The sequence below is a fragment of the Meleagris gallopavo genome, chromosome 4 (assembly GCF_905368555.1).
Source record: "Meleagris gallopavo chromosome 4, MGAL_WU_HG_1.1, whole genome shotgun sequence".
Taxonomy (NCBI): domain Eukaryota; kingdom Metazoa; phylum Chordata; class Aves; order Galliformes; family Phasianidae; genus Meleagris; species Meleagris gallopavo.
The window spans coordinates 31,219,611-31,363,789 of NC_139407.1; the positions used below are offsets into that span (position 1 = coordinate 31,219,611).

A 144,179-nucleotide genomic window follows, 5' to 3' on the forward strand; every position below is an offset into this window, starting at 1 on the left:
GTTAATATATTCTTGATGGATGCCATAGGTCAGGGATGGGTGGCTGGCTTCTGTCTGAGAGTGCTGATGAGGCTAGACTTGCCCTTGCTCTGACCACATATGGCCATTCCAGTGCTTTTTGCTCTTTTTAATAATGTGAAACTTGTATTAAAAAGAGCTTGGTTAGTTTAAAAAAAAGGCTCTCCTAATCAATTTTTTTTTTGTGGCTATGCTATAGAAAGTTCAGCAGTTTCTTACTGTGTTTGTGAGAGAGCATGAATCAACTAATGGGCTAATTTCTAAAAAGCAGGACCTGGAAAAAAAAAAAAATTTAGTTTCCTCAAACTTCAGAATGCGAAAGGGGAAAAATGCGTTATCTTTCTTGATTTGTCAGTTCTTTGTCCCCTGTATTGTTTTTTTCCTAATTTAAAAAATGCAGTAATCATTCTTAGTTTTCTAAAAAGGAGAGTAGAAAATCAATTTTATTTCCTTACCCTTAAGCGTGGTCTTTTTCTGGTGTTATACCTTTACCCATTTCGCCTGTTTTTATTCATCTTTCCTGGGCCAGTTTGTCTTAGGTAAGGAAGGTTCCAAAATCTGTCTCACAAAGATAGGAAGGAAGGAGTACTGTATTCATGGGAATTTTCTTCACCACATTCAGGGAGTTTTCCGGTTGTTGAAACTGACATAGCAAGCAATGAAAATATTTGCATTTTGTGCTCAGAATAGTTTAACATGCAGACACAAAAAAGGTGACTCAATGTTAGTAATACTCATTTTCATTTATTGATTTCACATTATAATGATAGAGGAAACCTGCTCACTTGATGCTAGTTAATTTCCAGCTAATCCTAAAGGAAAAGGTACTAGAGAAAATTTATTTTTAAATACTTAATCTCTTCAGCAATTAGATGGAAATAATGTAGAGTGTGCAGGATTTGGGCTTTCAAATACTGTAAAAGGCTGTAATTTGCAACTTAAATAGTGTAGTTTGTGGTTACCTGGAGTGGAGGAAATGAATCCTAGAAAAGATTTAATAGAAGTTGCAAGGTGATGCAAAACATAATATCTTTATGATTCGAGTGCAGCAAATCTTGTGTTTTGGCATCATTATTCTGCTAATTATGAAGTCAGGGTGGAGATGGTTCTTGAGAAACACTTGAATATTTTTTGGCACAGTATATTCCACCTCTTCAGAAAAGAAAAAAGCTTTCTGAGTTTCTTGCCATGTGTCTAAAATAAAGTAGCTAAGGGACAGGAACATAAAACAGATGAACACCCTTCTCATGGGCTTCTGTTCATTCTATTATCTTCAACCCTAAACAGAGAAGTATTGAGCAAGTGTAATGACTGAGAAGAAAATATTCCTCTATTCTTCCTTATTTCCCCTGTCTGCTCTCAGGAGCTCAAGGGTTTCTCCAGACTCGAAGTCTCGCTCCTTTTCCAGATCAGCTCTGTGGTCCTGGGGGTGGGAAGAAAGAAAGCAACGCCTTTCTCTGTGAGTGCTTCTGTAGGGAAGCGGCCACTCTGCAGGCTGATAGGGTTGGTAACGCTGGGAGCTGCTCTGTGGCATAGTAGGATGAATGTAGGAAGCGTTACATTGTTTCTTTCAGGGAAAACTAATTTCTCAACAAAAAGAAAAACAATGCCAAGACTACTGCCTATTCTGGTGACAAAAATAGATTGGTTTTGTTAAACTACTCAAAATGCAGCACACTCTCAGGTTGTGTCTAAAATGTTTGATTACAGGACATTATGCATAAAGAAAACATGTATTCTGCCACTTTTTTTTCTTTTTTTCTTTTTTTTCCTAAGGAGGCATGTTGCCACAGAAATGGCAGCTTGTTTTGTTATGCAGTGGGGGATATTTCCACGATAAAATGGTGGAATGGGGAGACTTGCATCCTTGAGAAGGAGCATAAATCAAACTTGGGATGCTGAGAGCTCTGTGATGTAGTGCTTTGCAAGGACCTGAGTGACTTGACCTTGTTACTGTGTGGTAAGGCAAAAGATGAGCTTGGGAATTTGGACTCCCAAGAATGTCGGATAAGGATCAGCAGTCTGAGGCTCGGTAGTGTGGGTGAATCAAGTCTAGCTGCAATTAAAAAGCAGAGATGAAAATAAACTTGTTGAGGGATATGAAAAATAACAAGATGAGAATCTTTAGATATGTTGGTCAGAAGAGACAGATCAAGGAGAATGTACCCCCTCTGATAAATGAGAAGGCAGAACTGCCTTCTACAGAGAAGACTGGGGTACTCAATGAGTGCTTTGCCCCAGTCTTCACTGGCAGTTGGGCTTCCCACACCTCTTGTGCTCCTGAACCTCTAGGTTAGAGGTTGGGAAGCAAAATCCCTCCCACTGTAAGAGCAGAGCAAGTTCAAGACTGTCTCATGAGGCTGAATATATTCAAGTCTATGGGGATGGTTGAAGGAACTGGCTGATGTGATTGCCAAGCTGCTCTATCATTTCTGAAAAGTTGTAGCTGTCAGGTGAAGTCCCTGGTGACTGGAAAAAGGGAAACATCACTGCCATTTATAAGAAAAGGAGGAGAGAGGACCAGTGAATTACAAACTGGTGAGCCTCACTCCTGTGCCTAGGAAGGTCCTGGAGCAGATCCTCATGATCCAAGACAGCCAGCATGGCTTCACAAGAGGAAGATCATGCCAGACCAATCTAGTGGCCTCCTACAATAGAGTGAAGGCACACTGGTTGACAAAGGATGGCAACTGATGTCATCTACCTGGAATTCAGAAGGCCTGAATTCTGAATGGTCAGACACTACATTTTTATCTCTAAATTGGAGAGAGATGGATTTGAAGGCTAGACTATACAGTGGATAAAGAACTGGTTGGATGGTCATAGTCAGAGGATTGTGGTCAATAGCTGTATGTCCATGTGGACAGTTGTGAGTCATGTCTCCCAGTGGTCTGTCTTGTGACCAATGCTCTTCAATATGTTTATCAGTGACATAGGCAGTGGTGTCGAGTGCATCCTCAGCAAGTTTGCTGATGACAGCAAGCTGAGTGGTGCAGTCAATATGGCAGAAGGAAGGGATGCCATCCAAAGGGACCTGACTGAGCTCAAAAGGTGGGCCTATGTGAATCTAATGAGGTTAAACAGGGCCAACTGCAATGTGCTGCCCTTGGGTTGGGAAAATCTCAGATACGTGTGCAGACTGGGAGAAGAATTCCTTGGGAGTAGCCCAAGAGAAGGACTTAAGGATCCTGATAGATGAAAAACTTGATGTAAACCAGCAGTGTGTGCTTGCATCCTGGAAGGCCAATGATATCCTGGGCTGAATCAAAAGAGGTGTGGCCAGCAGGTGAGAGAGGTGATTTTTCCTCTGTATTCTGCCTTCGCACAGCTCCACCTGGAGTATCCAGGCATGGGGCTCCTAGCTCAAGAAGGATGTGGAGCTTTTGGAGAGGGTCCAGAGGAGGGTCACAAAGATTATCCAAGGGCTGGAGCACCTCTTCTGTGAGACAGCTTGAGGGAGCTGGGCTTGTTTAGCTTTACAAAAAGAAGTCTCCAGGGGACCTCACTGTGGCCTTCCAGTACTTGAGGGGAGCTTATAGGCAGGAGAGGGGCTGACTTGTTATACAGTCTGATAGTGGCACTGTTGGAACAGGGAGCAGGATTAACATGACTTGTCAGTTTGGCTCAACAAAATGGAGTGCAACTTCTTCAGGCAGAAAGGCAGAATAAATCATTTCAATTGAGAAACTGTTTAATAAAATTGAAATAGCTTTTTTTTCCCAAACTCTTTCGTTCTGGAAAAAAAAAAAAAGTTAATGCTTTCTTGTAAGCACTTCTATTTTCTTCTACACAGAAGGAAAAAGATTGAATTACTAGAATTTCCCATTGAATAGAAATGTTGATTTCTGCCTGCCCTCTTCCCCCTACCCCATGAGGCAGAAGATTATTCTTGAAACTAGTAATAAAGGACCATAAATGGAACACTCAATTACAGTGGAGCGTGAGACACTTGTGTCAATATTGCCATTTAAGCATGGATGGTGTCTAAAAGAATATTTTTTTCAGAGATCTGCTCCTACAGTTCCTGGTTAGCCACTGTTGCAAAAATATATTTCTGCCTCTATTATCTTCTTCTGAGATCTTTCTGCTGTGTTGAGCATGTCTGAAAACTTCACTTTTTCATACATGTAGTTAAAGGAGAAATACAGTTGTTTGAATTCCTATCTGGAGTCATAGTTGCTGAGAGCTTTTCAGAAGCCAGGACTAAAAATGTACGAGAAATTTGATTTTGTTTTGGGAAAGTTAGTGGAAGGAATAAATTGGGGTGAAGTATAAAGTAATGGGGACTTAACTGAATCTTTCATGGCAAGCAACAGTTTACTGAATCCACGGTTGCTTTTGTCACCTGGCATGTTTTCTAAGCCTGGAAGCAGTCTGGTGGTGATCAGGGAAAGATAGTTCACAGAGCTCTTCTCTCTGCATGTGAAAAAAAGGACAAGAGGCTGTAGATGAAAAGATGATGGATGGAAACGCTCTTGGAATTAAGGAGGAGTTCAGGGAAAGGTAGAAAGGAAATTGGCCCTGATCTGAAGTGAGATGGACATACACCTGGTGACCCAGCCAACAGAAAGAGTGATGTTTCTCCAAATCCAAGGGTGTTGAGACTCATCTGCAAGGGGAGGGGTCAGAACACCCTTTCTGATACTGGGTTTGGTATCAGTGTAATGTGCTGGCTTAACAAAGGAAATTTGTATGGCTTTTGGCAGATTTGTCCGCTGTTTTATTGTCTTGGCCAGTCTGCAGTTCTGGTCATCTTACTCAATGAATGTAAGGCAGAGAGATGGAGAGACTGTGGTCTACATTTGCTTGTTGGCTGGAGTGATATATTAACTTCTTTGCAGGGCAGCTCAGTGTTTTTTCCTCCCTGGAGGAAATGTGAAGCCTGAAACTCATATGTGTAAACATTTCTTTTAGCTAAGCATTTGTGCAATCAGTTTCTGAATAAGTAAATCAAAGGCTTTTGTTGCTTAGATATCTTAAAGGGTAGTATCTTACAGCCTGCAAGGTAATAAAACTCTCCCTCTATAATGTGTCTTGCTAGCTTGGTGAGTGATTTGCAATTCAAGGAATTAAGAGTTGTCCAGTGTAGACTGGATTCTGGGGGTAAACTGGTATATAGGTATATCTGTAACACAGCTCCATATAGATGTCCCTTATCACCACTGAATGAGGTGTAGGTCAAATGTGGAGATGTTCAAAATTTTCTTTGAGATCCCACGTTCCATTAGCGAGATGCCTGCTTAAAAGGATTGAAAAAAGTAATGACTTGTATCTTGCCAGAATAAATGATGCAATGTGCAGTGACAGTGTGGCCATATTATAGATGTAACAGATGTACTCAGGAGGTCATTTAGTCCAGCCGCCTGCCCAGGCGCAGCACATTCAGACCAGGTTGCTCAGGGCTTTTTTCAGCACAAGGACATATTCCTAGCTGCTATGGGCAAGCTGTTGCAGTGCTTTTTTATCTCCTAAATGTGATCGGAAAATAGCCAAGACACAAAAATTATTTCTTCCTTGCAAATTCTGGGTTTTTTTTTGTTTTTTTTTTGTTTTGTTTTGTTTTTGTTTTTTGTTTTTTTTTAAAGGCCAACTCTCCTTCTGTTTTCATGCTTCTTAAACTTGAAGGATGTCAGATCCACCCTTTCATCTTATTTTAATTTACTTTTTTTTTTTTTTTAACTGAAAAGCTGAGGAAAAAGAATGCATGAGGGGGAAATTTCAATTTCTTACTTTTAAGCCCTTTTCTTTCTGTGCACAGGATAGAGCAGGACTGGAGCAAATCACCTGCTGTTTCTGACATAATCCTTTGGGATTTAAAGAAGATATGAGACTGGAGTCTATTTCTGTTCTTTTTTGCTTTCAAAAGCAATGACTGCTCTTGGAAACTATGGACTGAGGGTCAGTCCCTATTTGTACTGAAACAAGAGGTGATTTACTTCCCCCTCTCCAACTTATTCCTTAGAGAAGCTGCAGTTCAGCCATCGTACTGCTGGGGGTTGGGCAAGAGTATCACAAGGGAACAGCCGTGCTGCAAAGGTGTTGTGGTATGCTAGCCAAAAATTGACTTCTCAATTGCTAGGTTGCTTCCTCTCGACCAAAACGTTACTGCCTTGGAGTACCACCAGAACATTTGGCCCATGCCCAGTTACACCCACCTTCCAATGAATGGGTATTTTAAAAATTGCCTGTGTACAAAAAAAAAAGGTTTATGCTATTCCTGGACATGTGAGCTGTCAGGAGGACAAGACTATTGGAAGGACATGAGCCAGGCTCCCAAAGCTGAGCTGCTGCAGGCTATGCTAATAGAAATAAGGAAGTAATCAAAAACAAACAGTTGCAGAGCCAGCTTCTTGCACAGAAGGCGGTGAAGTGAGGAACAAGTCCATGTTTGCCAAGTGGGAAAAAGGATGCTGACTGGCAAGGAGAAATGTTATTTGCTGGTTTGAGGAACAAACAAGTGGAAGAAACCCAATTAGCTGCCTGTTCGTCAGAAAAGGAGGATGTGGAAGTTAAGGGTGGAAGTTTGTAGCTGGCATTTTGCAATGACAAATCTCCTCAAACTAAGTGGTAACACTAAGACTGGAGCAACTTAGCTTTTTCCTCTGTGCTTTGTGCAAGATGTTTGTAAAGCCTGATGATGATGGGCAGATTGTTAATTTCAATCATCAGCCCAATGGGATCAGGGAAGTGTGGCAGCAGTAATAAAAAAAATGGGTGCTTAAAGTAAGAAGGCTAACAAAGCAGTAGGAACAAATATTGGCAAGTATGAGCAAATATTTGTTAGCACCACTGCAGTTATACAGTGCAGTATGAACTCCAGCTAATGCTAAAGAAAGTTGAGAACTCTGCTGGAACAAATCATAAAGTCATCATGGAAATTTTGGGACCAGGATGTTTGGAAACAGCTGGAAATTGCCAGCAAGCTGAATTAGTGGTAGTAGGGTGCGTGATACCTTAGATCCCATGAAAAATCCCATCCTATGAAATTGCTTTCTGCATTGCATCAATTCTGCAGGTAGTGTGGATGTGTGCTTCTCTCACCAGTGGGAGCTTTGGCGCCTGCTTTCAGTGGGTCTGTGCTTTCACTCTGCCACCTTCAATTGCCATATTTGCTTTATATTGTGCAAATGCTGAAGTGATTCATTCGTCAGATTTCTGGACTAGCTTCAGACCAGCTCTAGTTTAATATGGAAAATACAAAAGGCCTTTTAAACTACCACATGTTCTGGTAGCACTGTTGGACAATAAGAAGATATACAGGGGACAGAGCAGTTATCAATGTCAGTCTGATTTTGGGCTGTCTACTTTTTGTTGAAGGCTGAAAGTTTCTTTAATTTACCTCAAAGGGCCATTTAATGCCATCTAACAGGATTAAATACTGAATTCATTTATTGAATTGAAAAATATTCCTGGAACGTGTACTCAGATTCTCTCCTACATTCATCACCCAATATGGCATAACTGGTTTATAGAAATGGTAGTTTCTAAAAAAGTTCTAAAGAACATGGGTTTGCTGCCTATATTCTAGCAGTGGCATTTCATACTTTTGCTAGGAAAAAAAATCAGAATTAACTGTTTTTGTTTGTTTGTTTGTTGTTTAGTTTTTGTTTTGGGTCAGAGAATATTGAGGCACTCTTTTGCATTTCTCCATCCTTTTTGCAATCGTGAATGTAGATGAAAATGGAAGACTTGTTCAAGATTTTGAAAAGACTCCTGCAGCTGAGCAGGCTGGTTTTATAACACCTTTCAAAATTTCAAAACATGGCTTGGAATTTGCACTTGATTTGAAAACAGGTACTTTTGAATGTTACATAGTACCAACACCTGTTCCTTCAACTTATTCTAATAAGAAGCGAAAACAATGCCCTGGACCTGAACAGTTTTTCCTTGACAAAAAAAGAAAAGAAAAAGAAAGAAGAAAAAGGTTTTGCAGATGCATCTTGCACACAATGTGATTTTCGTTTCTGGAAAAATGTTTGATGTAGCAAAAAATATTTCAGCCAGCTTTCCTTAGGATCCATCATGTCCAAGGCCAGATCTAAAAATCATTTCAGAAAAGAGGTGGGCTGTATGCCTTGCACAGATTTCAGTGCCAGTGTTTAAACAAATGTTACTACAATCAGTCAAAGTATACAAATGCTGGCTACACAGGTAATACAAATAATCAAATATAAAAAAAACTACTTTGCAAATGACACTTCTGAATTATACCTGTAGTCCTAATTTCTTACATTGGTTAAAAAAGATGACTTCTTTGGGATACAAGCTGTGCAAATCACCTCTCCTGAGCTGCTGTAAAGTTGAAGTCAGAGGTTACAACTTGGGCTCTCACACTGAAATGCAGATGACATAATGTTTCATCACCACAAGCTTCTTCAGTTCATTTAAACCAGGGTAAAATAACTACTTTGATTTGTTACGGAGATAAACCTGGCATTGCACTGGCATAAATTAGTATGTCAGGTGTAAAATGATAAAGTGAGGATTAGTATTTGGATTTCTACAGTTGAAAGTGGCAGTTGAACGTTGTAGCATAAAAATACTTTATCTGAATGCAGTGGTACAGTAAGAAATTATTCTCACACCAGGTTTTGATTATAGTAGTATCAAGCCTGTGAAACTGCACTGAATGTCTGAATTTTGCTAGAACTGAGCAGAATCCCATCAGCTATGGCTTGCATCTCTAATGTATGATCCTATTGTGGCTTATTTATAATAGACATGTCCCTACTAAGCAATATTAATGGTGCCAAAATGAAGCACATGCTTACAATAAATGGAAACATTTATCAGTTCTTCAAATAAGAAATGAGATGAAAGTTCTCACTTGCTGGTATAAATTTCTTGCATAGACAAATTTTGAAATGTAATGTTTTCTTCTGCTTCGCCAAATCCCTCCATTTAGTTTTGTTCTGTTGTGTTTTTTGTTGTTGTTTTTTTTAATATGAAAACCTTGCAGCTCTTCTGAATGTGGCACGTGTCAGATGGAGCTGCATGCACAGAGAGGAACGCAAGTTGCTGAGAGTGCTTGAGAACTGTTTAAATGCTATTATAGACCAAAAGGTGCAACTTGCTCCAGGCTTGGAGTTTTTTGTTGGAGTTGCAAAGGTTTAGGTACTGTTCTGTACCTACTTCATACAGCAACCACACTGAGATGAAGTCTCCCATCTCTTTAAGGTTATAGTGAAGTATACATTAGTTGAGCTAATGGATCTTCAGTTTCAGAGGAGTGCAGTGAATCTTGCTGAAATAAATAGTTATTGGAAGATCAAATTGATTGGAATAAATATTTCTTGTACTCTCAGGATTAACTTATGTTTAAACATTAGTAGCATGCTCTGAATTGTCCACACCTAAGTTCTTGTAGTGAATGTTTAGCGTGTGGATAATATAACAGTGTTAACCATACCCATATCGTATTTCTGTTTTAATTCTTTTAAATCAAACAAAAAAAAAAAAAAAAAGAAAGAAAGAAAATAAAAGAAAAAGTGTATATGCATGTGTGGTTGGTCCTGGTCTTGTTGCACTAAGAAGATTCCACTCCTGCCTCCCAGGAAAGAGAGTGTGGGCAGTGGTTTGGCCAGAGATTTGTGGGGATGTTAAAAATAGTTTTGTTAGTGGGAAAGCAAGGGAGGGGAGTTAAAATTTTTCTTTTGACTGATAGTCAGATGTGTGGTAGGAAGCCAGAGAAGTGTTACTTCTTTACTTAGCTTCTGCACTTCCATGGCTCTGTTCAGCATGTCACAGGCACACAGAGCTCCGGTTGGGCTCTTTCTGGGGGTGTTTTTCCATCTTAGTCTTTGTTTAGGTGCGGTTATTGAAGGGGGTATATTTGATGCACGTGACCTTGGTGTTGTCTAATTCTCTTCTCCTGCTGGTTTCAACCAGGAACCCTCATTGTCCTCCTCAGTCCTTTGTGCTTTCTCTGCATACCGGGCATCCAGTGAAGGGAGCTACTGTGAATTCTTCTCTTGACTCTAAAACCAGCTGGCAGTGTAGAGGCTGGAGAGAAAGCTGTGAGAGGAGTTCTGAACAGGAAGGCTGGTGCAGAGCAAGCACTGCTTTCAAGCAGGATGCCCTAGGCAGAGGTACTGCAGAAGAAGAAATGAATCTGAACATGTGCTGAGTGGCCGTTGAAGAGAGTACATCCCAGGGAAGCAGAGAGGTGCTGAACCTCTCTTGCTGGGCATAAAATAGCCTGAGACAGATGGGCAATGTGGAGGGCTATATTGTGACAGAGCCTGTAAGGAAACCAGCTAATAAAATGCAGAAATATGAAGAAAGAGTATTTAAATGTGTGCTTATACCAGCAAATGCCCAAATGCCTTTTGGAATCAGGGTACTGCTGCTTTGAAGAAGTAAGATTACTGGATTTATCACTATTTGCTATTAATCTCTCTCTGTTTACCATTAATCTAGCTCTATTTGCAATCCGTGTCTACTATTAAGTCTATTTACTGTTTATTTGTCACCTTTCCCTCACTCAGCAAATAAATGATTAAAGAATAAGCCTAGACTTCAGCAGAAGCAATGAGATATTATATGAGATTGTCATAGGCCAAATCATTACTTTCTTGTTCGGCTTGCAGTTGAAGGTATGCTCTTCAGAAAGCATCTTACGGATTATAAATCTGTTCACCTCCAAAGACTTGTGGCTTTGTTTGCACAGTAAACTAGATTAATTCATTATGCCCAGTAGTCATAAATAGAAGCTAAATTAAAGTTGATCTTGGAAGGTATTCTGATCGGACCTGCCCTCTTGAGACAAGGTGCGAAAAAAATAGCATTTTTTCAGATACGTTGTAGTAAGTGATCTTTGCCTTCCCTGCATGTTATGCTTCACATGAAGAAGACCTGCTATCACCTGCACCTTTGGGCATGCAATGCAGATGGTGCTAACCGAGGTGTAGAATACCGGGTGGGTTGTCTAACAAGGGAAAGTAGGACAGGAACTGGAGTTCTTCCAGATTTATTTTTGCTTTGCTTTGTAGGGATTCACAACACTGATCTGTTTCCCAAAAATCAGAGAAAAACCCTCCAGTGGCTGCCTGCCCTTCTGAGTTTTAGTATGCAGCTCACCTACACACAGCCCTTTCTTCTGCTGGAACTGGCTGTACAGTCTGTCTTGTTTAGATCCTACAGTGGCATTTCTTTGAATTCTTTCAATGTCCATCTTGTCAAATCTGCCAATTCATTCTTAAAATGCTAACGAAACATGGAAGACAAGGTGATGTGTCTAGCCCGGTATTCAGATCTGTCTTTGTTTTGATTTGTTATTACTCCTTATTCTTCTCCTTGTGAGGCACACAGAGGATAAAGAATAGATATCAGATCAACAATCAGGTGACAATGACTACTTTTAGTGGTGTACGCAGTCATGATTCATTGCAATCAACATCGGTACTCCCAGTGCAGGAGTGGAATTGAAATAACTCCAGATAACTTAAGTCTACTGTATTTAAGTTTCTGTTTCATTAATACTTCAGGTTACAGTAGAATGTACCCTTTATAAAGATTGGTTGAGGGTGCATTCTCATGGCTGCAATTTCATAGTTATTTGATCTCATAGTAGTGCTGTAGTTGGTTAATCTGTGTAATCATTTTTTAGTACAGCTGTTCCCCAGAGAGGCAGTAAGTTTAGTTACGGATTTGCTATTACTCATATAATTTCAGAGGCTTAAGAAGAATATATCAGCCTAATCAGCAAAGAAACAATGTTAGAGAACATTATGGTAATTATGGTCTTCCATGTTATTGTTGATTGTGTGTGTGCGGAGAAGCCTTGGGTAAGGTCCGACCATGCAAAATGTTTGTCCTGGCTGCATGTGTTGTGATTGTGGAAGTGAAATCGAGATGTAAAGGCTGGCTGGGAAAGCTACAGTGGCTCTGGGTGGCTGAGGGACTGGGGCTGCTTGGAAACATATCCAAGGAAAATCCTTTCTTGGGCCTGCAGTTTTGCAGAAAGGGAAGCAATGCAAACTTCGGTAGGGCTTGCTTCCAGCTGCAGTGGGCTCAGTCCTGCGGAGTCCATACAATCTTTCTGATTTCCAGACTATACCTCTTTAGAATGCTGTATGTGTGTATTAGCCTGCCACAATGATAGTGGAACAAAGCTGACTTTCCTGAATGTGTGAGTTGTGGAGAGGAGAATGAAGGGCCTCAGCTGGCTTCTGTGTTGCTGAATGGGGTTGCTGTGTCAAAAGCCTCCCACCCATTTTTTGTTGTGTGTTTTTTTTTTTTTTTTTTTTTTTTTTTTCCCCTCCTGAGGTGTGAATGTGGGAAGAGATGAGTAAGAGATGATAGCAGCAAAAGATGTGATGGTTCACTCTGTGGCTGGGAAGTGGAAGAGATTTTACAGTTGAAATGGCATTTCTTTGCTTGCGTGAAAGTAGTAGTGTAGCTTTAAAAGCCTATGAGCTTTTAGGTGTCTTACTTTTTACATACATCATAAATAAAACTTCAAAGGTTTGAGAGTGAGAGAAGGGGATGAGAGCGCATTCTACCATCCACTAGAAATGTTTTTGCCTGCCAGAACCGTTTAGTGAATCTGCTAAACAGCTTTGTTAAAGTGTTTATCCCACCAAGACAGTTCATAGCTGTGGGCATTCAGGGGTATAGAAACGAATTCAGGCTATGCCAAGCATACAGGACAATTTTTCTGGGCCAGACACAATACAGCAGCTCATCTGCATAATCCCTCCATCCTGCTTGAGATGGAGGAGAACTGAAAAGCAGTAGATACTATATGTCAGCCCTGACAGCTTTATTAAAACTACAGTCAGTTCTTCTGGTCTTGCTACTACTTGCCAGCATTCAGTTTGTATAGAGGGGGCTGCGCTGCCTCATATGGGGAGTTGGGAAAAAAACTGCAAGGGAAAAGGATGCTGGGACTTCTCTGCTGTATGTGATGGTGCTGTAGTTTGTCACTCTGCAGCTAATAATCAAGGGAGAATGTACCACTGTGTGGCCCAGTGTATGTAACATACAGTGCATAGTGTGTGAGTAGGGAAGCCGGGGAAGGCTTCCAAAACTGCCCGCTCTTACTTAGGGATGTCCGTGAAGTAACCAGGTTTCCTCCAGGTTACTGCTCTGTGTAGAAGTTGCTGAGTGCTGAGCCCTTCTGAAAATTTGTCTTCTTGACTTTGCAATTCATCACTTTGTTGAAAAAATTGCTGTGAATAATCCATTCTGCTGGGGTGTAAATAATATCTTTAATATTTCCTTTTTTTTTTTTTTTTTTTTTGTGTGTGTGTAATATTACAAATCTTTCTGTCCAGAAAAGGCAGAGAGAGGCTATTTGTCTTCATTGGACTTGACTGAATAATTTGCAATTAATAATTTATTCAGAGAATCAAGTCTTTTTCTGCTTGCAAAGAATCTCCACTTTTGGGTTAATTACTCAAATGCATATGCTAATTATTTTTGCTGATGATTCTTTGCCCTTTTGCTTTCTCTCCTATCCCTTCTCTTGAAGCTGGGACAAGTTCAGTTTGGGACCCCATTGCTCAAAAGTGCTTCATCATCTCACAACTTCTTCATGGTCAAGTGGTCACGTGGATCTGTCAAGCAAGAGTTTAAAATGGTATTGCTTCCCTAAGCGTTCAGGACAATATAGCTCAATTCTTCAGGGCTTGCAGAAAATACCTTTGAAAGGGAGTATGGAATAATTTGCTGAAAAACTTAGCTGAGTACTGATATAAAAGTGAATATGCTTAGATGTTTGACTGCTGTGTTTTGCGTGATCCTGCCATATGACCAGTGATGCTGGATAAGAATAGGAAAGAAATGAGGAAAAAGCTCTCAGATGTAGGTTCTTCATTACTTGCCATGTTCATTTAAACCAGTTGCCTACCTACTAGCTACTTGTCTCATGTCATACAGATCCTCAAGCCTGAGGTTTCCAAAGCTTTGCTCATAGAGAACTACTTAACATGTAAGATACCAGATGCTAAACCTTAGGAATGATCCTCTGCTGTGCACCGATGATCTGCTCAATAGGTAGAATTATTATAAAATTCCACTGAATGGGCATAGAAACTGATTGCAGTCTGTAAGTGGCTCTGAGGCTTTGTTTTTGAGATATCTGCCCACATGCTTCAAGTGAATATCCAAATCAAGGCTTGCAGGTATTCTTGTCCACATTATTATCAGCCTTACCCTGTTGTGTATTACTGGCCTTGATTTAGATTTTATTTATTTATTTTTTTTTCCTGTATGGATTGCAAAGCCTTTGCAACAGGGGTTCTCTCTTCCCAAGAAAATCTGTAGGAGACAGAGCAGTGGGAATGGAGGGACTTGGATGCCTTGCCCCTTGATGGCACAATAATGGGTGCAGCGCTGTGCTGAGGAACATGAGATACAGGATTCCTGCATATTTCAGGGTTCAGGGTCAGACCTAAAAATTTCTTCTTCCAACTCTTTGAGTTTCACTGAGCTATTTAGAGAGTAAAGTGCAAGGTCTCTAATAGCAGAATTAGTCTAGAGACTGGGATACGATGTGGGGAGAATTTATATCTCTGGAAACTGAAAGGCCAATGTACCGTAATTGTCAAAAGGGACATCTCTGTTAGATGGAACTGGCAACCTGACTGACGTGTTCTGGGGCACACTGAAATCTGACTGGTGGAATAATTTGGGCACCTCAGTTAAATGTTTAAAATGAGACTGTGTGAGTATGTATCCTCAATATAATCATGGGCAAAGTGGTTGGAGACGCATCTGATCTTTCTCAGTTGATGGATACCTACAGCATGAAGGCTTTTAAGAGATAATTGAGTTCTAGCAATGTAAATAGTAAGGCATGTGACATTTATCTGCAAGTCCTGCCTGAATTTGCATGTGATCTATAGAGCATTGTCTCAGGTTGCAGGTGTGGGGGCACTTATGCAACTAGTGTTGGCACCATGACCCTGGTACAGGTAAAAATCGAAGTGAGCAGTAGGAGTGTGAAGGCTCCATGGATGCCTGGAGGCAAGATAGAGGGAAACTGTTGTTCTTATCCATTGGTAAAAATGGAGGCATTAAACAAAATGTAAACCTTACAGAAGTAATGCGAAGGTAGATTTCTTCAGTATTCTTTTGTCTGCTTGAGGCAGTGACCTGTTGTAGTCTTCCTCCTGGAAGATCAGTGCTGCTGAGGATTGCTGTCCATCAGGAGCCATCTCTGGGACCACAGCGATGGTGTCAGGGAGCTGAGAACATTTCTTGATAATCTGCACCCTGGAACTGCAGTGCTGCTCCTTAATAGACAAACCTTTGTCAGAGAAACTAAGTAATGAACTTCATGCAAGCATTTTCCAAGAATTAATGCCAACAAAATCAATAGCAAGCCCAGCCTGCTACCCTTAGCTTATTTCCTTCTCTTTTCATACCTGAGCAAATGCTGACATGCATGCTAACTCACAAGTAGCACAGACCAGTGGAGGGTTGAAAGGCATAAGCAGCTGGGTAGCATGCCTTCAATGAGTTTTGGGACCAGGCCTATGGTAAAGGAAGAGCACGGCAAGGGCATTCTGAAATGTGCTGTGTCAGATAATGGTCTTGCCTTGTTTGTGTACCTTTAATTCTCAAAGTTGCCTGCCCTTCACCTCCTCTTTTTAAATTGTTGCAAATTAATAGAGGACTATGTACGTTAGATACTCTACGTGAAGGAAGCATCCTATGTTGTTCTTAAATTCCCTTTTGAAGTTTAGGTTGCGATTTGCTGGCATCGAGGTCCTTCTTATGGCTACCCAGTTAGTAGAAGTCCTGGGCACATTAAGTAATGGCTCATGTCTGCCTGTGAATGGCTGTGCCCATGCTACTTAGCCACACCAAACATTACCTGCATATCTGTATATTATTAAAGCTGTTAGTCCTTCCCTCTGTCACAAGGCAATGTTCTGTTAAAGGCCCTTCTAGTATGAGAAGCGTTCTGGTTTTGAGAGATTGAGACTCACGTAAGAGAAGAATCTTGCTGCTTGATGTAAAATCTCTATGTTGTCATGAATCATCTTCTGCAAAAATTTGAATGCATTTTGGAAAAAAATGTATGGTAAAACATGAAAGCAAGATCATATTAACTCAGTTTTTAGAATCTTGTTTATGAGGTTATGTTCTTGTGTAAGAGATTAGTAGTGGTTTTACAACATTAGAATCCACTAATTGTTTAGTAAGCACATTTTAAAACTATTTGGATTTGCAACTGTTACACGCACTACTAGATATTGCTCAGTGCAAGAGCTGAGTGCTGCCTATTGAGAGACCCAAGCCAAGATAGCAAACTTAAAAACCATAGCAGAAACTTGATTCTAACAGATAAAATGCAGCTTGAATCCCTCTATAAACTAAGCCCCAAGGGTGCTAACTACATTTTTATGAGATGGTTCCCAAAACACCAGTTTTGTAGCTGCGTATTGTAGCTTGAATGTGCGTTTCCATGACTTTCTGTAGAAATTTGTGTGAGGCTTATTGTATCTCACAGATATAATACTAAAAATAACGTTTTAGTTAGGAAGTACAGGGCAGCAAAAGAGTAAGGACCTGCAGAAAAACCTGTTTATCTGCATTTGGTCTTTGTATTTGTTATTGTGAATGTTTTAGTGCGTGCCTCTTATTTTAGATTGTATGAGCCCTTAATTTGGTTTATCAAGCACCATCTGTAGTCAGCAGAGTACAAACAGAGGCTATGCAGTACTCTGACATAATAGATAACTGAATGTTTGGTGTCGTTTTTACACACGTATTATGTGGGTGTATAAAATTCTCCCCAAGCAGCATTTACCAATTGACAGTCATGGACCACTGGGGACTACAGCGTATCAGAAAGCTGCCCATGGAAAAAACTGTTCAGTGAAACAAATCAACAACAAGAAATACTCTCATGACCCCCAGGCAAGCAACTAAAATCTAGAAGTGAAAAGTAACTCCATTTATGGTTGGTGTAAGGGAAAACCAGTGGGGAATGGCTGTAGAGAACAGTTGTCCGGGGTAGAGGGTGGATTACTTAAAGCAGAACACAAAAGCTTAGTCACATGAATTCATAACACTGTGAAGTATTAGTGTGGAGTGCTGAGCATTGCATTGGTAACTGAACCAGCACAAGGTGAGCACAATTACTGTCCTTTTATTCTGGTTTGGATGTCTGATGCGGACTTGAAGAAACCCTATGCTTTGCAGAGTGACAAAAAGTCTTGATTTAGGAATGGAAATTGGAGGAGAACTGAAGACATGGATGATTAGAGGACATCAAAGAAGAGAAAAATCTTTTTGGAAACTTTAGTAAAATGTCTCATGGACCTTTTGGATTTGTCTGCAGAAGGCAGAAATGGAAAAAAAAATAATTCAGTACTTCAGAGACCAAAAGACCCAAAGAAATCCACCCTCAAATTAATTTAAAGATAATAAGCAAAAACTCCTGGCCAAACAATAATTAGGCAAAAGGAGATAGAAATCTCTTACAGAATTGCTTCTGCCAGAACTATGATATTCGTAATGTCCCACTAGTGGCCAGTAAGGGAAATGGAAAGTGAAAGTCATGCCAAGATTACACATTCACAGCTCTGCCTACTTGCTTCTCAGTGCCCAGAAGCATGAAGACCTGAAAAAACGTCATCTTTAACATTAAACTAAATCTTGTCATGTGAAAGTATAAGATGAGCCAAATATAAATATTGCGCTTCTGCTACAGGAAAGGAAGTTGGATTCTGAAAATTGGATATACTTTTAGGGCAGGCAGCAAGAAATCTGTGGTACTGACAAAGAGTCTGGCCCTTAGTGCATATTCCTCGTGGTTTAGGTACGGATAAGAATACCTGAAGTATGGAGCAAGGTATTTGAGACAGTGGGTGGTGCATTTCAGTGGTGGTGACAGTAACAGTCACCTCTACTGATGCATATGTTTACAAGTGCAGCATACAGGCTCTCTTGTTCATTGCTGGCAAAAATGTACAACTAATGGTGGTGACTGTAGTGAAAAAGAACATTTTGTAGCTGAGAATTTGCTCTATCAATTGCTATTATTGTGCTCTTTGTATCTTGTATTTTCCATGGAAATAAATAGGAGGCATTACTTTCAGACCGATCTATATGCAGTACAAACGAGTTGTTGGAACTGAAAGCCAGCACCAACTTTTGTCTTGTCAAGGGGAGGACATAGCAAATGACGAGGTGTCCTGGGTGAGTCTCAGATTGCCATAAGACATATCTCCTCCTGCCAGTAGTCAGTCATGTATAAGAAGTGAAGGCTCTGCATTGTGGTGTAGTGGTGATTGGTCCTGCGCACCTCAGGATGAGTAGGAATTCCCTAATGTCTGAGAGTGAATTTTGTTCTCCCACCGCACCTTCAGGGCTCTGAATGAGCTATTAGAGTCTATCAGGCAAATATGTATTTATTTAGGCAATTTTTTAAAATTGATTTTTGATCCAGTACACAGTAAAAGCTCCTAAGGAACGAGCTATGTAAATCCTCCCTTAGCTGTATAAATACTCTTTTTATTCTCTCTGTAGTTATCTTTTCATGTGATGGCACAAAGGCTGAATAATGATTAGCTGGAATCAGTGCTCAGGAAAGAGGGAGAACAGGGAAATGGATTCTATTTCATGTATTTCCTTCAGAGACTCTAGTAATTAAACACTTTGGAAGTGGAGTAGTAACTGGTAGCCTTTGTTCATCATGGTATTTGTCCTGGCTCTGACATTCAGGTTGGCCAGTCACATCACCTCCATTTCCTCGTCTGTACAGTGGGAATACAAGTATCAACCTTAATAAAATTCTCCGAGACTGAGAGCGCAAATGTGCTGTAAGATCCGCATAATTATTGTCAACTTCAAGCTATGAGCAGTTCCTTTGGAGTCAGTGGGACTGCTCACATCTGGGGTTAGTTGGTCACAAAGCACGGGAAACTGGTACTGGCTTTCTGTTGGGTCACCAGTCTGCTTGTGTTGAGCTGGGTGTGCTTACATATGGGCTGGAAATTTTGATGGTGCTTTAGCAAGTTATATGCCAGGGAGCTGAATCCCTAACTTGAAAATCCCTGCTGAGATAGCAGGGGACTATTGTTGGATCACAGGCTACAATTACAGACAAGCATTTATTTAAAAATAAAGGAGAAGAAGAGTTTTCAGTTAATTTTGAAAGGGAAATTAACAGGAAATGAAGAAAACACTGATAGCTGGAAATTAAACTCAGTTTCTGCTATTCTAAGGTGAATGTAAACATCTTCTAAGAAAGTGGACACTTCTATCTAGGGAGGGAATTCTGAGGTATTAAGTGCATATGACAACTTTTTTTTCTTAATAGTATCAGTTGTAAATTCCTATTATATAGTCTGAAATACCAAAGTAAGGAGACTGGTTTTCAGCAGTGCTCTTAGCAGCACCCATTAAAGAGAAAACAAGCTACTGTACCTTCCTGCTTTTGAAAACCTCAGCCACTCCTTTTCATTGGTGCCACTTGTTTTCTTTCAGTTTTGTCAGTGCCAGGGAATCGTCTCACTTGAGCCATGATTTCTCTTCCATTTTAAGTGAGTAATATCCACATGCAGATTCTTTAGAAAGGTCTCTTGGTAAATGCAGGGGGAAGAAAACAGCAAAACTTAGCAACAGCTGGGAAGAACATCAAGAAGGAATCTTTTTTTTTTTTTTTTGTCAGCCTTGGGAACGTTGGCATTCACATCTCTGCTCAGCGCGCTGCTTGAGCTGTGCGCTTAATAGGATTCTTACAGTGCAAGCAAACTGCACGATTTAAGATATGTGCTTGTGCCACATGTTTTGTCTTTATTTTAAGCAAAAGTCTCCAGAGGTACATGCTGTGGTACTGATACAGAGTTCAGGAAGGCTAGTCGTTGCTGACCTCTGCATGTCTTTACTTACACCCTCTTCCCGCAAAGTCCCCAGATCTCTGTGCTGTGTCCCTCCTGTAGAGGAGCTGAACTGATCCAGAATGTCTTTGTGCTTTTATTGCAAACACTTGCTGCCTGCGCTTGGTCTGGCAGGGAATAAGTCTTTTGGCCTCTCTGGGGAGTTGTTACAAACAACAGTTTGCAAATGGAGTGGCAAGAAAACATGGGATACCAAGTACTTTATTTGCTTCAACATCAGCATGATGTGCAGGAATTGGGGGTTATCAGTGGGATAAGGCCATAGTGAGGACAATCATGTCAGAATTTTTCTCAGTCTGAATTATGGAAAGGGCGTTCTGCTTTCAAGCAAAAAGCTCAAGAAGATGGCCTTTGTAATTACTGGCAGTCTGCTGTCACTGAATTTAACCCATGCAGACTTTGCATATGCAGTGGATCCCTTCCATGGGTGTGATTTCAGAGCAGGGATGGTCCATATGGTTTAGCCAAATGTTGCTTTAAAGGAGGGTGATTGACAGGTTTTTTTTCAGACCCAGAGTGCAGCAGACTGCCTGGAAGTTGATTACATACCAACTTGGATACAAAAGATCATCACTATATTAAGCACGCTATCCAAGTAAGGGTAGTTGACAGTACTAGCAGCAGCAGCAGGCAACCGGGCAGTGGGAGTGCAGCTGAGCAGGTAAGCCAGATTCCAGCAAGCTGGATGTAATGTGAGGTGATTCAGGTATAAGGCAGAAGAAAGGCTCATCTTTTCTGGACGGGCAGTGACTTCTGTCAGTAGCTCTAATTGGTAAAATCTGCAATGGAGGTTACCTTAAAGCAGAAAAGGTTCAAAAGGGCCAGAAAAATGAGCAATCATGTTTACTCTGCACCCTCATTTCCTCTCCCAATTTGAGGTACTTCTGTTCTCATCTAACTATTCCAGTATAATGTTTCAGAATAATTAAAAGACAGCACCTATTTTTCTCATTCAGAGTTCCCAAAGCTGCTGCTAAATATGTTGTCCTGAATGTTTGCCTACTTAATTTGTGCCTCGAGATGCTTTCTGTATATTTCCTTTTCCTTTCCTATTTCCTTTTGAGATTTCAGATTACTGATCTGGAGAAAATGGGCAGTTTGCCTTTACCTTATATGAACAGCAGAATAGGATCCTCTCACAGACGAAAGTACTATATTTGTGTCTCGTTATAATCCATTCATTGATTCATGGACTCAGACCCTTCAGGGAGTGCCATAAACTCACATTATTGATGAATACGAAAACGCTGGAAAAAAAGTGCAGAAAGTCAGAGTCCGTGTGCACGCAGATGCTGAGCAGTGACATACAGCAGCAACTTCAGACCCATTTGTGACTGAGCCACAGAGGATGAGATGAGCTCCAGGAGCTGGCCAAGATTGGCACAGCCTTAAAGACGGCAGGCCTGTCGCAGTGAGTGAGTGCTGGTGTGACAGGTCCCTATTGCGCTGCAGCAGGGTAACGGAGGGATTGTGCTGCGTTTTCACAGTGATGGCTGCTAGTACATGGAATTGTCTAAAAATGCAACTTGTAATTTTTATCCCTGGAGTGCCTGAGAACATGCTGAGCTGGTATTACTGAGAGGATTTCCTAGGTAGAAATTAATAGTTTTCAGACAGGTGCTATAAAATCTTTATGCAGAGTGTTTTGGATGATGGTGATGCAGCCCAGGTGCTTTGGCTGTGCCTTGCCGATAAGCTGATTGCTGCTTTCGTCAACAGCTTTCAGATTGCTGTGCATATCTGATGCGTTGCTGTGGGGTCTGCACAGCAGTGTTGGAAATCTCTGTGTAGTCCTGTGCACATAGCAGTGCAATGGAGCAGGGCTGGCTTAGTGGGATGCTTGTGTCTGAAAGCTCTTTTGGGCTTGGGTTTACAGAGTAGATATTTGTCTCTCTCCTTGATATGAGGAATAGCTTTTGAACCACATTTACCCTGTTCAGATGTGAGAATTTTTACTGCAGTAACTTGCAGAGGCTTTTTTTTATTCTGACAATATTATTTGATGCATTAGCATGCTGCTTCAGTTGCTGCATGTGGAGTCTGTCCAGAGCTGTCCGCTTCTACATGGAAATTTGGCTACACTGATGCCAGCCCTCTTTTTCTACACCTTCTGCAGTTATTGTTCCTGCATCATAGTTCCTCTTCTTTTTCTCTCCAAACCTAGTCTTTTTTCTAGCCAACGGGAGACAGTGAGTCACTTCTGATCACTTTGTGGCACCTGCTAATTTTCTGGTGATGCTTAATGGAGCATTTCACAGAAATGCACTCCATTTCATTCTTGAACTACTGTGAAATACTGCCAGGCTATGTGTGATGATCAGGGCACAGACGAGGAAAATATCATAACTCTTTCTTTATGAAGTCCATTCCAGGGTAGCAGACTGCTCTATCTACCACCAAGTGAGAGTTACAGGGAATGCCCTGGAGCATGCTCTGCTCTAGTGGTTAGGGGGGGACTCTGCATGTGGAAACACAGGAGCGCTATTTACTCTAGGCTCACTGGAGAGGGATTATCCGTCTGAGAACAGATCAGGGCTTCCAATGGCAATTCAAACTCTGTGGCTCCACAGGTTTCCCTGATGTGTCACCTGCTGGGGTTTAAAAAAAAAAAAGAAAGAAAGAAAGAAAAGGTCTCAGTATGATTGATTGATCTGGGTAAGATTTGATTTAGAGAGCTGTTCAGGAATTCAGGACACTTATGCACTGAGTAAGTATGGATTTAATGGCTTAATTTAAAGCATCCAAGTTTTAAAACATTAGACTTGGGGTAGTAAGGTTTCGTATGAATACTCAGAAGCACTGAAAATCAATCAGGATCCATCCCTTTGCACTGCAGGCAGGACAGTAGCTGCCAGCTAGAGGGATGCACTGTCCATCTGCGTGCAAACTGCGTATGTTATTCAGCTGCAATCAAAATTAATCAGAATAGAAGGTAATAACAATACCTTGAGCTATGACAGCAGTGTAGTTGACTGTTTTGACTGGTATGTTTGTACACGGAAATTAGAGATTCCTTTCTGCCATGCCATTACTGCTGGGGAAAGGCAGCTACAGTTAGTTTTATGGTGGTAAATTGAATTACTGAATCAAAGAACCATTGTCCTACTCTTAAATGTATGTATGTAGGTTGGAAAACACCTTTAAGGTCATTCAACCCACGCCCGCCGGCCATGTCTCTCAGTGCCATGTCTTCCCTCTTCTTGAACGGTCTTAGGCACAGTGACTCCACTACCTCCCTGGGCAGCCTGTGCCACTGCATTACCACTCTTTCTGAGAGGAGATGTTTCCTAATATCCAACCTGAACTTTCCCTAATGGCTTAAGGCCATTATATCTCTTCCCGTCACTAGCTACCTGGGAATTGTGTGCAATGCAATCACTACATAGGAAAGCTTTTAGACGTATGCTTAACCAGACGTCTTCAGTGAGCACACTCAAGTTTCTTTCACCAGCTCCAGTGTTCTCATAAAAGTGAAGGCATGTGCGTATCTATTTGCTTGTGTGAGTTTGAAGAACAACAATTCGTTATATTTTAATCCTGCTTAAACTGTGAGCAGAAAAGCCTCCAAATAACACAGCTACCCAAGTTCTTAGTTGCACTGTTGATGTTTCAGTGACTCTGACTGTATTCAGACCTCTATTTGTAGCATTAGTAATTGACCAGATTTGCTATGTAAAATTTAGACCAATATAGAAGCACATAATATATGTTAACTGGGAATTCCTGTGTGGGAAACAAAATATTTAAATATTTTTGTGATTTTTTTTTTTCCCCACAAGTGACAATGAATGATGTCACTGCAGTGCTTTTATCTTGTTTTTCAAAAACATGGCCAAGTGAGAAATAAAAAAAAAATCTGATTAGAGAAAAACCAATCCAGTTGGTATTCCTCTTAATCTTGTGTTATTTTATTTAAAGCATCTTAATACACTTTTTCTAGGCTAAATGCCAAAAAAAAAACGTTAATAAGGGTTACATTTAGCTGAGCAATCCTGAGAAATTAACCTGCAAAAGACTTTTGTCTTTACTTGGATAGCTTTGGGATGATGGGATTTGTGAGCTGTTGAAGGTCTCCCCAGGAAGAGCAGGAGTTCACAACAAGCCATTTTCACTGCTGATATCACTGCTCCATGGCAGTGATAATGGTCATTAGTTGTCATTGTTTTGAACACTGCTTACTGCCCTCATGCACAAACTTAAACTTGCATACCTAGGTGTTTCTCTCAGGATGTGCTTCCCTCTGACCACCCAGATGAATAAGTTATAGGGAGTCAAGTCATTTGATTTAGAGAAACCACAGAAAAATATATAGACTCTAAGTATTGTAACTCTATTTTGGAAATCAAACGTTTATGCAACGTCAGCAAAGAAAGCGTTAAGACCTCAGCAAAGGAGACCTGTTCCCTTAATAGCTGGGGCTCCAGGCAATGCCAAATGTTCCCAAATTTTAGTAGAGGGTTGCTGGAAGGAAAGAAAGCCTCCAGTTTCCTTAAGAATATTTCCCAAGTAGACAGAATTACTGCCTCTTAGAGCAATCTGTTTTTATTAACTACATTGCATGGAGTTTGCCTAAAGACTAAGCCACCCTTAGAAAATGAGATCCTGCGTTGGCATATGCCAACATACTTTTGATGAGCTCGGCTCACTGACTACCCTTCTGGAGTTATTTATGTAGCCTTTTTCAAATTATATAGATTTTTAATTAGAAGCTCGATAGCATTGAGTTTTGGCAACATGGTAGCAGAAGTAACTGCATCTTCTTTAAGGAAACAGATTTCCAATTGACATAACCCTGTGAGAGGGAGAAGGGGGAGGTGGGAACAGCCTTTCCCATAGTATCCCAAGAAGAAAACAACTTCATGGATTAGGAGCTTAATTAGGACTGAAATCCATAGCAATAAGTGAGGAACAAATATAGTTAATTTGATTAAGCCACAGACTGAATGAGTTGCACACTGCATTGATTATTTTAAAGCAAATAACAAAGGCAAGGCTGTTTACTTTATGGCACTATTACTGCAAATGAAATCAGTATCAAGCAGGTTGCTGGGGAGTGTAGCTAAGACAACCTCATAACCTCATCTGCAGATAAATGAATCTTTGGCTAATCAGTAGACTCGGCATGGAGGCTGCTCCAGCAGCCTGTAAGAGTCTCAGCAAGGCAGGTACCCTCCTAAACAAGAGGACTAAGAAATAAACAGGCCTTGGGTGTGCAGCAAAGGTCAAGCAGTCTTTGTGTTTGAGACCATTCCTTGGATCAACCATGTGCAATCTCAGAGAGGACAAGAAGGAATGATATTATGTAGGGTTTGTTAAGGACTGTAAAAAAGGTGTGAGCACTTACGAGTGTTCATACACTCATGAGCAGTTAAATTCCTGAGAGTTTTGCTGCTGGCGTGAAAAGGGAGACAATTTGGTTGAATGGCAGGACAACTGCAGGGCAATCTCTGTGGGGTTCATCTCACCCTCCCACAGCACACTGTGCCCTGCTCTAGGGCTGGTGCTTGGAAGCTTCTTGACATGCCTTTTACCTCTGCAGGTGGTGTTACTGGAAGAGAAAGAAGGGTAGTTTTCCTCCTTCCCCTCTGCTCTGTGTGGAATAATGGATCTGCCTATTCAGTGATAGAGAAGCCAGTGTGCTCATTTGCTTCAAGTTGACATTCCTCAGAAGCTGTGCTGAGACATGACCAGAGGAGGAGTGAATGGAGTACTTCTCCTAAATTCCTTTTGCTGGAGTGGATGCTTCAGTAACAAATAGTGGTCCTTAACACACTGGGTAGGGTTTTAATTAGCATTGAGCAGATCCCCACTGCACGGTGTTCCCTGAGGAGGTGGGTGCTCTCTGTAAGCCTGCAGGTGTGCCGAGTCCCCTGTAGTCTCCTGATTTTAGCACAAGTGAAGTAGCTGCCCTGCCACCCACCATAGTTAATTGTATTGCTCCTGCATCTCTGAAAGTAATAATAGTCAACTGCTTGAAATTTGGAGACAGGAATTCTTCAAAAGCCCCTGCATCTGTTCTCAGTCCAAGCAAGCACTCTCAAGAGGCCAACTTCCCATAGGCCATCATGCATAATGTGGATGAAACCTCTTGAATTATTGATCTTGCAGAAGCATATAATTGTAGCTTACACAGTGTGTTTACTCTCAGTGCTTTGATTTATCAGTTCTTATAATAATGTTCTCACTTTTGGCGCTCGTAAAATGCAACTGGCTTGTAGTTTAATAAATATTGACTTCTAGCCATTTGCTGCTTTGTGATTATTCCTCCTAAAGAACAAACTGGTTGCTTCCTTCATTCAGTTGTGCTGCAAATGCCGCAGCAGCATAATGCTTTTAATATTGCATTCCCCCACCAGGGGAAGCCTCTGCTCGGCAGAGCCCTTCCCATTCCTGAAGATCAGGACTGTGTTCCTTCAACTGCTGGGCACCTGAAGGTAGCTGTGGTCCTGTCTCTGAATTCTTTTCCTGCCGTCAGTGCTTGGCGTTATGCCGGAGGTGTGCGTAGGGCTGCGGCGAGGGAGGGTAGGAGCCACCGTGCTAACAGCTATGAGGCAGCTGTTGCCTAGTGGATGTAAATAACTTATGGTATGATTCCTTTAGGTCACTTTGACTTCCTCTCCTCTTTCTGCCTTCTAGAAACAGTTGCCCTGGAATCGAACACTGTGCGAAAGCAGCACCTGCCTTGTCTGTTACATGCACTGCTTGTTTTCCAGTTTGCATCTATGCAGTTTCTCTCTGTTATGTGTTGTCATATATCCACACTCCTCATCTGGCTGACAGCAGTCATAAACTAAACTGGATACACTGTAGAGGTATTTAGCAACTGACAGTCACGCCACCTTTCCAAGAATGCCAAAAGCTCATGTTTTGGATGTAAACCCAGGTGGATAATGAGTTTTTATCATCTGAGGGGCTCCTGCTTATCCTTGAGGCTTTTTCCTAGGCTGAAGGCTCTCTGTGCAGGATGGAATACAGACACGCAGTGGGAGTCTGTCAGTCACGCTGCTTGCAGCTCAACAAACTGGAGCACAAGGGTGGAAAAAACGCAGATGATATCCTAGATTCACAGCCTGATGCTTAAATAACTTTCCCTTGGCTCCTGCAGCAGGTCCATGGGCAGATCCACACTATGAATCTGCATTTCTTGGTTGTCAGTCCTGTCTTATGACCAGGGGCTCACCTGGCTGCTCCTGTCAGCTTGGCAGCAAAGAGCAATTTTAGCAGAGCCAGCAGAACTGCAAACCATTATAAGTTGCATTTGCAACAGTGCCAGCATCAAGTTCCCTGCTTGTCTTCCTGTTAATTGACAGAAAAGCCATTGCAGCCCTCCTTCTGCCCTCTTTTCATCCTTTAGCTATTTTCTTGGGGGATGCTGCAAGTCTTCCCTTACTACCTGATTATATTTTGAAATTAGTTTAATTTATTTAATGAAGAGATGTGAATTAGAAAAGATGAAAATAAAACGTTAGGTTGGTTTTTTTTCTAATTGGATCTGCTTTTCTGCTTAATCCTTTATATCCTTTCTCTTTGCCCACTGCCGAAAAGTAAATTCATTCATCCTGGAAAATGTTTTGCTACATCCTCTCTTATTAGTGGATTTTTCTTTTGCACCGTCTCAAGATTTGGACTGTAAGTAGACAGCCCATTTAGTGTCTGAGTCCCTTCCTCTCTTGCTTTCTTCAGGTTAAGAGGAGGAAGATGCAGGTGCGAGGCAGCCCTACTCGCTGCCCTTCCCATGCTGCCATCTCTGGGGCACTGCTTGGCCCCTACGTGGGAGGAGCTCCTCCAGCAGGGTCAACCTTGGAGCCTGCATGCTCCTGGGTGACAGCACCTTGACCAGCCTGAGATTTTGTTCCTCCTCTTGTGTTCTGGCTGTAAATTTGTCCTAGTTTAGAACTTAAAGTGTAAAAGCAGACAGACCTCCAGAAAAGGAGAATGAATGTTTGACTGTCGCTCGTTGTGAAATCTCTCCTGGTAGCTGTGAAGTTGATGTCAGATTCTGTTATTGGTATAACAGGTTTGATATGTTCCTTCGGCAAAGGTAGATCTCCATGTCTGCTTTATCCAGTAGGCAGATGACATAAAGCAGCTTGCTTTACAGTGGGTGCTTTATGCCATCTTTAATCTGAAGTCTGTTTCTGTACTCTGCCAAAACACGTTGGTGTGAATTGTTAGGTCAAACGTATGTGTGTTGATCAGCGCGGCAGAGAAAGATCTGTGTCTCTGCTAGAAATATTGGTGCAGACAGACATTGATATAATTGCATGAGCAGCCCCGTGCATCTCAGCACGTGTGCACAGTGTGTAACTGCAGGACAGCTGAGAAACTTGATCGTACAAGGACTGCAGAGGGTAGTTGATTTTATTGTCTGTGTCTGTATCCATCATCTGCCTGCCTGCCTGCAGTGTTTCCAAGATGTGATATCCAGCCACTGTAACTGAGGTCTTTAGTTCTAGCTAATGAATCCGAAAGCCTCCATCCCCAGCAACTGTAATGCGAGTGGGGCACTGAGATCTTTTTCAGAATTCCTGCAGATTTCTTCTAAAGTCATTTTCCTCTGAGGAAAATGCTATGTCCTTCCACATCGGTGCAATTTCCTGAAGCTGATGCAGCCATGTATTTGTCCAGTGTTAAACATTTCCTCAGAAGAACCTCTGAAGGTTAGTGCTGTCATTTCTGGGTCAGTGACATTTTGCAAATACACCATATCAAATTATAGTGATCTTCCATGTGAAGATCCCTGTTCATAGCAAAACAGTAACCTGAGCTACCCTGTGTTTCTTCTTTCTTTCTTGGTGTTGAGGTAATCACTGCTGTGAGTTTTTTTTCCTCTGCCTTGAGCTTTCATAAGATGCATCAGTTGCATATCAGCAGCAAATCCTTATGTATTGCTTTTCCACATTGCTTTTTCACCTGCTTTTTTTGCAAGTTGTATAGTAGGAATCTTTTTTTCTCAGAAAGAGTGGTAATGCAGTGTCACAGGCTGCCCAGGGAGGTGATAAAGTCACCATCCCTGGAGGTGTTCAAGAACTGTGTGGTTTTGGCACTGAGGGATGTGGGTGAAAGGGATGGACTGTGGGTTGGACTGAATGATCTGAGAAGTCTTTTCCAACCTTAATGATTCTGTGATCTGCAAGCTTAGAAAATTGCAGGCAGCTTTTTGAAGGGTTAGGCAGCATCACACCGGTGATGTGTTACGAATATGAACATAGTAAGCCTCACACATTGCTGGTAAGGATATAAAGCAGTCTCCTGACCTTATTCTGAGGGAAACTGAGGCCCAAAGACATCCATCAAGAGCCGTGGATGTCAGTGGCTGGGCTGGCTGGACAGCTTCCTGCCAAGTTCCTTCCCTCCAGCTGAGCCTCCCTTCTTTCCTCTGGGAAGAGAGGTATAGTGCACAAATTCACTCTGCAGAATCGTATGTCCTTAATAAAATTCAGCTCTAGTTATGACCCTGTGAGATGATTAGTGAATTAGGCTTCTTAATTAGCATTTTGCATAATTCATGGCAATTACAGCGTTCTCATGGATATGATTGTCAAGGTGCAGATGTGCAAACGTGCAGCTATAATTTTCTCATCTAAATAACTCTTCTGGTGAAACATCTAATTTTTTTACAACTCTATTGTGCAAGAGCCATTATTCCTGTTGTTATTTTTAAGGCGTTAGAAAATGGATGTGAATATCACTTCAGCTTCAATAGTTGCAACCAACTGTTTTTCAGAAGCTTTAAAAACTGCCATGAAAGTTTACTCCTGGGTGAGAATTAGGCATTTGAATTTTCTGAAGGGCCCATACTACCAGTTCTAAGCATCCCAGAGGGAATTGCATTGCAGTTTTTCAGTTACAATAGTAAAACAAAAGCTAAATCCAACATGTACTCTAGCCAAGATTTATAGGGCCAGATTGTTAATGGAATTGAGCTCCCATTCCTCCTTCAGCTGGAGATGGATTTCCAAGTCTTTTGTGCTTCAAAGATCTTTTCCTTTTGTCAGTAACAGATAAATGGTTGCAGCTCTGTCAGGTAGCTCAGGGTGCAGGGTAAGAAAATACAATCCCTTAGAAATCAGAGGCAGGGTACAGAATTCAGTGAGAAGCCAGATCTTCAAAATACAGCTGTGCCCAACTCAGCACTTCCAGGTAGAGCATGTATTTAAAAAAAATTACCGGGTTCCAACTGACAAATTCGAATTTCTAGTTCCTTCATTAAGAGCCTACACAGACGGTATTAAATGTAATTAATTTCACTTTCATAATTATAATCTAATATGCAAATCCACTTACAGTATTCCATTCTATTAAAGTACAAATCAAAATGATAATTTCTAAATAAAAGATACGAATTTACTTAAATGAAAGGTATTTGTAATTTCCCATAGGAAATTCTAATCACTTTTGGATTTGTAGTCAAAGAAAATGAAGGAATTTTATGGAAACAAGATTTAATGGGTGGGAGAAAGTAGCAACTCGTATATTCCTATTAGAGGTGAATGGCACTTGAAGGAACCTGGACAAATACGTTTGCATGGGTATATATTGTTCTGTAGCAGTTGATCCTTATGGCATCCCCCTGAGGAATAGCTTGCAGAAGCTTACCTGTGATTTCTCCCAAGAGCTGTTACCAAAAGGCCTGCTCTCCTTTCTGGCCCTTGTCTGCCTGTTGAACTTGAAGGGAAATTTATTGCCCTTTAGGGCAACCATGTCACTTGGAGCTTTATAGCCCCCTTGGAGCCAGACTTTCTCAGCCCACTCATATTGTCCCTGGGAAATGCATAGCTGTGACTGAGACCCTGTCCTTATTTTCTCACATTCCTCAGCAGTGTTCCTGAAATGAAAAATCAGATCCAAAAAACCTGATTTCTCACTCTTCCCACGTGAAATGTTGAAGCAGCTTTGCATCCATTTTTATCAACTGATTTTAATGCCTTCGTTGCTTTGAGCATACAATGTTGCATACAGCAGCTTCTTTCTTGAATGTCCTTACTGCCAGTGCTATCTTCAGTGGGGTTATCCCCTTCCTTTCCCTCCCAATCACTTCTTAAGATCTTAACACAAATGCATAAAAGTGCATGGCCCTGTCTATGTATCTGCTTGCTGGTTGATGAATTCTCTGCGTCCCTATCCAATATACTTACATTAAGAAAGCTTTTCACGTGTTTTAAATTGTCCATCACCGCTCTTACTGTGGAAAAAACCAACAGTGAAATTGAAGTAAGCACTTTGTTTCCCAGCAGAGAAGGAAAAATGAGTGTGAATTATGAACCTTAGAGGAGATTTGGAGGACAAAGGAACTCAGCCTTCCTCCCACTGAACACAGTGCCAGTTTTGCCTCCGGCTAGAAATAAGGAAGCATTCAAACAAAACTTCTTTTCTTTTTGTCTTCTTTTATTTTTTTCATGTTAGCCAAAAGCATTTATGAATTTGAGTCAAATCTTTTCAGCTGAAGGAGGATGAGATTGATAAGAATTTGGGAAAGCCTGAAATATTTCAGTTTCTCTTATCTAAGTAACCTTTCACTTAAGTTAACTTCTAATTCTTAAAGGGAATAAAGATCTGCTCACATAGAGGACAGGTTTTTGTTTTCAGCTGAGTGAAATATTTGGACAAAGCAAGTGTATTATGCTTTCTCCCAGAGTGAGAGGAGGGGAACCAGAGAGAGAGGGAATGGGTTTCTTTTGACCATGGATGTTTCAGTTCTGTTTTTGTAAGCCAGATAACTAATTCTCTAAATTCGATACTTACTGCAGGACTGGACCAGACACAGAAAGCCACAGAAAAAGTATTTGAAACACTGAATTATACAGTAATTTGATGCAGTTTCTGTCTGGAACCTTGAAAAATCTTATCACAAGCAAACAGTTCAAGAATAAATAAGTAAGTGATGACTTCCAACTAAAATCTGTCACTCTGAATTGATCAGAGCGACCTACTGTCTTGCTCCAATTCCTGTTCAGCTCCTCTCTGAGCTGAAATATATTGGGGGAAATTCTCAAAGTCATGAAGGACAGTGGAGTATACAGTTCATGGAAGCCTGGGGGCTGATTTACCCCCTTGAATTTAAATTCCTTTTAGTCTCCTGGGATAGGACTAACCTGCTGGGCAGCTGAACGTCTCTAAGTGCCTCTCAGTACTGAACACACACTTCCAGTTATAGAATCATGGAATTATAGAATCATTCAGTTTGGAAAAGACCTTTAAGATCTTCTAGTCCAGTTAGTTCCTAACTGCAGCAGTGAGCAAGTGCTTGGCACATGGTTCAGTGAATGAGCTGATGCTTAAAAGTCTCAGTCCAGCAAGTTGCTTAAAGCCATGCGTCAAAGCCCCTTAGAATGCCTTCATGTGGACTGTGCAAAAACTTTCTGTGTGCACTGCCTACTGGTGGTCAACATGCTATTATTGTGAGACACTTCATTACCTTTGGGAAACCGCCCCCAAGCTGTGCCCCATGCTGCTGCCAGCCTAAAATGCACAAGTGGGTACATCTGATTGGGGCTGGAAATGTCTTACATGTCTGAAGCATGCCGGTCCTCTGCAGTCCTTTGGTTGAAGCTATGGCTTGGATCTTTAGATTGAAGAGTCGTCACCTAAGGGTGTTCAGCTTAAAAGGCTGGAATTCTAAGAAAGAGTATAATCATTTGGCTGTGTTCCATCCCTTGGAACCTCTGGCTGATGAAAATAATGCCATACTTTTCTGTACTGAAATACGTGTGCGTGAGGAGAGACAATGTGACACGTCATCACCCGATGCGATCCTCAGCTGGAGTTTGGGAATATGTTGCTGTGCTCACTTTTGTTTCGTCTTTAATATTATGGATTTTGGTCTCCTGTGCTATAAGTGTTCAGTTTGCTATGTGTTAGTGGCGTGGTTTTGGTTGCTGTTGTGTATAGGTGGCAAATGGAGCAGAAAGCATTTTTGGATTTAGCCTGTTTCTACAGTTTCTTCTAAATGTGGTATAATAGCTTGATGAGTAAGTCTCTAGTATACTGTTCCCAAAATTTTATTTGCCTTCCAAAATTGCAATTATACCCTAACTTCTTGCCAAATTAATTCCACAAACTTCAATTCAAATGCAGGATGCTCAGCCGAGTAACATGACTTTCAAGATCTGATAAAGATACGCCTATATCTTGCCTATCTTTGCCGATGGTGAAGTATTCAAGTAATCAAGTTCAAAAACAAAAATGAGGGATCTGTTTAGCCCAACTTCTGAATGCACTGACATCCAGTGGCTGAATGTCATAGTCCCTGTCAATCCCTCTCTCCAGTCCTCCTGAGAACTCTGTTTCATCTCCCTTGGGGCAGAAAATAAAGAGGAGGCTGACAGTGATAAAATGTAGAGGGAGCGTATGTACGGAACAGCTGGGTGTCAGAGCAAGATACATGTTTGCTGTTATGTGGGGTGATGGGAGAGTAAACAAATGAGTAAAGGAGCAAAGCAGGGTGAAGGACATCTCCAACACAAATGGAAACGAGATTGGCAGACACGGCAACAAGCCACTGGCAGAAGGATAGTGGATTGGAAAAGAAATGACAAAGGGCAGAAATGAGCAAGAAGCTACAGAGAGTTCATTTGGTGTCTACCAAGAGCACTTCATAAACAGTGTAAATTTTATTGACCTGTCCACAAATCTTAAAGCAACTCTCAATTTTCATACTCTTAAGGCATTACTATCATTGGGCCTGACCTCTCGGGTGGTTTAGACTATTGAATTTTATCCTGTGATTATTGCATCAAGTTTTATGCTTTTCTCTCCTGGCTTCACAAGTAAACTTGTTTTCAAAATCTCTCCTTAGAGGCAACATGTTGTGTCCCCTTCAAACTGTCTCTTGCATTGCTTTTCTCTCCATGGGCTTTCTGCAGGCGAGACAGACAAAATCAGAGGCTGAGAAGGGTGAAACAGAAGGTAAAGATGATTTGTTTGGTGCAAGCCCCTTAATTGGACAGGCACAGAGAGTGTTTTGGTAGCATAAGACACCAGAAAAAAACTGCATCCACACTTCAGAATGTTCCAGAATAACTACAGCTGATTTGCAGCACAGTCAATATTTTCAGTAGTGTCTCGCTTGGTTTTGCAGTAAGATTTTCCAGTTGCAGTCCTCTAAGCAGGTATGTCTGATTGCAGAGCCAGCAGATCACATGAAAGCCTTGCTTTTCATGCATGATTTGGCTAACATTGCCAGTATCCCTTCAGGACAACAGGAAGATTACCTGCTCCATCACTGAGGATGTGATAGAAGAGCAGCAAGGCACCATTTGCCATGGGGAAGAATGTTAGAGTGCAAGTCAGAGTGATGAATCTCACCGAAACCTCCCTGTCTTATGGTCATTTAAGGTTGTTTGCATGCTTTTAGCAGTATTTAATAGGTGTGTAGTCAGGATCCTTTTGGTCTATTTCGTCCTTTTCAGTCTCTCTCAGTGGCCCGGAGTGGGAAAGGCTACATCTGCAAGAATTCACTGGTTCCAGTGAAACTGTTACCAAATTTTAGAGTGGGAGTTTTCCTTTTTCTGAGTCTTTCTCTACAAGTTGCTTTGATGTTCTGTGGTAGAATACACATGCATTAGTTAAAACAAGTGAATCAAGTTCTAAGGCCTTTTCTGCAGCTGAGCATCATAAAGTGTATCTTATGTTAGACCAAAATATAATGGGGCTGATGAAGCTGATAATGGAGCTGCTTATGAAACTAGATGCTACTTGTGTTGGATTTTGGTGGACAGCAGAATCTTTCCAGGGGTAATGCTTTGACAATACATTGAACGGACAAGATAATTTCACAGCAATTTCCATCCAATCTTAATTTTATTTTGATTCCACTAGCTGTTTACTATAAGTAATGTAGTGCATGTGTACTGTAACACAGAAAATAATGTTCATGTGATGTGGAATTAGAATTACACATCAGTAAGCTTGGAACATATTCTCAGAGTAGGAGTGGAAAATGTAAAAGAAGGCAAGGAAAAAATTATCCTCTATTATTCTGTCAATAGGAGAGCATGTGTGCTTGAAAAAATATATGGGAAACTTTAAAGACTGCGTAAAATATGAAAGCTCTCTCACAATCTAGTATTTGGATAATAAATGATGCTTTAAGCTTTAATGGAATGTAGAGAATGTGTTCAGTGCTTACCGTAAAATCCTTCCAAATATCTTGGAGGGAGGAAGAGTCTGTATTCTGAAAACAGCACGTGGAGTTGGAAGCATCTAGTTGGATCAGGAAGCCAGTTTATATGTACATTCAGAGATTGCTCAAATGAACAAACTTTATTGTGGTCAGGATGTTTATTAGATGCGGTTACTGAACAGGAGTTGTGTTTTCTGTTCCACAGTAACAGATTTATGTTCTTTTTACATGCAGAGAACAGGCAATTGTACGCTAAGGATCTGAATTGCCAAATATTTAAGTGAATGCTTAGCTTTAAGAAGCCATGAAATCTGTCTGAAATTGATGGCCTGTACTTTCAGAAAGGACAGAGCAGAGTACATATACAGATGTAATCTCCTCTGTGAACAACCTTGTTATTTTGTCTCACAGTCTTGTAACCAGGCTGGAAAAAAAACTAAACAACTAAGAAAATGCGGGTTAGGTTGAGAATAGGAGCTTTGGGAAGGTGCTTTAGGAGTCCACACCAAGTCCAGTCCAACCATTCTACTGTACTTTTCTGAACGATTCACAGAATGCATCCCTTCTTACAGTCATTTTTGAGTCACTTTTGAGAGTACACTGCCTATCAATCACTGCATAGATGCTTTGTACATCCAGGAGGAAATTTTGCAGGGGAATCCCATTGTACAATGTGAGCAGATCTTTCTGGAGTAAAAGTGCAGTAAAAGGTTTGAGTCTTCTCTGTTGTGAGCATACCTATACTCACAACAGAGCATATGCACCTCTTCTTTTATGCCTAGAAATGAAAGTGTTGGTACACAGCCATGAGCATTAGGCTTGCTTGCATTCAAATTGTTGCAGCACAGGAAGAGCAGCCATAGATGTTCCCTCCTCCTTTGGAAAAGCAAGCCAGTTGTGATGACAGAAACGAGAAAAATGACTCTTTGCACAAAGCATTCAAACATACTTGGATAGTTTTACACACTGTATACTTTTTCTAAGTGACACTATCCTGCTTTTATACAAACACTCAGAACCTCTACAGCCACTGTTTGGTGCTGGCCTTTTTTTCCTTAGTACTGAGAGCTGAATTAAGGCTTGTCTATAACAACGGGCTAAGAGTTGTGGTGAATACAGGCAATGCTTGCTGGCCTCAAACCACAGAGGAAGGAGAAAAGGACGAAAGTGGAGTCCTTGATCTTTGCAGCAGCCTTTTCCTCTTGTGCTACACCATGACTCCTACTGCCACTCTCCAGCTGAAGGAAGCACCCTGTTCCTGCACATCAGATCACTAAGAAAGCAATGTGAGGAAAGGAAACCAAGCGAGAGAAACAGACTAGCCTTTCCTCTCTCCTTCTATCCCTTGGGACAGCCAGGTACAGTCAGACTCCGTGTTTCCATTTCCCTCTTTCCATTGCTGGTGTTTCAGTCTGGTAAGGTGGTTCTGGCTGCAGGAGATTGCTTCTGCATTTTTATGAGTCACCAAAACCTATCATATTTGTTTTAGCTTGACAAGCTGTGCAGGCCTTAACTGTGCATCAGTTGCACGGATAAACAATTCATACATGTCTCAGGCCTACTACAGGTTTGAGGCTCTGACTGGTCTGACTGTTGTCATATCTGAGCATTTCTGTGCAGTACAGTTGTCCAGCAAGCAGATGAGAAAGCATCCTGTTGTGTATTTGTATGTGAATGTGACCGTTAGAAAATTGAAACATATTTCAACCTTGAAAAAGAGCAGATATGTCAAAGTTTCTATTTCATAGCGTTTTGGTTTTTTTTTCTTTCTTTATGGTTTGTCTTCTTCAAAGATTGGTAGCATAAGAGCTTACTCTTCTTCTTGCTTTGGTCATGATGACTTTATAGTGCAGGTGTTTTTCTTACCAGTCTAGTTGGTCATTATGGTAAGCTCTTCCTCTCCTCTGAGATGCACCTCAGCACCATCACCAGCACTTGTTATTTACTTCATGCATCTGTATACCAGGCTGTTCTTTCTATGGAGGAAAAGGAGCAAAGAGAGCACTGCTAGTGATGGCAGCAGCGTGGTTTAGCAGGAGAATACAGGAGTGGTGGGACAGCACTGTATTTTCCCCTACCTGTGTGGTCCTATAGGGCATTGTCCTTCCTTTGCGTGGCTGTTCAGGCTCACATCAGTGCTGGTGTCTCCAGCAGCCCCAGAGTGCCTCTCAGCTTGGCCAGCTGGACGTCTTTGGCACAGAATTAATTTTGACTGAAGTCTTTGATTTGTTTGGGTGTCTCTTCAGAGATCTCTTGTATTTGCACACACCCAGTGTGCCTCTCTAATGAAAACAGATACCAAGGCCAAAAGGTGCCTGGACTGAGAGCAGAAAGCATCACTTCTATCCTTCACCTGAAGATACCTGAAACTCCGTGTTCCCTTCCCTTAGTCTTTCCAGCAATCTAAGCATGGCTTAATGTCTTTGGGGATGCAAGATGTCTTTCTGTGCACTGACCATGGGAGTACAGTTCTTGGACAACATTTCTCTAATATTAGTCATGTAATTAGTTTACTGAATATTTGTGTTTAGTGAAAGAAAATAGTGCAAAAGCATGTTGTAATCTGAAATTTGGTTTTGTAGTTTGGGCTTGTAGGAAATGAGTATGGTCCAAGGAATGAAGATTGTTTTGCAAAGACTGTGCTGTTTCGTGGCTGAACATATGATAGATAGCTGACCAGCCTCACTGACAGCTCCTGTGAGGGGAAAGTGTGATAGCTGCTGGGGCTGTTAGAAATACTCTGACTGCTGTACGCATGCAGCTTGCTGAAAGATTGCTCTGTCTCCGGTGGCTTTTAACCATGCTTTTTGTGGGCACAACTGACCAAATGTTCTCCAGCTGCTGGAAGTTTATGGTGCTGTTAATAAAGGGATTCTCCTCTAGATAAGCATTTGATCTGAGCCAAGAATATTACTACATGGTAACTTTTCGTTTACTGAGTAAATCAGTGTTTGCTTTCACATCCTTCCTCTGAACTACTTACACAGAACATATTCACCGTAGGGCTTTTCAGCACAGAAAATTTTCTCTAATACAAGACCAGAGCAGTCATGCTAAATTTCAGTGTGTAGGCTATATACTTCCATACATCTATTGTTAAAAATATGGCTTTGATGTGCCAGATAACCCTCTGGCATTCACAAGTCTCCAATGTGTTTTTATTATTTAGAAGAGAGATGGTGAACCCTAATTAAGTGTAATCACAACAACCCAGAAAGATATCAATGGAGGTACGCATTGTGCCCTAAAGTGCTATTTGAACTCTTTGCAAAATGTTGAGTTACCCCTACAGCTATTGCCAATTAACTACTTAATGAAGCATCTACGACTGCTGGCATGTCCCAGCCATGTCACTGTGATGCTTGAAGGACAATGGAGATTAACTAAAAGATTGATCATCGTGATTTCTTATGTAGCAGCCAATCAAATCTAATAAGGGACACTTTGAATTGAAAAACATGGAAGCATTATTTTGCTATTATATAAATACCTGTTTTTAGAACTACTCTGTTTAAATTGCTTGAAATGTACCTATTCCTGCTTCAGTAATGCCAGCACTTCACCACATGAACAAAGAGTTATTTTAGTGCAGCTTCTATTTCTGTCTCATGTTTCCCTATGATTCTATACCAAATACAGCACTAAAGATCAGGCATGTGAATTTAGCTGAAATATATGTAGCAGTTCAAACCAAATTAGATGTCGCTTAGAGGATCATCTAGGTTGGAAAAGACCTTCAGTATCAAGTCTGTGGTCAATATGTAGCCTGACAGATGTTTATGCATGTGCAGTTTATACTTGCACATATGTGTATGACTCTATACAGAAAGGTCTAGTCTAGACATGCACATACATTTTACGTATGATACTTTCAAGCATGTAAAATTTTCAACTTATTTAACAATCTGGAAGGAGAGCATGTATACGTGGATTTTGTGTGTGTGTTTTGCATGAAATATTGTTTTGCTATGACTCATGGCATTGCCCTGAATATTCACTGCAATTTTAGTATTAAACACTCTTGACGCAGGACTTATTGTGTCTGGAAAATGGTGGTGTTTAGATCAAGGCAATCTGTCATTTCCAGAAGAGCTGAAATTTCAAGTCTAAGTTCCCCTTGTTGTTAAATTATCGTACCTTGATTATTCTCTGTATTTTTTATTATGTTCTTCTTTGCCACACCACACAGTGTTTGCATTACCCTTCTGTCTCCTCTCATTGTATTGCTATCTCACTGCTCATCTCATTCATGAAGTTGGATGAGCAACCAACCCAGGCCAGGGGGAAGTCGAGATTTCAATACTGTCAGTTGCGTGAATGCAAACAATTTTGAATCAATTGACTTCATCCTAATCTGCTCTTTGTGATTTTTCGTAAGTAGACACACTTTGTATAAAACAGCACTTGATTAAGTGCTCTTACTCGCCACAAAGTGTTACCAGTGCCCTCGCAGGAAAAACTTGCTTTCAGAAAGCCATTCTAGGGATCTCTTAGCCTATTATTATAGGTTTATTTCTCCATCAGCTTACCTGGCTCAGGTCACAGCTTTTAATTTCTAAGATACTCGCTTTTTCAGAGTAGAAAAATAAACACAGCTCAGTAACAGGCTGAACTGCAGAGGTCTGAAGTTTCAAAACTGACTCACTGTTCCTCAGCAGGTGTTTGATACACAGGCACAGCCAGCTGAAATCAGAGGGCAAACCAGGCAGCGATCAAAAAAAGAAGCAAACGGGCTGGAAAGTATTTAAAACTCCTTTAAATAACAGCAGGAGCTCCTGCTTTGGCTGGTACAGCACCAAGGTGTCTGGCTGCCCACAGCCATGTTAAGCAGAGAGGTGTTGTCGCAGGTGGGCAGACAGGGAGCAAAGCCTGGAGCACCTGCATGCTCTGCCAGGCAGCTTTCCTTGGGAAAGGGGAGTTCTGCTTCAGTTAGATTCTTGGTTTTCAACTGTTGGCCTAGAGCTTCTCAGAAACTAGGCTTTGAGAAGAGAAAGAAAATAAGAGTACTTCCTAGCAGTTCACTTCAGATTCAATGGTTTGGTGGAATATTTGGTTTAGAGCACAAGGTACTGTGGTGCCTGGGAAGTAATACTGTTAGTTCCTGCAAATTCACATTAAAAAACGTGTTTGTGTCTACAAATCCCTTTGGGACTCCAAAGCCCACTCAAAATGAGAACTGAGCTCTGAGCTGTGGCTGTGTTTGCTGCTGTCTGCGCAGAGGTGTTGGCTGAGGCTTCCTCTGTGCTGAGAGCCAATTCTCTTCAGCTCCTTCTGGTGCCTCGTGTGAGGAGGTTAAACAAAAACACAATAAAACTCTGAGCCAAACATTTTTCAGTGCAGCCCAGACAGACGTTTTATTCATAGTAATTTCTTTATTTGTGTCATAAATCCTTCTTCTCCTTGTGCTCCTCAAGGAGATTAAAATGAAGGGCATCACCTCTGCCATCAAGGCCTAGACCCCCGAGGCCCTGCGATGGTTTCACTGCTTCCGCATGCTCTCCCACCCACTGCTTATTTGACGTCTGATTCTTTTAATTGCGCAGACAGCCTTTACCTTTTCAGCTTCTACAGCAGACCACATGCTGCAGTCTTAGTTTGCGACCACAAATAATAATGCCCTTTTCCTATTTTCCAGTTTCCAGAGACTCAGTAGCAGACGGCATGTGTAAGGAAAGGAAGGAGAAAGGCAGGGTAGGCTCAGTAATAACAGCAGGAAGGCAACAATAATGCATAAAACTATTAATAAAATTTGCTATTGTTTTTCAGAGCATGACACAATCTGGCGTGTTGCTTACTATGCTAGCTTCTGGGAATGGGAAACTGTGAAAATGACCAGTGTTTGTATTTTAAATATGATTTATTTCTTTTTTGTTTACTTATCGATTGATTTGTTTAATGATTTATAGAATCATTTGGCCATCAAAGCTGCATAGCAGTTTTCTTCCTAAAGACTTAAAACCAGAAAGTAAATAAAAACAAACTGTATTTTTAAATTGAAATCTCATATAAATTTTCACTAGTGCTAGGATTTCAGGGGGAGAGGGAAGTTGTTTGTTTTCATTCTCAGAAGTACCGAGCTCCTCAGAATGAAAGATGGCAGGTTCACATGAGCAACAGAAGAAGACGTTAATAACTTCCATCCTCTTCCTATGGTTATGTTTATGAGATTTTAAGGAATTGGTGTCTAGCATAACACTTGTTTATGCAACTAATAATAGGCATGTCAGATTCTTTGGGAGCGGCTTCAGTTCTTTTCCTTTACAGCACCCCCATGTCTGAGATAAGGACAATGTAAAATAGAGAGAGTGAAAACTTGTTGGGTGACACCGCAATATCCTTGCTGTGTGACACCATGCAGGTGCATGAAAGGTGCACAGACTCACCAGTTCTTTCTCTGACCTCCTAACCTTCCAAAACCTGTGCAAATCAAGGATGTTGGGACCATATGCCAAATAACTGATAATGGGTGCTTCTCAGCTCCATTAGTTCCAGCCAAGAATGGTGAGCAGAGCTATCCTAATTATCTTTTGAGACCCACTGAGCAGGGGGTGGTGAGAAAGGCGCAGTGCTGAGAGCAGCAGCACAGCAACAACTTTGTATCCCACCATGCTCCCTCCCCTCACTGGAGACCCACATCCGTGTCCGTGCCGCCATGCACCCAGTCTTTCCTAATCCATCTTTCTGGCACACAGATCTATCTGCTGTCTGGGCAGCAAATGTTTTTGTCTAAACCCACAAAGCCAGGACGCAAGGGCCTGAGTGAAGGGGTTACTTTTTCCATAACAACTTCCAGCAACTGTTGAGCCATCCCTGCCTCCCAGCTCATGGAGGGTCTTTTGTGGCTGAGGATGGAGGCTCCTGGGAAGTCTGGCCGTTCTCTGGCTCTCATGCTGGGGCCCTACAAAGAGGCTGCCTGCATGCCGCAGTGCCTGCCCGGCACCTTCCCAGCCAGGAGGGCAAAGCCGCTTGGAAACCATCTTTTCTCATCCTGTTGCCCATCTGCCTGGGAAGCTGACTGACAGCTAAAGGGTGAAGGGCCGGAGGCCATGCTAATTGTCTGAGGCCCTTGCTCAAACATGGATGGAGAAAGAGGGGGTCCCCGTGGGCGAGGGAAGAATGGGAACCTTTGTGAGGCCTGACACAGTAAATGCCACCTTTGTGAAGATTTAGACTTGCTGAGGTCGATTTTTAACAACTTGGGATGCTCTGGTCTTTTCCCTTTGTCTCCAGAGGCTCCTCTTCCTCCTTTATTTCTGCTTCGTGAACAAGCATTGTTTAAGTCAGGCTCGAAACCCTTTTCAGTGGCTTAGCCAAAGAAAGACAAGTCCCACCCTGCTCAACAAGCCTCTTTTTGGGACTGCTGGAGTTTTTTTCTTTTCCTCCTCCTTGTCTCACACGCTGTAAAGAATGCCTCTTAGTATTCTCAGGGGAGCAGGAACATTTGCATATTAATTTAATTGTGTGTGTTCATGCAAAACTACTCACAGCAAACTAGCCACAGTTATTAAAATTAATTTGCAAAGGAAGGGAGCTATTGTTTTCAAGAGCGGGGCTGTCAAAGCTTGTATTTTTACGTGTGCTAAAAGCACCTTCCTATTTGTTTACAGCCTTCATTGGCAATAGAGAATAGCTGTCGAAACACAGCAGAAGTTTCCTTGGAGAAATCGGAGAGGCAAGAGATGTAGAAGATGTAGAAGAAATTCTATTTTTCAGTCACTCCCAGGCCAGGTTTCCTCTCTGTGATTCAGATCTCTCTGGTACTTGCTATGAGAGAAAACCTGCCCAACCCTGCCTCTAACAGTATAGAACAAACCCAGCTCAGCTGCACCAGTGTGTTTCCACTGAGCTCCTTCCAGTGCTTTTGGGTATATTTCCATCTGGCTTGAGCACATCTCTCAAAAGAAAACTGCATAAAGCTTTTTTGCTTGGGGTTGGTGTGTTTGCAAGTGCTAGCACTGTGTGTGCATGTGTCTCTGTGTGTGTACACCAGAGCCAGACAGCAAAGCACATGCCTTCTGCAAAAGGAGCACCAGGCTGAGGCTGGAGAGGCTGCATACCTTCCTCCGAGGAACACTGCCTCTTCCGATCTGCAAGGAGGATGTTGCTCGAGCCTTTATGAGGCTGCTCACTGAAAACATACTGTTAGATAGGAGGAACCTTGTGGCATTCCTTTATGGTTTGTATTCGTATTCTTGTATTTCTATCTTCATTTTGTTATGCTTTTCGGGATGTAATGTAGATAGATTTTTTTTTTAGGACTGTCAACGATCAGCTAGAAGTCAATCTATGTTGCTGTACTGTATGTACAAGACTAAATTCTAAATGGTTTCCCACGTTTATACGTGTTGGCACTTTATAAGTGATACTGCAGGAGTAGCTGCAACACAGGACCACCACACAGATGGATGCACAGAGCAGCAGAAGGTTTTCTGGAAAATTTGACAGTTCCATACATAATCCATGGACGTGACATGACCTGGGACTGGTCTGAAAACGTATTATCAGTACTATCACCAGCACAATATCTGAGGTAATTTAGCTTCCCGCCATGCACAGAACTGTAATACACAGTGCTTTTGCCACATTGCTTTTGCAACATTTGCTCCTGTGTCATTGGTAATAAAACTGTCAGAGTGACCTTGGGGAGGTAATAACTGCTCATTGATTTGGATTTAAAGCTTCCATGGCGTTTTACCTACTGTGTGATATTTGTTAAAGGAAAAAAAAAAAGAAGCTTGTTTCCACAGTGTCCTATAAAAAAAAACATGGGGGGTCATTTATAGACATAGGATGTCTATTAGCTGTGTGACCCTCTGAAAATTCCCAGAGACTGAATTTCATTCTGCTTTGGAGCTGCCTGGGAGAGGAACGCTCGAGCTGCATGCCCTGAAATCCTGCTCTGAAGCCAGCCTCACAAAGCATGGGACTTAGAGCCAGTTTCAATGGAACTTTGCTTGTTAGGGTGAGGTCAGGAAAACTGTGTCTTTTCAACTAGAGCAACAACAAAAGATTTCAGGAAATATCCAGGTAATTTGGTTTGTTGTCTGTTCTCCTCTCAGAAGTTAATTTCAGTTGCACATTCTGGATGCTTAAAGAAAAGTCTCTAGGTAGTTGGCTATTTTATACTTCGGAAAATTGATTTACCGATCTGCAAATCTTAAGACAGAGAAAAAATTTGGGTGTGGGACTGTCAGCCTTGAAGTCGCATCACTCAAACACACAGCTAATGCCCAGCCTGGCACATGTTGTGCCTGTGACCAGCCAGATAGTCCAGTGGGTAATTCTGACAAGCGCCCACAGGTAAGGAAGTCTCAGCTGTTCTCACCTAGAAAATTTGATTTCATATGCTGTCTCATAGGATGCAAAGGTGTAGTTTTGTCATCTTTTCAATACTGAGAATGAAGTTTTGATTGCCTTGGAGGGAAGGACATGTTTGTTGCTTGGGCATCGGTGTGGCACTGGGCTCCAGAAGCACTGGTGCTGTGCAGGGCTGAGGCTGGAGCAACCTGGGAGCAATTGCTGAGGACAGGGCTCAGCTGATGCTCTGAGTTCTCAGCACCGGGTTAGGAAATGCAAGTGTCCCTCTGGCAATTCAGCTGCAGGTCAGGGGGACTGTGCCTAACAGGAAAGGCACATTTTAATCCACAGTAGTCGGTCTTGCTTCTGCTTACCTTTAGATACTGCTGAGACATTTTAAAACTGTGTGTGGAAAAAAACATTTTTCAGAATGGCGAGTTTCATTTTTGCATTCTCCTTCCTATTGCTGCAGGTTGTCCTTGATGCGAATTTCATTTCCAACAATCTATGCTTTTCTTCATGTCTAAAAGAAAGAGAGTTTATGTTTTTGTTTTCAATTGTTTGGCTTTTTTTCAGCTGAAATGTAGCATTCAAAGGGGCACACATGACTCTAAGAACACATAAAAGATACTTTTTCGTTTGTCCTAACCATACTGGCTTTTAATCCCTTGCATAAGTAATGTACGATGCGATTCTGCTGCTGATTTCTAGCTTGCTGCATATTGCACTCAAGAGCCAGTCCTAGTTGGGTTAATTAATTTGAATTAACTGCAGGGATCCTTTCCATTGATTTCAGTGGATGCTGGATTGTGCTGGTAGTGTAACACAAATTGCTGCTTCTTAATTAACCCCTCTACTCTCATCTGATCTCTTCAGGTTACTCTCCTGGTGCATGAAAGAATAGGGGCTGAAGCCTTGATCTCAGGTAGCAATGCATGTCATCAAGAGTGGGTTTCAGCCAGATTTTCTCTTGCCCTCCAGCCAATTTGGTGCCTGTGTTGTTTTTATTTTTTAATGCAAGTGGATGACTGCAAGAGAAATGGGAAGAGACTTGCTCTGTAGTAGCATGTAGTAACATGGAGGGGAAGCTCAGGACAGATTCATAGCATAGAGGACTTGAAATTTGTTATTGCTCCCGTTGGGGCAAGTTGCTGCCAGATCCCACTGTTTTCTTCTGCTGCTTTTTAGCAAACTGTAACATTTTACTTTGACCAGCTTTAATCTGGGGACCTGGAATAACGGTGAACAAGGCCAAGTGTTGTTCTAAGAGCAAGCTGCATGTGTCTGACTGAGCAGAGGTGGTCACCTTTCGCTTTGATGTACAGGTAGAGAATCTCAGGGGGCTTTTGGAGGTTAAATTGTAGATGCAGAAGATATTGAATAAGCAAACTTGAAGCATGATTGTTATGGTATATGTAAACAGTTTGTCTTCACAATGCTGCTGTTTGTATTGGTAAATGCTCTATTTTAACACACCAAAAATATAATGCAAGTGAAATACTGACATACCATCAGACCCCAGCTGTTGCCATTGCCATCCATGGCAGGCAGGCTACAGACTGGTGTGGCATAAGACCTGCATTGCAGCAGTTGCTGGAATATATTTTCTGCAGTTACTGAGGAGTTTTGGAGCCTACATGTGCTACTTTGAGAACTATCATGGGTTTAGATACTTATAGACATTTCACTTCAATGGGACTCAGGATGCACTGAGGCAGGACAAATCTGTAGGATTTGTTGAATGTTTAGATGTTGCTGTTTTCAGTGGGAACTGTGCTAGGTGGCACTCTTGCAATTTAATCCTTTCGATCCTGAGGCGCCCAAATATCTACTTCAATTTTGAAAATGGTAGTAAGGCGACAAAGCTTAACGGGGAACGTGGTTATTTATGTCTCACTATTACAACAGAGAAAGTAATGTTGTAGGGTACTTACTGCAGGCTGGTCACTTGTGTGTGTCATGGGAGATGGAGCCAAACTCCTTAGTATGATATACGGCAGGCACAGTAGCAAGGACTCCTGTGTGCAGAAAAAATATTTTGAGAAGTATATTTAGCCTACCTAGCAATAAGGAGTCACAATAAATTACCATAGCCATTTCCCTGTGTACTTCTGCACCATTCCCTTAAAAGAAATGACACGTTATTGATAACCCCATTTCAGAGAAAAACAAAGCAAAACAAAAAAAAAAACAACAAAAAACTGATGTCATGCTTTTTTGTCAGTTTGCTTTCTATTTAGTGGTGTTTTTGAGAAAGGTGTTTTAGAAACTGCTGCATGCTTTCAAACCCATCTTCTGAACATTGCTTCCTCATGACCTATGTATCACAGTGAAATTATGTTTGTAAGACATCAGAAAGTGAGTGACTACAGGAGTATCCTCCAGCCTGAGGTCATCCTGGTGACATCTAAATTATGCTTCTCCTGTAAGACAGCATGATGGAGGCACACCATGCACTAAGTCAGCCAGCATCCCTAACAAGACAGCACTGTGTCCCAGCAGAAGACCTGACCAGTGGGTTATCAGGCTGACAGAGACCAGAGATTCCTTACATGCCAGTTTTTTCCCCAGTGGTGCCATTTTTGCGCTCTGTGGTTAGTGCAGGGGATGAAGGTAAAGAAAGGCAGAAGGATAATTGAAGGAGGAACAGTGGTGTTTCCAATGAGAACAGAAATCCTATAATGCTCTCTAACTGGGGCTGGCAGGACCGGCTCACAGCTTTGCCAAACCCATACCCTCACAGGAACTGTCGTATGGGATGTTTATCTGCAAGTTATTTATTTCATGTTGCAGTGAAAGGGAAACAGATTCACTGTTCAAAATACCATGCTAGTCATTGGAAAGCCAAGACGTGCTGCTTGGCAAGCATTTTTGTTTCATTTTTCTGCTTTGGAAAAAGGCTCATTCCTTGAGACAGTGGCAGTTGGGTTATAGCTGTTCAAGCTTTGAACAGCTTTGTTTTTTATTGCCAAAACTGAATAAAATGTAGAATTATTCCAAATATGCACCAGCAAAGTTTGAAAGGGTGTTATGTGACTTTAAAAACAAAAAAAAAAAACAAAAAAACCACCTGTAAGAATAATCACTGTAAATCTTTACAACCGAGTATAATTTAAAGCATCTGTAGTAGAAAACAGTCTGAAGTTGGATAAGAAGAGATATCCAAAATTGTTTTCTACTGCATTGTCAGGAAGGATAACAGCACAAGCAAATTGGAGGCTCTGATCACTTGCCATGCAGAAGATGCACAGTCTATTCACGTGCCATGTTTTACTCAGTTTCAAAGAAACATTTTCATCTTGATATTATTAAAAACCTAGACGCTATTGAAAAGGCAGAAGCACCTACAGATTGATCTAATCCTGTGACTGTAACTGAAAAGACAAAATAATGTTATATGTAGAAGCCTGCGCTTTTGGTAAGGCCATAAAATGTTAAAAGATCAAGATTATTAAAAACTTGAAGAAATGACAGCCAAGGAGAGAGAGTCAAAACCGTTCTGCACAGAACTGAATTCAGGACATACATTTTAGCAGTGTCGTGCTAGATGATTCAAGTGCTAAACTAGTAAATGTTAATATAATATTAGGAAATTATAATGATGAATATAGCTGGATACCATCTGGTATTAACTCAGTTCCCAGGGCATTTAAAATTCTGATTGTGCAGTTCCTTGTAGGATTACTGGGTTGGAAAGCTGTAGTGAGGAATGTTGTAATTTGTCTGGTGCTAGAATTACTGAGCAGCCAGCCAATGCCGACTTTTGATGAAAAATATCTTTTTTAAAATAAATAACACGTTTCAGGGAAAGAGCGCAGGGCTTTTTTGTAGGTTGGTTGTTTTTTTTTTTTCTTTCTATCCCCAGATAATTTGGTTAACGTTGATGCTTTCTGGATGCTGTAGCTCTGTAGCCTCAGTCTTGCTTTTCCTTACAATCTAGGTGGTTCTCAAGAAGCCCAGCCGTGCCCACCGTGCCCCTCAGCCCCTGCCTGCTGCTGGGTTCTCCTCCCCAGAGCCAGGGCCGTGCGGGGCACTGAGGATGTGGCCTCACCCAATCCATGGGTGAGAGTCAGCAGCTGAGAAGCACAAACTGCATTTCCCAAGCTTTCAGGATTAGGGCTGATTTTTTGTTTCTACTTGCTTTTCATAGCCCACGTAATCTTTTTACACAGAAAAACAAGGCTTTTTTGTCCCACTCACATATGCTCTTTGACTTAGAGGACCAAATGAGGTGTTGGCTATTGTAGGGCATTTAATTGTTACTGTTTATTAGACTTAAAAGTAATGCTGAGGATAAGATAGGAAGTAGCATGTGGTATCACTAAGGGATGGAATGAGCAGAAATCATAAGTAGAATCTTGATGAATAAGGGTAGCCAAAGTTTAAGTCAAGTAAGTTTGTTAAATTAAGCAGGAATAGCAGAGCTATAAATGTGTTTTGTTTCCGTAGGTTGCGAGTACATAGAAAGAGCTTTCATCTTATTAACATGTTTATATACAAAAAATCCCATTATTTTAAATTTTATATTGTTACCAGAAGAGGTTTCCAGTACCTTAGTACCGTACACATCACTGAACCTGTGCTTAGTAGATGTTTCCATATATAAATATCAAAAATCTCTTTGACATTTAATGTGCTTACATAAGTTACATTTCTCCTGTAATCAACAACTTTCTGTTAGTGTTTTTGGAAGTCTCTTTGCTCTTAATGGCTTATTTTTGTCTTTCTTTAACATTGCTCTTTATTCCATGCTGTAATCTTTACGTTTCTTGCCTGTTGCTGCAACACATGAATTTGCTGTGCCATCTCAGCATTGCTGCATTGGTCTTTATCTCACTTATGGCACTGAGTGATTCAGTTTAGAAACAGAAATTGTGTTGCCTGCCTTGAACCTTTTGGGATCCTTTGAGAACTTGTGATTTCACAGCTAATGTCAGGGGGTTGCCACCTTAGCATCAGCCATTGGTTCCCCAGAAATTACTGATCTGAAGAGAACAAGGTGGCTGAGATGCAGAACAGCTCTCTATCTCCTGATGTATAAATGGCTGCTGTTTCCCCAGCTGTCTTAATTAGGCAGATCTGTGTGGTTCAGAAGGCTGATAAAGCTCCTGTGATCCTCTTCTCAGTGCCATTCCCTTCAGGCAAAATGCAGGTGCATCTCAGCTTCAGATTATTTTGATAAAACATAAAGGAAGGATTTTCAGAGTAGTTTGGGCTGCTTTGCTTCTGGGACACCTAGATGCATCCTTGGCAGGACCTGAAATTCAGAAGGACAGGCAGAAAAAAAGGCATTGTGCCTTTGTTCTCTTTCTTTACTCCCTGTATTCAGGGACTTTCTGCAACTACCCCAAAAGAACTTTTTGTGTCTGTGTATGATTTTCAAAAATACAGAGCAGAAGAAGAGAAACCAGGGTGTGCATTGATGGTGGGGCTAACAAACATTCCTCTGGGCAATATTTGTTTGAGTAGAAGGTGCAGATGATCAGAATACTTGAATTCCCCCAAGCTCCTGTTTCAAGATCTTTCTGCTCTGTCTCTCACAGGATGCAGTCCAACTCTCTCACTGATCATCCTTATAATTTTTCACGGCACCAGCAAGATCTGTGGTGAATCCAGTGCGGACACTCAGCTATTTTCTGCCCACGCTGAGACAGCCTTGCAGCACACATTGTCTGACTGTGCTATTTGTTAGCAGCTCAGATGCTGGAGCACCATAGTTCTAGCTATCTTCTCACCTATGTGTCTGTAGGTTATCACAATGCCATGGCAATGAGATTGTAGTGGCTTGGAGATGAAAGGTTCTCAGCTGTTTGATGAATTTCAGTATTTGTTTAAAATCCATTTCACTTAATGACTGGGGATTTTTCCTCGGACACTGGCACTCAAGGGCATTTAGGCACGCGTCTGTATTGCTGGGGGGTTTTCTGTACCTTTTAGTGAAGGTAAAGTGAAAGTGATTCTGTCTCCCTTCCTTCTTTCCCTCCTGATTCCTCTCCACTTTGATGCTTTTTCTTTCCAACAGAGGAGTGATAAATGGCCCAGAGTGGAGTTTGATGAGGTCAGGAGTTACTGTTGGCTGTAAATCCTTCCTGCTTGTTGGTTCAGCAGCAGTCTCTGGCCTTGGACTTTTATGACTCTTCAAGTGGAGGAGGGAAAGGAGCAGGATGGGCTGCCAGCACACCAGAGTGATTTGCCAGAGGGTTTTATTTGATAGCTTCATGCCTAAAGAAACTCCTCAGAGCCCCAGAACAGAAGGAAATCCTCTAATCAGCTCTTTGTTTCTAGCTGGAGCTCTCCTTCTTAGGGAGAACAGGCCTGCCTATTGCTCATGGAGCATAATGTTAAGAAGAGATCATTAGAGATCACCGTTAGGATGAGATGATCTCTGAACACAGACAGCTTAGATACAGAGATACGGAGATAAATTGCTGTGTTAACATTTGTAGCCGTGTCTGTCTGAATAAGCAATGTATTTACGTCAGTTGACATCCAAGCGTGTGAGGTGAACCTGCGCTACTTTTTGGCATTCTAACAGCCCACTATATACTGCATACTACAGTGTTTGCAAACTGTCAACTTGTAAATCCAAGGTAGTTGGTGGCCACCTAAAACCACCTTCACTGTGTTGATTCTGACAGAAGTGCCAGAGGGTAAAGGTATTGGGGAATGGTGAGCATGGCAAAGGAGAGCTACTCTGACTTACTTCCAAGTACCTGTGTCCCTGCTGCACGTAGCAGAGCAGATAAGGAGAAGCAAATGGACAGATAAAAATGTAGCCTGGTCTGCGTCCTTTGAAGGTTTCAATGGCTCAGGCAGCCTGTCATTCTTTTTGCATTAAAGAATTCAAACAGGGATGGAAAAGGAACATGCTTTCCTACAACGGTGCAAAATGAGCATTGCCGCTTCATGTTATCGAAGCCTTTTATTCTTCCCAAGTACCACCATCACCAAGTAGGTCAAGAACTTGTATCTGTAGTCGGAGACCTCTTGAGCAGAAAATGAAGCACATTTATTAGTGGGTAGAGAGTAAGTTTATTCTTTACACAGAAATATGTTTAAAACTCAGCAGAACAGAAGATGTTTTTCTAAAAAATTTAGAATCATAGTATCATTAAAGTTGGAAAAGAGCTGAGTGCAGAGGGATGATCACCTCCCTGGCTCCTGCTGCAATACTATTTTTGATAGAAGCCAGGATACCATTGGCCGTGTTGGCCATCTGGGCACACTGTTGGCTCACATTCAGCTGAGCTCAGACCAACACCCCCAGGTCCATTTCTTCCACATAGTCTTGTGGAAGAAGTTGCTACTCTGCCCCAAGCCTGTCATGTTGCCTGGGGTTCTCGTGGCCAGAGTGCAGGATTCGGCATTTCATCTTGCTGAACTTATCCCTTTGGCTTCAGCCCAGCCTGTCCAGATCCCTCTGAAGTGCCTTCTATTCCCAGACACATTGACACTTCCTGCCAACTTACTGTCACCTGCAAACTTACTGAATTTACTTATTGAATTACTTTAGTGAAGAAAAAATGGAAGCTTACATGTAAAGAAAGCTTGTTCAGAAACACTTTCATTCTGAAATTAGACAGTATAATGAAACCAAAAGTACAACACTACAATAGAAGAGCTATTCAAAATGCAACATTCCTCTCCATTTCTCATGCTTTTTTAGCTTTGGTTTTGTTAATACCATTTAGTAGAATCGCAACTCTTCTGGCTGGCTTTTTAGGTTTTGTGATGATATTCTTAATATTCAAGGAGGAGGACAGTCATTAAAGGATTGACATCAAAAATGATGTTTATTTATTTGGATTGCTGGAAGGTGTTGATGTCTTCTGTGTTCTCCGTCTTGTCTCTTTAAACCTGCTCGATCATACAAAAGAACATGAATAGAAGAATTTGCCTCCAGAACTTTTCATTATTAATGATGCTCTATGACTAAATTGGAAATCTGCTACTGTACCCCAAGGGGGTGATTAATTTAGCAGACTAGGAGTTTTGATTAAAAGGGAATGAAATGTCTGACACATAGTCTATTTATCAGTTATTATAATATTAAAACACTCTAATCATTGTGGTGCCTAAATTAAGGCTTCACAGCGCGAATGTCACTTCATAGTGCTTTTAGTTCTGGCTGTGCGATACAAGTTTATTATCAGTGGGCACCTGAGAATGTATGAGTATATAGAGATCTTCAATAGGAACAGAGTGGTTTAGTAAGAGCTCTGCTCTTACCTCTTCTTGTTGAAGAGGACATGAGCAAAGACTTTAAGATGTGATCTGTACTAGTAAGGCAAGTGCAAGATGCAGCTTCTCTGATTGTCCTGTCACCAGGAATTATTGCACAGGCTTTCTCAAAACTGGACTGAGCCTAGAGACAAAAAAAAATCTCAGCTAGCATAAGAATCTAAGTCAAAACTAGTTTCTTACAGAAGGCAGGTGTCTTCTGAGATGAAACACTTGCAATAACAATTCTGTGTCTTTAAATTCAAGGTTAAGGCAGGAATCAGCAGCAGTCAATCAAGAAAGAAAAACAACTGTTGGTGCCAACCACGTGCCATTTAACCAAGCTGCAGAGAAGTCAGAAACCAGAGCAGTGGGTCATGTGATTCTGTAAAAATGCCTAACAAATAGCTGTAAGCCATGGTATTGACTTACCAGTCCTACTGAAAGATTCCAGGAGGGAATACGGAGGTCATGGGGCACTGTAAGACCAAACAACACAATGTTCATGAAAGATGGAGTCAAATAGCAGTGGTGGATGTTGCTTAGTGTTAAAGTTTGAAATCAGATCAATAGAATAGCCCTGTCAGCAACTCAAGTTTTACACTTAAATAGGAAAAATACTGCATTAGGACTAAATTATCCATTGACTGACCAGGATAGCAACAGTGAGACAGTGACTGTGACATTTTGAGAGAGATCAGAGTGCTTCTGAGGGCAGCAAACACAATAAAGATAAACAATTTCCATGACCCCTTTGTAGCTTGGGTAAATGTCATATGAAGGCCCAGTGTCAAGTCTGTTTTTTGAGACCATCAGTGACCACTTCATGGAGCAGCAGTCAAGGAAGCGACAAGAGCAGCTTCTAAGAGCCAGGCCAGTGGACTGTGCTTAGTTTATAACATCATTGTCAAAGGTCCACTCTGCTGCAGGGACCGTAATGCAGGTAGATTAAGCATTCCTGCAGATGCAAGGAAAGTTGAAACATCCACTGCTGTCACACTTCATTTTAAAATGGAGAAGCTAGAAAAAACTAAAAGAGTAAAGTCCTACTGTGTAACATAGAGACAATTTAAAGATGGTGATGGAATCCTAGAACAAATGCATCCTATTTATCACCTTGAGAAAAAAAGAGGAAAAAAAAAGGAGGAGGAAAATAAGATGGCTAAACAGCAGGAAAAGTATGTTACTAAAAGCAAGAATATCCTTCAGATAGCTTGGGCCTGACAAATGAGAAAAGCAGAAAGGCTTGTAAACCCAGGCAGGCAGATTCTAGGGAAAAATGAAATAAGAAAGGCCAAAAGAATTGGAGAAATTTACAGAAAGCACCAAAAAATCCCTAGTAAATCCTGTTTCAAACACATGAGACGCAGGAAGCTTGCTGGAGTCTGTAGGTACCAGTAAGCAATAACTATGCAGAAGGAGTGCGTAGAAAAGTGAGATGTTTCATGGTGTTTGCTGTGGAAGATCATGGGGGGCTCCCGCAGTGGGATGTCTTTCCTGGCAGGTTGATGAAATAGGGCAAGTGTTACCTCCAGTGTGCACTCCTGGCTTATGTCCTGGTAACAGAAGACAAACACCAGTTTAACATCCGTTTTTAAGTGTTTCCTGTGAGGTTCCCAGAGCCTTACAGTGGTAAACCTAGTATTTGCAATAAGTACATTAGCAAAAGCTGTAATAATAATGGAATGAGCGGGAACATCAGTAAACATCAGTGACAAAGAACTATCTGGAGGTTTGCAGTGAAAATCACGGTATATCAAACTGTCGGGTAGGACTGGAGGAGTGGATGGGCCAGACTGGTGATATAACTTACCTGGATTTTCAAAAAGCATCAAAGGGATGTTAAGAAATGCAGGTGCCATGAAACGACAGCGAGGTGCTTCAGAAAATTGATTAAAATTGGGAAGTGGGAGGTAGAAATAAAAGGTTGAAGTTGTCACTGTGGAGGAAAGTCACAAGTCTGGTTCTGTAGGGATCTGTGGTGTGGTGTTTGATAGGCTCACAAAGAAGGTGAAGCGGGGCTAAAGTCAGATGGTGAAGTTGGATGATGAACTCAATTTTTTCAGGGAAATGAGTCAGTTTGCAAAATGATCATCTCAAATTGAGAGCCAGGTTAGGAAAGTGCAGATGAAATTCAGTGCAGATAAACAGAAAGGAATGTAAATAGGAAGAAAGTGTCCCAATATTTTATCACTCAGAAACAGTGTTTTTTTTCTGGTTTGTTTTTGTTTGGTTGGTTGGTTTGGTGGGGTTTTTTTGTTTTTTTTTTTTTATATTGGTAGATAAGTTGAAGTGATTGTCAGTTCAGGGCTTTCAGAAGTGGTCAAAAGCTAATCAAATTGAAAGCTAGGAACAGAATAGACTAAGTGGAAACCATAATTATGCCACTTTCTAAATCCAAGCAGTACGTCAATTGTGAGTAGCACATGGTGCCCTGCCCCTCAGGAAACACATCAGATGTGAAAGAGGCACAGAGCAGGATGACCAAAGCAATCTGGGTGCAAGTGGCTTTTGTGACAGGGAAACCTGAGTAGATTAGGACTTGTCATCCTGGAAAAGATATAGCTGAAAGGAAGAGATTTGATACAAGTCTATAAAACCATACATAGCCTGGAGAAAGTGACTGAAAAAAAACGTTCTGCAGACTATTTTGCAGGCAGAGATCTGATAGGAATCACGTCAAATAAAGCTAGAGGAAATGAATGAAAAGAAATTAAATATGCCAAGGTTGGGGACTTCCATGTCACAAAAAAGTTGTGTGGCGTGTTACTGTTATAGCAAGAGTCACACAGCTTCAGAAAGCACTCCAAAAATTCAAGGATGAAAAAGAATACATCAAGAATGATTAGAATGTCAGCTTTGGGTCTGTTAAGTGTCCGAGGTAAAAATTTGCCTGGAAGAATATTCTTCCCCAAGCTCATCCTAGTTTTATGCAGTCTTGCAGACATCTGTGCTGCTCGCTGTACAATGAGATGCAGGGTGCTGGGCGCGGCAGCTTTGTTTTAAGCAGTAGCGTTACGTGTGGCTGGAGAAACATCTCAGTTTTCATTTTGGATATGTGGCCAAATGGGAAGTAGAATGAAGTTGAAATATTCTTTACCTTCTGCAGTACTTAAACAGGTCAGTCCCTTAATGACATTTTGTTTCCATTTTCTTTTACTTCTTCAGTACTTACATATTAAGTACTGTGTAATATGCTATCCATTATTTATGGCAAGTATGTGAGTTGTGCATTCCCTAAGACATCAAGACATCACTATTGCCCTCAAAATGGGTAAATCAGATTGGTAGAGAAGAAAATAGGGTAGTAACATTCAGTGTAAGCCTTTTTCCTCCTCCTTAGCCCCTAAAATCTGAGATATATCGATGATGGAATCGAGTGCACCTTCAGCAAGTTTGCTGAAGACACCAAGCTGAGTGGTGTAGTCGACACGGTTGAAGGTAGGGATGTCATTCAGAGGGACCTCGACAGGCTGGAAAGGTGGGCCTGGCTGAACCTGATCAGGTTCAACACGGCAAAGTGCAGAGTTTTGCACTTGGGCCGGAGGAATCCCAGGCATCTATACAGACTGATAGGAGCGGTCCTTGAGAGCAGCCCTGTGGAGAGGGACCTGGGTATCTTGATAGATGAGAAGCTTAACATGAGCCAGCAGTGTGCCCTTGCGGCTCAGAAGGCAAATGGTATCCTGGGCTCCATCAAAAGAGGGGTGGCCAGCAGGGACAGGGAGGTGATTGTCTCCCTCTACTCTGCTCTTGTAAGGCCCCATCTGGAGTACTGCATCCAAGTGTGGAGCCCTTAGTACAAGAAAGACAGGAGCTGTTGGAGAGGGTCCAGAGGAGGGCCACTAAGATGATCAGGGGACTGGAGCACCTCCCCTATGAAGACAGGCTGAGGGAGCTGGGCTTGTTCAGACTGGAGAAAAGAAGGCTGTGGGGTGACCTCATTGCAGCCTTTCAGTACCTAAAGGGAGCCTACAAAGAGGAGGGGAATCAACTCTTTGAAAGGGTTGATAACTGCAGGACGAGGGGAAATAGTTTTAAGTTGAGGGAGGGGAGATTTAGGTTGGATGTCAGGGGGAAGTTCTTTACTATGAGAGTGGTGAGGTGCTGGAACAGGCTGCCCAGAGAGGTTGTGGATGCCCCGTCCCTGGAGGTGTTCAAGGCCAGATTGGATGGGGCCCTGGGCAGCCTAGTTTAGTATTAAATGGGGAGGTTGGTAGCCCTGCATGTGGCAGGGAGGTAGGAGATTCATGATCCTTGAGGTCCCTTCCAACCCTGGCCATTCTGTGATTCTGTGATACACTGAATGAAAGTGTGTTCTACCAGTGGAAGGAGGGATTGCACAGAGATCCCATCAGGATGACATGCTGGAAGGTAAGAAGGTGCCCAAAGAGCTTCCTTCTAATCTGGCTCTGTCCTTTGGGCAGTGGTGACCATAGGGGACAAGCGGGATCTCATCAGTCTCTGTTTTCTGGATTAGTTCTAGCAAAAAAAACAACCAACCAACCAAACAAAAAAAAAACCATCAAAGAGTAGCGGTTAAGAGATCTTCCGTGGGGTTTTGTTTGTAAATTAAAAAAGAAAACAAAACAAAACTGTCAGAAGATAAATGCTTCCTGAGAAAAAGAAAGGAAAACCAATCCCCAGAAAGCCATCCTCTGCACACTGAGCAGGTATCTTCTGCCTCCCTCCATCTCCCCCCCCAAAGGGCAGGCTGGCTCACTGCTCACTGCTGCAGGTGAGGATGTGTGAGCACTGTCTGGCTGCTTTGCTCCCTTCCTTCTACCCCCCTGGTCCCTGCAGCTGCTGCTGCATGAGAATAAGGAGGATGTGGCTTTGTGTGAGACACAGTATGGTCTTTAGGAGACTCTCTGCAGAGTCCTGCAGTAATGCATATCTTGAGCAGGCAGTGCTGGTGGGCTCGGCGCTTCCCTTCTTTGTTTGTTCATTCAGGGAAAATATTGCAGTTACCTCCATAGTTAGTTTTAAAAGTGATAGAAGGCAGTCATGTTACCTGGCAGGGTAACAGGGGAACCGTTGTGCACAGAGAGAGCGTCCGTGTGTTATCCAGCCCTGTTCAGTTATCCCTGAAGCACATTGCTGGACTGTGCCCTGCAGAGATTCTTGGATCTGACAATCTGTTTTTGGCAGGATTTAGCACTGAAAATCAACAAGTGTGAGTGAGGCACAAAGTGCTCAGCCTGATGGAGGCCTGAGGATAACCAGTGCATGGAAGTGTGGGGAGTTTCTACATTTCTGTGAGAATGCTGCATTCTTATCATCTTTTTCAGTATCTTTAATTCATTGTTCTGGATGTTGTTTTAGTGACCTGGAGCTTGCCAAGGTGGAAATTGTTAGAGAGAATAAACCCGTCTGTGAGTTAGTGACAGAAATACCACTGCCTTTTATCCACTTTTCCTGCTTTGATTTCTCTAGAGCTTACCTGAGCTGTCTCTTGTCCAAGGGATGCTTTTATACCTGTGCCAATAAGTGGTGGAGCACTCACGAAGGGCACAGCACAGTGGCAGCCTGGGAGGGAGGCAGTGAAAGGCTGCCTTTAACATTGCTGTACCTAGCAAACCCAATTTTCAGCTGCATGTGTCAGCGTGGCAACTCCTCTTGTTCCCAGCCTGCATGCTACAGGGTAATTGAGAATACGGGTTATTGCAGGCTTTTGTTTCTCTTCCAAGATTCGTTCCTTTTCATTCCTTTCTGTGCTGTGTATAATAAACAGAACAGGAGCTGTAGGCAGTTTGGCAGGGGAAACAAGATTCAATAACTAAAAAGAAAAAAAAAAAAAAGGCAGAAAAAACAAACAAAAAGCAGGTCAGTAGAGAGCTGGAAAGATGGAAGGATGCCTTTGACAGAAGAAAAGTAAAGAAAGGAAAAGAAACATCCAGCCTGTTTCTCCTGCCCTTCTCAGCCAATGTGAATGGAGGCTGTGAACGAAGGAACACCGAGACTTCTCTGTTTCCCAGCTAGGCAGGTGGGACCTTCCTGGTGCTCCCTTACTGCTATCAAATCCACTGACATCAGCATGGCTCACAGCAGAGTTGCTTGATGGCCCTCATCAGGAGGAGTGAGGCTTCTCGCTGTGTGTGGGGTTACAGTGATCCCAGGTGGCCCAATGAATCCGAGTACTGCAACTGGACCCTTAATTCCATAAGCAGCCAGCAGAGAGATCTCTTTTCTCTGGTGGGCTGGGTTTGGTGGAAAACTGAAAGAAAAATGACTGAGGGAATGAAAGAAATGTATTCTGGTTCTGTTTTATTTGTGTGTGTCAAGCTTTTGTGTACATAGAAATGCAGATTTATGAGATCTTGAGAAAGCAGCACTTGTATCAACTCCTTCTCCGGAAGAATCTAATAACTGCCAGGTTCTCTTGTTGACATAGGGAGGATCATCATTTGGATTTAATCCAAACACTAAGTTTTACAGATGAGCCCGAGGCACTGCTTGTGACATATTATCCCATGTCTCCTCATAGTGATATTCCCCTTTTCTGAATCTCGAGGCAGATGCGATTTAAGAATCCCTGTGTTTCTGTGTTTTACTTGGACTATGCAGCTATGGGTCGGGCAACTAGAAAAGGGGTAAATAACATTCACTGCCCTGCTGGGGCCCCTGCTCTGCCCCCGTAGCTGCCAATGGTTTGCCCTGGGGCAGCTGGACAGAAAGCGTACCTGGTACCACAAGAATGGGGCGCTTAGGGCTCCTGCCAGGCAAGTCGGCTGAGATAATCCGCTGCCTGCGACCTCATTAAAACAGCCTGATTGGGGCTGCTAATCACATAAATAAAGAATTAAATCATTGCATTAACCTTCTGGAGGGAAACCTGCCCTGGCAACACTGACAGAATTAGATCTATTAATTATTTACAGGGTAATTTGATAGAAATGTATATAGATGGCAGATTATGAGCACTTGAAGTTAGCCATAAATTATTGCTCTGATAAGAAGTTTTTAATATTTTCTCTTAATGTTCTGAATTAAAAGCCACCTTGCTTTTATCTCTGTAAGACAGTATAGTCACACATCATTTATTGCAGGTAGATCAAACAAATACCATGACCCAACAGCAAGGATTTGTGCACTCCTTTCTTTTCGTGAGGCTCCTTGTTTTGTTAGCAGTCCCTCTTGTGCAAGCAGGATTTCCATAGCTAAATTTGGGGCCAGTTCCTCACACGCTGTAACTTCTCAGAGTTTCCTTAGTGGCAAAGGTGCTTAGAGTATCTGAGCATTGCTTTGCCATCACTGTGTGGCTAATCTGGCTCACCAGTTATCTCCGGCATTTCCCACTTCCGCAGAGCACTCAAATGCTTTCTGCAGTGGCTCTCCAGTGTTAAAAGTATTCAATTTCATTAAATGCTGTGTTGCATTTCCCTTCTATCTAAGGATTGCTTGGAAAAAATGCTCTTGAATCAAATGGGATGATAAGTTCATTATTTTACTGATTCTACTGGGCTTGCAGGAATGACAATGGCACTAGATAGGCTTGTTTGCTGACCAGAATTTGAATGTGTATCTGCAGCTAGCACACAAAAGATTTGGGCATGTGGAGTGGAGGGAGGGTGGGGAGACTGAAGGGAAATCTGTCATTATTTATGGAAATATCCAGTATTCATGGAGCCATCTGCTGTGAATGATTCAAGTCTGAGAAGTGTTATAAAATGAGGAAGCATAATGTAAAAAGAAAAAAAATAAAATAAAAAACCTGGCATCGCTCAGAAACCTGAACCAGTGAATATGTAAGCTCAGAATCTCTCTTTTTAAAGATGGTTTGTAAATCCTCTGCCAGATTGAGAGATAAAGATAGATGATATTTCTCAGGTTTCTCTCCTTACCCTTCTTGGAGCAATTCATTCCATTTGTTCATTTCCAGCCTTTTAATTATTGATCATGTCTTTTCTTTTTAACTTCCTTACTGTTTGGGGCTGAGACAAGGAGGTGTTTGGGAGACTGCTTAGACCTTGAAGCATTGAGAAGATCTTTATTGTAGCCATCATTTTCTCAGATATCGAAGCATCTGTTTTGTTGCCAGAATTTGCATTAATATTAAGAAATTTTATTATGAGTGGGACCCTCATAATGCTCCTCTGGGCCCAGTCACAGGCAGAGACTTGCCTGCTGTCCTGTATTGTGTCCTGTCTGATTGTTCCCATCCTTTATTTATTGATTTGATCATGTTCTTCTTTACACAGTCAGTACAGACAGATTGTGGGGAAACTGAGGCAAGGAAGAAGTAATAATATGCAGAGCAACACAGCACTCTACTGCAACACTGGGAACAGGCTCTACCTTTTTTGATTATTTCTCTGGGAATAGAGACCTGCTGCAAGTCCTTTTCTTGGGAGCAGCTGGGAATCCCTGTGAAAAGTTCTGTCTATCTTACTTCTCTCATTTTGGTTAGGCTTTTAGTGGCATGGCATATTACTAGCAGGTGCTGTGGTTTACTTGTGTGCATTTGTCTTGCTGTCCTTCCTTTCATCTCTATCACTTTGTTCTCTGGCTACTCATGGCATGTTGGAGTAGAAGTTTATCGTCTTCAGCCGTGGTGTTTGCAGTCTATAGCTAGGTATTTAGAAATCTCCCTACTATTGCTCTAACTTTTTGAAATACTTCCTTGCTTTATAATTTGCCATTATGTTGGTTTATCTTGAAGCTGTGCAATATTGCTGCTCTCCATACAGGTTTTCTTTCTTCTTCCAGTATTCCAGCTCCATGCCTTAAAAATTCCATCTCCAGCCTAGCAAGCACATAAAAATGTGCTGAAGCACCACAGATTTTGATTCTTCCCTCTTCTGCAGGCTTGCTTCAGTTCTAGAGGAGCTTGTGGTTATCTCAGCTACAATGATCTCAGAGGTAGGTTTCACATTGATGCAAGATGCCTTAGCTCCCACTTCAGGAGACAGCATTATTTTCTTAGCATCTCCTTAGCACAAGAAACAACTCCTCCCTTCCACGCATAATTTGTAAGCTTTCAGCTGTGGGTTTGTTGTTTTTTTGTGGTTTTTTTTTTCCCCAATCTCTGCAGATAAAATCTGTAGAAAGAGGACCTGGCTATGGATTACAAAGCTGTGGGATAATAACTGTAAGGTGTTAGATCATTTATTCCTTTCCTTTCTTTAATTATATAGGACTTGTTCCAGCTACATTCATGCTGAGTAGGATCTCATTCAGCAAACAGCCTCTCAGTAATCAATATGCCTGCGGGGGAGGAAGTACAGAGTGCCAGGTAAGGGAACCTTTGCTTCCTGCCCCAGGTCACTCGATTCTCTCAGTTCCATCAAAAGTTCTGTTTAGTCCAGTAATGAGAAGCTGATTGCACTGAGACATCTGTGAGGTACACAATTGTGCTGTCTGCAGCACATTGAAGAATGGTCTTTTGTTTGCTTGGGACACCAAACCCATTGCAAAAAGCAATATTTGCAGCTAATCACCATAGTGATTTGAATTTTCATTTAGCCTTTGTGCTAATAGAGGCAGCTGGAAAAAGGAAAAAAAATCAGCACAAATAAACACAACTACTAAGTACTCTCAGTTTTCAAAACCAGGAGCTGCTGGAAGTAAATGCTGATGCCTCCAACTCAAGAAATCTTTTAAATGTGAAATGATATATATGAGGCCAGGAGAGGAACACATTTTATCTTGTTTGCTTAGACTCCAGAATAGATCTCTGAGTCTCTGGACATAATGATTGCTTAGGCAAGTCAAACACTGTATATCACCTGCTGAGCATCTGATTCATTGACTCAGTGGATTGAAGCCAATTTAGCCAGCTGGAATCTGTAATATTGACTTCTATGGTGTGATACTGATCTATATTACCCAGAGGAGTTGGCTGAGAGACAAAGAGAGGTTGCATTTCCTTTGGGTGACAATTTTCCTGAAGGCCAAGGTGGACAGAATCTGTCTCACAAAGTCTGGTTGTCTTAGAAGTGGTGTGTATGGCCCACACAGTACTATGAGATTTGTTTTTCCTGGACTTTCAAGCAATCAGGGACAACGGTTTCTTTCTCTGGCTCTATCCCTCTGTTTTGAGCTATTATGATCTTATTGCAGTCCTTGTATGGTTTCTCTGCATGTACTGACTTCTACTGTGCAGACCCCTGTGCTGATCTGAGAGAAGGGAGGAGATGACCTAGCTCCAGCTTTTCCTTCTGTCTTATCAAAGAGGAGACAGATGTCACAAACCACCCCCCTTGCTCTTCAGAGACCCAGTCAAGGCAGTACAACTCATAGCCGCAAAGAGCAGCTGGGGACAGGCAAAGCAAGGCAAGGCCCAACACTGTGAGTACTGGGACAACCCTGCTGCCCAGCACTGTGGACGTTAGAGTGACATTACAGTACTATTGCTCATTGTTATTGCCTAGGTAAGTGACTAAATTTCACTAAATCTCTACAACTTCTATATCTCCATAAGAAAAAAAAAATCCACAAGGAAAAAAGGCTAAACAGAATTTACTGTTGTTCTTTATTATGATCAAATCTTTTTCCTCTTTTTTTAAGATTTGTGAACCTTTTTATTTAATTGATTCATCAGAAAACTGAAAAAGCTAATTGTGGGTTCATACACATTTCCATAGGCATGGACTCATTCATTCCCATGCCAGATGTCAGAAATACATATATGATCCATGCAAATAGAGCCTGGCTTGTGGCAGCCTGCTGCCCAATCTGATTAACATTGTGACTCCAGTTCACCCTGAGCAGGAACAGAGCTTGGGTTTTGCAGAATTCTAAGGCTAGGGGCTAGGCACAATTAGAAACACAGAGCTGAACTCTGGTGTCTCAAAGGCTCAGTTTTGCTGTGCTAACACACACTGGGACCGATATGGTAAAACAATGCAATAAACAGAGTCCTTTACCCACAGGGTCTTGGAGACTCTGCAGTGCTCTACCCAGCCCTCGCAACTGTTTGCAGAGGTAGAAGGGACTGACTTACCTATTAGCTTGAATTCAGGGTCATGCTGGATCCTTCTTTGGCTTGCTTTTGACCCTACTATTGCTGCTATTCCCCCTAGGTCACATAGTACCAGATTGCTCATGCAGAACACCATTTCACTTGCTGGGTTTCCAGGGCAGCATCAGGATTTATTTGTTGTTTTGTGGAAGAGATGCTCGCTAGGTAAGTCCACGAGGCCAGGACCACGTGTCGTCACCTCATAGCTTCCTCTGGGCATAGGGATTCTCCTCTCTTTAGGGAAGGTACGTTTTTTTTGGGGCTGGTTGAGATTTTACATTTTCCAAGGCAGGGCTCAGCCAACTGTGGCCTGCTTTTATTTTTGTTGTTACTAGCATTATTAGGACGCAGCTTGTTTTCCAAGATAACAGTGTGGAAAAACAACAAGCAGCTTGCCAAACTCCTTCAGTATACTGGTTGCAGGTTGTGCTCTTTTATCAATGTCCTACTATGCTCACTGGAATGGTTTATAAACTCTGTCTTGTGAGCTATAAAGGCAATGAAAATATTGAAATACATCTCTCCCTTCCCTGTCAAATAGATCTTCCTTCTTCTAGTACTTTTCTATCTGTGAGCTGTATTGTAGGGATCTTGTTTAGCATTTAAAAAGCTACTGCTGCACTCTATTATCAGACATATTTGTTAAAACATGCATATGAAAGGATTTGTAATTGAAGTACAGCTTTGATATATTTAATAGGATGTAAAACTGTCATCCCTTTTTAATAGGAGATGCTTTATGTGCATTAGTAGTAATATAATAATGCCTCTCCACTGAGCTCTACCCATTAACAGACTTTTTTTCTCCCTTTCTTTTAGTTAATCTTAAAATTTTAATGTAATCTAAACACATTAACATCTTTTTTCTCCCCTTTCTATACTTGGAAGTGCTTTGTACTGAACTTTGTTTCACATAAGAGATAGCTACAACCATGGTATCAATATACAGTGCCCTGGCACTGCCTGACAGATGGCCCATTGCCTTGGAAATGGTAACAGTAATGGGAGTGTGGCTGTATGTGGGAGTGAGCAAGCAAGCGAGCACGTGCAAGAATAACCTTGTAAACAACACACCACAATAAGCGTGTGCTTTTGTATATTCCCATGTCTCAAATGTAATCAAACAGAAGAGCAGCAGAAATAGAAAATGGCAAAAAAAAAAAAAAAAGTCTCTTTAATAGCTATCTCCATTTTGCAGCCTCAGAATGCTTTACAAAAAATCATTACAATTCAAAAAATAAGTATATAGGCTGGCAAACTTTAAATAGGCTAAAACTGACCAGTGGTTTAGGGTACTTGTGGTTTGATGCCTCACTTTACACACAGCTGTTTTCTGTTCCTTACAGACCTCAGGATCATGCACTACTTTGCAAGCTGGCTATCCAGAATTGGTGAAAAGTGCTCTGAAAAATCCTGGATGTGTCTCATGACCGTGTCACAGGAACAACGGTAAGATTCCACTTGTCCTGATTTCTAGACCGGTACCCCACTAGCATCCAGCAGTATTTATTAGTTGTGGTTGTTGTAAGAGTATTCACAAAATGTCTGTGATGGTGTTGCTTTGTTAAGAAATGGAGCCCCTTTAGAAAGAAAATCTCTCCACTTTGATTCAGACACACTGCTGTATTGGCCATGATCAAATTCCCATTGTGACTGTGTGAGTATACTTATTGCTTTTCCTGAGAACATCTTTTGATTCATTCATTCACTAATGTCTTGGAGCATTTTGAACATGAAAATGTTGTGCCAGTGATTTGCAGGAGCTAGATAGCTGCAAGCCATGGATGCAGTGCTTTCAGAATACAGCTTACCACCTCCTGCACGTGTTCACTTAACTTCAACACGCGTGAGCAGGCACACTGTGTAGCCATGTTTGGGTGACTGTGGGGATGCTGCAATTATCCAGGGCGTTTTGTAGGAGGTGGTCACAAGGACAAGACTCTTTGACTCTTCTCCAATTAATTTTTGAATGAATGAATGTTCTCTAAGCTGATAAATAACTGTAGGATGGTATAAGTGCTCTGTCATCCTCCAAGTGTGACATAGATGCAGCTTTGTTTATAGACTGTCAAATTCCAGCTTGGGACTAAAATTTCCGAGTTTTTCATCTATTGCTTTTTTTTTTATTTTTTTCTTCCTGCAATTTAAACATGGTTCCTCTGGCCTGCATTGCAGCCCACAGTCATGTCAGCAAAGGTGCACATTTATTCAAACAATACAGGTCTGAAGCTGCGTATATAAATATGTGAATATGTTATAAAGTTTAAATTGATATTTCATAACAAGACAGAGCATCTCAATTTCATATGAAGAATAAATACATTATTTTCCTAAAAGCAGGCAGTGCAATTCATTCAATTTGCTTTTGGATCTGTTGCCTTTGTCCAAGTGAGTGGTGTGTGTTTGGGTGTTTATAAAGGGCAGGATCCACACAAGGTGGTTTCAGTGTCTTTTAAAACTTGTTCTTTTTGCAGCTGTAAATCCCACTCCTATATCTGCAAACATCTGAATTCCAAATAATAGATGTATTCATTAAGTGTCTAGCCTATGAAAGAAGAAATCCAATGCTTTTTTTTTTTTTTTTTGTGATGAACTTGGTCTGCAATAAGGACTGCTGTAAAGTAAATGTAAGTAGAACCTTTACAAATGAATTATCAAGCCACAAATCAGGGATATTGTCACTGATTACAGTTTCAGCACACACCAAACTACAGTGGGCACAGTGTAAATGCCAAGTCAGTCATGGGTCATCGACTCTTCAGGTTAAAGTGAACCTGGGCAAAGTGCTGACCAGCTACTTTGGGGTTAGATGGGTGAAACATTTTTAAAAATTCCAGAAAAACAGAATTGGCTTTACCAAAAGGATGGTTGTGAAAGAGCTGAAGAAGCAGTCCTGCAGTCAAGGCTTTGTAAGAGTTTTAGCCTGAATTAAAACAAAACACAGCAAAAATAAGCGAGCCAAGCTGGCAGTGAAATCTTGGACAAAGCTAACTGTGCCCTGCAGTGCAAGCTCTGTATGAGATGGGAGTTCACCCCAGATCTAACCAGACTCTGCTGGAGAAAATGCAATTTTTTTATTATCTCAGTAGGTTTTTGCATTATGTTTTTTCTGCATAAGTTACCTCCTATACCTTTTACTTGTAGGACAAAGCCATTGACCTGGAGAACATCACTAAACAGGAGCTGAATTACTGCTTTCTGTTAGACACCGAATGATTGTCCCTGGGACTAAATCCAGCTACCTGTGATGGATCTCCAGGAAGCCTGACATAGGTAGGAGCAGTTCTGCTTTTTGCTCACATTTGGCTCTGGATGCAGGTAGCTATATTTTCAGAGGAGCCTTCCCCACAAGTTAAATCTCATCTGCTGAGACTGTAGGTGCAAGTCACTGCAGGTGGTCCTAACATTTGTTTGTTAACCGTCAGTTTATTTGAAAACATTCAGTCCTTTCTAAGGGCCAGGATTAATGTTCCACAGTTTTAATTCTAGGTGGAATGTTTAGTTCTCTAGTCCTCATTATACAAGTGCGTGAAGAAACCATTTGGGCAGAGTCAAGAGTAAATATGCTTTCTAATCATATGTTTTTTCCATGGTAGATAGTACTTGCATGGTAGTCTCACAGAGACTGAAAGCAATATTTCATTATATCAATATGCTCTAGTGGTTTATTTCAGGAAAAAAAAAAATAGGATTTACTTAAGACAGAGTAGTCTCAGGAAAAAACAAACAAACAAAAAAACTCTCTGAATCAAAGCATTCACAAATGCTTATACGAACTACAGTGGATGGATAATAGACTGTCTTGACTTAAATAAGAAACAAAAGCTCCATTTTAAGCAATTCCCTATGGCCTAGTGTACTAAATGGCACCAAGAGACTACTTATTCTACTTTTTTAGCATCTGGCTTTTGTTATTAAAGAGAATAAAAGCCATACCTTAAGTCTGCTTCAGTGAAAAACTAAGGGACATGGGTTGGCCAGATCCATCAGAGAGATTTCTGAAGAGACTTCTCAGCCTAGGAAGATTAAAAAAAAAAAAAAAAAAAAAAAGAAAAGATGCATTTTAGCACAAAGAGGCACATTTAGTCTTGTCTGACACATTAACTCTCACTACCCTACTGTAAATCTTCCCTGAACGCAATGGAAGAAATGTGCAATCTAATGCTTATATTCACAGGAACTTTTGCATTAGTCAAAATGAAGTGCTGTATTGAAGGCATTACTTTCAGGAGACTGAAGGGAAAGGAGGGATTCAATGTCATTTCACTTCCTGAAGTACTGTCTGGAGCTCACCTGAACAACTGCAAGTGTTAGATGCTCCCACAGAGCAGAGGTATGGTATTTCCAAAATTAGTGCTTCCGTTCACACAGAATTAGTCTTCTGGGAATTCTATATCTCCCTTCCTCACTGACACACGCAACAGATATTTTAACCTTGAAACATCTTTCTGTCTTTCCTGAGCCTCTCTGAAACTAAGCCTTGCAATCCCAGCCCTTATCTGTGAGGCTGAGGAACTAGCAATTGCACAGTCTTGCTTTCATAGAGTAATTCCAGCAGTCCTGGCTAATGCAAGGCTCTAGCTGTGCAGGAACAGTCAAGAGTGGTCAGTCTCCCCTGGGAAGTATGATATTAATTGCCATTTTTGAAAAATAATAAATGTTTAACTCTTGTCTCTTAACAGGCATACACCACTGGAATAGCCCTCCTCATCATGACAAGCAGATTTTCTAGATTTTGTTTTTGAAAATTTTCTAGATGCCTCAGTTCTGGCCTGTGGAATAAGAAAATGGAGAAGGATATAAGAAAGAATGAAGCAGCAGCACAGGTATTTATGACAGAGCAGAGGGAGGGACAGTTCCTTAAAAGCCCTTAGAGGAGGCTCTAAGACATTGCCTCTAAGGGCAGAAGTGGTGTTTGGGCAGGCTCTGAGTGGCTGCTTGCTCTGTAGTCTAAGTGAATTGTGCAGTGAAGGACAAAAATGCCATGTGTATTCCCTTAGCAAGTGGGTCTCATTTGTTCTCAGTGGCATTGTCTTGGAGCTTCTAAGGCTCATTTTTAGGCTCTCAAGTTTGTTAGATAAACTAGATTTCAAAAGTGAATCCTTCTAGCTATTATTAGGGTGGTACCGGCAAGGAGACTGCTTGTCTACTTTGTTTGGGGGACTGCCACCAGGGTTGCTCACACTGAGGAAAGTTGTGCCTTTCTCTAAAGATGCGGTGTTGCCAACTAACGTAACTGAGGTCAAAACCCATCCTTGCCCCCTGAAAGAACTCAGCCATTGAATTGAAGCAGTACTCTGGTACCTAGGTCCCCCCAAAGGAGTTAGAGTAGCAGCTGCTGCTTCGCCTCCTTCCCCTGTGGACAGGCATGGACATAAATTCAGCTTCTTACCTGTGCAGGCACAGTGGAGAGGAGCTGCCGTATGCCCAGGTTCCTGTGGCAAAGCGGGACTGGGTGCAGGTCCAGGTATTTTAGATAGCTTTCTGCTAATGCTTCTTCCATAGTGTAGCATATCCTAAGATGAAAATAAAACATATTCTTTTTACAAACACGGTCACAATCTGTCTGTTGGATTGGATTATGGGAAAAAAATAAAGTCAGTTTCTATTCATGTACATGATGAAAATGGAGGTCTCTGGGGAGCCTGGGCAGTTTGCATACTTGAACAGAACCTGTGGGTCAATCATAGGAAACAGGGTGGTGAGCTAGCGCCTGGAGAGTAATGAGAGCTGGGTAATGGCATCCAGACAATTACAATCTTGTGTTGGCCTTGTCTAAAATGGAAAAACCAACAGTCTAAAAGGCTATAACACTGATTCTGTAGAACATTAAACTATTACTTTATGCTGATTATATCCTACTGTTAATTAAGGACTCACATGCTTCCCTTCTTGCCTATAATGAATATTGCTCTCTGAGTACAAAGTTATCATTGCACAAAATTAATGGCTCTGAGACTGCAGTGATGCAGTTTTCTGGAGTTTGCCCTTCAGCCCTGCTCACCTCGTAGAATCTTAAGTGGGCACCCAAAAATGCAGTACAGTTGGTTAGGGGCTGATATTAACAAAGCCCCAGTCAATGTAATTAAAGATAATTTCAATCCAATTATCAAGCAGGTAGGAAAAGATTTGGAGAGATAGCACTAAATAAAAGCAAATGTACATGATACAGTAGACCAGATTCCACCCTCATTTGCAGTCTAATCAGGTTGTTAAAACAGAAATGAGGACATCATGTAAGTCAGCACCCACAGAATCACTGTCAAAAATGATCTCATGACGATATTTTGCACTAGCAACTAACATTGTGCATACTTTGAGCTTACTTTCAGTGTAAATGGACGTAAAGACCTATAACTAAAATGAATGATCTTGGCAATCACTAATAGTCTATTATTTCCAATCCATTCTTAAAAAAAATGACAGTGAAAAACGAATACTGAAAAAAAACCCTACCGAAACTCAGTTTTCTTTTTAAGATAGGTAGGTTCAGACACAGTATTCACCAGTACAGAATTTAACAAATCCTAACCTGTCCTATCGAGTTTACATTTACCCACAGTCCAGAGGCTTCTGACACTATAAAGAAAGCTGCCTTTAAGTCAGTGTAAAACTTCTTGAATAGCTGCAACAAATAGAGTAAAAATACATTTCAGGTGACAGAAATCTCAGGGCATGAGAATGAATTAAAGATGTCATGGGAGACATTTGAAAAGTACTTATAGCTCTCAGAATGAGAAATGTTAATATTCCTCCTAAATGTCATATAATTGGCCCAATTTCATGCACCAGAATCATGTGGATTTTCATAGTTTTTGACTCCTAAAAGGGATAATTTTGAGTGAAAATGGCTGTATTTCAGGTAACCTTTTTTCCTGCCTCATGCTGTAAACTAATATTGCAGTTAAGCAGAGGTTGCGTTTCAGCAATAGCTTGAATGGAAATATCTTTCTGAAAAGCATATGGAGTCCTTTGTGATGAAAGGAATTCTATAAATATAAATCAATTATTTTTGGAGTGGCTTGAAAAATTAAATCGTGACAGACAAGTCTTATTCAAACAGTTTTCTAAGTGTCATGATTTTGGGCCAGTCAAAATGTCTACAGAATTAATTTTATCTCTGGGAAAAGAGGCAGAAAAGATCCAATGCAGTCCCATGCGCTCGGCTTTTTCAGTCTGTTGTGGGATCAGCCAGCTGGGCCAACAGCAGACTTTTGCGAGGAAAAGGATCAGCGCACTGGTGTCTGATACCCATCTACCAAAACAGAAAGCCACAGGTGATAAAGCAAAAACACACATTTTACCATAGGATGGAGTATTGGAAGTAAATAGAAGGTGTCATGAAAGAACAGCCTGGGCAGCAAAAGAAAAGGAGAACTGGTTGCTGGTACAAGAGTGAGAGTCATACTGAACACGTGAATGACTAAGAAGGAGATCATCCCACTATAAAACAGCTTTCATAACTGATTTACAGCAAACACAGGGATGACAGTACTGTAAACATGTAACAAAGTTTGCAAAACTCAGCATTTGGGAATTTCTGCTCAAAAATACAGAATGATACATGTGCTTTTCTCCTTCACAGATACTACAATCACTGAATTATTGTTCTAGCAAATTTCTGCATGAGAAACTGTCATATTTCCAGTCTGCTCTGATTGCACTCCCAGAAGTCCAAAACTGTACAACTGCCACAGAAAAAAAACAGAAAAGATGACAAGAATTGAGTAATTCTCTGCATTTCTGAATTAAACTATTTTTAACCCCTCCAGCAGCAAGCAAACTCACAGTTGTATTTTCTATCTTCTTCCTTCTACAAGGCACTACAATTAATTACAACTTTCTTCCTCACATTTCATAGAATCACTAAGGTTAGAAAAGACCTCTAAGATCATCCAGTCCAAGCACCAGCCCATTCCCACCACGCTCCTCAGTGCCGCATCCACACAGTTCTTGAACACCCCCAGGGACAGTGACTCCACCACCTCCCTGGGCAGCCTGTGCCACTGCCTCACCCTCTGGCTGAGAAGTTTTTCCTAATACCCAACCTGAACCTCCCCCTTTCATAGCTGGACTGAAAATTTTCCAGCAAAGAATGCTCACAGTGAAAGTTAAATACGCAAGAATATCCAAATTAACGGAGACACTTGCAATAAAGATCTCATTAAGATGTCAACATTGTTTAAGGATTACAGAACAACTTACAGCACCTCAAGAACTTTGTACTCCCTCTTTCTGATCAATGTTTGGTTGCTGCTTGGGAGATACAGGGAATACACAGTTAAGACTTGCAATCTTAGAGACAGCTGTTAATGCCTAAAAAACTGAAGTCATTGATGGCTAGAACACAGCAAGAAGGAAGCAGTGACATGAGTTGAGAGACTCACAGACAGATGGAGCTGTTTCCCACCTGTAGGGCTAAGCCTGGCATAGACAACAGCCCGCATTAAGCTGGCGCTGAGCTGAGCTCCTGCTTGGTTGTGGGAATAGCCTGCTTTCAGTCTTGGGTGAAGCTGGTCTGTCAGTCCAGACCTGGAAGTGAAAAGGACTCTCACGCCCCACAGTGTGTGAAAGAATTGGTGGGTACATGGGTAGGAGTGGCTTCCCTGGGGAGTCAAAGTAGCCAGCTCAAAAAACTGAGCAATCATACAAGTAAACAAAATAGACCACTGATTAAAATAAATAATAGAAAAAAAGAAGCAGGAATGGGGCAGGTTATTGCTAGTGTTCCTCCAAAGCAGATTTGGGGCAACCTGTTGAGATAATTTACTGATATGGTGTGATGCTTAACAAGGTAACAGTTTGTCTACATTCCCACATTACTCAAGGTTTTAAAGCTGGAAGTTCACTGTAAATAGCTGCAGAAAGATCTGCCAGAAACAGCCAAATAAAATGGAAAATAAAGTTCAAGGTCAATAAATGCAAAACAACAAATCATAGATAAAAATTGCAGTAATTGTGCATACTCAGTGGTACACTAATCAGATAAACTTTCCTAAGAAAGAGGCATGTCAGACTTGATCTAAAAAGTCAACAAATTAAAGCTAAAAGGAAAGCAGAACAGGAGATATTGCTGTGCCACTGCAAAATGTAACATGCCAGTGCACCCTACATACCAGATGCTGTCCTGGTCTCAGAAAGGATCCAAGAATAACTAGAAAGGGTTCAGAAGTGGATAATGAAATCAACTGAAGGAAACAACTGCTTTCTGTTCAGAAGTTACAAACAGAGCTTCTGTACCATGGTAAAGGAATGACAGGGTTACATGGAAGAAGATCTCAGAGGGCACAGAGTAGAAGAATAAACCGATTACAACTTGCTGACCCTCAGATTACAGGAACCAGAAGTTATCATGTTAAATGCTCAGTGTGAGAACTGGAAACAACAGACCAAGAATACATGCTGTATACACACAGGCACTCTGTGCTGTGTATACCAAAAATTTGTATGGATGCAACACTTAGTTGTACAACTCATAGAGGACAAAAGATGAAGGGCTACGATAGTAAAGAAAGATGCTTTGACCAGCTTGGAGAACCTCCAAGGTGAGGCTTCACTAGAAGCTGCAAAGATAGCATTGTACACTTGTCCTGTCTTTATCCTCTTCCTTGTCTGGGTGCTGACTGCTCATGTGAGACTGAGGGTGGTAAATCCAAGCCAATCTCTGGGGTGTTACTGGATGCTTTTGCGGTTAAAGCACAACCAGCTACAAAGAAAAGCCATCCAGTATGGCGCCATACAGCATTTAGAGTGAAAACGGAGATTAAGAAGCCAGATCTAAAAGAAGACAGCAAGTTTAAAGGGATGGGAGCAGATGGACACCCAATTTTGATACACAGTTCGAGACTGCAGCCAAATCACAAGTGTGGCAGAGATGGAGTGCTCATCCAGACATGAAAACAAACGCCTACATAGGTTCCCTGCTGGGTGCGAACAGAAAACAGAGCTGGGAGAGAGCAGCGTGGAGGAGACGGAAAATGGGGGCGCACAGTCTGCACTTCTGCTCTCCTAAGGAAATTATTCAGTGAAACGTTATCAAAACTGTCAGAAATGAACTTGAAGTGAGGACTGGCTTCTCAGGATGGTGTGAGTGAAGCCAGAGAATCAGGTGTTTGACAGACCTTCACTGAAGTCAATATCCTTTAGTGCTGACATCCCTAAATTGCCTACTGTAAATAAATAAATAAATAAATAAATAAATAAATAAATAATCAGTGTACCTGTGTTAGGTTTTACCTGTTGTGCACAGTCTGCCTGGGTTTGTCTTTCACCAAAATAAAAAGCAAATCCAAAACAAAACCACCAATTGAACAACCGCACAAAAAACAGCCTACCCTGAAAACTGTCTCCAAATGGCCTCAGCAGAAATCTGAGTTTTGTTGCTCTAGTTATTTATAATGCTGGCAGGAATTACATTACTGAAGATGAGAGTAAAATACATGTTTAAGCATTGCATTTTACTGTGTTCCCATCACCAAATGCCTGTGCTGGAGCTGTCTCTGGTAGTCCATGGACCTGTGTTGGCCGTATTTCTAGAGCTACCTTTCACTCAGCTCACAGGCTTTGGAAGCTAACTAACTGCTGCTCTCTAATTTTTGTCTCATCACCTGGCTTGTTGACTTCAGTTGCAAGTCCTCTGGGGCAGGGCTCATTTGTCTCTGCACAGTGCCTGCTGGGCTTAGCCTAGGTCCCTAGGTGCCACCATACTATGAATGATGTGTAATAATAGTTTTGTATTTGATCAGCTGCGTCGTAATGGCTTCTTTTTTTCTTCTGGGCTTTAAACTTTTTTCATTTGATTGCATCTTTGCCCTAATTTCAAAGATGGAAAAGAATAGATTTTCTGGAGAACAATCCCAAACGTCTCATCTACAGCTGATCTGCAATTCAATATAATGATCCCTTCTTTTTGATGATTTTTTTTCCCTTTCACATTTGAATAATATCATTTGTGTGATGTTACTCAATCTTTCTGTTTTAATTTGAAATCCTATTTTTAATCAATTAGGAAAAATGACCTAATTAAGGGATAATTTAGGCCAGCAACTTAAACATTGTTCTATAAAGTAGCTGCATTTAATAGGAAATGTGCTCAACTACTGTATTGTAGTAGAAAGTAATTTGGAAGAATCAGCCAATGGCATCCTCTGGCTGCACTTCAGAAAGGACAGTGGCAAAGCCCACGTCCAAAGCAGTTTGGTGGCCTAAGCTTTTACTAATAGCTTTGCTACAAGCCTCATGGTTCAGGTTACTGCATCCCCTCATTACACCAGAGACTATCACGTAACAAGTGACAGTGCTGGGATTGGCCAAATTGCCCTGAAGTGACGGGCGAAAAGCTCCAATAGAGCCCAGGGTGGAGGACATGACTTGTCAGAACTTTGCCTAACAAGACCTATGTGCCACAGAAGGCTGTTGAATGACTCACAATCCATTTTTGGGAAAGCAATTCTGCTTTGGTACGCAGAGGACACGCTACAGCCAGCAGCCATCTCCCTATCAGTGCTCTGTACTGGAGCAGTGCCACAGTGCAGCTGCTGGTAGCATCTGAAAGAAGAACACGCACTCCTCCTGGCATCTGCGTGCTGTCTTGCCCACACTTCATTCTCACTGTGGCTTTCACCACTGTGTACTTCTGCTAGCAGAGTGGAAGAAACACTTGTTGCTCTGCCCTGAGCATCAGCAGACTCTTGAGGGACTGTAACCACCTAAGGTTGCTTTACTGCAGTGCCAGTATTGCTGGACAAACTTATCAGCACATCATTTATTCATGCAGGCTCAGACTTTTTCCTCGGAAAACAGCTCTCTGGGGAACACTTCACAAAGGCCTATCCAGTGTACTCACAGAGCCCTTGCTGCATGTTTCTGCTTCGTGACAAAGAGCATCAGCATTGTATTCTGGTAGAAAAAAGATACCTAGAGAATAATTGCAAGCTCTGATCATTTCAGTTTTAGACTAATAATTTCTGTCACCAAATTTCACGTCAGTCCCCTCTGGACACTTCCGAGGAGGAGACAGCAGCTGGGTGGCAGGGCGGGTTAGTCCCCGGCTACTCAGGCCTTACTTCAGTTTCACATGGCAGAGCAAAGCAAGGCGTGACAGCCATGGGAAATTCTCTGAAGTCGAGCTGTTAGCAAGGCCGGTACTCTGCATATCACCTCTAAAATCAAGTGTGCCTGGATAAAAGGACTCATGGCTTCTGTAGTCAAATATTGAGTTCCCCGGGAGATCTATGTGAGCAGAGTGAGCCTCCCTCTCGTTCCTCTAAGTCAATAGTAGCAATGCATTATCAGATTGCCTATTTTCCCAGATACATTAAATCTAGTTTGACAAAGGTGAAAATGTTAGCTGTTTGCAGCCTGACAGAGTTGGCAAAATTCAAGACCCTTCAAAAGTATCAGCTTTGATTTAAAATTGTGTCATGCTTAAGGGGAGCAGCTGTGTGTTCACCTAACTTGGTGGGCTCTGCAGTGACAGCTTCATTGCATCCTGCAGACAGCCTGAGCTCTGCAAAGGGCGGTGCAGGCTCCCTGTCTCGCTGAGCCATGCTTATGTATGGCTCTACCAACAAGATCTTTAGATTTTCAGGGGAATTCAGCACAGGGCACATCCTGCCCTAATTCGTCTTACACAGGTGGGCTGAATTGCCCTTTCTTTGGGAGGTGTCAACTTCCCCACCCTTGGTAACCAACAGGAAACATGCATCTACTGCAGGACGCACTCTGACATGTCAACAAAAGGCTGTTCATGCAAATTCCACCTAAAGGCAGTCAAGGCAGAGCCTGCTGGATGCATAAAGTACAGATACAAGAAGGAGAGTGAAATCAATATCTGTTTGCCTTAAACCCAAATATGAACATAGCAAAACAGTCTAATCCAGGCTGTACACTTGCAGTTTGTACCATATCACCTCTGCCAGTAACAGCCAGCAATGCGGTAAGACTGCAATGCAGCTGAGCAGGAGTTATTATATTAAATTATATGGAACTGCAAAAGAGAAGACTGGAGACTTGGATTATAACAAACTACTTCTGCAAGAAGGTGAGATTCCCATTCTTTTATTTTGGGGGCAGGAGCAAAAAAGTCCCAAGGAGTGAATGCAGAAAAATGCTGTGTGCTGCTGTTCCGTCTTCCCACTACAAGTACCCAAGCCCTGCAAACCTCCAAGAGCAGCAGCTTCAGCCTCATGGCATTCTATGAGCACCGCTAATTTCTGAGAAAGATTGTTTAAGACTACTTGTTTGCAGAGATAACGATTGATAGTGATGAAGCACAAAGCATTGGCAGTATGCATTTGTTAATGAACGTCAATCTAATAAAGTGCTGATGTTTGAAACTTGCTTGATTTATCAGAGGGTTAAACACTCACATCACAGCAACTCCTTATTCTCTAAGCGAGATGTGTTTATGATTCACATGTATTTATTTGCAGAAAACTGCAATGTTTCCAATGACCCACAGAGAATTCAGCACAAAACCCCACTGAAATTCAGGAAAAATTTAATTCCCAAACCTGCCCATGTTCCATCCAAACACATCAAACCAGAGCACTACCACAGTTTCAGCAAGCACGGCAGCCTGACTTCATGATCAACTCAAAACCCATGAATTAGATGTGGGGATTGCAGATCTTGTTGGATTGTAAGTCCCACTGTTGCAGGAAACAGCCTGTGGATTAAGGTTTCTTCTACCAACTTTAGAGGTCAAGGTTTTAAATGAAGGGAAGGGAGAGAGAGCTCTGCCTTTGCAGGGATCTAGTTAGGCTGCACTGCATACTATGATAGATAGAAAATGCAGTTGTGTTAGAAAATTCATACCCATTCCCTTGCACCCCAAAGCCACCATATGCAATGTAAACACAAGATGATCACCAGCAAAATAAGGAGTGGAGAGATAACACCCTTTCCTCTCTTCCCTACAATTTGGTTTAACAGGACTGCTACCTACGGCTTGGTACACTGGGATTTCGCAATGACCAGCCAGTGTGGCTTTAACCACAATGAGTCCTTTAAACAGTAAGCATTACTGTGTTTATCTTGACTAACTTATGCTAAAGCAAAGCTTTCCTAACAACAGAGAAACCCAATAAAAATTACATGATACGAACTGCGTTTATAATGAGTGCCACATTATTGTGGTACAATAGCTGTTGTACAGTCATCTGACACTGTTTCCTAAGAATCTCTAAGAGAACTGAGTACCAGCAAAGAAATAGGAAATATCTAGATGCTGAAGCCAGAGAGTACCTGCTTAGAACATAGGGTTTCTTTAGTTAAGAAAAATTAACCATTTCACAAAACCGTGAAGGAAAGTAACAAATAAGAAAAATATAATGGTCCCTGATTAAAAGGACAGGAAAAGCAAGTCAGTTCTCCCTTTTGCCCCTGAAATCAAGGAGTTATCCCAAATGCGTGTGGAGGAGAGGACTTTCTTCCTTAAAAGTAAAGGCAATCAGTGCTGACTAATCAGCACCAGGCATTAAAGAGTCCATCACTGCAACCTGTAAGCACTTATAAATTGCTGTCTTGACTGAGTATAACGATATTTTACAAAATAAAAGCTATTTTCTTTAGCACACAGTGCAACAGCCTGGTTTTTCTGTTTGTTTGCTTTATATCCAGAAGGCTGATTTTTACAGAACAGCTTTGACTTCTTAAAGTTAATTTGAAACTACTTGTTTTCAACCAGCAGCATCTAAATGGGTGTCAAAGCTGATCTTCCATTTGTTCAAATGAAAAACATTAACATCGCATCATTTTATTTCCACTTCTAAAACAAGAGCTGCTTACAAACTGTAGTGTGAACCCTAACACTTAGGCATCCTTTGCACAAGCTTAAAGCCAGTTTCTGTACAGAAACTACAGAAGGGTGCAGAAAGAAAGGCTGCATTTGTGTTGGAGGGTGAGCAGCTTTCCCTTGCAACCGAGATGCGCTGCTTCTGCCCTGCCAAGATGGATGCCTGCCTGATCAGAAAGCCCGAGCTGTGCGATGGAGTCAGCAGCACAGGTGTCAGGGCCAAGGCAGGGAAATGCACTCTGAATGGCTAGTGCCACAGTGCACTGATTTAAGAGGTAAAACAAAGCCAACAGGAAATAAACCCCACTGAAAGAGGATTAGGTGGCTGGCAAGATTATCCTATAAATAGGCCTCAGCTTGCTTCCTTTTAATAGAGCCAGGGGCCAAAGAGACCCATGTTTCCAGTGCTAATAGGTCTGGATGAAGGCATTAAGACATTTACAGAGAATGGGAGGCTAAGGGATTAGAATTGATGGGAATTTACAGAGCGTTTGTGAATTAGCATCAAAGGAAGTCTGACTCCATAGAAAGTTTGTACAGCAGAGGTAAATGGAGATACCATTATAGCAGAAAAATAGCATAAAAGTTTTTCTAGTTAAAAACAATGCTGTTATTATTTAAATACAGCTTATTATACATGTAGGTTAATTTCTCTCCTGAACTTTAAGATACAGAGCAGACTGAGAATTTCTATTCACTCTTGCTTATCATGGAAGCACAGGGGATATTAACTTTGGTAAGAGGATTACTGAATGCTCGGGGTCTGGGTCTTGGGTGGGACATCGTGGCATGACTGCAGCCTCCCTGCCCATACAAATACCAAACACTGCAGCTGTGTGTGCTGAAGGAAGGCAGATGATAAAAAGCACACCTTATTTCAGGAAAAACAGCCTGCTAGAAGAGCAGCAACATGCTAAGTGCAGAGGGATTGTGTGGCTGCAAAGCCCCGTGCGTGCCAGGCCCAAGCAGTGCAACATCCTGAGGGGTGTGCAGATGCTGAAAGCAGTTTCTGAGCCTGCAATGTCTGTACACATGCACTGCAAAAAAAAAAAGCTCACACACTGTCCTGGACTAATGAGCTGACCTGAGAATGCCTAGTGCTTTTCTCCACAGGCTAAAAGCTGCGGTCCCAGGAAACATAGCGTTCATATAATGAAAAATGCTTATCTATTTACAGCTCACTATTGTTCATGTTGCTGAAGTTACTCATGATCCTTCAAGGTGCTTCACACTAACCACCAGTAGATGAGAAGCTTCAGCACACTGCATACAGAATCATCGCCAGGACAGTAACAGCAGCAGGATTTGTCTCATCCAGCCACCACTGAATCAGGCACTCATCGTACAGGAGGAAAAAGCTGGGACTGACTCCAAAAGACCTTCCAATTTCCCCCGTGTTTTAGTCCAAGAGAATTCTATTACCATTAGTGGGGAAAGAATGAGACCTTGTACTGACTCAGCTCAAGGACCTCTGCAGAATGAGGCAGATACTGAGTTCTGAAGAAGTGCAGCGTGGGGATTGATTCCAGACACCTTTTTGCATCACACAAACAGCATCTTGGATTTGCCCACCAGTATAAGATACTGACCACCGCCATCAGACAGTTGTCACCTGCTGAGCTGATTCCAGCCTGCAGCTCTTGCCCCACAAGAATACATAAAACATCGCTTCTGTCAGCAAGTTTGGGGCACCTATCTTTCTGCACTGAGGAAAGCAGAAAGGGTAAACCATGCAGTGGGATCAGGTAACCATAAACTACAACTTCTACAGATGCTCTCCTTCCACTGAATATGACTGCACGTGTCATCCTGACTGTGGCAGCACCTGAAATATGGCTGGTTCATAACATATTCCTAGTGGAAACATCTGCTCATCAAGCAAAAATGGTTCATCCCAAAACAGCAGCATTTCAGTGCTGCTGTCCCACTCTGATGGTTCATCAGAGTAAAAGCTGGAGCACCTGTGTTCTCTTTGGGGGTGGGCTTCCTTTGGGGCTATCACTTCACATCTGAGAGTAAAACCCCTCCTGTATTTAAGGAAGTGGGGAGGACACGTGTGCATTTCAGATAGACACAGTCATTCATTGAGACTAAGACAAGAATAGCTGTGGTCAGAGGATGCACAGGGAGCTTGTAGGACACGAACATCACTGGCAAAAGAAAAACCAACAGGGAAGTAGTTCTGCAATCTGAGAAGCACCAGCACGGCACGCTGACCTGCACACATCCTCTGCCCACTGCACACAGGCAGCTCACTGCCAGCATGTGGCCACAATAGCGCTCCAGAAGCAGCTGCTACTCACTGCCATGGCTTCCTGGCTATTACAGTGACATTATTAATCATTTCAGGACTTCATAATGTTTTGACGGACAGATAGCATGAGGTTGGATCTAATAACATCTGTTGCTACTATTCAAGTTTTGCATTATTAAATCAGATCAAAACTGGCAGAGTCTCACCTTTAGCAGATCTGATATTCCTGGGGACAGTCAAAACTTTTTAAAAGGATCTAATGTTTATTCACCTTTAAAAGCAAATACCAAACTCCACTTGGAAGTCACTAGAGAGGACAGCGACGTTTTCCTTTGTAAAATCAATGTAATTACTGAAAATCCTACAACAGAAAAAAAAAAAAAAAAAAAAAAAAAAAGAACAAGCGAACCGAATCTCTGCTGTGAGGATAAGGGCCTAACCTCTGTGCTGGCATAAAGGGACTTCGGTCTGAGGAGTTCAGAAGCAAAGCTGTGCTCAAGAGAGAACTTGATTTTGTCTATTCATATTGATTTGCATCATCTGAAGATCTACCCCTATACCCCTATAAGATTAGGAATGCATAGTGCTGTGAAGTGAACTGTATAATTCAATATTTTATCTTTCCTTCAGGCAGGCAGGCAGGAAGTATGCTCCAAGGTAAGAACTAATCAGTAGAGTTGAGAGAATAATTTACAGTGGAATAATTTACTCAATGAATTTAGCTTCTTATCTGCTCAGAGACTTCGCAGCTCTGGAAAGCAGAAGACATAATTGCAGGGTCTCTATTGCTCGCAGTATCTCAGGCCAATGGCTGCATGTCAGGCTGGGCTGTGTAGAGCTGATTAGTGCCAGGGCCTTTCTTCCCTGACAGGGACTGCAATTTCATAACCAGAAGGAACTGAAGAAACCCAAAGCACCTACACCTTTCCCATGCAGACTTGGATCAGCCTTAGCCTTAGTTTCTTGTTGCAGAAAGTCACATTGGCAACAATGCTTCATATAATCACAGAATCATTACAGTTGGAAAATGATCTCTCAGATCATCCAGTCCAAGCTCTAACCCATCCCCACCATGCCCACTGACCTTGTCCTTCAGTACATCTCCACAGTTCTTTAACACCTCCAGGGACAGTGACTCTACCATCTCTGTGGGTCCGTTGGCACACAGAGGAGAATATCAAAGATGCTGACAGGCAGCAGCTAAGCAGGTAATCATAGGGTCTTCCCAGTACAAGCTGTACACTGGAGCGTGTGTGTAAGAAATGAAATAACTTTTTTTTTCAGTCTTTATATGACTCTCATGGAGAGCAAAATGAGAAAAAAAAAATTACATGTGTCTTACACACTGCAAGGATTATCTGTCCCCTCTGAGATCACCTCCGACAGTCACATACACATTGTTACAAGAATTAAAACACTGTTACAGCCATATAGCACCGATACTGTTTTGTAGCTTCCTAAGAGCCATCACAGAAACAAGCACCAATACCCCGCACACACAGAGTGCATCAGCATTAGCTTCTCTGGGAAGAAGTAGCATTTCTAGTGGGGCAGCCAGCACAGAAACCCCACAAACCACCGGGAAATACTGATGCCTGCGCCAGAGAGCACGACTCCCAGGAAAAGGGACATGCATTGGCACCTGGCCCCAACAGGCCTGCCAGGAAGGAAGCCTCAACTTTCCCCTGTCTAGACGGACCATCACCACGTGAGCCATCTCCTGCCGTCATCCCCTGGGGGCTTCAAGCAGACATGCTGGGAAGCGGCTTTCCCCGATAACACTCTTTGGAGGAGGCAGTTTCAGCAGCTCCTTGCACCATGGCAAACATCCCAAAAAGATTTAAATCACTTGGGCAGAGGAGAGTGTGGGGTAAAAGCCAACTGGTTATACAGACAGAGGGAAAAGCAGAGATACAAGGAGCTGGGATAAAAGCAGGGCGAGGTCAACTGGGTGACCACCAGTTTGCAGGGCTCCTGCACCCAAGGGCTCGCTATTGTGTCACCTCTTTTGCAGGGGAAGACTGACTTAGATTCAAACACAGCAAATTTAGAACCAAAAATAGCTCTATTCCTTCTGCCCTGCCTTTGGCATCTGACTTTTTATCTGTGTATTTGATGCTGTTTCTTTTGACTCAGAATACTAGGTTTCCTGCTCAGGAACTGGGGCCGACAGACCTATTTAATCTTTCATATTGGCCACAAGTGATAACTTCTTATTAAATATTTCATGTTGTTGTACTGATAAAGAGCACAAGACAAAACTTGGCATGAATACGATTCCAAAGAGCATCTGCTTAAAAATAAAACACTTGGGAGAATCAGGAAGGAAATAAGTAGCCATGCGGCTGGAAAAAACGATTCAAGGTAAGCAGGTCAAGCCTATAATGAAGTACTTATAAACAACAGTAAAAACATCTGAACATTTCTACTATGCATCACCTCATTATTTCACAAGAGCCTTCCCAGTATCCATACTTGGTGGTCTATTGCTGTTCTGTGGTGCCAGTGTTTATAGGAAACCTATGTACAAACAGCTCCCCTCTGGCAAGGGGAGTTCTAAAAAGGAGTCCTAAAGAGCACAGTGGCAGCCAGCACAGTCAGCGGGATAACAATCTCAGGTGCTGGCGAGGTTCCCACAAGCTGACCTGGCTTTAGGTTGCCGTACTGTACAGAGTGGACCTATAGAATCATTAAGGCTGGAAACGATCTCTAAGATCGTCCAGTCCAACCATCAACCCATCCCCACCATGCCCACTGACCATGTCCCTCAGTGCCACATCTCATGGTTATTGAACACCTTCAGGGATGGTGACTGCACCGCCTTCCTGGGCAGCCTGTGCCAGTGCATCATCACTCTATCTGAGAAGAAATGTTTCCTAACACCCAACCTGAACATCATCTGACACAACTTCAGATCATGCCTTGCTGGCTGAGCACCTAAAGGAGATGCAAAACAGCTTGCTGCTCTGCTATTCAGAGGCCTTGTAGAGACCTCACCTCAGGAGCCTAGCAAAAGATCCTTTCTTATGCAATGCTATGACTTCTGTCATTTGTGTATTGGCAGCCTATACATTCATTCCAGGGACCTGAATGTGGCAGTCCTTTTCTCAGACACTGCATGACAATGTTAAATGCTGACATCCCATCAGTATTTATGTTTCCCATAATGTAGGCCAGTGTGTGCCCTACAAGGGCTTGCAAGGGGCCAAATACAGCCAGAACTTGGGGTGTCCAGCACCCCTCGCACTGTGAGCTGTGATCCCCTGGTGTACAACAAACACAGCTGCTGTGTTAAAAAAATAAATAACTTCAGACAGAGAGCTTAGAGACCTCATACTCACCGGTAAAAAAAAAAAAAAAAAAGCAAAAAAAAAAGCAGAGAAAAAGCAACCACTAAGCAATTAATCGAAAAATTATTGACAGGCCAGGCCGCTGCCTTTAATGATAACTGATAATAGGGCCAGTCAATATTATGCAGCGGGATAATACAAACACACCCTCTAGAGTGAAAGCGCAAAATGAGACGTACTATTATCATAAATAGATTAATTAAATAGAAAGAGAGCATTAAAGAACAGGAGGTTATTAGCGTGCAAGCAATAGCCTATTACAGCAGCACAGCTGATGAATGCAGGTACCAGGAATGCAGCACCCAAACATGAAACCAGAGGGAAGAAAAATGTTTGGGGAGCTGCAAGGTAATGACCTCCTTCTGCAGCTCCTCGCAATGTCTGTGTGGGAGCTGCTGGCTTCAGGGCTGTGTGGCTCAGCCAGGAGCAATCTGTGGGCTGGAACCTGAAGGGCACAGGAAAGACATGGCCAAAATGTGGCCAGTCTCCTCCACCTGTCTGACGGAAAGCTTCTCAGCTTGTGCTGAGAAATGACTGAGGCACGCAGCAGGGAGTTAATAAAATTTCACAGAGAAACACTTTGAAAAATGAGCCAGTGTCACAGTTTATCACTAATAAGAGTTTTCCTGGTGAAAATAATGCTGCTGTTCCCAACTGCAATTTGTTTGTCAACTGTACGTTTCCCATCAGTAAAAACCTTTGCTATTCAGAAGTACCGATCAAAGTTCCATATTGGGCGTATGCAACAAGTAACATGTGTAAATACAGAAATTTCCTAGAAGAAACTTCAGGAATGCTGTGTGCACAGCTGCTGTGACAGTAATCATAGAATTGTGTCATCGTTAAGGCCATATAAGACCTCTAAGGTCACCCAGTCCAATCATCAACCCATCCCCACCATGCCCACTGACCATGTCTCACAGTGCCACATCTTCCCTCTTCTTCAACACCTCCAGGGATGGCAACTGCACCACCTCCCTGGGAAGCCCATGCCAATGCATCACTGCTCTTTCTGAGAAGAAATGTTTTCTAACACCCAGCCTGAACCTCCCATGGAGCAACTAGGGGCCATTCCCTCTTGGCCTATCACTGTTACCTGGAAACAGAGGCTGACCCCCATCTCACCACAGCCTCCTTTCAGACAGTTGTATAGAGCCATAAGGTCTCCCCTGAGCCTCTTCTCCTCCAGACTGAACAACACCAGCTCCCTCAGCCGCTTTCCATAAGACCTGTGCTCCAAACCCCTCATAGTTCTGTTGCCCTTCTCTGGACACACTCCAGGGCCTCAACGTCTTTCTTGTAGCGAGGGGCCCCCAGCTGAATACAGTACTCAAGATGCGACCTCAGCAATGCTGAGTACAGAGGGACATTCACTTCCCTATTAGTATACAAATGCAGGAATGTTATGCCTTTAAGAAATCTTCATCAGCCATCATTCCTCACCAATCCCCTACAAATTGATACAAATACAACTGGGAAAGACAGATGGATTTTCTCCATGTATTTCATTTTCAGATGAAACACAGCTTCATTACTTTACAGCCAATTTAAATCAAGAAAAGTCTTGACATGCAGAGATTGTCCACGAAAGTCTTGACCCACCCTAGGAAGTGGAAATAGTGCCATAGGGCTCCAGAGAAATTAACAGCTTGGATGGTGCAGAACTGGCCCTCAAACCCTGTTTCCAGCATGTCCCAACGGGAGGTGAAGGCGCCCTGGCACAGCCTGTGCAAGCCCCATTCCTGGTTTAGGGGGACTTGTGCCAACGTGGAATATTCTTGTGCAGTCCACAGAAACCAGAGACTTGATTCTAGGAACAAACTTAGCGAGGCAGGTGTGATCTGTGCTAAGAGCAGGACGATGTAGTTATAATGCTGCAAATAATATTAATATTTGCACTGAAGCACAGCACAGCTCTTGGGAATTCCACTTATATTAATGGAGATCAGGCAGCTTCTCTCCACAGCCTTTCATTGCCCAGCACTCCTCAATAGCAGTGACCAAAGGGCTCAGCATCCTCTCCTGCCAGAACCAGGCTCTGCAATGCAGAGCCAGAGGGAAAAAAATAAATTACGTTTCCCCAAAAGGTAACAAAAGACTGCCAACTCCTATACACCTGGCTTATTTCCTAATGCAGATTCAGAGCAAAATCAAGTGAAAACATGGTTCTATATCTTTTATGAAACACGAATGCTTTACAAACAGCATGCTGCCATAGTCTATCATTGTTAGTGTCCCATTAGAAATACAGTAAAAAATCAGGATCCTCCTTGCACGGTCTTTATGGATACGTCTACATTTACAAAGATACACACACATGTGCTCTCTTTTAAATGGATATAACTTGAAACGTGCATGGTACAGCATAAATGCCTCGAGAGTTCACCGCACACCGCAGACATACATCACACGGGCAGTTTTAATCTTCTCTTTAATTCTCTTTTTACCTTCCGCAGGATTTATGGAAAGATAGCAGAGATGCACAGTACCTCATCAGATATTTATTTATTCATTTAAAATATTAATATGGGAGAATCCCATTGCAATATTGCCAAGCGGGAAGCACCAGACAGAAGCAGAAATTTATTGCCAAGCACAATATGTGACTGCACGGCACATCTCTAACATCTTTTGAGGTCTTACTTCCCCACTTTTTGGAAGCTGGATGAGGGGAACCCTTCAAGTGCTTTTTGGTCTGGCAAGGGAAATTGATTTGTGCTGATATTTGCAGGGCTTTTTGCAGCAACTTTGCCCAGCATACATTCAGAACAAGACCAAGAGCTCTGCTTTCAGCCCCTTCAGCCTTTGAGCGCTTACCTGGAGAGATCTCCGAGCAGGAAAGCTCTGCTCAGTGGGTTGAACACCTGCCCTCTCACCGAGCCCTCCTCTGCACCTTAGAAGGATGCAAATGTTTTTGGAGAACCGGGGAAAAGTGTGATGTTTCACCCGAAGAGGGTCTCCAGTCCAAAATTTCTCTGGAAGATGCTATTCAGTCCATGCTCCTTGTGAAGGGAATACATTTAAAACTGGTTTTCCCCAAATAAAAGCACTCAGAATCAGCAGCCTCATTCAAAAATATCGCTCACAAACTTTAGGAAACCGGTGACTGTGCTGCCTTGCAGCTCACCCTGGAAAGCCCAGAGAAGTTGTGGTACCCATCACTTGTACTTGTACATTCAACCTAAGAGCACACTGGTTCCTACTCACATCCCTTCCCCAACAGCACATTTGGTGCCAGTTCAGCAAAGCTCGTCACAAAGCTCGTCACAGACCTGCACATTGCTATCTGCAGCTCGCAAAAATGAACACACCTGCAGCAGCAGGCTGGGGCACCTCAAAAAAGCAGCAGTGGCAGAAATCTGTACGTACTCCATTTGAGCAGGAAACCCTTTCACCTAATTCAGTAAGCATGAGAGCAAATGTCTTTCACTCAGAAGGGGGATAGAAAACGTAGCTTTAAGCAATTAACACGATAGCAAATGTCCCTAACATTGCCCCATATGGCGTGTAATTTAAATCATCTATCTTGTTCTCTATAAACGCTGCTGAAATTGATACATGACAATTTTAAAGCCAACTGAAGTTTAATTAATGTAAATTGCTTCAACATCTGAGATTTAAAATATAGAAAAAAAAATAATTAGGATTGAATCAAACATGTCCCACTCACGCTGAGCCACACAAGGTAAAAGTGAGGAAAAATAAATTATGATGTATGTTGGAAGTGCAGCTTTTCCCCTCACTTCAGTAACAATGTCTGGGAGATGGTTCTCATTTCTCTGTGTAAGACATGAGAGGTGTCCCTGAAGGTGCACCCACTTCGTGCAAACGCCACTCGCAGGCGTAAATCAGCTGGCCAATGAAAGCTGCATTGCCCAGGGAGCCCAACTGCTCCCTTGGGTCACTGCAGCTTATCTGCTTCTGGGGCTCTGTGCTTCCCTGCTCTTAAATACTTGCCCCATCTGCCTGCTATGACAGGACACCAGCCACAGGGTCTCATGACAGTGAGGCTATCGATGACCCAAGGATTTCTAACTCCAACTACCAGCCCAAGCAGAAAGTAAACAGAACTGAAAAAGTGCGTCTGCTATTATAAGAACAGATCTGCAATTACAAGAGAAGGCTAAAAACTCTGCATTTGCCTGTCTAGTTATGACATTTTAATTTCAGTTCTTCCTCTGCTTCAGAATGCACATTCTCCAAAATGATACATATTTATTTATCTAGCTTTTGAGGACAGATACAGTTCCCCGAAATAAAGATTGCTCTGAATGACTGAAATGTCCCATAATTGCAGTATCAGTCCTCCCACGTGTACTCTAAACTATAAGCTTCTCTAATTTCTAAGGTACAACAATATGGCCTGCGGCTCCTGTTTGTAGCAACAATAAATACCGTCATAACCAGTTTCCTTTAAGAGTATGAATTTATGGGAGGAAGAATAAGAGTGGAATCAGCCCAGCAAACGAAATACTGACTTCACAACCTCCTGGCAACACATTTCTACATCTCATATTAATGAAGGTGTTGCTGCTGCAGTATCTCTTACACGCCGCAGAATATATTTAATTCCATATTTAATTATTATCATTAATAGAGCTAAGCTTAGTATAACAGTTTCCCTTATCTGCACAGCAAAATATGGTTCTCCAGTGAAATGTACAGCCCTTTAAATCTGTCTTGCATCAGTATTGCTATTGATTTGAAGAGGTTTTATTTTAGTGCTTTGTGCTGCTGCTAATGATTAATCAGCTGCAACCCCCCTCAAATGGCTGCAAGTTCTTAAAACTGAAATTCAAATGAAAACAGTTGCCAGGTTTGGGTTTGTTTCGGTTTGTGTTTTGCTTTGGTTTTGTTTGAAACTAAAACACAGCTACGAGCTGCAGAAAAGCATCTCCTTTAACAACTGAAATGTTTACATTTGCCTCATTGGTTTTTGCCAATATTGGCTGAATTTTGCAGGTCCACTGCTGCAATCCGAAAAGATTCAGCTTCAATACATCTGCTGTATGGGTGAAGCAGCTTTTCTAGAAAGCTGTTTAATACCTCAGGGTGATTTCAAGACAGATAATGGCTTGGCTACAGGCATGGGCACAATGAATGCATACCTACAGAGGCAGGAATTACCGTGTGCTCTTGTCGTTCATTAGTGACCAGGTTTGCTCTAGCAAAATGTAGGTCATTTCACTCCTTCTCGCTTCTCTCGCTGTCAGGTTCACAAGCAGCCATCTCCTCTGTGGCCATTTGCATTTTGCTCCAGTCCCCAGATTTCAGCAGCAAGAATATTAAGGCTGCTGATCATGTGCAGAGGAGAACAGCGTACTCCCCATTTCAAGATGAATGTAACAGCATCCATTTTTGACTAGGAAAATAATCTTGCTTAATACTGACTAGCAAATACTGACAGTTATTTATAAAGGGGGGGGGAATAAAACGTGGAGTGGCTGCGAGCAGACAGGGCTGTTGCGTACACACAAACATGTCCTAAATATCAGCCCTAGCACTCCTGACAGCCCTGGGAAACGAAAGCTTCAGGGTGCCAGTCCTCACTGCCAGAGTATTTCTTGAAAAAGTGCATGTATATAGGTTAGAGGCAGCTACAGCCCCCTAAGTGCACAAGACTGTTGTGCCCTCTGTTCCTATTAATAAGAACAAATTGTCGCAACGCCGAGCATTTGCCATTCATTCTGCCTGGCATGGGAGAATGAGGCGCAGCCACATGTGGTGAAGCCAGATTTCTCCCTCTTCCTCTCCCTAATCAAAACAAATTTACAAAGACAAAAGGAAGGCTTCTAGTGCTTGGTATTCACCCTTAGCCACCCATGTATCACACATAATTAGCAAGTTAAACCTACAAATTAGATGCCGTAATTTGGTAATTACGCCACAATCTGGTACTTTTTAACCTCTTTTTGCCTGAACAAAAACGTTCCCCGTTCTCTATTCCCATTGCAAAGCACAGCCCCATTGTCTGCCCATAACGCTGTTTTCATTCTGAAGTGGAAACTCTGGGAAAGTTGGAAGTATGTGAACTTTAAGTGTTTGCTGGTTTTGTTCTGCTCAGAAAAAATTACATTTGAAATGCCCACAAAACACAGTGAGTGTACATTTTACCTCAGTCCACACACAGTACAAGACATAAACCATTTAAAATACAAAACCCAAAGAGGTTATTGGTTATAAAGGTCTACAAAAAAAAAGCCCACTTCTTTTATTCTGCTGAAACACCACTGACTCTTTCTGTGTGGTGACACCAGAGCTGTATTTATTCAGAGCTGTCAAAGCGGAGCTGTAAAGTATTTGTTCACGTGAAACACACAGAGACCGGACTGAGTCTTGAAAAAATGCCTCTACCCTCTCCAAGGATCTCCCCACAACAAGCAGCGGGTTCAATGAACCCCCCAGAAAAAAGTGTGAAGAGAATGGTGCAGTGTGGGCAGCAGCAGATGAGGAGCACTGTTTGAAGGACCACTCATTTTCCCCGACTTTTTAATCAGCCCTTTGTGAGCATTTCTCATGTCTCTCCAGTTCTAATCAGCGAGCGTGGAGGAGAAGTGGATGCTGGATGTATTTCTTCCTACATTTAAGAATCGCCCCGTACACCAGAATGAAAAAATCCCAAGCCAATAAGAAAAAATCCCCCAATAGAGGGGGATGCAGGGAGCAGGAAGAAATCTTAAAAATTACATGCCTACATCGGTAACACAAGAGCGGCGGGGTGCCAAACCCTCCTGATCTGCTTATTTCCTGCTGCATTTGCTACCAACATCATCATTACGCCTAGGCTCTGCCTCTGACAGGGGAAGGTACTCAAGCGGGCACCTCGTTTTAAGCCCATGAGCATTCCCAGAAGGATTAACGGTGCACAGAAATATTTGGCAGCAGTGCACGTCCTCCTGGACCCCAAACGTTGATCCTCCTCGCGTCCCACTGAGCTTCCCGTCAGGACGGTTTCGTTCAGCAAAGCATTCAAAACGAAATAATTGCTTTTTCGTGGCTTTGCCCTCCACATTTCCCATCAGAACACTGGGCTCCGAGGAGCTCTTCCCTCCTGTTGCAGTTACGGAGTTTGGAGTGTACTGTATCAGAAATAACGGAGTGCTTTTTAAATACTGCTCTTACGAGCAAATATTAACTAACAGGGCTATGGCATTTAAAATAGCTCTGGATGTACCAATGTCATTAACAATCCAATTAATATTTTTTAAGTACGCTAAGTGGAAAAAGTGATGGGAAGGTTTTGCTCTTTTCACTTAAAGGCACTGTGGAAAAATGCTCGTTCATTCCTGTGATGAAGCCTCTACTGGCATAAGTGAATCAAGATCACTTTTCCCAAGTCATGGCATAAAACTTGATAAATAACTGACACCACTTTCTTTCCAACACTTTAAATGAGCTATTTCCCAAAATGTCAGAAACCACAGTTGGAGTCAAAAAAAGACAAATGATAAAGTAAGCTTTTGCCTGATTAAATTGCTTGAGAAAACACTGATAGAAAGGTTAAAAAAAAAAAAAAAAAAAAAAAGCTTCAAAGAAACATTCCACTATTTTGCAGTATACTTTTTTAGTTCCAAGTTAATGAAAATGTGCTGCTGGAAGTTATTTTTTCCTTACACACTTCACTCTGATATCTTTAGATGGTTTTTAATGCCAACTTTGAAAACAGAAACAAACATGGTCATAAATAACACTGCTGTGTTCGGTGCTACTCTAGCTTTTCCCTACAAAGTACCATGGTTCTAATCTACAGAATTACCCACAGTTGCAGTGAGTGGCATTAAGCAGCACGCCAATGCACAACAACGGGCGATATTTGCCATTTCTTCTGACACAATTATCAACAATCCTATGGTAACACGAGGGTAAAGAAATATCCACCCTGAAGCCAGCGCGAAAATGAACCCCACACTGAAAAGAAGCTGTCATCTTTGATCTATGAATTACAGAAGTCTGAGCTACTTGCTGGGGACTCTGCGATGGGGGGAGATAATTTTGTAGTTGTTTCAAAAGTATCTGAGTTAGCCTCCCTGAAACTCGGTGGGTCCTGGGACCTCAAGAAGCTGCTTCCTTTCGAAAACTTTCCCCTCTACCAACTTCCATTTCTAGCAACAACACTTCCCCACATGCTTTGATGCAGTGCAGACAGCCGCGAAAGGATAAGCTGCTGAAGGAAAATGAAATATTCAGCTGAGAAAGTGCTTTTCGAAATCAGTCCTCCTGCAAATATAGTGCAAAACTATATCATCTCCCCTTAGTTACTGGCTTCATCCTCTTTGCCACGGGCATAATTTTCTTTCCTGTGGCTCCTGTATCCTCGCAAAACTCCCAGGTCTCAACTCCCCCAGAATTTGCTGCATTTCTCCTTTGGTCCTGCTCCAGCATGTCAGAATCTCAACTCTTCTTTTAAATTCCCAGAAAGCAGATGTAGAATGCATAAGAAAAACTAAGAGAGGCATAGATTTAATTACTCCTTATTTTGAGTGAATCAGTACTGAAATGACTTGGGAGTGTACTTCCACTAAGTTCATCTGATTTTGCTGACGTGAGCTTTTTCATCTCCACTTTTCAGCTATGCCCTTTTCACACCTATCTCTACCTAAGCCCACTGGGGAGCCTGGCCAGGGCCTCTGGGCATTCCCACAGGGAGCAGGGTTTGCACGTTCAACCCCAACAAACTCTCACACTTGAACCAAACTTGGCCGTGCAATGTGCCCCTTGGTGCAAACTGCGAGTAACCAGCAATCTGCTGCCTGTGCGATGGAGAAGCCCTGCTGGGTGGGAAGAGACTCCCAGACCTCATGACTAAGACATGAAGCATGGCCGCACTGCCAGCAGCGTTACCCACTGGAGACCCTGCAGAGCATGGCCTTTTGCTGGCGTGGGAAGTGCTTTTGCCTGAGGTGGCTTTTGTGGAGGCCATGTTTGCGTGCAAACCTCCACTTACAGCAACACGGGGCAGCCAAGCTGATGTTCATACGAGTGTAAACTTACAGCAAGAGGCAGAAGCCGCCGGAGATGTTCCAGCGCTGCAGCCAGTCAGCACGGTGAGCAGCCTCATCTTTTATTGAAGCCCACTCCTCAGAGGAGAGCTAAAAATTCACTCAACGCCGTCGGGAAAGTGTCTGTTTTGGCTGCAGAGAATGGTTCCCAATCACGGAAAGATAAAAACATCAAAATAAGCTAATAGGGATATGCCTTGAAATTCAGTCCCAGCGGACGGAGGGCTGGGTTTCCCGGGGACACATTAAGCATGGCTCAGGGAGCGTAGCACGCAGGCGCGCTGGAGCCCAGCAGCCAGAAAGGACACTCAAACAGGAGAAAAAAAAAAAGGGAAGGAAAAAAAAAAAAAAAAGCAGCCCCCTTTCTCTCCTATAATTCCCCAGACAAGTGGCAGGGCCAAGCAGGATTAAAGGCTGCCAGAATAAGAGATGGGCACCAGCTGCAGCAAGAAACCTGGTTCAGTTCTCTCTTGCCATGTCCCTCAAACCCTGCTGCTCCTCTGCTTTCACAGTTATTCTGCTTGCCCTTATGAACTCTTCAACATATGTTTTAGCACTAAGTTTTACTTGCCTTTTTCCCTTCCTTCTTTCAGGTTCCATCTCAGCAGAGAGATGCCTCATGAATATGAGTTTTTAGGGAAAGAGAGCTTATATGCATACAGTGATAAAGTTTTAAGCCCATTGTCTAATTTCAAGCAGTTCATCCTTTCTGTTCTGCTAATCCTGCAAGTTTCCTGTAAACTAGTGCTAGGAGGAAAAAGAGCCCTTACCAACATCTTGCTGAGGGAAAGCACTCACTCCTTATACAACACCACAAAATCCACATGGGAGAGAACTGGATTTGATTTCACTAGGCTCCTGCTAACATTGTGCCAATGCAATCAGGTTTTCCAAATCCACTGCCTATTTAGAATCATAAAGATTAGAAAACACCTCTAAGGTCACCCAGTCCAATCATCAACCCATCCCCACCATGCCCACTGACCATGTCTCACAGTGCCACATCTTCCCTCTTCTTCAACACCTCCAGGGATGGCAACTGCACCACCTCCCTGGGAAGCCCATGCCAATGCATCACTGCTCTTTCTGAGAAGAAATGTTTTCTAACACCCAGCCTGAACCTTTCCATGGAGCAACTAGGGGCCATTCCCTCTAGGTCTATCACTGCTTCCTGGAGCAGAGGCTGACCCCCACCTCACCACAGCCTCCTTTCAGACAGTTGTATAGAGCCATAAGGTCTCCCCTGAGCCTCTTCTCCAGACTGAACAACACCAGCTCCCTCAGCCGCTCCCTACAAGACCTGTGCTCCAGACCACTCACAGTTTCATTGCTCTTCTCTGGACATGCTCCAGGTCTTCAACGTCTTTCTCGAAATGAGGGGCCCACATCTGAATACAGTACTTGAGATGGAGCCTCAGTACAAAGGAGAGATCATCTCTCCAGGGAAAAGATCACCTCCTCAGTCTCACACCAGATCCAGGGACCATCTCAAGCAACAAGCTTGCTCTCCAGCACAAGGTTTCTTAAGTTTAGTAGCACAAGTGGGTCTAGAAAATGACACTGCCTCATCTCACACTGACAGGAAAGAAGATCAAATCTCTCCTGAGAACAACTTCCAATCTACTTAGGCAGAACTACATCAACATCTGTGCTGTAATGGTTAAAATTAAACAAGGGAAGAAACAGTTAAGATCAGACTTCTAAACCACAGCCAAGTAACCTGCTAGCACAGGGAAAGACATAAGGCAGCAAACCTGTGGAGATCCTTCCATCCCACACAATCCTATGGAATAGATTTGTCTTCTTTTCCACCTCCAAGCCCAACCCAGCCATTACTTAGCAGTGCTTTGTTGTTTTTTTTTAAGCTGATCTAACTCACCAGAAGACTTTTCGATTGTCTTTATTCAACTGACCTATTTTAAAAGATCATTTAATAAAATGCCCTGCCAGAAGCCAATACAAAAGATTGTGAAAACATGTTACACCAGCACAGCTTTCTTAGCTCAGTACTTGCTGTGCACCACTCCAAGCTCTCCCTAGCACTTACCAAGTGTCCCAGCATTTAATTATTGCAAGATGAAAAATCATGCACCAGCACTTACAATGCTTTATGATGTTATCTAGAACCATGTAAAAGAGTTAGATCAGATAGCCCCAAAGCAAACCCTCGTGAGTGGATCTGCCCACTTTCAACCCAACAGTACTCATTTTCAAAAGTAAACTGACTCTAATTCTTTCTGCCTATCTCTCTGACTGGTTTTTATAGGACTCTGCTGGACTTTGGAAGACAGAAGCCCCATCTCTTCACAGTGCCTGTGCCTGCTTTTGTGGCTTCCTCACAGTGAGTTCCAAAATGAAATGTTTTCAGGCTTTTATTCCACTCATTATCCTCTATCTTTACCAATTAGCCATATAAAAACAGACTGAAAACATCCAGGCTGGCAACACCCCCATATTACCACCTGTATCTTTCAGTAATGCTGCTGCCTTCACTAGCAGCAGGATACAAAGGACAACATTCTATTCTCACAGTTGTGCCATATGAGGGCTGCACATCCCTCTTTTTACCTTTATTACCGAAAGAGTTGCACGATAGCAAAACTAACTGATACCTCCAGTGATGCTCTCCCTTGCAGACACGTGCCACGATGATTCAATGGGCTTCCCTGTTTGCATTTTGATCCTCAGGTGCTCTATCTGTGGTTGTGATTATTTTCCTGGCTTCTGCAGCCGAGGACCTTGGCAGAGCCACTGCAAAGCCAACTGAGCTCTGCCAGTTTATGCCCCAGACCACATTTTTCCTACCTCTCCTATAGAATCAAGTACAGATGATGAAACAAAAGTATGAATACAACTTTTTCTCCCCTCAACCACAAAACAGTTTTTCCAATCCTAAAAACACACCCCCATGAGGTTGTTAATTTAAAAAAAAAATAAAAACAAAAAAATGTATTTCAAACATTTTAAATTGCCTTTTGATTTGATTTGAAGGCTTCTCTGAGGACCTGGGCAAAAATTTCCTTTATGGTCATGAAAGCTGGGGATTGGGAGGATTTGGAGGCTGCTAATTCCCATGACATGCAAGACCTCCAGAGCCAGCTATGAGCCTAACACTTAGCACCAGCAAAGAAAGGGAAACAACACAGTGCAGCACACATCAGTCAAAAGCCCAGCAGCAGGAGAATGCCAAAATACACAGTGCCTAAAGGCTTGCAAACCTAGCCAGTTACAAACCCACAATGGATGCGGACAGAACCCGACATTTCCCATCTCCTTAGCATTGTAGTCTTCCTTTTATGTATTTCTGAAGAACGGTTTCTGCAGAAATCTCCATAACAGAAAATGAAGGATTTAAAGTACTGGTGACATCTCCTGGAAAACCTCCTAGATTCCTTTAAATTCAAACAACATATCTAGCATGCTTTTGCCTATTCTTTTAATTCTTGCTGAAGGACATTTGTGTAGATACAGCTACCAAGGTTAAAAAAAAAAAAAGTGTATAAGCAAAAAAAAAATTATTATTACTGCCGTTAGCAATTTGTTTCGGATTTTGTTCTTCCACACTACATTGTCTGTGCTTTCTCTAAACAAGAAGAAAATTAATTGTGTTTTTTTTTTCATACTCGTCAAGCCCTTCTCTGCAAAGACAGCATTTTCAGGCCTCCCACAGTTGCTGGGACAGCAGCAGCTTTGCGCAGTGGCCAAGGAAAGCTCAAGAAAAGCAAAAGGAGCTGCCTCATCCTGTTGGGCTTCAGTTACACCAAGCACATCACTGCTGTCACCTCCACTACCATCTCACTATCTTAAGAATCTTACAGATATACATTTATATTTACATATATATATATATATACATATATATATATAAAATAATCAGATGAGGACAAGGATGGTCTCTCTCATTTTATTTCTAGAAATACATGGCGCTCTGTACATGCATTCTGCTTCATAGCAAAATGCTGTCTAAGGCATTGCTAAGAATAAGCAGTTTTGAAACACAGGAAGGTGCTCAGGGGACAAATGCATGTATGTCACCTGAGTCCCCGATGCATCCCACCTGCTCTTTTCTGTCAGTCTTTGCCAGTTCTCTCAATATTTAATGCAACACTGGTAGCACCATGTATTATTACGAGGCAACCCCTCAAATCTACTCCCCAAATCCAAAAGTAAAGCTTAAAGAACTGTATTGAGAGTACAACATGCTGCTGCTGTTCATTTTCTCAGTTGGGATGATTTCCTTCTCATTTTCAAGCTCATGTCTGCAGCAGCGTGCACAAGAAATATCCAGCTGTATGTGTAAGTGAGACTTCTCTTAAAGAAAGATGCACATTTCAGAGGGGAGCTTGGTCAGAAGCACCAACTATTTAGGAGTTGTGCAGTGGCAGCTATGGTGCTACTGCAGTGATCCTCATATGTAAACTGTCTCCTGCTGAACAGCTGTGTACTGGCTTGCCTGACTAGCTCAGCCAACAAGGAAAAATCCCACCTCACTTTTCTCTCTGCCTCCATCACCATGAAATCAACTTCTTGGGTATCCTCTTGCCCTTTTAACTCTCGGCGGTTGCTGAGCCTCCCAAGGCTCAATTCACTCCCTAGAGAAAACGTTAGCTGGAAATCTCAGAGCAGAGATCAGAGGATGAGAAATGTGACCCCGTCCATCTCACACCTTTTCAGACCAGACACAAATGACTCCTTGAGAAACAGAAGTATTGAGCCTTCAGACTGATTATTTGTCATGTAACCAGGAGCTCTACTAAATAGATCTGTTTTTAATTTGTTTTGCTGATTTTATTTCTTCCGCTTCAGAAAAATGTTCTTGTCCTTCCCTGCAAGTGCATACACATTATTTATTTATCACCCTATGAATATCAATTTGGTTCTTGTCCATAATTAAACTCTGCTGCTCTACATCAAATATACCATGTCCCATTCCTTCAAACATTCTCATTCCCTCATGGGAGATGTGCTGGCACCAGCCCTGCAAAAAATGTTGCCCCCTTTTGGGCACCATTTGGACCCACGACCACAGCTAGACTTCCTCACTGGGCTCCAACACACCTTCCACTCCAGGTTTTCAAGTGTTTCCAGAGCCAGGTATTTCAAGAGGGAGCCACGCTTGCACTTTCGTAAAGTTTTTCAAGTTTGTCAACTCCAACTTCTTTCCAGCTGCCTCAAAAGGGAAGAGCCCACAACCCAGGTCTGAAGGTGTTAGGATTATAATTTGTTTCATCCAGAAAACAACAACATCTGGCAACGGATTGCACATTGTGATGGAGCCCTTGTTATCTCCCACCAATAAATATTTCTTTAGAGTGATCAGTAGTTCCCATTAAAGTTACAAATGTCACAAATTGCTAGTAAGAGGGAAAAGTGGGATGGGAGCTCTTGTGTGCAACTCAACTCTTTGTGGAGAAAGGAAAACAAAAACAAAAAGGAAGAATTTTTATCCCCAAACATTTACAGCTGCCAAAGGGACCTGCGTGGGAAATGCGCATTTTCCAGGTGTTTCTGGGCCTGCCTGATGGTCCAGTTTGATTAAAGTTGCCATTGTGCAAGAGCAATGTATTGCCTGTTCCCTGCAGTTAAGCTCTTCAGTGTCTCAGACATGTCTCAGAATTTCTGTGCATTTCAAAATGGGGAGACTCCCCTGGCAGGAGCTGCCCAAAGGCAGCTGCTCCTTCCTCCAGTGCTATCTGCAGGCAAAAACATGGGCTCCAAGAGCTCTTTGTGTGGGTGCTCACCACATCAGCTCCTTATTGCTTTCCTCATTTCCTCCTCATCAGTGTTGATTTACAAGCTCTGGGCCGTATGTTATCCATCAAAAGGAGAAGCCCAGAATGAACGATTTCGACAGAGTTTGTGCTCGACATTTCGCAGCTCGTGCTTTGACATATGATCAGAGTGGGTAGGCAGCAAACACAAAGCTGCAGCACCTGTTTATTGTGAGAGAGCTGTCCTCTCCAGCTTCTCTATTTATGTTCCAGCATACAACATGTCAAGCCACATGGATTAGAAATTAAACTGTAAATGAGTCTTTTCCATTTCCTGTCTGAGTAAGGATTAGCATATTTTAAAACAAGCTCAGGGGTTTTGCACTTTCTGTAATGAAACCTGTTCAAACAGATAATTGATACTCAGTCACTAAATAAACATCAAAGACTGGAGGAACAATGTTCTTTTTTTTTTTTCTCCTAGATGTATGAATTATTCTTCTCCCCCCAGTAATGTGTCTTCTGTTGACACTGCTCATTGCAGTCTCCATGACAAAAGTGGAGGAGGCAGAAAAGCAGACCCAAATTCCAAGCTTGAGTATGGAATACCAAAATCCTCCAGCAGTATGGCAGAGAGGGGAAAGGGCATCCAAGCAGCATCTCCAGTCCTTTTCTGAAAATATGGGAACATTTCTGAAAAAAGCACCATGGAAGAAAAGTTCCCATGTCTCCTTCCAGGTGGCATCCCTGAACCAAACAGGCACAGCTTTGCAGAGGCAAGCAAGCCAAGGACACCTCTTGCTGGTTTTTGTCACTATTAAGCTCCTGGTTGGATTAACTCTTTCCATTTTTGTAGCCCCTGACCTGCCAGGCTGCAGTACCACCCCTGCAAGAGCCTTCTGTACACGAGCTCACCCAAATAATGCTTTCTACCAAATAACGCAGGTTGAGCCTAATGAGTTTGTGAGTGCATGAACAAACATGATTTATCACATGGGAAATAGGGCACCTGCTGGGCCACCATGTCTTCTGCTTGGCCCAACTCCAATATTTAATTAATCTGTCATCTTGCATTACATCGCTATGAGGCATGTGAACACATTCCAAGTCCCATATCCAGTGAAGCAGTGTCACAGCTTCAGCAGAAGCCTTGGCACTTCGGTCTTGATCATTTCTAAATACCCGCTTCAGTTCAAAGGCACTTCAGCCTCCAATTAAAATAAAATGGCCAGCCAAGATTATTGGCTTAAATACAACAATGAAGCATGTGTTCCTCAGTTTTTTAGGTGATGATGCACAGAAACATATGAATTACCATCTGACCAGAGCTTAGAATAGAAATAGAAACGTTATGCACTTAGTTCAAAATTAAGTAAAAATAATAGCTCCCCCACAAAAAAATGAACTAACTTTAAAACTGGACATCTCTGAAATCCCTACTAGCAGATGCATACTAAGAACCTTCTTGGGAAAGAGTTCATAAACCCTGCAGGTTATGCCTGTGTGGCATGCAGCCAGCAAGCAAGGAGGGAGCTTTTTGGAGAATGGAGATGGATCTGCGGGCTGCAACGCTCTGTGTGGGAGCGGAGGCACAGATGATGTATTTGCAGACGTTGTCTTGCTTAGAGATGGCACACACCAGATGACAGCCGTGGCAGGTGAAAAAGCACATATTGCCTCTCAAAATGCAAAGAAGGACTTAATATGATTTGTGGAGGAGGCTTTTTTGTTTTCCATCAGAAAGCGTCTGCCTTTCTCTCGCTAGTGCTACAGCCCAGGCTGCCGTTGTCACAAGCATGTATAGCTGTGCTACCTTTGGCCCCGACTTAATAATAGAAGAGCAGAGGCTGTAGGATACCCTCACCACTGTTTCAAACCCATCACCTTAAGCTATACATTAAGAAGATCATTCCTTTGAAAAAGAATATATGACAAGACAATTTTCGTGTTGAAGATGGGAAATTGAAGAGACAACAGATATGGGAAATTCTCAAAAGCACAGTAATATCAAGTGTCCAAAGAACGTCTGGATTGCTAAGGTGACAGTAGACAGACCTGATAGTCATGTTGTATGCAAACAAATTTCAGCTATATCTATTAACAGCAATCCCATTTCTATTTTTGGAAAGGAACACATCTCCAAGATACACCTTTTAGGTACACACAAGAAAGACAAACACATTCTAAGCTCAGACAATACGATCATCTCCTTCACAGCAGCAATGTATCCTGAAAGTCTGGCCTTCAGAAGCACTTTATTTACTGCAAAATATCTTTCTCTTGGTTGTTCCTATGCACAGTAAATGGAATGTGCTTTACCTCCAGGAAAGCACATATACTATTTAGGAGTGAATTACCACTTGAGATGGTGAAGGAGCTCCAGGAGCATACTTTCATACACTACTGACCAAGCAGCCAGGTAGAAATCCACTAGCATGAAGAGAAGCTGAGCTACAAGAAATCCAACTATGGTGCTTTAGGGATTTCTGCAGCCTGAAGCAAGACCAAAAGCCCATACAAAGTTACCATGCTGTCTTATGGCACAACCAGACACCTTACAGACTCACCTCCATGTCAAGTATTCTCCTATCAATATTGTTTTCCTCTCTCAGAAATAAATAAATGAATTCAAAGTGATGCATAGTTTGTGTCCTAACACAAATGGAGGGTATGCCTGCTAACGCTGGCATCAAAATCCTATTAATTAATAAGAATATAAGGTATTTTAGTATAAACCTAGACAGCTAAATTTGCTAGTTTTCTAACATTCTGGATGAAATAAGTATCTGCTACCAGTGAAGAGCAATTGTTTTTCCCCTATTTCCTGAATCAGCCAGAATCGGGGAAAATTAACACTGTTTTTGACCCAAGGTCAAGCAAGTGTTTAAACACAGAGATTGTTTTTATTTTATGCGTTTAATCACCTTACAACAAAAGCAGCAGCAGCCTTAAAGGGGTTAATCCAAGATGCAGAGGTTAAAACCTGGCTTGCTGACAGATCACACAAAAGCCATTTGGTGTGTTACGCTTTCAATGGTTACTTAAAGGATACTACATACAATTAATTCACCATAGTTATTTTGCATTATGCTAATTAAATCTCTGAATACTAATTTTAATATAAGTTGACTTTTTTTTTTTAAATGAGCATCAGTTCAGAGTACTTTTATGTTAGAAGGCAGCAATATCATGTTTATTATGTATGTAAATTCCCTTAATTATACTCTAACTAGGTTATCTTTCTTACTGCATTTCAATCTCACTAAGAGTCAGTAGCTCTTTAATTAAGTTGAGAGAGCAAGAGGTGTCTTGTTAATTGTAAATTAAATAGATTTAAATAGACAATAGATTTCAAATGGTAGATTTACTTCTAACTGCTATCGAGGAGTTGCTGGAAGGCTTGAGCACAACTTGTGCCATCTGCCTCAGTTTATCAGGAAGAAGTCAAACCCTACTTCTTTTGTTCCAGAGAGATTTCAGCACCCAAGCAGACCATCAGCCTCCCAACAGCTTTTCCATGAAAATTTTTAGATGGAGAAAAATCCACCTCCTATCACTCCAGGACTGTGACAATGTCATGAGCAGTGCAGGAAGTCTCACAGAAAGTGAAACTCAACTTAGAATGTTAATTCCTTAAATTCTCTGTGGAAGATGTGCAAGTAGTCATCACTGTCATAGACTGCCACAGTTTACTTGGAACCAGCAGACCAGACCACAGCCAAGTTCACCTCTTTGTCCACAACTTCCATGCTTTAAAAAGAGCAGCTCAGGGATGCTCTGACTAATAGATGCCTTGAAAGATGTACATTCTTATGTGCCTATATGATATTGTTGGCATCAGCTGCGAGACCAGTGAATCAGATATTTACATGCCTAGATATAAATTACTGTTAAAAGCCATTACTTCTAATCATTACCACTAATGCCGCACCGTTACCACAAAGATAAGCGGGACTATTATTCTAAACTAGGACAAAGAGTACGCCATGTATGTGCTTTTACTTCCAAATTAGAAGTCAAATTGATCATCTATGCCATTAGGAGTTATGGCTCATGGAATTTTATCATTCCTATAATGCACTGTGAAAATGCAATAAGGGGATAAACAGAACGGCAGCTTACAGTAATTCTTTATGAAACACAAAGATATTGAATGTGTCTAGAGTGTATTGATAAACAGATCTATTGTAACAACCAGCGGATATTATCATCGCGCTAGTGTTAATCTTCATACGGCCAATTTTCCTCATGGTACACTGGGGAAGCCGGATGCACAAATACCATTAACCTAAATAGGAAGTGAGGGCAGAGCCATGCCTGGCATAAATCTGAGCACCTTCTCAAAGTCAGCAGGCTTACAGCAACTCACACCGGCTCAGACACATCTCTTGGCATCTCCTCATGCAGACTTCACATCTCACCTAACACAGACAGCGGGTAGCTCCGGTGTGAATTGGGAACACCTCCGCCGTTTACTGAATGGCGTTACAAGTAATGAATACGGACATTAAAATATCACAGCTTAAGGTATTTCTAAATGTATTCACTTGATTTAAAGAAACACTCTGCTTGGAAGGGATGGATAAGCTTAGGAGCAATAATGCTGTTTTATTCCTATCAAGCTATAAATGAACCCATACATCAGGATGCGCAGAGTGCATAAACTGTCGTGCCTGTAGGGGCTCATGTGCTCTCTAAAGAAAGATATGGCCAAACAAAAGTAGTCAAGAGCAGACAGACATTGTGCATAAATCTATTGCCTGACATTGATTGCACAAGGGATTCTCCTCTATAAGCACCTATCTCGGAGGTGGGGAAAATACAGATCGATGTTTTACAAATTATTTTTAGAATAATTGCTCATAGCTCACTAGTGGTTACTAGTGAATGTTGAGCTTGCATCTCTGGGTTGTAGAGAATTCCCTATAGTATTGCAAGGAGAAGCAACCCAGAAACGACTTACCAACATTCAGGTCCACACAAATAATTGGCTGCTTGTCATAGCAAGTAAACAAGAGAGAAACAACCTTGAGACCATGTCTTAATTCACTAGTGAATGCAGTATCTCCCCTGTAGATCCTCCCACTTTATAGACACTTATATACCAGATAGCATAAAAAAGTTTTCAGACTGAGAAATGTCAGTGCCTGGGAGCACTGCTAACAAAGTCCCAAAATGGCGCTGAGCCACGGAAGTAATGAAAGCGGAGTTGTTTTTCTGAGACAAATGAGTGTATCATGTCCATGGCTAGAGAAAGCAGCTCTGCCCATGCTTGCCTCTCTTTCCTCCCAATGCTCCTCAGAATCCAGCCTTTGTCCTTCCCCAAGGGATTGCCATGGGCAGGTACTGCTACCACATGAGAACGTACCTGCCTGCCGTAGGGATGCTGCGCAGCAGCACTCGGCCATGGCTCAGGAATGTGTCCCGCCACTGTTTCAACCTGAACATTTACATCCCATAAGAAGTGATACTGCATTTTCTAGACTTTTTTTTCCTCCCAGCTACAGCCTTTGAGCTCTTTTTTGGGAAGGATTTGAAAAGGAAAAGGCGACAGCTCTGTTAGACATGTGATTTTCAAGCTGACAGTTTCCCTTTCATTTTAAGGAGCTGAAAAACATTTCTAGTGTCAGACAGATTGAGTTTTAACAACATGACAAACATATCCATTTGTTGAGCTCAAGTCATCTCTATCCATCTTCAATTAACATGGAAAAAAGTGGCTTGTATCCAGTGTCAGACATTTGTATAAGTAGCACATGCCCTCACAGTTGTAATCAATGTTTGCCATTGATAGATCGGGAAGGATAATTTATGGCATGACACTAGGTTCACATGATCAGAGGAAATCAGGCACCTTGTGAAAATCTCACTTCTCTCTCAAAATCCAAAAGTTCCTCTAAAATTTATAGCAAGGAAAGTAATAATGATATTATAAAGGAATACAAAAAAAGGTATTAATGTGAATAACCACACACACACACACACACACACAAAAAAAAAAAAAAAAAAAAACAGCCAGTGTAGAGCACCCTAGTGATGTTATTAACAGAGAAATGCCATGGACATTTCTGTCTACGACCTGTTCACAGCAGCCATTCTGATTTGATTTCTCTCCTATTTCCTGATAAAATTAGTAGTGGCTGGTTCTAATTTAAAACCTCCCTACAAGTTTTCACATAATACAAAAAGAAAGATATGAGACCAAGTATATTTGACAAGAAAGAAAACAACTTTCATTCTGAAGATGTTGGGTTACACACAAAACCAAGCCTGTGCAAAAGCTTGTGGAGCTTCGTGCAAACCGAGTGTGCAAACTGCAAATACTAAAAGAATGAAATAGCATTAACTGTAGTGACAGTGTAAATTAGAATGATTATTTTAATCATACTATTGGCCTCAAAACAACTGCAGCTTAAATGCCAATTGAGATTAAGGTTCTTATTTGATGGCTAAAATTGAAAATGGCCAAACTTTTCTGAAGGAGTCAGCAAATGCTGAACTCTTACTTATTTTAAAAGACTTGAGGGCAGCTCAGATAAATGGAAAGAACGCAATAGACTAGTAACCTGTCGCAGCACAGAAGTGACAGATACGTACTCTAAATCCAGATTTTCTGGACAGTTAACTGCTTTTCTGAGCACAGACAATTTGTAGTTAACAAAAACTATCTTCTTTGTACAATAGCAGTGACTACTTAACAGACATTTTAAAATTAAAATCAAATCAAAATGATGTTTAGCACACACATTTGCCAACTGCCTTATACAACAAATTGCACCATCTGAATATTCAAATGTCCCTCTTTTTTCTCTGCGTGCAGAAAATAAAATTTCAGAACATTTTGAACAGAAACGCACTCTCAGCCACCAGTGCTCCAGCTGATGATGGCTCTCCCTTTACGGCTGTATCTTGCCTGCTCCATCCCGCTTTAGTGAGCTACCCCGAGGGCCCTGGGGATGAGGTAACCCCGTACTCAGGGGATGTATGCCTCCTCCTTGTCATCCAGCAGACTCATTAAGACAAGAAAATGTTACTACCCTGCAACAGATGGCTATGAGTGGAGTCACCAGCAGAACAGCCCTACACAGACTTAAATCTTCCGTTGTATATGCTTATTACTGTAGGAACATAACATCGATCAAGGGTCCACCTGACACTGCACTCTGTCTCCAATGGCATCCATAAGTAAACACTCAGAACACACAATGAACAGGATGAGTACCGAACAATCTTTTCCAAAGCACACACTGTGCCTCTACCTGCTTTCAGCCAAAGGATCTCTTGAACCAGTTAATGTTTGTGATAATTCAGTGGCCTCCAAACAACTTCTCATCCAATCACTTAGTTGCACCCAAAAGAAATTCTGGACAAAACTCAAGAAAGTGGACACTAAGCAGACTGGCTGAAGCAAAGCTCAGCTTCAGCAGAGCTGAGTGCAGTCTGGTACTTGATTGAGACCCTTGCAGATATGTGGTAAAAGCACAAAGTGCAAAAATTGGATAAGTGAGAAGTTTGCAAGGAACCCTGATGGCAATGTGAAAAGTTGGCTTGTCTTCAGAACTTGGAGTATTTTTAGACCAAAATGAAATGTAGACAGAAGCATTATTCCAAGAAGCAAACTGTCAGCAGCATCAAAAGCAACAAAAGAACCAGTTCAAGCTACATAAATGTAACTTTTGATCATACATAACTATTAAAAGCTTCTGACTGGCTATATACATGAGAAACCAAAGTGACACTGACCCAGCACCAACCAGTTCCTTGCTATCATAGCTTTTCTAATTCTAGATGCATTGCAATAGCTAGCATAAACAATATCGTTGCTTTTCTTTCCCTCTTTAACTGCTCTGTATGGACTTATCCTTTCATCAGAAGTTATTAATAAAAATATACTAGAAATATACTAGTGAAAAACCTTGTTTCTACCCTATCTTACATACTTAACAGCTCAACTGAACATTCAATTTGAGCCATGGTATCAAGTCATGCTGCATCACCATATAATAGATTCTTATAAATTGTGTGATTAAAATAAACAACAAGTCATACATCATGCAGACAGGACAAACTATTCAAGTCAGTTTACCAATATTACACACCTAATCCCTAATTTGTCTTGTCTCAGTGACTTGGTTTAACATTCAAAGGTGCAGATTATCAGATTGCTCTCCCTGAATTCAGTTGCAGTCCTTACAGCAGAGTGGTTAAGTTAATTGTGGGTAACTCCATTTAAAAAGACATAAGCAATTAATTTTGGATACAAACAAATGAAACCTAATATTTCTTCTCTGCAGAGGGGAATTCATACACTTAGTGACCTTCATTATCACTCAGTAATTACGTAAAGCTGCTTCTTCCAAAGATATGACCTTTTGAGAAACTCAGAGTTTGAGATTTATGAGAACTTGCTACACAGACTACTTTGTGGTCATCACTGATCTTATTTGAGATACTTGCTTTCCTTTCCTTTTATTGCTCCCGTTTGCTGCCTTTCACTATCACAGCCTAGTAGCTGTGATTTCTTATGACCCTGAGGATCTCCAAAATACTATTCCTTGCTTTCAGCATGTGACTGGTAAGCAGGAGAGCAACCTGGCTCACAACTCAGCCACATGTCTGAAAGACCCCAGCAATGTCAGCTCCCTGCAACTTCTTCCTGTTGGATGACTGTGATGGGAGCTCCGACTCATGGGGCAGCTAAAAAGCAGCTGGAGATGTGCATTTGTTGGATTTGGGTCAAGGCCAGGATTACAAGTCAGGGACAGAGAGGGAGGCTGTATAAGTGCCAAGAAGCAGGGGTGCTATTTTCCCATGAGAGCAGAATGTTCACTACCAGCTTTTGTAATGCCTGTGGGGCTGAGTCAAGCTGCCTCACCTTCTTCTGAGATTTGCAACCTATAAATCATGAATAGGCCAAGCAGCTCATTGTCCTGGCCAACTGTGTTGCCCTGAGTGAGCAGGAGGCATGCTGCAAATGAATGCAACACAAAGTCCAGACTCAGGGGTAAGACAGAGCTCAAATCCTGTTGGTGCGGTGACGAAAGTTATGGGCAAAGTGCTGCTGTGTTTTTGCACCTCCCTGGTGCTAGTTTGCTCATTAAGTAGAGACAGAAATAAAAGTCTTTCTTGACTCTGGAAGCAAACGGCGGGGGGAGGAAGAGGCTGGATGTTTCCAAGTCCTCCATGAAGCTGACTGCGTTACTATGCTTTTATCTTACATTTTGACAGGAAAACAAAAAAGTGCATGACACAATAAATTACTTTCCTTTAAGAAGCAACTTAAAGATACTGGGTTTAGTTCCATCTTTTAAAGTTACTTTTTCTCCTTATCTGTGACATGGATGGCTTCCCACTAGATGCAAAAAGGACTCTTCTGCTGCTAACACAAAGCTCCTATTTTAGGATGAGCTTACATAAGAGCTCCTCCATTTGCAAGCCCTCCTTCCCTCCAAGCAGATATCTCCAGTAATTATGCTTCACTTCATCTTTAAAGCCCACCTACCATCTGCAAAAATAAAGATTAGCAAAGTGGTTTGTGTGCTATGAGTAGTGGAGGAATGTGAACAGTAACACAGTGGGAATCGAGCAAAGCCTTGATGAGAAAAGCTAAGCATTCAGGATTTACATGCAGCAGTTGAGTCCAGGCAGGCACTGGTCAGAAATAGCCTCACTGTATGACTCAGGTGGATAACAGGGACAGGCAGCTTCACAGGGAACAGCAGACACATGGAAAAGATGTTTTGCTAGAGGCTGACCTGTAGGTGAGTAAAGCTAATAAAAAAAGACATCCTTTCAGAGAGCAGCGACCTGATTTCTACTTTCACCAAATGGCATCTCCTATGCAACAAAGAGAGTGCAAGAGACTGGACTGCTGGCACCACTGTGCCAACTTACAGCTCCACCACAAGTATGGGAAGCCCAGTCATCCACTTCAACTGGATGGCGCAAATTCTTGTTTCACCACTTCACATCCTGCTCACAGCATTTTCCATCTGAGCATCAGCATGACAGTCAAAAATCAGTGGCATGTTTTGCAAAGACAGGACAGTGCACCTGGGTGCTCTCTCCCTATAGTCAGAGCAGTGGGGGTGCATTTTGTACTGCAGGGAATAACACAAGAAAGCAGCACTACATCGGGGTAAACAAGGATACAGGCAACGCCAGAGAATAATTGTGCTACAATGCTCTTATGTCTAAATATGAGAACAAAATGTTTCAATTACAAGTGTAACACCTGGCACTTAAACCAGGCAAAACAAAAGCAAAGAAACAAACAAAAAATCAATCAGATAAATTAAGGCAAACTAACCATGCAAAATGCATTAACTTGTAGGAGTACATTTTAAAGTTTTTATGGTTATGAGTAGACTTTAAGAAAGGCCAGCTTAGACTTAGGCACAGCACACAAAATAAATATGCACTCAATCAAGTAGAAAAGGCATCCATAAAATTTCATTAGTAGTACTTAAATCTAACAGCAGACAGAGAGTCACAGTTTAGGACTACTGTGACACTCAGAAATTAACTCCTAATTTTGTCTCTATCCCAGACAGATCTCATCCAGCGGTTCCCTCATTTTGCCTTAAAACTTGCACGTACATAGCCCAGCTATTTTCAGAGTAATAATTTGTCTACGTTTAAAGATTTGAAGTCCATAAAGATCCACTACATCCTCTAGAAAACTGTTCCAATGATTAATGTATGCCTATTTAAAAAAATTGCAAGAAAAGCATACCTTGTCTTCATGTTGAACTCCTCTAAATTCAGCTTGTAGCTTCTAGCTCTTGTTGTAGAGTTTCTGAAAACTGGAAGAAAAAAAAAAAAAGAAAAAACCAAACTATTAGTACCTGGTAGCTCCTTCTCTAGTGAAGTGAATATGAAGTATGTACGCCCCAGGATCACGTCTTTTAGCTTTCTCTTGAATGGGTTCAATCCCCATAACTTGCTGAGCATTTCACCAAAGGCAATTTATGAAGAGCTTTACTGACTTTTGCCAAGAATAGGACTTTTCATTAAGAACAACCAGAAACCAACTACTTTCTTTCTCCACCAAGAGTAATGGCCTGTCTTAAAGTTTTGTTTACGCTTAAAAGATAACAGGTCAAAGGAGGATTTGGAAAAAGGATTTTTCTGGAGAAGAGCCCAGACCAATATTCTAGGGTAGAAGACAAGGCTTGAGGAAGAGACAAAACAAGAGAAAACTAAAAAAGTGACAGTGTAGATAAGAAAAAGAGAGGCACACTAAATCTAGGAAACTTTTTTTGGTACCCACAGTCAGGCAGTCTGAACTACACATGCCCCAAAAGCAGGGATGCTGATTGCTCTGGAAGGTAATGAGGGTCCCAGGTTTTCATTTCATCTGACACCCACACTCCTCCAGAAGAATCTTTGCAGTGAACTTTGCATTAAACCAATACATTTCAGCAAAACAGTTGTTTTGACAAATCACTACTTTAGTGAAAAAATACCATCTCCCCCCCAAAAAAATTCCCAAAGAGCTCTTATCTAAGTATTAGCAAAAGCCAACTACTCAAACAGTTTTTAGAAAAGTTTGATATCACACTTTTTTTCTTCCAACCAAACCTGGCAAAAACATTCCTTTACATAAATTAGCACAAAATCCACATTCGCCAAGACAAAAATATTCCGTTATTTTTAAAAGCAGGATGAAGAAAATAACAAAATCCTCAAATTATTTATTACCAAAATAATGCTGTTTTCTTGGGTTGTCTGAGGGGCATGGCTCATCAACTGATGGAGAAGATGTAATGTGGTTTTCCAGTGATCATCACAAACCTAACAGAACACTATGCAATGTCCAAAAAAGAAAGACAAAACCAAACATCTTGGAGAATTAAGCATCTCTGTGCTTTCCAGTCTGCAGTAGTCTGTTTTTCATGCTTTAATAAGTGGGCAGTGATGCCTGCAAGTATTATCAAAGCCCTCAGGGTGGTGCAGGATGCCATATATTTAGGTGCCCAGATGTGAATTTGGGAGCTTTATAATACTCACCTCTTCTGCAAACTCCAGTCACAAAATCCAGATCACATTCTGGTAATCCTGCAAGAAACAAAAACAAAACAGCACATTTATTTGATGAGCACCTCTGCCATCACTAAGCTTGATGTTACTGCACAACATTGTTCTGCACAGTCCTCTTTTATCTACACCTTCTGTGCTCTCAGCCTTGCATCTTAACCAAACTACATTTCCTATTCCCAGTAAACATTATCAATCCAACTGCATGGTCTGTGCTCACATGACCTGATGGAGGGATTTCCTAAACATCATAAAGAAGCCAGGTACTAGGATCAAACATCATGAAATATTGCCTGGTTTGATGATCCTTATCATTATATCCCAGATTCACCTTCTTAAACTTTCTTCTCACACCCACACTGGAATAAGCAAGACACTAACTAAGACACATTCAAACTGTGCTGCTTCCCGTGCACTCATTTTCTGCAGGATGGATTTTCAAAACCTTTCTCCACATTAGAAGCCTATTATCACTTCTGGACATGACCCTGCATCGCTGGATTTCAGTTTCTGACAGAAAAGTCAGGGAGATAGTATGTGATCATTTCAAGATGTTCATAGTGGCCAAACTCAATTTGCAAAAGCAGGGAAGAAAATTAAGTCACATTAATTTTTACTGACATGAGCTAATTTATGGAGATTTAAAATCATGAATGTGAGAAAGGATAAAAGAATGCAGAATTAAATACAAGTTTTGCTATAGATAAGTCTGAGTACTGAACAGAAAGTCGTGGTTACTGGGCTCTCTTTTAATTTAAGTCCTATATAGGGTTGCAGGCCTACCTTTGGCAAGATACTTTCTGCTTCCTGTTACTGTGCAATAGCCATAAATCCTATCTTCCACTAACTTCTCTCAAACCAAAAATTCCCCAGAGCAGTAATCATGCCAGTATGATTTGTACAGCACCAAATATAATACCATCTTGTCCACTTTAGACAACAGTGGAACATAATTATAAACAACAGTGAAAACCCAGTGTGATGTCCCACAGCTCCTCCCAAAAGCATCAAGAAATGCAAAGATCTCAGGCCTACTTAGAAAAGCATTAATTTTCAGCACAGAGCATTCCTCAAGGCCAACAAACACCTGCTGATTTAGAAGTATACATCCCTGTGATCCTTGCCAACGTTGGCCATGCTGGCAGCAAGAAGGAACTTATCCCAGCTTTCCCCTTCTTGGGGAGCAGAGCCCAGTAAAGTGCAAAAGACACCTTGGTCTTTCTCAGGGAAATCCTTTTTTCTTCCCCAAAGCATGTATCCTCTATCTGGTCTCAGTGAATGTAAGTCCTCCCAGACCCAAGAAGGAAACGAGCATGAATTAAGCGATCCTCACCTATGGACTTCAAGTGCTAAAGAGCAAGAAGGATATCCAGTCTCAGATGGAAAATGAGAGATTTGTTTCTGAGCTTGGGAACCTTTTTATTTTTTATACAAATCTCATGAGATCACTGTGCTAACAGAAAGTATTTTTATTTAATCTAGTAAGTCACAGTAGTGTCATAAGAGTGAAAAATGACAATCTACAGATATGAAAGTGAGGAAGAAGGGTGAATTGGAGGCAATTACAAAATGTTAATTTGTCAGCAAAGGAACAACTTTTTAAGGGAAGAACAATATAAGGGTGACAAACACAAAAAGAATAAAAACCATAGCACGAGCTTATGAAAGAGAGATCATATGAGAATTAGTTGGCAGCTTTCTCTAAAAAGATAACTCATTTTTTAGATAAAGGGCATTCAGGAATGGAGTCTATTCAAACTTCAATAAAGCACTGGTTATAATGCCACAAGGGAAATACACAAAATTCAGAAAATGAGGACTACCAAAGGGACTGAAAGCAGCTAAGAAATCAACTAAGAAGACAAAAGGCAACAGATTTCACTGGAGATGGATGAACCAGTCTGGAAGGTAAAAACAAACAGGCAGGAGAGGGGGACAGGTACAAACTAGGGCTACATAAATAATAAAGCTGGTGGCCAGCTCAGTTCAGGAGAAGAAACTAACTTCCTATGTTATATGCAACAAAACAGAAGTTGAGAGGGTCCACAACTTCTCCTCAGCTCACAGAAAATTCCAAAGATGGTTTTTCAAACTAGTGTTAGCTTAAAGATGGCTGGATCTGTCTCCATTATACATAAGTTTAGTCAGAAAGCGAGATGGCTTCTAACAGGAAAGGTGCTGATTTCTAGCGGACCCCTGCAGTAGAGATAAATAGGGATATAATAAATGCAGATTGGGAAAGCAATGATTGCATCTGTCTTCTCCATTGCAGTGTATCATTTCTCTTAAATTGTGGAACAAGAAGCACTGCCTCTGATTTCTGAAATACAGTCCAGTTGCAACATGAATTTCTCCAAACACATTTAAACACAGATATTACCAATTGTTTTAAACTCATTCTCCTGTTGATAGAGAAAACCTTTTGGCTGTAATTACACATGAATATTTAAGCCAAGAGAAAAAACATATCAGCGTGAAGACACTCTTATCTGTACAAATATGTACAATCAAGACTGAGGCAAACTGCACCAGCAGTTGCTCACACAACCGCTCAAATCTGAGGGGGAAAACCTCTCATGAAGTCACTGCTCCCCCACTGATCCCTCAGTCCTGAGCTGCTCTGTGAGCCCTGCAAAACTCTGCCCAACAGTGAACATGAAAATAAGACTGATACCTCTACTGGGAACTGGAAAACAGAAAACTCAATAAAGATATTAGCCTGATGGAACAATATAATCTCTGCCCCTTACTCATCTTTCTAGGTTTCATTGGCTACAGAGCAATTGGCTCTCGTTTTCCTCCAACAGATAAGACGCTTATCAATCCTTCCCCTTTGCAGGCATTTCCACCTGCCTTTAGTATATTTTTTTTCTTTCAAAGATACTCTAACTTGTATACATCCAGTTGAACTTTCAGCAAACGTTCTTAGCTTCAAAATCAATCTTCATAAAGGGCATTTACACCCAAAAACATACTACTTTTTTTCAAATATAGTAGCCAGTTTAACAAAAGATGTGCTTAGCTGCCAGCACGTTTTGACCATCAGACAGTAGTGCCAACAAGCTTTCAGGCTGCAGAAGATTATCTCTTGAGGCATGCAAGTTGAAGAAGCTGCATGATTATCCAGACAAAGATTCAGAATATGGTTGGAGTTCCCTCATATACACACACAACCACTCAGAGGAAAAGCTTTGAAGTTCCAGTCACCAGATTTTCAGTAGTTTAGACAGGCTTTCACAGCAAAAAATGCTTTTTCCCATTGCAGAGAACATGAACTCCTCCAATGCTGTACACAGACACAGAATTTAAGATAAACCAAAAAGAACTGAAGCAGCTAACAAGAAAAAAAATCTGGTGTTTTGAACTTCATCTCTTGGGAAAGGTTCAGGCTACTTTCAAACTTGCACTAGTAAAACAGTGCAATAATTCTCCTTGGATGTGTAAGGCACAGCAGAAACTTCAGTTGCCAGCACTCATTTCCTGCTTCATTGCATAGGCGTTGCTTCATTTCTTGCCATTTATGAAATTTTCCCCCATACATTTTGATGGTTTCCTCATGACCAAATCTTCAGAGAAGCTAGTAAAAATGTTCTGACTTAAAAAGTCATCCTCATAAAATGTGAAGTTTTAAAGAAAATAAATAAATCAATTTCCATTCAAGAAAATGTCACTTTTGACAGGATGCACAGCTATTTCTATTAACTCAAAATACTTCTAAACAAATTCTAAGGACTTTCTGCTTTCAAAAGACTGAAGAATAGAAAACTGGGTTGCTTGCGTTTTATATGTTTGTATCTGGACAGAATCAAGGAAGGCCAAGAGGAGAAGGGGAAGCACCAACTAACTCCCATCCCTCTCACACAACGGGTTTCATGCAAATCTCGGCAGTAGCTAGAGGAAGAAAATTAATTATTGGTAACTTGTAACACTGACATTTCCACTATTAACCACTATGAAGGCACAGAATTGAATGCATCCTACTTACTATGCCATCCATTTTCCAAAACTGGTTAAGTATTGATAAGTCATGTAAAAAGGTAAGCAACAAAGCAAAGACACATACAAATATTTATATATTTCATTAACAGCACAGAAAAAATTAGAGTATGAGCTTCTCTACAATGAAAGGACACAGAAGATAACAAGAAGAGAAAGCCTGGGCAGAAGAGAAATGCCACTTCCTCCCTTTTCCTTTCCTGTCTGCAAACACACTTAGCAAGCAGCAGTGATGCACCTAAGAGTACAACAGAAGACATAAATGCTGAATTCCAACAGAGTTGTTGCATCCTGGGCTAATTCAAAACATGCACACTTTGTGGGTCATGACATTATATATCATGTCATTATATGACATATATGGCAATATATGACATTGCCATACACAGGGCAGAGATACTGCTGGTGCTGATTCTTGAGGATGGGCAGCAGAAATCAGCTTTTCTCCATAGCCTAACTTGGGATTTTGTGACATGCTGTTCCTGAGTATGCTGTCTCACCACATTAGAATGGCTCGGCCACATTGAACTTTGATCAATACTAAGAGGGTCTTACTACCTGCCTCAGTGTCTTTCACCTACGCTGCTGCCAAGCCAATACTTCGTGCTCTTTTCCCACTCCTTCAGAGAAAATTCCTGCTTCTTCAAGTGCTTGCTAAGTACTAAAGGAAAACTCAATTGGTCTGAGAATAGAAGGAAAGATAATATTTGTCAATGAGGATACTGTTTGAAATTCCCATTTTTGAAAGAGCTCAGTTGCTCTGCACAGTAAGAATTGCAGGGAGCTGAGTCCTTTTGGAAATTTTGCTCCTAATGCTACAGAAATAAACAAACCAAATCCCTGCATATTTTGCATGCTTTATTTTTATTACTGATTTCATGGGAAACACGTTAGACTAGATTGGATCCTTATATTTTCAATTCCGCCAATTTCTCTTATTATCTAATGGTCTGTGGAACCAGCAGGAATTTTTCCCCTGATGGCTACATGAGTTGGACGGAGCTTTCTATTTTCAGCTCTCTCTACTACTATCGTCCCAGGGAAACAGAGTCCTGCATTCTCATTTAAGCCAGGCATAGAAACAAGGGCGTTATCATGGAAAAGAATAGATTTATTCCTCCCGTTTTCTGCCACAAGCACACTTTGGTAGATCTCCATCCCTTTGCCTGCGAAGGTAGTCAGCTACCTCTGGTTGGTCTCAGTGAATTGACAAGGGAAAGTCAGGAAAAGACCCAAGGCAGATACCAAATCCTCCCTCCACTTAGTTTAACTACTGTGGTCCCCTGCAGGTGGAGTAGGTCTTCACTGACACTTTCATTTCCTTCCCACTCCAAATCACTCTTAAGAGTTAAACTTTTTCTGCCAAAGTACAAATTAACATGCTGAAAGGACTGACTCTGATGGGATGGAAACGTCAGGTTTATCTTCCAAGTCCCAAATGCTATTCCCCAACATGTATTTGCAAACTGGCAGTTGCGTAAGAGCAAAATATGCCCTGAGAAGCGTGTGTGTGATAATCACAGTGTAATCACTGCTGATGAAACTTGATGTTCCTTCCATAATCGCTGTAATTTTAAGTGGATTGAGTGCCATTTAAGTGACAAGAGTGTTATGATGGATGAAATATACGCTTCCAAAGTTACATCAGCCTCTTTGACATTCATGGAATGGAATGCTTAGTGGCATTTCGTGTTTGTAAATCTTTAGAAATAAGTTAAATATGTTAATTACCACTGGAAAAATCTCTCAAGCTGAAGTACTCAATGACTGTATCACAGTTGTTGCTAGCGCTATCTTCTCTTCTTCCTAGACACTAAGCAAGCATGACATCTCAAATCAGTGATCACACTCAGGATTTGCATTTGTTTGGATGTTCTTCCAGGTAAGCCAGTAGGCTGGCAATGAGCTCACACTGGCTGCTCTTTCCCTTGCCCATATTTTGAGCATCCTGAGCTCAAACTCAAACTACTGCGCACCTCTCCTTGCTGCATCAGCTTGTCTGGGACTAGGATCTGGGACCAGGATCAGTGAGATGACTGTGCTACTTCAATTCACACTCCAAAAAACAGGATCAAGAATGGTGAGATGTTGAACATCATCTGATGGTGGCCTGTGATGTGCTGGAATCAAAACAGGTGGCAGTTTGAGGCTAGTGTTACGGATGGCATCATGTACTCTCAGATTTGAGGTATATTTTCCTGCATACTATCAAAAATCAAGAGAAACCATCCATGAGCCAACCTGTGAGGAACGGCTTCCCATTCCTGCCCTGTTTCTCCATGAGACCCTAAACAATGCATTTACACTCCAAAAGAGTTTCCTGTCTAGAAATAGAAAATCATGGGATAGTGACGCTGAGCCAGGAACAAGAGTCACCAAAACAGGGCAAGTGATAAGAGTATTAATTTTTGGCACCTTAGCAACAATTTCAAAAATTATCCATGTGAGAACTGCAAGCAGTGAACAACAGGTTAAGGTAATTGATTTCTTCAAAACTTAAAAAGTCTTGTCTGAAAGTGATAGGATATTACTTAAGTATTTTTAAAACAGGCAAAAATATCAAAGTAAAGTAGAACATTGCGTAGATTAAATCTTTACAGACCACCACTGATATTCTCCCTCCCCCCCCCCCACAACCAGCTTCTGCAGAAAGGAAAATTACTTCATTTTGCAAAATTGGTACTCCAAATTTCTTATTTTCAAGTAAAATAAAAAAATAAAAGAGCACCAGTCTGAGAGTACAGAATGTCTGACTAGCATATCAGTCTGCTAATTCAACTCTTCATATTAAGAAATTATCCTCAGCAATATGAGACAGGACTGCCCACTTCCTAGCAGGGTAAGGGAGCCAGGACACAAGACCCTAATCCATTTCAAAGCAGCAGATCAGGCACTGACCAGAAACACAGCACATCAAAGCCAGCCCATCATTACTGCACAAAGTGACTGAAACTCATGAAATGAACATTAATAAGTTATTAATAAGCACTTATTATTTGTTCCCTTGTCGTAACTGTCAGCAGTTGTTAATTGCAAATTACAAGCTGTGATTCCAATTTTTGTGACTTAAGCTGGAGCACTCACTTGCCACCAGCCTTATTAAATGCAGGCATGCTCCAGGCAGGCAGAAGAGCCCAGGCATAAGGCATGAGCTGGAGACAAGGCCTCTGATATAGAACAGTGACTGAAAGGGATCCTGTTTTTCATTGCCAAACCATGTTCTTCATTTTAAACATGAACCCATTCTTAATTTTAAGCATACACTCAACTGCTATGCTGAATGAAAGCCTAAAATCCCATACTGAAAACTCTTAAGTGTGTTACATTAAAGCAGCTTCATTGATACTGAGAGGATTTTTGTAAACTGAAGTAAACTGCTCACGACGACGTTTGCAGGATTGGGTCCTACCCAATTCCAGGCCAATGACAGATCTGTAATGTTGATACTGCTTTTGGAATATTTTTCTTGTAGGCTGAATGCATTTCCATCAGATATAGACCACATTTTACGAGCAAAGTATTGGCCTCTTTGATATGAAGGAAAACCCTCTGGGCTGTATCATTCTCCTTAATAAAATAAACTAAGATAGAAGTGAGATGGAAACCTGGAATCAGTAAAGTGACCGAGCTGCACCATAAAAGCTATTTACAGGCTTGAAATAATCTGATCAATGTGCAAGTCAGAAAGTTTTGCAGTTAAAGGCACAGATCTTAGAACCAGCTCCACACCAGTCAGAAAGGGATTCCTAAATGAGCTTCATTCCCATCAGAGGATACTGCAGGGGTTTGGTACTGTGCCCCCACAGCCTCTGGTGCTTGGCATGGTGGCTGTTGAGCACTTCTGAAGACTCAAAGTAGCCCAAATTGGCAGGCTGCAGACATTTTCCCCTACAAAAGCACCCCTCCATTCCTTAGGTATAGTATTGACTAGCGCAACAGGCAGGCATCCAGATATATTTGGCTGTGTTGGGGCTAATAGGAAAGAAAAACATTCCTGCTGAAGGTTATCACCGCTAATGCAATCCTATCTTCATTTACGCCCCTAACCAAAATATATGGGCTTCCTAAGCAGCCACTTCGTTTGCTCCATTCAGCAAGCAACACACCATCAGCTCAAAAATGGATTTAATAACATTAACAGGAATACCAGCTGAATAACTAGACATTTCATTATTATTATTTGAACACAGACTCCAGACGCCAACATGTTTCCAAGACAGCAATGAAGAAATTGTTAATGCATCTTGTACTGCTTAGTAGATGCACTAAAAGTCATAAAAGTATTTGCAAGACGGAGGGGTTCATATAATTGACTGTCATCCTAGGAACCATTTAACTTACCCCAAAATGCACCTCATTCCCAGCATCTGACGAGGCCTATTGCTCCCAGTGAAATATCTCGAAAAGCTTAATTACAACTACATAACACATAAAGGATTACTAGACCTGCTCTTCTCAAGAAAAGTGATTTTGTGAGATGGTAGGAAGCATAGCATATGTGGCACATGAGCTATGTAACAAAAAAAAAAAAAAATAAAAAAAATTGAGAATGCTTTAGCGCAACATGTTATTTTTCACGAGGATTTATCATAACTCTGCTGAAATCAGTGGGGACTTTGCCACTGAGAATAAGATGGATAATATTTCAGTCTGTGTTCTCAGACATTGATCTGAACAGGCTAAAGTTTCAACATATCATTTTGCTGTTTGTAAAAAGGAAGAAAAGAACTCAAGCCATTCCATTTTCATGAAGATAGCTCTCCAAGACAATTTTCTAACTTCAAAGATTTTTCATTTTAATCTGTTTCAGAAGCTAATGGCTTCATTTGATAGTGTCCAAAAACTAATAAAGAGGTCTCAGTGATATACCCTTAAAGTTATTTAAACACTGTAGCACAGTTTTTCCTCCCTACCTGTACTTGGCTCAATAGGATCAAGCACCCAAACTAAGAAAAAAGATGATGGAAAAATATTTTCCACCAAAAAGAATCCATAGAAAATGAATACTTAAAGAAAATAAGAATTTGAGAAAGATTAAAATGTTGGTGGCTTCCAACTGAAGATAGTCTGTGATTCTATGAAAATTAAAGGTGCTCAGCTATTCACTTTTAGAGTTTCGCACAGTAAACTTGCATTGTCTCAGCCAACACAGTTGTTAAGAGCCATTAAATACAGCACTGTGACTGCACTGAAGTCAAGAAATCAACTTTTAGGACTGGAAACCTCAGGCTTTAATTTTGCACCAAACCATAAGTAATTCCCATTCAAATCTAGCTGTCAAATTAGGAGTTTGTAGGAAAATGTTTAAAGCAAACTACTGGATACACATGCACTTAATTTGTGCATGTTAAAACAGACCCCCATCCCACACGCACACACCTGCCCCACACACATTAGTGCCACTTGAAGTTTGTTGAGAATTTACCAGTTTGTCTTGTGAGGGAGGCTGGCACTCACTCACTCCAGCTGGCAAAAAAACCTGCAGCTTCACTTGGTGAAAAACACCATGCTTCCGAAATATGCTCTTACAGCATGAAAAAAAGGAAAGAGTCATTTTGAAAGCTTTTGCTACAAGATGCAAGGTAGAGCCTCCTGGGCTGGCAGCAGCCTCCTAATTAATCATTCTAAGGAAATACTGGCAGAAGTCCCCGCTCTGCCTGGCCTACCCCTGGAGGTTTTGACCCGGAGATGAAAAAAAAAAAAACAACTGAATTTCCCCACCCTCGCCTCCCCATGAAGTCAGGTGCACTAAGAACAACCAAGCCTTGTTTAAAATCTATTTCAAAAAGCTGTGTACAAACAAACCATACGCACACACAGTACAGATTCTGCCTCTAAATCATGCACAAGAGTTTTCAGTGCTTTGGTGCTGACATGAGGGTTGAATCCTGCAAAATCAAGTAGGGAGAGAAGAAGACTGAGGGAGGGGTGGCATGTAAAGAAAACAGCTTCTGAGGAGAAAACCAAAAATCCAGCCCAAGTGTGCTAAGAGTCTCCCGTGTCAGAAGTACTTTCTGGAAATGGCAGAGCCTTAAAACATCATAAGCATCTTAATTTTGTAATTAAAAGCTTTCCTTGCCATCATTTCTCTTGGATTTCCTAAACTATTTACAAAAAACAATCAATTTTTCAAACTTGGCTTGAGCATTTTCTGTTTCAAGATAAAACCAGACTAAGGCATCCATTTATATATACAACCATATAACTGCTCTCTGGAATTCAGTTTAATTTCTGCCCTTGCTTTTAATAACTCTTTAGATTGCAGAAGTAGTTTCTCATTTCAGCTGTACCTCCCTTTAGTGTCCCATTATTTCCTCTAGGCCAAAAGACTGTTTTGTTTTTAATATACTTCTACTTTTCGACTGCCTTTCTGGGCCTTGGGCTTTGGCAAAATTCGCCTGTGATTAACAATAGGCCGTTCACTTGCTCTCCACCCTTGGACTTGAAGCTCAGATTTTTTTTTTTTATTTCTTGTCTTCACTGCGTTGACTTTTATTTTAAGCAAGTCATCCAACTCTGCTCTGAATGCTACAATGCTTTACAAACCTAGGAAGCAGTTTATTTATTTTTCACCTTGAGGTATACTTCACCCTTTGAGATTATTAAGCACAGTGGCTATTGCATGTTTGGCTACTGTTCAGATGATGCACTTTTCAACAAACTCATAAGATTTTTCCAAAGCAACCTGAAATCATATCAGCCAGCTCTCATAGCCTCCAGCGCTCCTTGTGGAAACCAGCAATCCTGACCCCTGACACACACTTTTATTGGTCTTTTCAAAAGCAGATCACTATCACTAGCCTCGTAATTTCAGAAAGAAAAAAGAATCCAAAGGAATTGGCGTGCAAGCCAAGAGACTGGAGCCGTGGGCATTTCCCAGAGCACTCTGCTCCCTGAGTAGAGCTTTGGCTGCAACAGAAAAGCCAACACAGGGAGATGAGGAGAGCCTCCCAAAAATAAATGGATTTACCCACCCTAAGGGCAGTTCAGAACAAATCTTGGTCCCATTTCCTGCTTTGTCAGGACCCACCTGTCTTTTAGTGGAGGGCAGACAGGAGAAAGCCTTCCTCTTACATCCTCAGAGCCTCCCTGCAAGCAGGGCAGAATAATCCCACGCTGTCCCATCTCAAGAGCAGTGAACACTCAAATTGCTAAAATCTATATATTCACTTAAGACATGATTTGGGGGAAAGCATATGCTCCCTCTGATCTTTCCACCTTTATGGCATGTGCTGCAGAGCTGCTGCTCATCACGCTCCTTGGCTGAGCAGAGCTCAGCTTTCAATAAAGCCGTCTGACTTCACATGACATCCGGTACAAACCTCTTTTTCCTCTTTTTTTCTTCCTCTCCCCTTTCTCCTTTGTCCATAAATCAAAGAAGAAAGGATCAAATGGACAAAACAACAAAGTGGTAAAGTGCTCACTTCGGAGTTGTAGCCAATCTAATTAATTTTTCATTTAGGTCTGATGTATTAGAGGCCAATCAATCAGGGATTATGTTTACAGAGATGTAGAAAGAGAGGAGACCGAGTCCTCATTTGTTGTCTGGGCTGTCCAAATTAGTCAGTTAAACGATCCCAGGGGAGATCATAAAGGATATGAATAGGTTTTTGTAAGTACCTTTCTTTTAATTACAGACCAAACAGTCAACACTTCCTGGAGTCCTTACTTCCTGCCCGAAGGGCAGACCCAGCTTCTTGGAAGCCAGGTGGACTGTGGGGACTCAACCTGCCCACCTCTGGGCAGTGCAGTCGCTTTGTCCTCAGAGTACCTCCTCAGGCTTGGGCTGTGCATCCAGCGGGGGTTGCCATCTAGCAAGTGCCCCTGCCAGCAGGCCCCAGTCCTCTTTAATTCTTGGAGAGAACAAGAAGGGATGTAACTGCAACCAGACCTCATCTGCAGGACCATCTCTACTTCCAAAAGGGCACAGAGAGGTTTTTAAGAGAATGAGAATCAAATTTGACCATACAGTATTTTCATTTTTTAATTCAAAGCTCTTTTGGAGGTAATTTAGTTGACTGTATCCATAACAGCCATGCCAATGCTTTACTATTTCAGTTCCCACTGCTTGACTTTTAAGTAACAGTATCAGTGCAGGCCATTGGGGCTTATTCCCCCCAAAGTGCAGTACTTATGCAAGGCACTAGTTTTGTCTCTTATAATTACCTAGGCTACAGAGGCAGCACACGGCTCTTACAATATTAATGGTCCTTAATAGCAATGAGTCGATACACTGACAACTAAGTAGACAGATGGCTTCAAATGACCTGATAAACACAGGAGAAAGACAAGGGGAAGCTAGAGAGTCACTTGGTTATTCTGACGTGACCTTTTCCTACAGTCATTTCACATGGTGAGTTCCTAAGGACCTTTTCAGACCTGAGATGATCAGCATTGAAAAGTTGCTTTCTGTGTTCAGAAGCCAAGTTGCTCAGGTGGGAGCAATGCACAGCATGTCCAAAGGCCTCGCTCCTGCTGAAATGCACACCTAGCACCCATGACACCTTTGCCGCACATCAGATGCGAGCCACAATAACTACAGCTGTAATTATTCAGGACAGAAGCAGTCCTCATTGCTGCAAGTATTTCAAACTCTTCAGATCTTCATGACTTTGAAAATTCAGCAAATGACTCCATAAAATCTCAAATTAACAAAAAACTCAAAACGTTAAGGCAGCTCTGACTCAGAATTTCATTCCTTAAGCTTTCTCTTCACCTGCTACTGCAACACGTTACTTGGAACAGTGTGTTTCCATTTTTATAAGTTTATGGAGTGCTATCATTTTGTGCATGAGCTGTACTTGGTTTCTCAGGGAATTGAGGGCACAAGGAGCAATAAATAACATAGAAATAGAGAGAAGATTGGGCCTTTTTTTATATATATATATAAAAATCCATCATATATGAGAACAGAGCTTGAGAGTGCTCAGATTTGGCTTTTATTACAAGCTTTCTGACTAGCCACCCTAAACACACAAAAAGCAGACAGCAGCAATAGCCTCAAATAGCTGCATCCCTATGCCATCCATAACCTGCACTGATATATTTCAGACATACTGGCACCCAATGCCATCCTGTCCCAGCCTTGTCAGACTGAAGCCCTCTGTTCTTCTGCAAGACAGAGTCCAATCTGAATCAGTTCAAGCTGATGCAGAGCAGCTTTCCTATTGATAGGAGTCTAAAGAGACTTACAGAAAGGTCTGGATGCCTAATTGGTCCAAGTACTGGGGAAAATAAGAAAACTTATGAGATTTTCTCAAATTATAAATTTTACTGGATTCAAATCAGCTTTTCCAAAAAAAGTGACTACTTGTAAAGCATTATTAACAGTCTTTGAGAACATGGTCAAATATAATTACTGAAGTTAACCTGCCTTGAAATCCAATGCCTATAGACAGACCCAAACCACAGAGCTCTCAACACTGAGACTGACAAAACTTGAACAATCCATATAAGAACAGCCATACTCACATACTGCAGCGATGTGCAGCACCAACGTCAATGGTCAAAATGGGTCAAAACAAGTTTTGATTTGTAAAAAGTTGCTTTGGATAAGTAGATGATATGATCTTGTGTTTTATGCAACAAATTAATTCTTGTAAGAATTTATTATAGGCAGAGTCTGCCCTTGTTGCCACTGGGGGGAAGTCAGCAGGTCTTTCCTTACTATTAGTGCACAGGGGCAGATCAGCTGCTATTGATCTGGCAAGACTAGGTAGGAGAGGCTGGGACTTGAATCCTTTCAGAAGGGAATAGATTAAAAAGAGTTTGTTGTGCTCAAAGGGATGGTGATACGAGGGCAGAACGCATTTACTCTGAGCACTGTTTTTACTGTTTTTCTGTTTCTCTGATTTTTTTTTTTCCCCTAGACACAAAGGTGCATTTCCAGTTTAGGTGAACATACAATAAAGCATCCCAGCTTGTCTTAGGCTTCAGGCTAATTTCTATTTACACTCCAGAATTGGGCTTTGTACGACAAAAAGCTGTTGCTGGTGGGCTCATCAGTACCAAGGCAAGAACAATAAGTGCTTAACCCTTACATCACTACAGTTTGAATATTACAAACTAGAGGTAGAGAGGCCTCCGGTACCTACTGGCTCCTACTGTCAAAAACTCCTTTTGGCTGGAAATTTTATATGAAAGCCTGCTTATCTTTTCAGTCTGTTGGGAACAAAATCCTTTCTGAGAAAAGAGACTTCTTCATAAATATCCAAAAGTTAGCTTTCTAATATTTAATGCCTTTACTTTTAGACTTTGTTTTATTTAAATTGTTAAACAAACAAAAAAACACCTAAGATTGTCTAAGTGTTTAGGGATGACATCTTTATTAGATCTGATCCAGTATTTTGGTTAGCTCAGAGGTTCAGGGCTCTCTATCCTAAGCAGGAACAGATCATTTTTAAAAGCTCCCTTGAGAACAAGAAGCTGTTTCTAACCTAGTTTCACCTTCAAATCCCTGAATGCTATCTAAAACAAAGATGAAACCATATTTCTCAAGTCAGAGGAGACTGCCTCATAGGGTTATGATTTGCTAGGCATGGGGTTGATTCCATAAACCAGAGTCAGTGAGATCCCCCCAAGATGAAGCAAACAAAAAGAGGAAGAACAGCTCCTCCTCACCTCCAAAGCATTAGCCACAAGCAAGAATCCACCAGTAATTAGCTTTCCCTTCTGGCTCATACTGGAAAATAAGGAATCAGGTAATGCACCCCTGCTGCATTAGCCATAACAAACAGTAGTATAGTCTTCCTCCACTAGATCTACGTGACGCACTTGATCTACATGTAGGAGGAAAGGCCCTGCAGCAGACAGGAATGTATTTTGTGCTTATGCATGCACATCCACACAACCATTTGCCTAACAAGGGAAAAATCTGAATCCAGTTCCTCTGCTCAAAGCAACATTTGCTCACAGTCATGCAAGTGAGAACTGTGACATGGTGCTTTGCAGTTCAGTCTTTGCCATAATAGGATTCACGAGACGGGTGGCTATCTGTTCCCAGTCATAATAGAAATCCCTATGGACTCTAATGAGCAATCCTCTTCTATCCATATTAGAGTTGTAATGCTGTACATGGGATTTAGCCTTTTAATTACCTGTCTGGAATAAAGCTTTAATCTGCTATTCCTGTTTCTCAAAGCAAACTGCTTTTGAAGTGACATAAATCCAAATTACTAGGCTGAGAAAGTTACTTTAATCCTCAAGTATTTATACTATCGTTTTTTATATAACAAAAATAATTGATTAAAATAAAGTGAAAAAAATAGTAGCAGCTGGCAGAATATTAACTCACATTTACGAAGCTATTGATCAAAAAATACTAAGGTGCCAGTAACAAATCAATTCAGGTCTTCCTGGCAAGGGCTGTCAGCAATGTCTTGAAAAACAGTGGGTTCTTATCTTTGCACAGGGGACTGTGCAGAAGGGAACTAAATGCAGTTGTCAGAGTAAGTGCTTCTTACTCCTTGCACAAAATAGCTTAGACTGGGAAGGATCTAAAAGCCCATCCAGTGGCTGGCTGCCACCCACCAGCTCAGGCTGCCCAGGGCCTCATCCAACCTGGACTCGAGCACCTCCAGGGATAGGGCATCTACAGCATTCTGGGCAAACTGTGCCAGAGCCTCACCACTCTCAAAGAGTTTCCTTCTAATATCTAAACCTAAAATCTCCCCTCTTTTAGTTTAAAGCCATTCCCCCATGTTCTGTCGCTATCAGGCCATGTAAAAATAAAAATATATCAGTTTCTGTCCTGTTCGTAAGCCTCCTTTTAAGTACTGGAAGGCTGCAGTGAGGTCTTCCCAGAGCTTCTCTTCTCCAAGCCAAACAAGACCAGCTTCCTCAGCCTTTCTTCATAGGAGAAGAATTTATTTTTTTTTATTTTATTTTTTATTTATTTATTTATTTATTTTTACACACCTTATCTTCTGGCAGCAGTTGGGTTATTTCCCAGTAAATTCTTTCAACAGCTACCTAGATCTCTTTCCTGTTCTGCAGTCGCTTTTGCTGGGGCCACATTAGGAAGCTGTGGCTATACTCAATCCTTATTTACTAGACAGTGAAATGATCTGTGCTGAAGCATGTCATCCACCAACTCAAAGCAGCTTTCTCCTGCCTCATCTTCTTTCAACGTTCTTATGCAACCTGTCCCACAATTCCCCAGTTCTTAACGTGCCAAGGAGATGTGGAGCAGGTGTAGTGCAGGGGAATATCTGGCAGGGCTGAGGCACTTAAGCATCAGGTGGTGCTCACAAAGGATGAAGAAGGGTCAAGTGAAGTGGAGGGGAAAATGGAAGGTTACAAGTAATGAAGGAGAGTGGCTAAAATCATGTATATAAACCTTGCTGATTTTTAAAATATAATCACTAGGGATTATATTTTAGCAGAGGAGGGAGTTTGCTGTGAGAGACACCGCTTACTCTCACAGTCCATGCCTGAAAAGTGTACCTTGCAGCCCTGAAGTCCAGGAACTTACTCTTACGCTATTGAAAAATCAAGGGCTCATTTCTGAGAAAAAAAATGAGTTTTTCACACTGGCCACACCAGCAGGTCAATCAGGCCGTGTGTGTATGGTAGGGCAGCTGAATGACATTCTGACAGAGCATTCTGACAGTGCTTGCCCAGACTTGGCACATCAGAGCATTTTGGTTATATTTTAAGAAGAAAGCTACAGAATTTCTCTTAATGGCATCCATTACCATTCAAAGGTAAATTGCTTCTGTACACATTTGCCTACTATTCTTTCATTACGACTGTTCAATCCACATGAAACCTGAACAGGCAGGAAAAAATACCAAGGAGATGAAAGGAAGAAGGAAAACCATTCCATACTATGCTAACCCAATTCAATATTCAATATAGAAAAGAAATTGCGTACTAACAAGAGCAAATGTTCCTTACAGCTTATAAGCTCCCATCAAACGCTAGGTCCTTGGTCATACACACACTTGCTCACAGCTTTGATCTCTAATGTTACCCAGGTAAGTAATTTCAGCAACTTAAAAAAAAAAAAAACCCTATAAAGGGGTACCTGTTTTTATTTGCATTCAAGTAGCACACACAGATTCTAGATAGGGATTGTGGCTTAGCTGAACTAAGGTACATAATAAGGCACTTACACATATACACAAAAGAATGGATTGGTCTCCAAGAGCCACGAGCTACAGGTTTTTCTCTGCAGTTCCTGTAGCAAAATGTACTTTGTCTCATATATCACAGGCTCATCCAACCTCCGCAAGTTCAAAAGACCTTGTCTCCAATGCTACTTGAAGCAGTCAAATAAATTGAAAATCCTTCAAAAGCACCTTCAAACTTCCACATAGAATTTTTCAAAGCACTTGGTTCATGCACATCTTATTGTGTCACCTGGCTGTGGTTCTCTACTACTAATTCCTATCTGAAAACAAGAGTTGATTTTAATTAAACTGGATCTCATATAATTTAGCTGGGTGCCATCCACAGCACGCATCATGGCCCAAAAGATACTTGTTCAGGAAGGTGACTAAATAGCCGTGCTAACACTGCTCAGCAGTATTGCCAGCCCCAAGGATGTCCAAAGGATTGAGTGTACAGCAGCTCCCAGTATCTGGTCTGTGCCTGAGCTCTAAGCTCTCAAAGGGCCAGACTCAACCAGAACCACCAAATTTGTTCTCAATTCTGACCCAGACTATAAAAAGAAAGCTGAATTCTATTAAGCTAGACACGTGTTTCATACACTTGCTGTTTCTGTTGTTGAAAAATGTATAAAGCACGTCTCCTATCGCTAAAACAGTTTTCAAAACCGGTCTTTAAGAAGTGAAAATTTGGACAAAGGAAGCACATTTCAAGCAGTTCACCATATGTAACCTGTCATCAGAAGTGATGGATTAACCAGAACATACATTTCTTTGACAGCATAGCTTGAAGGGCTTGGTGAGCCCAAGTTCTTTTCCCCCTCAATCATGCTGGCTTACGAGAGAGATTTCTTTTTTCCTCCCTTATCCACATTTACATCCAGCCCACTGGCAACGTGCCTTACAAGCTCTGCAGTGACTCCTGCAAACCCAATGAACTGCTGGCATCATTCCAATCCAAAACTCACCCCCTCCCAACAGCCAAACTGACTGTGCCATCTAGCTAACCAAAACAGATCATTCGTCTTGGTTCGGCGGCACCAAAGCAGCATTTCTGTATATGTCCTAACGGGTGCAGTACAAGAACTATTATTGTACCATTACATCTCTTATCCATGTCACATGTCAGAAAACTTTCCTCCTGCCGGACAGCAAGAAATTTTTGGATGTAACCTTAATCATTTGAGGCAATGCATTATTTTAATGAGTCTGCTGAGCACTGTTCCCTGATAAAAGACACATAGAAGGCAGAAGCCCTCATTATTTCCCAAACATAAGCAAACTGCAAAAGGGGGAAAAAAATCCTTGTACAAACACCAGAGAGAAGATGTAGACTGTCTCTGATGTCATGTTTTAATTCTGTGAAGACAGAGGCAATGGTAATGTATGTTTTTTTCATAGATGACAGATGGTGGAGACTCCTCTCATTGCGCTGTTAAAGGTGGCATTGGATCTGGAGCTACAGGCTTTGACGATCTCCATCTATTTGCAGAAGTCATCTTCAGTGGAGAGAAAGTTAGAATAAAAGCATACAGGCTCGCTGTCAGTTGTAGAATTAATTGCCCTAAGTAAGACCGATTCCCTCCTCTTCACTCCTGCTCTCTGTCGAAGACACAAGTCAAGCTTCCTCTCCAAAAGCACTTTCACGAGGAGAAGAGGGAATTGCCCTTAGCTAGGCTAGCTCAAGAGGTATTTAGGGAAATGGAGCCTAAACCACAGCCAGCCCCAGTGCAGGGCACAGCAGCACTGCTCACCATCCCCAGCTATCTCACCAGGATCCCACTGAATGCCAACCCACAGGGCAAGCAAAACTCTGCCAAAAACAACAAAGGCGCTGGCTATGACTGCCTGACTTCAGGTCTCCTACGCAGAGAAGGAGGAGATAAGGCTGGCTGTGAGAAACATCCTGGGGAAGGCACAGAGAAAAGTGAAAAAAAACAACCAACAAAGCTACCAGCAGCATTAACAGACTCAAAGAGCTGGAAAGGCTATAGACAGTAAGCAGAAGAAAGGCCCCAGGAATCTGTGAACAGCATTTAAATGAGCAGACTGTGTGCAGACCTCTGAAGTTTACCACCTCCAGCTTCCAAGAGCCCTGGGGACATCTGGCCAGCCAATTTAAGAGATTACTGAGCTATGCAAAACTTAGCCGCCACATGCATGGAAGAATCCGGTGTGTTAGCAACCAAAATAAAGACAAATCCCTGCACAGCCCACTTCGGTTGAGATCCTTTAGCAGCCCTCTGTGAGAGCATCACATTCCTTAAGCACCTCAGCAACCAAGCAGGGTCTCTGTCAGCATCAGCTGTAAAGCCCCCAAGCATGATACGCAGCACCCAGCTAGGAGGGAACCCAGGGGCAAGGCTCTCAACTGGTTGCAATTGCAAGGAAAGAAAATAATGGCCAAAATTAATAAGCTCAACTGCCTGTTTTGTTTGCAGTAGATTTGAAGCAGGACTCAGCCCAAGAGAGTCCTCGAAATGGCTGCCAGTATGCCCAGGGTAATTGTGCTGTACTGATTACCAGCTGAAAGGTTAGCTAAGCAAGAGTAGTTTTGAGTAGAAGCACAAAAAGAACATGTTACAGAGGTCATAAAAGCACTAAACCTATTATCTCGGTATGTAATAAACATCATCCAAAGCAAAGAGATTATAAAGCCTAAGAAGAGTGGAAAATCCTGATGTGCCAAGTTATTTTCAGCTAATCTGCCTTAATATGATAAACTAGCACATTAGCACGTAGGATTAAAGTGGAACCCCAAAGCCAGGCAGTTGGAAACATTTTGTTTCAAGAGCAAACATGATGGTTTCCAGCATCTGAAGAGAAAATACTGCAGACTACCAATGTAGCGTCCTGCACTCTGTGTTGTCTAAAATGGCTCAGGTACTCTTCTCAGCTGTATATTGAGTACAGCAGGAAAAGCACAGAAAATAATTATGTTAAACATCTAGACAGAGAGGCTTGCAAATAAAGTCCTCCGTAGTCCTGACTTCTGCTGTCCACTCCAAAAGCTTTTAGGCTGTGTGTCTTGCTCAAGCTTATCTCCGCTTTGCTGCTAAGCCTCTGATCCTTATTTTTAGTATAATAATAACTGTCAGGTTCCCTTCCCTATTTCAGATGGCCACAGATTGGCTCAGAATCTGGAATAAAATATTTCAAGACCACCAAGACATTGCACGGGAGCTCAAGGAAACCCTGAAGTATCAGCAGGGGATCCAACCTTCCTTGCTGCTGCCTATATGAGATTTTAGGCTCTATATGAAAAAAAAAAAAGTACTGAAATATTTGTTATGCAAAGAAAATTAACGGAGTACATAACAGCCTGATGAGAATGCTCTGACTGCATGAAGCTAAAAGGATCTACCTAATTCACTCATGGTTTCACCATTCAAGTGTGTTATTTTGATTTCACTCCTATTAGGGATTCAGACAACTTGACAACATCAGTTTTTTTTCATCCATCTTCCCTAAGTCTATGAAGAAATGAAATTATTCTTATTGTGAGCACAGGAAACCAAGCCTATCTGACACAGTTTTACACCCAAACCCTAACAACTAACCAGCTCTGGGCTTTATAATCATTGCCTGGATTCATCTCTTACCACTTACAGCTTGTACTCTGGGAACATATAGATCCCATTCTTTTAGATTCACCTGCTTCCATACAAGCTTACAATATTTATTTTTTACGTTGTCTCAAGGGGATATGTACGACATCAAGGAGCCTGCTCTTTGATGGTTATTCAATAGTCACACAGGAACTTAGGTCAATAGACTATATATTATTCCATTCAGTCTACTGTACAAAGGAAATATCCTTTATACTATGCTTTATATTATATTAAAAAGATGTTCCTTTTAATTAACCAAGACGTACAGCTTGGCCATAGCTCCGATTGTACATGTGACAACATATAACCAGTGAAAACATAAGTTGGAGAGGAGATCTGATAAAGTTGGAGACCACTTCAGTGCTCCTGGATCATAACCCATGTAAAATCTAAAAGCAAGGACATGTGCAGAACTGAAATGCGAAGTCCCCTGAGTCTTCACTCCAAAAACACTCATGGAGTTTCTTACTGGAACAAAAGCTAAATGCCATCAATTGGGCTAGTTTCACTTCTGTCTTGTTTTCTTTTCCACAGAACTGTTTGAGACTTTTCTACCTACAAAGGGGTGGAGCGAGTCAATATTTTGATGGAATTGCTGAGACATAAACAAGTCAGGCAACAGTGCTGTTCATATGATTGGTAGTTAATCTCCCTGAAAGAGAATGCTGAACCTTTTCAAAACACCTGGGCGGATTTTATTATCATAGTATTCCTGTGGCAAGAGGATTTGAAAATAATCAGTTCTTCCTTGCTCACTGCTTGCTTTGACCGCTTTGCACAGGATATAATCTGGAATAGCCAAAAAAAAAAAAAAAAAAAAAAATTCTCCAGCAGATAGAGGCAGAGGCTGCAGAGGTTTCCTCCCACATAAAAAATAATTATAAAAATGAAGAAAATGGTAAAAATTCCTACTGTTCCTCAGTGTGGCACAAGGGATGATGTGCAGAGAAGGTAACTAGACAGAGACAGTAGGTATCCACTACATCCTGGGAAATATTAAAATCCCATTGCTCTGCAATTAAGTGGGATCTCAGTACCATGCAGTTTTTGAAGTTGTTTTTCTTCCTCTATGCTGAAATTAATGTGTTTATCTACAGGGAGATGCAAGAAGCAGGAAGAAGGAGGCCTCTGAAGGCAGCCTTTGTGGCATTCTGCCTAATGATTCACCTGTCTATTAGTCACCTAATTTCACAGTTCATAAACTTTAAAGGTTGCAGTTTTGAACGGGTCCAGTGGTCCTGGGATGCGAAAGTACTCATCTTCCACATAGAACAAGAAAACAGCTATACATGATGCTGCTCTCCGCTGGTTTTAATTCTCAAACATAAGTATGTGTGAGAAGAGAGCAAACCCATTTAAGAAAGCCCATCAGCACCAACACTTTGGGATCTGTAAGGGAGAAATGCCTGCATGCATCAGCTTGCTCACTAAGAGACCTGATATGTCAATTTTCAAGCGCTTTCATAATAAACCTGTCTTATCTTACAGATATGACGTGTAGTTGCAGTATGAGCACCAGACCCAATGTAAAGCTGGATATGTGTGCCACCACTCCCACTGCTATGGAAGCTTTTCCATCACTAGAAAATGAGTAAGTCTGTATTCTTGCTGTATATATATCTTCACAGTTAAATGGATTTGGGCTACACATTTAACAACTATGTTGCAAGAGCAATGTATCTTCGAAAATGAAATCCTACCCTTATTAGTAGACTGTGATCCAGTGTTACGGATAAGGTGCCCATGGCACTAAGCTTTCTATAGCGGGAAAACATTAAAAAATAAAGTCACAACAGGAACTCATCAAGTTCACTACTATTCTTTCTCAGGAGGATTCCTGCTCTTCCATAATCAGTGGTTCCATGCAAGCAATGACTTAAATAGGATAAGTTAAAAGAAATCTTATTCCAGAAATGCTTTTAAAATCCTGTTAACAGTTCACTGTTAATTTCCCTGGGCACATGAACAAAATTACTTTGAAAACACAAGAATCAGCTGGCAAATGTCAATGGCACAGTAATGGATACATCCTGAAATTTGCCCTATAGGCAGAAATTAATTTGCTGTCACCCCTCAAGCAAAACCCTGAGTAAGCAGATGGTTTCATAAGATAAAGGTCAACACCTGTGCTCTGCTTTGGGACAAATAGGGAAAGAAAATGAATGCCCAGATGTCCCCAGACTATAGACATTTTAGGTGAGTTTTACCTTCAGTCCCACCTCATATCAGCCTGCCATGGTTTCTGCGAGCTGTCACCAGCTGAAGCATGGCTGGATTCACTGGAGAAGCTTTAGCTCTCAGCAGAAAAAGTCAAACAGTGAGCTGCTCCATAGAAAGTAGAGGTTGGCACTGAGTGTTAGACCTTTGATGGCAAGGGCCAGTTGGAAAGGAAAAATTCAGAAACTGAAGGAAATCAGTTGCACCAGGGATCACAAAACAGAAGCTGTACCTTCAGAGAGTGAGGAATTATTTGTTGAATTGACTGGAATGGCAGAGGCTTGAGGTACCTGGGAAAACCAAGCAGGAAGCACAGAGGCAAGTGAACTCCTGCACCGCTCAGTGTTCAGCACTGTCTCCCTCATTGACCAGCAACTCATGCCTGCAGCTATATGTATTTGACAGAAGAGCCCCTCAGTGGCTGAACAATATAAATCAGAAAATAAACTATTTACAGTCATAAACTTTAATCCTCGAAAACTGTTCTCTCAATACTTGAAAGAACAAGACTAGGAATAATGGAAAATAAATATATTTCAACAAGCAACCTGATGTAGTGCTAGTGTTTGGTCTTCAGATATGGAGCCTTCAAAAAGTCTGCGCTCTTCAGGAAGAAGCTTCTCTGAATTTGGGAATATGCCCAAAAATAAGTTTTCCATGGATCATTTGCACATCACCTGATAAGCAAATGGTGATCAACAAGTCGTAAGGCTTTTTGATCCGAGTTACTGTACTGACACTTTAGGGACTCCACCAACATTTGGAAAAGATGGGAAAATGAAGCTTCTTTCTTAGTGAGCGATGAGTATGCTTAACTGACTACCACTTAGGAAAAGAATAATTGCCATTTAGAGGCTTAGTCTCAATCTATAGGCTTTGAAGCAAGCAGCCTGATTTTCAAAAATGGCCTACCAGACAAACTCCATTTTTCTAAATTAATGTTAGACTCAAAGTAATATTTTGATTTTCAAAGACATTGGAAACCTTATGGAAGCTATTTTTCCAGTCCACCAATAGCTGCTGAGTTCTAATCATCTTTGTAGATGGGCTAAGTCATTTAGCTCTGCAATGGAAACCAAATCTTTTCAAAGTTGAGCCCTCAAAGGTTAAAGGAGATGCAACATTTCGGTAATGTCTCAGATGATTTCCTGAAAATACATGCAAAAGTATCAGAATAGATACCATTTCCAAGAAGAAAATAAACTATCAGAAAGAATGCAAATTGACAAGTGCCATTATTCTTTTCTTGACCAGTCCTTGATATCTCTCAATTGTCCTACTTTTTTTTAAAAAGGATGTTGCCATAGTGATACTACAGAACCTGCAAAACTGTCCCAGCTATTCATCACTGGAGATTAAAATACATTATGAAATGGGTTTTAATATATTATAAATTATACATACTGCCATACCAAATTCTATTATAAAACAGGCTTTAAATAACATATTGTGGAGCTAGAGTAGCTGTCCTGCAGTTCAGGTGGAAGATTGCTTTGTATTATAAAGTCTGATTTTTCAGGCTCACTAATGGCCCTGAGAAGGAGTCATCCACTATGAAATTTTATCTCCAGTGTTTTATTCATCACGAGGATTTCTCCAAGTAGCTGGGGCTGAAGGGAGACACAGGGTTGGATTCAGTGCAGCTGCCCGGGCATGCAGTGTCACTGAAGATGCTGCAGCAGGGATGAGAATTTCATGTGGGGCCAATAGAAGCAACAAAGAAGCCGTAGGATAATGCTGCTTTTCTTGAGGGCGACTAGAAACCAGAAGGAAAGTCCCAAGGCATCTCTAATGGGACCAGAGGCCTATTTTAAACTGAACACAGGCAGAGAAATTGAAGTTAGCAAGAAAATTACCAGATTTACATTTAAAAAGAGTCTTGCCTTAGAATTTCTTTTCCCTGCATTTAGGAGGACAACGGTACATCACATAGCAAAGGAAGACTGACATTCCACCCCTGAATTCTTCCTTCCATCCCATATAGTTACATATTTAGATGCTACAAGCCAGTTTTATTATCTCGATTGGAGAGAGCCTCTCTGGAGCTCAGCTTCCTTGGCAAGGAAGTTCACTTCCTGGTCTCAGCCACAAACCACCTGAACCTAAAGTACTGGAACACTTTGGTAAGCACTAAGGGCAGGAGCCTTCCATGCCACCTTGAAAATAACCGGTGTCACAACCCAAGTATGACAGTTTTCATTCCTCTAAGGAAATTTCATCCCCACAGGCAACAGAGAGAGCTATAAGTGGTCAAGAAAGCACTCCAAAACCCCCAGGTTAGCACAGGGCTGCCATCAGCTGTGCTGTCGGTAACTGCTGGGGCCTGCTGGAGCAAAAAGCAGCTCCTCGCAGGGCTGCAGAGCCAATTCCTGAGTACTGGTACAGAACAATTAACCCCATAAATAAGTGTTCTTAACAACAAATTGGATCTCTAGTACAGTATTACCTTTAAAGTGCCTTGTCAATTTTATATCCACTTTAGATGAATATTCTAAGCTTTAAAAAAAAAAAAAAAAAAAATCACTGCTTGCAAGAGTTTGGTTTAAAGCACAAACACTTGCATGATCCCAGGAAATTCAAACAGGGCCCCAAATGCATTATGGGTTCAGTGCCAGGTCCAAGGTGTTTCCATTATATAGCCAACTCTTCCGGGTGCTCTTCTGCGGACAGATGACTAATCTAACTCACATTAGAATGCTTCACACTCCAGATTTATGCTGTTCTTCAGCATGCTGTATCAGATACAGTTTTCCTGGTGTCACGGGCGTAAATTGATCTCTTTAGGATTGCCAGTGGTAAGGATAGAAACAGTAAATGGATCATGTCTCTTAGTAAGCAAATCACAGTCTTTATGACTAACGCTATCTGCCACCAGGAGACAGAAGGAGCTGTGGGTTTCACTAAAGCTAAGCAGTGTCTTCTTTCCCATAGAAATGCAGTGTCTTATGTATAAAGGACTCACACAACTGCAGTCACACCAGAGTCCTCCATAAATCTTGGTGGCATTTACTGTTTTTCTGAGCAGCAGACGAGTTGTTTCCTGATTTGCTAGTGGAGCAGCACATTTCATTAACCTGGCTTTTATTCATCCTTACTCGAAAGGTCAGAACCAGTAGCCTGAGTTTCCTTGCTTTAAGTTTGCCTACTGATGAGCGTCAGGCACTGCTGAGGCCTCAGAAATAAACATTATGCTCAGAGGTCCCTTAGGCTTGGCAAACTCCTTGTGTATCTTGAAGCTGCAAGGCACGAAAACTTCGCACTGCATTCTCTGCCTGCTGCTACAGAAACACTGCTTTAGATCAAAGCTTTCCCAGGCTTTTCTGTGGTTTTAATCACTCCCCTTGTGCACATGACACACAAGAGCCCTGACATTATCTGAGCTCATCATCAGTCTCTTCAGGAAGACAAACCTGCGCGTATTTGACTTGTGTGATCCACATGTTGTTTATGTCTGTATCAAAAACCCATCCTAAATAAACTCTGAGCCTGAGGTTTTTATGATCTTACACTATCCAAGGGTTCAAACAGACAACAACTTCCCATTCAGAAGATCACATCGGCAGTCAATGGAGTCAATCAATCTGCCTTGCTTGCTTGCCCTGCCTCATGAGCAAGACCCATGCTTGTGCCCTTAAACTATGTGGCAACAAAGGTCAGCATTTGTTACATGAAATGAAATAAATATGCAAGGCTGCATAGGAAGATCAGTTCATTTCTGAATAGGCAAGAAAACCAAAGACTCCTTCATAAACTTGATTACAGTTCAGCCTGTTGTGCTCCTGTCATTCTTGACCATCTTTCTGTGCTGCTTTCACCAGTATTACTGAGTTACCCTGCCTGCGAGCATCCTCTGCTCAAAGTAACGAAAGCCATTGCTTCTACTGATGCCCAACTGGAAGCATAAATTCCAAATTCGAATGCGCTACTGTCCAAACTACTTCACATTTTAATTTTTCCCATCTTTTTGTGTGTATCAAATTCAGCCACCATGCTTCTTTCTGAAGGTTTTGGACACAAAATTAGTATTTGTATAATATATCTTGAACGGTCTTTCCAGAGGAAAGGCTACAGCCTGAATTCACCTTCAACAGAGTAGATGGAGAGCCTCATTCTGTTTTTCACCCCAATCATGGGCTGAGTTAGCAGCTTCTCAGACATCATATAATCCAACAATGAGACATTATGTCATCAGGCATCAGGATTTTATAGTCCTGGTCCTTTGGAAATACTTTTTCTCCCAGGGTGTTCTGTCTAGCACACATGCTGAACCTGGCCTTCTGAACAAAAGTAATTCTCAGCAACCTCTTAGACAAGATCAAGTTGGGGAAGAGGTGAGTAAGCCAACACGCAGAGCTACCATTCAGAGAGATCTCCACGGGCTGGAGAATCAGAAGGAAACTTCATGAAGCTTCCAAACAAAAGGCAGGTCCTTCATGTGAGATACATGCAACTATACAAGGCAACCAACAAAAAGAAAAACCAAAACAAAACCAACAAAACATATGGGGCGTGGTTTAGGGCCAGGGCAGTCACTGTGAGATGGACTTAGGACATGAGAAAGACCTAAGTGCTGAAATATGGTAATTAATCAGCAATGCAGAATCCTCAAAAACAGACGCTGACCCAGAGGACTCTAATCTGGGGACTCATGTCGTAAAGATCAGGCCTTTCTCTGGCATCCAAAAACCAAGAGTTACCATTAAAAACCTGGGCTTGCTTTATTTGCAGTATCAAATACAGTGATAAATAAATGCATAGTTTTTCCTAGTTCTCTCCATTTAAGCAAAAAAAAAAATATAAAAAAATAAAGCCCTTTACATTGAACCAGAAGCCTTCCTGGAATATAGGAAAAATACAGACAAGTACGAATTTGCATTTTTTATATCAACAAACTTTTCAGATGCGAAAGAAATAAAATACAAACTTGAACTAGTGCAGATCAGATAAAACTTTAGCAGGGAGTGGCTGAACTGCTTCACATGTTGGCTTGATTATCATTTCACACATGCTAAATAAATCCACGTGAGTGCACTGATATTCAAATTAGAGCAAGTATCATTTAAATTGCAAACTGACTCTAGTCAATTATATTCTTTTAAAAAATCTGAGAAATTTAGCCAAAATAGATAAGCAGTGAAACCAGCAGTAATGTATGTAGATGTAAGGTTGACAAATCTTCCAGAAGAGTGTCTCAATCATGTTTGAACACTTTGAGGCATACGGGAACAGAGCCACGTATTTTTCAAGGCAAGCAGAAAAAGCATGGGAAAAAAAGAAAAAAAAAAAGGAAAAAAGTCAATCACATGCTGCTTGACTTCTGACTGTCATCTCATCTGACTACACAAAAGGGCACAGCCATGGCAGGATGCTTGCAGAGTCCCAGGCTGTCAGTCAGTGAGTGCCTGACCACCCCTAGCACGCCCCAGCTCATAGGGCAGCAGCAGGCAGCTCTTTGCAAGTTGGGTGATTACAAACACAAGCTGAAATGATCCTATGAAGCCACAAATTAACCTATAAACTGCTCTTGCAGTTGACGATGCTGCGCTCACTCTGGGTGATGAAATGTGGCTTTGCAATGTTGCCTGCAGCACCTTTGCTGCCTGTTGGGGCTGGAGAAAGCACCCGAATAGTTGCTGAGCGTTCAGAAACACATCACAGAGTTTGGAAATGAGTGAGAATTAAGTCAAATATCGATGACCACGTGAGACACGGTCTCACAACATTGATACATGAGGACGAGAACATAGCTTACACTAAGTTACCATGTGATGGACACATACTGCCACAAAATGTTCATCACTACGCCGAGGACATTTAACACAGAAATGCCGTTTCATGTTTCTACTTGTTCATTTTCAGCATCTTTTCTAAATGGTAGGCCCTGAGTCCAAAATCCCTTTGCACAGAGACTGGCAGTGCTTCCTGTGAGAAGAAACACAGAATGACTACAAGAAACATCTACGCTCACCTTAAGGCCATCTCATCTTACCAAAGAGAGATGAAATGACAGGCACAAGTGACAGTTCAAAGTTTTCACTGATTTAAAAAAAAAAAAAAAGAAGAAGAAAATTCCCATGATATATTTGGGTTCACCAAACAGGAGAAAAATAAATGGGAAAAAAAGCAGACCTCCTATTTTCCTTAGCTTTGCTTCTAGGAATGGTTGAATAATTTTCATCTCTAACTTTTCCAAAGAATTAGCCTGAGGCAGAGAGCAAAGACTGAACACTGCAGCACCATGGGAAAGCTCTGAATAGCTGTTCCCAGTTTAAAGTCTCCTGCAAGACCAAATAATATTAAAAGCAATGCTTCACAGCATTGCCAGTAATGTATACGCTCCCTCATCAAGGTCCCGGTACCTGGGGCAAGCTCTCTGAAGGTCTGAAGGCTTCATTTCCTTCTCTTCATCTCTTTGTGTGCCACTGATACCCATTTGCATCCAGAAAAATGGCACTGCTCCACAGCAGCAGAGAAGAAAGCAGCACAAACAAGCCCCAAGGACTCCTGAAAGCTTCTGTAGGCACCACAAGGGCAGAGTGCTCAGGGCAAATGAACTCTAAAACTCTACAAATGAGCATTCACTGGTATTTTGCTTGCTTCAAGCCCAACTTCCCCTGTGCAAGTCACAAATAGGTTTCCCCAGGCTGACCAAACCATGGTACCTGACACAGTCAACAACCTCACCAGCAGTAAGTTTGTGGATGTGCTGGAGCACAGTCTGTGGTGCAGTGACTGCCTTCATCAAGACCTAGAAACAAGAGTTAGCACAAGCAAACACACAGCTTGCTCACTGAGTTGTTATTTCACAACCTCTAAACTGCATTACTATGGAAATGAGGCTGGCATCTCTGCAGGACTGAAAAATTCCAGGAAACCTTGAGGTGTTGGAGGACTTTGTTGTTTTTTTTTTTTTATTTTTTTTTTTAAACATGGCAGTTTTAGAAATGACAGATGCTGAAATTCTAAAGACAGGAAAAAGCTGACATGTACATTCACAACTGAAGAACGTTAGCTCAGGAATTAACATTTTTAACTTGCGGTTTTCCTTCTTAAAAAGCAACAGCAACAAAGCAGGGAGGAGTTTCATCTTGAAATCTGAAATAGATACTAATAATTTTCAGCACACACAACAATATTTGCTGATTACTTACTCATTTTTCGTATCCCTATAGATTTCCACTGAAAGCAAAAATTTGTTGCAAGTGAAACACCACTGGAATATTAAATGATGTATAATAATACACTGGATGATCAGGAACCTTTTCCTAGTAGATATTTCTGCTTATGAAGAAGGGGTTCTGAAATTTTCCATACTATCAATCCAGTTTAATCACACTGGGCTACTGGAAAATAGACAGAGGGAAAAAAAAAATCCTACTCATACCCCAGATATTCATTTGTTGCTCCTGTAATTTAAGCATTCAAAAATTGCTTTGGGATTACAAAGCACAGAAAATGCCACAGAGCTTTAAAGCCAAATCATTCATCTCCTGCTCCCATCAGGTCCTTCCACTCTGCCACCATTTTATTGTGTGAAGAAAAAAGCTACAATCTCACACATATGTGTACTATCTTTGCTATGGAGGGCTCCGTGGGTTGCAGGTGGGCAGCACTGCTATCTGCACAGGGCAAACACTGCAAAGGACAGTCACACTGTCTCAATATTTTTGTATGCAGGACAGCCAGGGTATCCAGAAAATGACAGAAAAGCCACAGTGAGGCAGAAAAGCCTAGGAGAGCTTTCTGCCCCTCAGGTCAGCCCACCAGACTCGCTCAGTCACTCTGGGGAGCATTCAGAGGAGAGGAGAAGGGCGCTTGGCAGAGTTCTGAAGAAAAGCCAGTTCTCTGAGGAGCAGCACTTCAATGATGGAAATCAGCAATTTCAGTTTTTCTTGCAACAACAGTAAACAGACAATTTTACCCACGTGGTAACCAAGTGAACAGCAGCTGTAGAGATTTTTCTGATCTCAGACTAATTTTTGGAGGATGCTATCCTCAAAGGGGGGACTGGAGAGAGACATCTGAGTTTCTCTTGCTGCTTCTCACAAGAGCACTGAATTCACCTGCAGCCCTGGCATATGCAACGAAAACTGCAGTTCTCATCAGAAACAGCACTCACACAGTACATTCCAAAGCACTCTTTACATCAAAACCACAAAAATGTCTATCAAGACCTTTGCTGGGGTAATGTCTCCTGGTTTTCTAGCAACGAGTCAGAAAAGAGAGTATTTATGCTGCAGAGCATCTTCCATCTAGTCCAAAAAGCATACAGGGTAAGTTCCTCCCAGCTTTATTTTACAGCACCAGAGGACACTCATTGAAAGTTCAGTTGTTCATTGTCTGACTTATTGATATCACAGGTAAGGATCAAATATGACCAAATATGGGCCAGTTGCTCCAATAGTAAAATTTTTTCTTCCCACATGTACTCAGTGAACCACAGTCACAGACAGAGGATACAGCCTTTGCAATATCCTACAAAGTCACCACTGGGATTAATGCAACAGATGTGGAAGAAATATGAACTACTACCAATACAACTCCTTGAAACAATGACTAAAGTGGTAAACAAGTTATTTTTTGAGACCCTACAAAGCATTCAAATTCCCAGTACCTTATTTTTTGCAGTGAGGAGCGTAAGAAGAAAGGCAACACAAACATGAATCTATTGGGTGAGTCTGATTGACACTGAGCTGGTGAAGGACAGCACTGAAAATGGATCTATGAAGAGACCACAGAACTAATTCCTTTTGTGATATAATCCTGATCCTAAGCTGCAGTAGAAATGCTAATACATTAATCTATGTCTCTAATGTCACCATTCTAATTTAATACATTACTAAGGAGATAAATCTCTGAATATATCCTGCATAAATAGCATGCATTGTTATGATTTCCTTAATAAGCCGTGGAAAATTAACATAGGCATTGCTAGCAGCTTCGTATCCTAATGCAAATGCAATTTATTGTTTTGCGGGATGTAATGCTATAGACATATATAGATGAGTTATGATATTACACTAGTTTTTGCAGACAGCCTCAAGACAATCGACAGTAACACCCACACCTTGTCAAGCAACTTTGGATGGGAAAAAGATGGGAACGCATAGGAGCACCATTTTATTTTATCCCACAGTCCTCCCTGTTTGTTTGCGCTGGAGAACAAAGGAATAAACATCCTGGTATCACCATATAACCCCATGGTGCCTTGAATACTGCAAGCAGAGCTGGCCTTACATACCAAAAAAATTAAAGCAGAGCTGGAAAAGTATAAATAACAGCAAGAGTGACTGAAGGAGTGAAACGGGTTTTGCGTGGGGGGACAAACACCAAATAGCTCCAGCACGGAAAATGTGTTTTGTAGAGATCCATAAAATCAAGAGCAGCACGGTAAAGACAGTAGGAGCAACAGCTGAGCATTTTCTAATGCAAAAAAAAAAAAAAAAGAAACCTCAAGAACATCAAGCAAGGCAAAAAGCATGAGGTTCAAGAACAGACCAAAAGAGTTACTTCTTTATGTGACATACAGTTGAGCTGCGCAGCTCAGCCACAGGATGCTCCCCTACAGACAGCAGTGAACTTAATTTGAAAACCTCACACCCAAGTCTCGCAACCCAGATACCACCCTTCAGCTGCTCACGGCATTCATAGTGATCCACTAAACGCGATGCTGCCAGCTTTGCTCAGTGGTAACCTTGTAACTGCCCGTCTCCAGCACAGATTGGACTCCAACCCAAAAGGTACCACCACTGGGCACCAAATGGGTCCTTGCTGCATAGGACATTATGAGCTCTCTTTTTATTATGCGCATAGAAGAAACGTGCAAAGGACCTCTCTGCAGGAATAAGCCAGCAGCAGCTGGGTAGCACAAGCCTGGTTTTGCAGAGACCAACTCCAACACAGGGCTGGCCAAGAAGCTCTGCAACAAGCCAGTTTTTTCCACCCTTTGCTACACAAAGATGGAGCTGCTGAAGAATTAATCTGCACTCATTCCTGCCTTCTTTGACCAAGCACTGCGCTGCCATACTGCACAGAAATCAAGTCAGCAGGGCAGGTTTGATCTTTGCCAATACCATGACAGGTTTGATTTATTTTCAGCTATAATACACACTCAGACTGTGGCTTCTGGCAACTTGCTTTATTTCCAGATCAATGAGAAATTATTATCGTGGAAAAGCAAGCCTGGGGAGTGGTTCTCATTCACTCCCAGGCACAGAGAACTCCCACTATTCACATGCCGTCAACTCACTGGGCTGCATGAGGAAATCAACAGGTTCCAGGAAGATTCCTCCAACCAGAGAGATCCACTGGCCCTATGAATGTCAAGTGGTGAAACATGGCTATGAAGATGTAACTGGATCACAGCCTGTAGTGTTTTTGAAAAAAAAAAAAAAAAATCCATCTCGAGCTTTGAAAAAATAAGGATTCTTTATTTTCTGCCATGTTCTATGAAGAACCTAGCTGGAGCCATTACCCACACCTGCAGATTGAGAGCCCCTTTGGACAACCTACATGACACAAAGCTTAGAGAAACTTGTGAAAATGATTGAAATGCAATTAAGAGTTATCCAAAATTGACTCCTCAGGGGGTTCTCTTAGGTGGAGGAACTGTAAT

The 144,179-nt window shown here is 41.6% G+C and overlaps 2 long non-coding RNA genes and 1 pseudogene across 2 annotated transcripts; 2 read left to right on the plus strand and 1 right to left on the minus strand.

Annotated features, from left to right (window-relative positions):
* The first annotated feature begins 2,749 nt into the window (after positions 1-2,749).
* Positions 2,750-5,846, plus strand: LOC146544461 (uncharacterized; annotated as a pseudogene).
* A 29,280-nt stretch (positions 5,847-35,126) lies between these two features.
* Positions 35,127-110,673, minus strand: LOC146544462 (uncharacterized). Its single transcript, XR_014882996.1, has 6 exons — positions 110,605-110,673; positions 109,328-109,397; positions 68,874-68,997; positions 67,418-67,497; positions 46,233-46,316; positions 35,127-44,821 (listed from the first exon to the last, which is right to left on the minus strand). It is a non-coding gene; the product is annotated as an uncharacterized LOC146544462 (long non-coding RNA).
* On the plus strand, positions 62,781-66,403 carry LOC146544463 (uncharacterized). Its single transcript, XR_014882995.1, has 4 exons — positions 62,781-62,891; positions 63,543-63,646; positions 64,828-64,930; positions 65,956-66,403. It is a non-coding gene; the product is annotated as an uncharacterized LOC146544463 (long non-coding RNA).
* Positions 110,674-144,179: the final 33,506 nt, after the last annotated feature.